A 144,179-nucleotide genomic window follows, 5' to 3' on the forward strand; every position below is an offset into this window, starting at 1 on the left:
AATTCCAGAGAGAAGCAGATAAAACCCAGGAGTCCCCTCCAGACCCCAACAGTCCTTATGAGTCCCACAAGCTTACACCTTGCTCTGTTCCTAATTAATTAATTAATGTTGGTATTTGTTAAGCGCTTACTATGTACAGAGCACTGTTCTAAGTGCTGGGGTAGATACAGGGTAATTAGGTTGTCCCACGTGAGGCTCACAATCTTCACCCCATTTTACAGATGAGGTAACTGAAGCACAGAGTAGTTAAGTGACTTGCCCACAGTCACACAGCAGACAAGTGGCAGAGCGGGGATTAGAACCCATGACCTCTGACTCCCAACCCCATGCTCTTTCCACTGAGCCATGCTGCTTCTTAATGGATAGAGCACAGCCTGGGAGTCAGAGGAGCTAGGTTCTAATCCCATTTCTGCCTCTTGTCTGCTGTGTGACCTTGGGCAAATCACTTACATCTCTGTGCCTCAGTGACCTCATCTGCAAAATGGGAATTAAAACTGTGAGCACCATGCACGGTGCTCGTGCTTAGTTCAGTGCCTGGCCCAGGGTAAGCACTTAACAAATACCATTCTTATTGTTATTATGTGGGACATGGACTGTGTCTAACCTGACTGGGCAGGGTCTCTGTTGCCGAATTGTACATTCCAAGCGCTTAGTACAGTGCTCTGCAAATGGTAAGCGCTCAAAAAATACTATTGAATGAATTAATTAACTTGTTTCCTACCCAGTGCCTAGTACGGTGCCTGCTACATAGTAAGCACTTAACAAAAACCATAAAAAAGAGAGAATTGGGCAAATCAGAATCTTCCATTACTCTTCATGTAAGTACGTTTATGTCTGTCTCTCCCACCAGAGTGTAAAGCTCTTTGTGATTAGAGAATGTGTCACTTTTTGGTCTCGTACTTGCCAAGTAGTTAGTAGAGTGCCTTGCATCCAAGGGGCTACTGAATAAATATTTCTATTAGTTCTCCATACCTTGTTAACATTAATCTTCTTTTTCTTGGGTGTCTACCCTGTTTATGTGAACTCCATTTGGGACTGTATCCACTCTGATTAGCTTCTATCTACCCCAGCATTTAGTACAGTGCCCGGCACATAGTGTTTATCAAACACCATAAAAAACAAAGAAAAAGAAAACCCCTTTGCCACTTTTCCCCTCCACCGGTGGGTTGAAGTGAATTGATTTCAATCACAACGGCAGTGTGGTGTTTATGGATAATTTAATTTTGAGCCAAAAAGCTCCTCATTTGCTAACTTACTCCACGATGGACTCTGCTACTAAAGCTCCAGTTTTCTAATCATGAAACACTCATTCTTTTGATTTAGAAGCATAAGAAAACCCATTGGGTTTTTCTCCACAGGTGAAAATCCAAACCAGTTCTATTATGTCAGTGAATGTTTTAGCTGTTTCAAAGCTTTTGAGAAGGACTTTAAAGATGTTCTACTATTTGAAGTTGAAAAGTATGCTTGTCTGGGTAAATTTTGTCTGTGCTTTGTTCCTTTGTCTAACTAAATCAATAAACTGATGTGTGACCCTGGGATAATGATTGTATTTCCTATCAGTAGGAGCTTCAAAGGGACATGTAAATTGTAGACTACAAAACTGTTCTAAAATATTCACGGGCACATTTTACAACTGGAAACATATACATATTCATTGACAGTTTTTGTTTATCTTCAACTCAGTGAAATTATTTCATCCTGAAATGATCATAGCATTTTAAAAACACAGGTTTTTTTTCAACTAAGATGCCAGTGTTACCGCTCAAGAATTGATAAATTATTTCTCTGTTGTGCTAAGACAACCTTCAGATCTGTTGCCTGATCTTAACCTTGAACATGTGTTAAGATGTTTCACTTGAATGTCATCTTTAATTTTTTTTGAAACTTAACTCGCAATTATCAGCAATTCTTAACTTCTGCAGCTCAATTCCAACGTGGATGTAAATATCCCATAACAATAATATTAATAATGAAAACGGGCAAGATTCTCTGCTCATTTTGGAACTCATCCATTTTGCATCATTTAAACAGCTTTTTAACATGTTTATTTTGTTCAGTGAGTTCAGTCCCAAGACTCTCACAGCAGGAAATTTATCAAATACTTTTTTTTTCCCTAACTGGAAGGCAAAGGAAAAATGTGACTCTTGTAACAAATTGCATAATATGAATGGAAATGACTCATGTGTCTGAAAGGAAGCCAAAGTAGGATGGATGCTTTTTGTTTATTTATTTTTGATAAAGACCCTAAGAATTTTCTGGAATCCCAGGAGACCATGTGATTAACAGCATTTTCACTCAGCAGTTTCTTTTATCTAAGATGTCAGAGCTTTTCAAAATACCGCAGGGTCCTGCTGTTTGCTGGTCCACCTCTCTGGGAATCAGGAGACCTGGGTTCTAGTCCCGCGTCTCTGCCTGGAGTTGGCATTCGAGGGCAAAGACCACACAAGCAGTTGGCAGTGTGCTGCAGTTCTGCCTGCCTGTTCGCTTGCTCTTGGGAATGTAACTTGCAGGGACGAGAGAGTGTGTGTGGTGTAGTGTAAGCCAGTAGCAATCTAATCAATTCCTCTAGGCAGGTTTTCTACCTTGAAGTCTCAAGACCCATCCATCTTCTTGACAGGAGACTCCATCAAATACTCCAGAGTTTTAACTGTCCTATTTGCAGTTGAATAAATTGCAGTTGTCTCTCCCTCTAGACTGTAAGCTCATTGGGGGCAGGAAATAAATTATATAGTTACAATGTTGCATTGTACGCTCCCAAGATCTTAGTACAGTGCTTAGTAAACGTGATGGATTAATTGATTGATTGGCAGCTTAGTGGGAGGGTAAGAGTGTCTTTCCAATTTCTAGAAAAACAAGGTCTTCACACCAAATCAGCCTCTGCTTGTAAGTTTAATTTCAGTTCTTAAGTCTTCATTAGAAATGAAACCAAGAAGTCAGAAAAGCAGAAAGAGCTGAGTTTTGAGGTAAGGGCAATGGATGGCATCAAGCCGAGAAACAAGACCAAATAAATCAAATGGCAGATGAGGCTTGGGAGGGGCATCGTAATGCGGCCTGTAGACCCTTCCTCGGTTTAAAACCTGTGATTCTTAGTTCCAAGTAGTAAGAGCCAACAGGCTAAATTCCTCGATTATTGCAGATGCCAGCCCCACTGCATTCTTAATTAAGAATTTAAGGGAAGTTGTGTAGGGCTAACTCTCACCAGCAGATGTCATCGTTAAAGCTTAAAAACCAAACCAAAAAAATGTGGGGAAAAATTCCAATTCCATTAAGAACCCTTTCGAAGCTGCTGCTATAGGCATGGCCCATTCAGTACACCTGAAGAGAGACAGCGTTCTCTTTCCTCATTCAAAGCTCGCTCCTTTAGTAATTTATCTCAAAATTCACCCCTTAAAAATATCAGGAGTCTTGTTTATTTATTATTGTGATTATTATTATGGTGTTTATTAAGCCCTTACTATTTGCCAAGCACCGTTCTAAGCGCTGGGGTAGATACAAGGGAATCAGGTTGGCCCCTGTGGGGCTCACACAGTCTTAATCCTCATTTGACATATGAGGTATCTGAGGCACAGAGAAGTGGAGTGATTTGCCCAAGGTCACACAGCAGACAGGTGGTGGAGCCAGAATTAGGAGCCACATCCTCTGACTCTCAAGCCCGTGTTCTTTCCACTAAGCCGTGCTGCTTCTCTAATTCTGATTCTGGTTTAGTTTACTGGAGATAGAACACTTTTTAGGCATTCTCATTGCCGCATTATAGAACGCTCCCTACCTTGTACTTGCAGATACTAGAATAAAAAAAATTCATACAGTAATGTTCCTTTTTAATTGCCTTGAACATATCAATTAATCAACTAATGGAATTTATTGAGTACTAACTGCAGAGCTCTGCACTAAGTGCTGGGGAGAGTACTGTTACAGAATTAGTGGACACATACCCTGCCCATACAAGCATACATATGGAAGAGTTTAGAGACCAAAGAGGCGACTGTTTCCCTTGTTCAAATTATTAGGTCAGCAACTAAGAAATTTGATCAAAGTGCTTTTCCTCTCATCCAAATGGCAGCGGACAAGTGGTGGAGTCGGAATTAGAGGCCACGACCTTCTGACACCCAGCCCAGTGTTCTACACCATGTTGCTTCTCTATGAATGGGTAGGATGAGGCATCCGGGGACAACAGGATGAAGCCATTTGAGGATCATTTAAAGTGCACAGTACAGTGTTGTGCATAGAGTATACACTCAATAAATACTATTAATTGACTGATACTTTTCCTCTCATAACTGTTGATGTTTGAGCAATGTTCATCATGAATGACAAGGTCCAAGAAAAGTGTGGGTGCTTTATTTTCATCAGCACCGTGCGGAAGAGATTTTCAGGGAGACCACAGTAGCCATACATATAATTGCAGTGTCGTCAGCATCATCTTCAAAAACTCTACTCATATGCTCCTGGCGGTATCTGACTGAAAGTTGAAAACACGCTTCGATATCTCACTAGTATCAGCGCCATAAACTTTGTATATTAAATGACCAAGCATCATTGGTAAAAAACATGAATTTCTTGTTTCACAATTCATCACAGTTGTATGATAGTTTTATTTGCATATTTATAATTCAAATCCTCATAACCTAAGACTTACAACTCACAGTGATTAGTGGCCCTGGTCTTCTGCTTTGAAATATGAACTATAATCACCATATCCCCATAATCAACTAATCAGCTCCCATCTTACGGTTATACTGTTAAGCGTAACTGAAATTCAAATGAACAATGAACCCAGACACCTGGGATTTGCATAATGTTTTACAATAGAGAAAATTCGGTAGCTTTTAAAGATAGGAGAGTGACATCTATTTTCATATTTAAATAATTATTGCTGAATGCAATTTAAAAATCATATCTCAAGTTTTAAAAATAAACTCTCAGCATTTGGAATAAGTTTGTTCTTATTCATACGAAGATGATAGAGTATAAAATTGCCATAAGGAAAAGTTCAGCTCAGATGGTGGAAGAGAAGGATAAGGAAGTGTACCCTCTGGATTTCATACATGGTCCCGACTGAAAGAGCATCCATATCTATAGACTGTAAACTCCTTGTGGGCAGGGACATGTCTACCAACTTCTCTCTTTGGAGAAGCAGCGAGGCTTAGTGGAAAGAGCCCAGGTTTGAGAGTCAGAGGTCATGGATTCTAATCCCAAATCCGCCACTTGTCAGCTGTATGACTTTGGGCAAGTCATTTCACTTCTCTGTGCCTCAGTTACCTCATCTGTAAAATGGGGACTAAGACTGTGAGCCCCAATGGGACAACCTGATCTTGCATCCCCCCAGTGCTTAGAACAGTGCTTTGCACATAGTAAGTGCTTAACAAATACCATCATTATTATTATTGTATGTATTTTAATAATGTTAATAATGTTGGTATTTGTTAAGCGCTTACTATGTGCCGAGCACTGTTCTAAGCGCTGGGTAGACATAGGGGAAGCAGGTTGTCCCACGTGGGGCTCACAGTCTTAATCCCCATTTTACAGATGAGGGAACTGAGGCACAGAGAAGTTAAGTGACTTGCCCACAGTCACACAGCCGACAAGTGGCAGAGCTGGGATTCGAACTCATGAGTCCTGATTCCAGGGCCCGTGCTCTTTCCACTGAGCCACGCTGCTTCTCTCCCAAGTCTTAATCCCCCTTTTAATAATAATAATAAATAATGGTGGTATTTGTTAAGCACTATGTGCAAAGCACTGTTCTAAGCACTGGGGGGATACAAGATAATCAGGTTGTCCCACGTGGGGCTCACAGTCTCCATCCCATTTTACAGATGAGGTAACTGACACACAGAGAAGTGATTTGCCCAAAGACACACAGCTGGCAAGCGGCAGAGCCGGGGATTAGAACCCATGACCTCTGACTCCCAAGCCCGGGCTCTTTCCACTGAGCCACTTTTATAGATATGGTAACTGGGGCACAGAGAGGTGAAGTGAGTTGCTCAAGGTCACACAGCAGACACGTGGCAGAATCGTAATTAGAATCCAGATCCTTCTGACTCTTAGACCCATGCTCTATCCATTAGGCTACACTGCTTCTCCTCCAAGTGCTTGGAAGGGCGCTCTGCACAGAGTAAGCACTCACTAAATGCCAGTGATTGGCTGATCCACGCAAACCCTACTGCATGCCATGGAAGTGTTGCAGGCCCTGTTGCTCACCCGGAGTCCGAACGTACAAATATTCTAATGTTCTAATATTCGGTTGGATTTAGGGAAGAGAATGGGATCATAAGGAGTTCTTCTGGTTTTCGTTGTAGTAACAGAGCTTCCTAAGTGGGGGTGAGGAGGGATGCCAACTCCTCAACTTCCCTACTGAGGCTCCATCTTCCTGAGAGCTCACCTCCTCCAGGAGGCCTTCCCAGACTGAGCTTCCTCTTTTCTCTCTGCCCCCTCTTCCCTTCCCCTCAGCTAAACCCCCTTTCCCTCTGCTCCTCCCCCTCTCCCTTCCCCTCAATTTGTTTATATTTTTATTACCCTATTTATTTTGTTAATGAGGTGTCCCTCCCCTCGATTCTATTTATCGTGATTAAGCTGTCTTGTTTCTGTCCGTCTGTCTCCCCCGATTAAGACTATAAACCGTCAATGGGCAGGGATGGTCTCTATCTGTTGCCGAACTGTTCATTCCAAGTGCTTAGTCCAGTGATTCTATTTATTTGCTATTGTTTTAATGAGATGTTCATCCCCTTGATCCTATTTATTGCTATTGTTCTTGTCTGTCCGTCTCCCCCGATAAGACTGTAAACCCGTCAAAGGGCAGGGACTGTCTCTATCTGTTACCGATTTGTCCATTCCAAGCGCTTAGTCCAGTGCTCTGCACATAGTAAGCGCTCAATAAATACTATTGAATGAAATGAATACTATTGAATGCTCTGCACATAGTAAGCGCTCAATAAATACTATTGAATGAAATAAATACTATTGAATGCTCTGCACATAGTAAGCGCTCAAATACTATTGAATGAAATAAATATTATTGAATGCTCTGCACATAGTAAGCGCTCAATAAATACTATTGAATGAAATGAATACTATTGAATGCTCTGCACATAGTAAGCGCTCAAATACTATTGAATGAAATAAATACTATTGAATGCTCTGCACATAGTAAGCGCTCAAATACTATTGAATGAAATAAATATTATTGAATGCTCTGCACATAGTAAGCGCTCAATAAATACTATTGAATGAAATAAATACTATAGAATGCTCTGCACATAGTAAGCGCTCAATAAATACTATTGAATGAAATGAATACTATTGAATGCTCTGCACATAGTAAGCGCTCAATAAATACTATTGAGTGCTCGGCACAGAGTAGGCGCTCAATAAATACTATTGAATGAATGAATCTTCCTTTACTTCCCTAGTGACCCAGTAGCCGAAAAGCACGTCGGATCCTGCCGCAAAGACGTCGTAACGACAGGCCCTGAGGGGAAAGGGGCTGCTTTACGTCTTCGGTAACCAACTCGTTCTGTGGGGAAGCGATGAGAAAAAACCGCCCGACTCCCCTTTCTTCCTTTTTTTTTCTTCTGCTTCCGTCCCCTACCTGAAAGGGACAATGAAAGGAGAAGCGGACGGCGACATTTGCCGCCTACCCCCGCCCTCCCGCCCCTCCCCTCGAGGGATTGAGTTCTCGCGCAAGCGCAGTAGCTAGCTCGCCGGGCCGCGCGCGCGCTGCGGTCGAGGGCACGCGCCAGCGGGAGCCAACCCGCGGCCCTCCACCGTCCCGACGTGCACCGCGGCGCCGGCCCGCTCCCGCGGCGGCCATGTTGGGCTAGATTGTTGTTTTCTTCCTGAGGAGGAGGCGGAGGAGAAGGGGCCGCTGTGGACAGCGAAAGGCCCCCGACCTCTCGCCCGGCTCGGGCTGCCAATTTCCCCCTCCCCCCCCGCCCGCCCCCCGTTCTCTCCCGAGGAGGCCCCATCTCCCGCCTGGTGATTGGGAGGGTGGGGGGGTGAGGCCGAGGACCGGGCCCGGGAGGCACCATGGCGGCCGCCCTGGGCGCGGGCGGAGGAGCCGGAGCCGGAGGTAGGCGCGGGCGCACCCAGCGAAATGGCAGCGGCGGCGGCGGCGGCAAGTGGGGAGGGAAGGCAAGGCCGACGCTGGTGAAGGGCGGGCGGATAATCCGGGCCCGGAACCCCGCTGCTCCTCTCCCCCTCCTCCCCTTTTACCTCCTCCTCCCCCCGCCATTGTCACCGAAGAGGAGAATTTCCTCCAGGTGCCGACACCGCCCTCCGCCATCCTCCCTCCCTCTCGGCCACCTGAGGTTTTATAACGATTATAAAACCCTCCCCGACGATTAAAAAAATCCAGACTGTTGGGAGGGAGAGCTGGTCGTCCGCTTCGACGGGGGGGGGGACAAGATTTAACTTGCGGATGTGGGCAGAGTGTCATTCCCGAGGGAAGGGACCGACGGCCCCGCAGGCCTCGAGGGTCATTTTATGGCGGGGAAGGGGCCGACTAGAGCAGCGTGCATTCAGTAGTATTTATTGAGCGCTTCCTATGTGCAGAGCACTGTGCTGAGCGCTTGGAATGGACAGTTTGGCAACAGGGACCATCCCTGCCCAATGACGGGCTCACACTCTAAGCGAAGCAACGTGGCTCAGTGGCAAGAGCCCGGGCTGGGGAGTCAGAGGTCGTGAGTTCGAATCCCCGCTTGGCAGCTGTGTGACTGTGGGCAAGTCGCTTCTCTGTGCCTCAGTTATCTCGTCTGTAAAATGGGGATTACCTGTGAGCCTCCCGTGGGACAACCTGATGACCCCGTATCTTCCCCAGCGCTTAGAACAGTGCTCTGCACGTACTAAGCGCTTAACAAATACCAACAGGCGTGGCTTAGGGGTAAGAGCTCGGGCTTGGGAGTCAGAGGTCATGGGTTCGGATCCCGGCTCGGCCGCTTGGAAGCTGTGTGACTGTGGGCAAGTCACTTAACTTCCCTGGGCCTCAGTTACCTTGTCTGGAAAATGGGGATTAACTCTGAGCCTCACGTGGGACAACCTGATGATCCCGTATCTTCCCCAGCGCTTAGAACAGTGCTCTGCACATACTAAGCGCTTAACAAATACCAACAAGCGTGGTTTAACGGAAAGAGCCCGGGCTTGAGAGTCAGAGGTCGTAGGTTCGGATCCCGTCTCGGCCGCTTGGAAGCTGTGTGACTGTGGGCAAGTCACTTCCCTTCTCTGGGCCTCACTTATCTCGTCTAGAAAATGGGGATTGACTGTGAGCCTCACATGGGACAACCTGATGACCCTGTATCTTCCCCAGCGCTTAGAACAGTGCTCTGCATATAGTAAGCGCTTAACAAATGCCAACATTATTATTATTCTAATCCCCGGCTCTGCCGCTTGTCAGCTGTGACCTTGGGCGAGTCGCTTGACCTCTCTGGCCCTCAGTGGCCTTGTCTGTAAAATGGGGATGAAGATTGTGAGCCCCACGTGGGACAACCTGACGACCTTGTATCTGCCCCAGGGCTTAGTACAGTGCTTGGCACATAGTAAGCACTTAACAAATGCTGTCATTATTATTGTTATGCCATCATTATTATTATTAACCCCCCTCCTCGAACTGCTGCACGATGAAGTGTCGTTTTCATTAAGGGCAGGAAGCCCAGCTCATCTGCGATTTAGTTCGAAATCCATTTTTAAAAACCTGCTCGTTCTCAAGTTGGAAGGTCTGGTCCGAGCAAGTCCCCCGCGAAAGTCAGAAAATCCCAACCAGCCTAAGTGTCCCTTCCTCGTCGGGCCCTTTTTCCTCTGATGGAAATTGATTTTCGTTTATATTTGGAAATTAAAGCCCCTTGAAGAAAATGAGAAAGGGGTGGGTGGAAAGGGAAACAGCCCGGCCTAATAATAATAATAATGTTGGTATTTAAGTGCTTACTATGTGGCAAGCACTGTTCTAAGTGCTGGGGTAGATACAGCGTAATCAGGTTGTCCCACATAATAATGTTGGTATTTGTTAAGCACTTACTATGTGCAGAGCACTGTTCTAAGCGCTGGGGTAGACTCAAGGCGATCAGGTTGTCCCACGTGAGGCTCACAGTCTTGATCTCCATTTTACAGATGAGGTAACTGAGGCACCGAGAAATGAAGTGACTTGCCCACAGTCACACAGCAGGCAAGTGGCAGAGCTGGGATTAGAACCCATGACCTCTGACTCCCAAGCCTGGGCTCTTTCCCCCGAGCTAAGCTGCTTCTCTAGTGGCAAGAGCAGGGGTTTGGGAGGCAGAGGATGTGGGTTCATTCATTGATGTATTGAGTGCTTACTGTGTGCAGAGCACTGTACTAAGTGCTTGGAATGTTCAATTCAGCCACAAATATCGTGACTCCGCCACCTGCCTGCTGTGTGACATTGGGCAAGTCACTCAAATGCTCTGTGCCTCAGTTATCTCTTCTGTACAATGGGGATTAAGACTCTGAGCCGCAGGAGGGACAGGGACTGTGTCCAACCTGATTACTTTTTATCTGTCCCAGTGTGTACAACAGTGCTTGGCACGTAGTAAATGCTCAACAAATACCGTAATTTCTATTTTAGTAGGTATTTTACCCTTTTAGCTTTGAGTAGGTTTGTTGTCTTAGACAGCACACCGGAAGTACTTAAAAAGTGACATTCCCTGCCTATATATTTATTATTGTATTGTATTCAATCTTATTAAGGGCTTACTGTATGCAGAGCACTGTACTAAGCGCTTGGGAAAGTACACAGCAACAATAAGCAATGTAATTTCCCAAAAGCTTAGTACAGTGCTCTGCACACAGTAAACCCTCAGTATTCATGATTGATTGAATGAATGAAGGAATTTGAAGGCAATATCAGTCTTTACACCATTTCTATTGAAGGTTGTTTTAATTACCTCTTCCACAACTTTGTAAAGGAGGTGTTTTTTTTGTAGTTGTGATCTCTTTCAATAACTTCTACACGTCAAGTAGAAGGTGAGGGGAACATTAGAATGTGTCAAAATCTTTCAGGAGGGGTTTGATTTTTTTTTTAAATGGTATTTGTTAGACACTAATGTGCCGGGCACTGTACTAAATGATAAGGGTAGATATGAGGTTGGAAACAATCCATGCTCCACATTGGATTTACAATCTTAATCCTCATTTTACAGGTGAAGTAACTGAGGGACAAAGAAGTTTGACTTGCCCAAGGTCACATAGACAAGTGGCTGAGTTGGGATTAGAACCCCGGTCTTCTGGACTCCCCGACCCTTGCTCTTTCCACTAGGTTATGCTGCTTTCCACTGTGATTGTTGAAAGATATTTTATTAAGTTTTTAGGAAAGATGACTGATAATGAGACTTCCACGAGTTAATACATGCTCCAAAGGTCCTGGAAGAAATTCTTGGCCAACTTCACAAACAAGGTTTATTGCAAAATTGAAAAGTAAACCTAGAAAAGAGAGCACAAATGTCATTAGGCCTTGAGTTTTGTGGTAACATTTTTCTTGTTAAATGTTCCTTTTTGCTGAATGTGTGGTTGTGTGAGGACTTGAGCTGAAAAATATGTACTGAAAAGCTGAACCTGTAATAGCTATATAGAATGTCACACTTGGCCTACACACAGTTCTTCAGTTTTTACAAGGACCCTTTTCCATTTATTGTTTGGAAAGCCTTTGTGTGCTTTGGGTATTCAAATAAGTTTTATTCTGTTACTTATATTTTGCTCTAGCTTTCAGCAGTTGAATATTGAGATTATTTTTGTAGCATTTGGTTTTCTTGTAGGTTGTTGTGGAAATATCAGAGTATAGGAGTTTTTTCCTGCAAATACTGTTCTATCTAAGGAAAAGTCATCTGGGAAAGTCATACTAGTACTAATAATTACTCATTTACAAACTTGGTAGTGAACTTTGTCTTTCATTAAATCCTCTGGGTACTCTTTTGGTCTTTGTAACTTTTTTTGAGTTAAGTTTTTTGGGAGAGAAAGTGCAGGAGGAAACACCGATTCCAAAATGTTGCATTTGTGGCCAACCTCAGAAACATCACCTTTTACTTTTTATGGAAAAATGGTGTGTTTTTTTTTTCTCCAGCTAGCTGTACTGTACACTTTGTATATCTATTGTAATTTATTCTTGGCATTTTCTGTTTATTCATTAGGAACACCTATTTTGGGGCTTCCCCTAAATTCCTAACATTAAATTATAGAGTTAAAAAGACAAATGAAATGCACTTTCATATAACAAGTGTACAGAGAGCCTTTTATTAGCACGATTATGCCATTATTGACCCAGTTTCAGCCTTCTAGTAGCGCTTAGGTTTTTTTTTGTTTTTCAAGGAACAGCAAACTACCCTACATTCTTGAGCTGGCACAAATCATTTTTCTCCTCTGGCAAACTTAAGAAAATGAATGGTCTCTTCTTGGATTTGGAAAAGACCCACAAAACCACTTTTGTAGATATAAATGGAAATCCACTGCTATTTTGGCAAATCAAAATTAAGTATTTTTATATATGGGTAATAATCTTGCTAGGAGCATATTATTCTCAAGTTCAGTTCAATGAAATTTAAAGAATATTGTGCTCAGTGTAAAATTATCCATAGCCCAGAGTAGCTACTTTGGGGCCATGATCCTGTTATTAAAATGCCAAGGTGAATTACCTCAAGTGGAAGTAATTGTTTCACAGAAGTAGGTTTTTTTCTCCTGTAGAAGTTGTGAAAACTTGTTGAAGTGGCATTACAGAGAATTAAATGGGTGGTCTAAACTGTAGCTAGTATGGCTACCTTTTTCAGAAGAAAAGAATAGTATCTAGTAAAGTAATGCCTGGAGAATGATCATACTAATAGCTATTAAATCCCTATAACCTGGGATGAGGCCAAATTGACATGTTAAAATAAAATCTATCTTGCATGTATTGTTAAAAATAGAATCTTATTGCCCTCTAGGTGTCAAATATACTGTCGCTCCTATCATGTCTCCAACTCATTGTGCACGCCCTGCGTTCCTTGGGCACCTTAAAATACTCCCCCTTCATGCCCTATTGTACTTCCTGTAGGAATAGCAAAGGACCCAGGTTCCTGAAGAATTTCACTTCCAGAGTAATATGTTGGAGGGAGGAGCAAGGTTAGCGATAAAGTGATTAGATTTTTTTGGTGCTCAATTGGGCTCGTGGAGGGGGTGGAGAAGCAGTAGCATAGCATTTGACAAAACCTTTAGCCTGGCTAATGTATTTCAAAATTAGATTATAGAATTGTGGGTCACAGGTTATGGTGGATTAATCAGGAAAAGCTTTCTGAATGAAGAGGGTCTTGAGCTCCTGTTTCATGGAAGAAGGTGGGATGAGCTGTACTGGTAGAAAGCTTTAGAGACAAGTTCAGAGACTGCATAAGTTTTATAAGGTGATGGGGAAATCCTAATTACAGGGCTATGAATGAATTTCTAATACGGTTGTTAGGGATATGTTATATAACCTTAGCTCTGAGTTCAGAAGGCTGGCTTTGTGTCTGGGAAGAAAGATCAGGAGGAAGTCAGGATTTCCAGTCGTGAAGGGACAAGGATATCATGAGCCCCAGTAAAGCAGCCTAAGAACTACATGTGGCTCCTGCTGAAATGTGAAAGCAAGGTGAACAGAGAAAACACCTTAAAGGCAGAGTACAGCAAAGCCTGAGACTCAGCAGCAACCCAACTGAAAACTGGGATGCAGCTGCTGAAGATAGACCAGTAGGGCACACTGCAATCAGGAAAGGATTGTTAGACAAGGAGTTAGCGTGGTCTAGTGGAAAGGTCACGGGCCTGGGAGTCAGAGGATCTGGGCTCTTATCCTGCTTCCACCGCCTGTCTGCTGTGTGACCTTGGGCAAGTCACTTCACTTCTGTGCCTCAGTCTCCTCATTTATCCTGCTTATTCCCTCCTACTGTGAGCCCCGGTACTTAATATAGTGCTTGGCACTTAGTGCTTAACCACTACCATAATCAGCAGCACTAGGTCTGCAAACGAGCATAACTCTGCTGTGATGATTTTTTTTTAGGGACTGGGAACAAGGATGGCTGAGTGTTGGAAGGTTTTCTACAGTTGGAAGGGCCTCATCTTCAGTAGTAGATGGAGGGTCGAGGAAAATTTAAATCTGGTGTTTTCGCCTCTGGATTCTCTCTGTCTGGGGAGTGAAACTGGAGATTCTTCAGAGGGAGTGTGCTAGTATTTTCAGAACCATATAACGTTTTCAACTACGCATAACAGTTCACTTAATCGTACCATATTGCATATTTTCAATCTGTGTTTTGGGTAAGAGAAGCAGCGTGGCTCAGTGGAAAGAGCATGGGCTTTGGAGTCAGGGCTCATGAGTTAGAATCCCAGCTCTGCCACTTGTCGGCTTTGTGACTGTGGGCAAGTCACTTAACTTCTCTGTGCCTCAGTTCCCTCATCTGTAAAATGGGGATCAAGACTGTGAGCCCCACGTGGGACAACCTGATTCCCCTATGTCTACCCCAGCGCTTAGAACAGTGCTCGGCACATAGTAAGCGCTTAACAAATACCAACATTATTAAAATGAGATTAGGGGCTCAGAAATTGTTTTTCTGACAAGGCAAGCCTGTTTATGTGTGGCATGATGCATCATTGAAGAAGCTGGGTGCCTTTGTGTGGTGTCAGGTCAGGTGGGTGATACAGAGCAAGTTTTTTGTAAAAGCAAAGTTGTGCAACAATGCAGCCCTCACATGATGTAGAATTGGGTATTCTTAGTTTTATGGTTATCTGCAGAGACTTTTTCTTTCCCACCACATGTCACTCCACCTGTCTTCTCTGTGACCTTGGGGAAGTCACTTCATTTCTCTGTGCCTCCGTTGGGTTACTCAAACATCCATGTAACTGCTGAATGGCAGGACTGCCCCTTTAATCATCATTATTCATTCAGTCATAGTTATTGAGCACTTTCTATGTACAGAATACTGTACTGAGTGCTCAGAAAGTACAGTACAGCAAATAGAGATATTCCCTGCCCACAACATGCTCGTGGTGTAGAGGGGGGAGACAGACGTCAATACAGGTAAACAAACAGTATAAATAAATAGAATTACAGGTATATGCATATATGCATAAGTGCTGTGGGGCTGGGGGCTGGAGAGAGCAAATGGAGTCAGTCAGGGTGACGTGGAAGGCTTAGTCTGGGAGGGCCTCAAGATAATCAAGTTGGGCACAGTCTCTCATTGGACTTACAGTCTAAGTAGAAGGGGGAATAAGAAATGAATTCCCATTTTGCCGGTGAAGAAATGGAGGCATGGATAGTTGTGTCTTGTCCAAGATCATAGAGCAGGTAAAATATAGAGCTGGGATTAGAAACCTCTGACTCCCAGGCTCATGTTCTTTCCACTAGTCCAAACTGCATCTGTGATCAAGTGTCCTGAACAGCCAACTTGGGTAGGTCTTCTTTGAATGTAAGGTTTAGGGTATCTCTCTGTCAAGACATGCCCTTGAGTTGCTTTTCAGCAGTGGTGCTGATGTGCAGTGTGCTATCCACATTATTTTCCCCCATCCCCTTTTAGCCAGTAGTACATATTGTCAAATGGCTGCCAGTCTGATGTGGCGAGTCAGGATGTTCACATGCCCTGCGCTGTGTGCCGGGGAGGGGACAGGAGAAGGGGCAGAGGTTTAGAGTTGACTGCCATGCATCTCCAACACCCCTTCCCCCACCCCGCTCACTGTACGATGTTAGCTTAGGCACTTTGATTTTTATTTTATATTTTCACTACCCTACCTGCCCAGAATATATTATCGATTCTAGTAATTGCAATTTCTAAGTTTTTTTTTTAATGCCCTGTCATCCACCCAACTTCAGACTACATACAATAAATCTTACAGGAAACCGTACTGGGTAATAAAGTTAAAAGTTGTAAAGCATTGTGCTCTGAATTTTTAATTTGTATTGCTGAGATGTTACAGCTACATTTGGCTGTATTTTGCCAGACTTGAGGCAAGGCACTGGAAACATCTAGCTAGGGATTTAAAGGGCTGTCAGGGTGAGATTTAGGAGCTCACATATTGTTTCTTTGAGTATCCCATCCAAGTTTTTTCATTTGCTTAATATGTCTTCGTTCTCTTAAGGCAAAAATCCTTGAAACAGGCCAAACGTGAGTGTCTAGGAAGGCATCTTCCTAGAGAAGCAGCGTGGCTCCGTGGAAAGAGCCTGGGCTTGGGAGTCAGAGGTCATGGGTTCGAATCCCGGCTCTGCCGCTTGTCAGCTGTGTGACTTTGGGCAAGTCACTTCACTTCTCTGGGCCTCAGTTACCTCATCTGTAAAATGGGGATTAAGACTGTGAGCCTCATGTGGGACAACCTGATTACCCTGTATACCCCAGCGGTTAGAACAGTGCTCTGCACATAGTAAGTGCTTAACAAATACCAACATTATCTAAAACATCTTGAAAGTTTTTCTGTGTTCTTTTCTAAGCTATCTTCTTTCAAGGCACAATAACCCCCCAAATTAAGAATACTCATTTAATTTCTGGTGGATTGCAATTCTGCAGTTCTAATTCGGAACCATCTTTCATTTGTTCATCTCTTGTCTACCTGCAGACACAACTTTGGTGATGATCATTAGGATAGTTTTATTATGGATGGGTCTGGAAGCCTATTTATCAAATTCTCTGAAAGGAATGAAATGTGGTTATCTCCTTTTACCCAGGTTCAGTAAGACTGTGCAACCCTTGAATACCAAATGGAAAAAAGAATGCCTTCATGGCATTGTAGAACTGGAAGCCTGATTCATTGACCTTCAGGCATTGTAATTATTCCTGTGCAGAAAATGCATGAACTTGGTTGAATTGCTGTAACAGATGAGTGTCAGTTTGGAATTTTCTTTAAGCCTAGAGTTCATTAGTGTGAAGCAGGTATTTTTGTTCATTTTTAAAGTTTAAAGAAATAAAATTCCAGTATGTGAGCCATTCAGCAGTAACTTAAAATAAAACACACATGAGACAGAGGGGCTAGACAACTGGGATGCAAGACAGAGTTCTGGTTTCTAGATTTATTTTTTCTTAACTTGTTCCATATCTTATATCATTATCTTGCTCTGGATAAGCTGGAGGCCAACATTTTTCAAGGTCTCAGAATTAGTCATAATAACTACCAATCATATCACCATTTCAGAATTTCATAATGGTCAGGGTTAAATCAAGTATGGGCCACTGTGATTCCTGAGCTACAAATTGGAGAAGCCTGACCTAAATTAAGTCCTCTTAGGTTTCCTTTTCATTATCTCATTACATAATACCTATTTTTCTATATGGGTTGTTGTCCGCATAAGTGGATTTAAGTGCAAAAGGACTAAGAATTGAACAGTATTTGAGATTTTGTGATCCAGACCAAGCTCAGGAACATAAGTGAACAGGTAGTGGAATATCAAGGGTGAAGACAGTCAAGGCTACATGGACTGAAACCAAATCAAGACTTCTGCTTACCCATGTTGAGTATATGTGCACCTACAGTTCTAAAATAAGGGGAATACTGAAGAATACTACATTCCTCAACGTATCGAATACGGAGGAAATGTAGGATTCTCAGAGGCCACAATGATTATTTGCAAGAAGGAAGGTGAGAGAGTTGATTGTCGGAAATGTCGGGGGATCTCACTACTCTCCATTATGAGCAAGATTCTAGCCAATGCCCTCCTGGACCGACTAAAGAATATTGCAAAACCTTTTGCTACCAGAAGAGACAGGAGGCTAGGAGGTCAGCAAGGAGGCTGTAGGAATAATCCAGCTGGAATAGGATGAGTGATTGAATTAATGTGGTAGCAGTTTGGATGAAGAGGAAAGGGCAGATTTTAGTGATGTTGTGATGGTGGGACCAATAGAATTTTCTGATGAATATGTGAATTGAATGAGAGAGGATTCGAGGATAACGCCGAGGTTACAGGCTTGTGAGACAGGAAAGATGGTGGTGCTTCTACAGTGACGGGAAAGTCAGGAGGAGGATGGGGTTTGGGTGGGAAGATGAGTTCAGTTTTGGACATGTGAAGCTTGAGGTGATGGGAGGACAGCCATATAGAGATGTCTTAAAGACAAGAGGAAATGTGAGATTGCAGAGAGGGAGAGAGATCAGGGCTGAAGATGTAGATTTGGGTGTCATCCGCATAGAGGTGGTAGTTGAAGCCATGAGAATGAATGAAATCTCCAAAGGGAGTGGGTGTAGATGGAGAATAGAAGGGGACCCAGAATTGAACCTTGAGGGACCCCCATAGTTAGGGAGTGGGAGGTAGAGGAGGAGCTGATGGAGATAGAGAATGAAGGGCCAGAGAGACAAGAGGAGGACAATGTCAGTGAAGCCAGTGGTGGATAATGTTTCCAGGAGAAGGGTATGGGCACAGCGTCGAAGGCAGCAGAGAGGTCGAGGAGGATTAGGATGGAGTAGAGACAGTTGGATTTGGCAAAAAGATCACTGGTGACCTTTGAGAGAACGGTTTCTGTGGAGTGAAGGGGATGGAAGCCAGATTGGAGGGGGTCAAGGAGAGAATTGGAGGAGAGGAATTTGAGGCAGTGGCAGTAGACAACTCGCCCAAGGAGTTTGGAGAGGAATAGTAGGAGGGAAAGGGGTGATAACTGGAGGGAGCTCTGGGGTCAAAGGAGGGATTTTTAGGATAGGGCAGTCATGCACATGTTTGAAAGCAGTGGGGGAAAAAAGCCATTGGAGAGTGCTAGAGAAAGCCCAGGGTTTTGGGTTTGTGGGTTTGTGCAGCTCAAGTGAAGTTTTTGGCCAGGAATATCTGGTTAGGTTCTTCACAAAGAGCAGATTAACCAGGTAATTGCCCTGTCCACCCTTTTACTTAGCTGTGCAGTCAGAGCTAGTGAAATGAGGTTCATTAGGCTTCATGCATTTAATCAGAGCAGTATGGAAGAAAGGAAACACAAGTGCTACGTGTGTATTGTGAATAAGTAGGTCTTGGGTTTTCCTGTCTTTCACTTTGGAATGCTTTGCTGATTATACATTCATTTAAAAATCTTCCTGACAGTAGACCAGACCATTTCTCTGTACAGTGGGAAATCTGTTCCATTAAAGAAGTTTTTCTATATGCCTTTAATTGGACATTAACCAGCCATAAATAAAATTATTTCTTATGCCCAACCCTCCTCCTGGCAGTTTGAGATGCAAATTATTCCAAATGTTAATTAGAGAATCTGCAGAAATAAAAAGTCAGTAATTTCTAAAGGAGTGAGACTTTAAAATTGGAATACTTTGGTTTGACTGTTTTTCCAGGAAAAGAAGTATTCTAATGAAGTGTTTTTTTACAGATGATGACTTTGATCAGTTCGATAAACCTGGTGCAGAACGGTCTTGGAGAAGAAGAACTGGAGATGATGACTGGGATAGGTATGTAAAAATGTTTTATGTTCAAATGCTACATATTTATTTACATTGCTCAGCTGGCATGTTGTATTTTAATTCAGATACAAATGAAGCTGTTGGCCGTTTGCCTGTCAGTTATGTGGTGCTTAGCTGTTAACACAGATTGTTGCTGACAGACTTGATCCATATCCAACATAATAAGGCTTAATTTGTAAAATCTGTAAATTGGGGTTTACTGCTTAAGCTATATTTGGGTTTTGGGTCATTTTTTACTCAATACATTCATCAAAACTGAACTGTTTTCATTTAAAGACACAAACAGGATTACTTAGAAAATTCTAGATTTTATGCATTAAATTTAATCTGTACTGACCTCACAATTTTTGAGTATATTCACATAGAAAGTAATTGTGTTTGAAGCATCATTAATGAATTGAATGATATTTTTAGGAGTTTCTAGCTTTACTTTTCCTTTAATTAGAAGAAACTAGTTGGCCACCCATCTACAAATAGAATTCATTTCAAATATATTTACCCACTCCCATCATTTTCGCCACATACCTCCTTTGTCTGTTCTTTGATGTATCCTTCCCAGTAATTTATCCTCTTATTTATTCTGAAGTTCCTTCTCCCCTTGGCTCAGTCTTTGCCTACGCTTGTCAGTTTTTGTATTGCTTGGTCTCTGGCTCTATAGTTTCTAAACCCTCATCCATGCCCCTTCTGTTACCCTTTGTCTCCAAATGGGTGTGCTTCCCTCCCTCCTCCTCTCTCTCTCTGTCTCTCTCACACACACATACACACACATACCCCGTACATCTCTACATGAACCTTTTTCTACTTTACTATTTGTGCATTTATTTACCCACATCCATTTTTACATTCTGTTTTACCTCCTGCCAATAATTAATTTTGATCTGTCTCCCTCATTAGATTGTAAGCTCTTTGAGGAAAGTAGTATGCCATCTACCTGTCTTGTATTCTACACTCAGTACGTGCTCAATAAATTCCATTCATTGCTTAACTGGATTATATTTTTTAACCAGCAATATATTTCAAATGGCTGATTTATAAAAAGAATACTCATTGTTTGCCAACATTTTTTCTTGTAGTGAACTCGAAGATGACTTGCTTGGAGAGGATTTACTATCTGGCAAAAAGGTAGGCAGTCAACTGACTTTGAAAATATGTTGCTGCACCATATTGAATCTTACTGTAATGTAATAATTCAATATCAGGGCCCACCCTAAAGAAGTGCAGGGCCAAGAACAGCTAGCCTTATCAAGAGACACCCTGCTCCCTTCCAGCAAGCAGGATAGCAGACAAACCCAAACCTCAGCCCAAGGAGGCATGAGAAACTCCTAGAGATTGGTTGGGAGAGGAAGGGGTGAAGTAGGGGGGAGGAAGAAAGGAATGCTTGAATCTGGACTTGTGCTGAGAACTTCCCTCCCATTTCCCACTGTCCTGCATGGTGACAACTCTCTAGAATCCTGTTCAAAGGAAGGTTTGTGGCACACCCCCACCCCCAGCCCTGAGTGCAGAACCAGGTACAATTTGTCCCAATTAGCCCTATTGTAGAGATGGCCCTATTAACAGTAAAAGCAAAAATACCCATTTAGCAGTTTCTCTTGGTAATTTAAAATGCCCTAGTTTGAACAATTTCACAGCTTAAAATAATATTAATGTATCACTCTCTGACTCTTCAACAGTGTAACCCACTGTTTAAAAAAAAAAGTATGCTTAAGTTACCATTTGAGGCCTGAGAAACAGCTGAGGGTTTGTGACTACAAATGAAAGGAAAACAAATAGGGGAATTACTAGAAATATCTTGCTTTGTCCTTGCCATCTTACTCCCTTAGTGAGCACCTGGCTATAGAATTTGGAAAGAAAGTATGTGGGTAGTCATAGTGGCTGAGAGAGAAACCAGAGACAGTTTTGTTGTCCAATTTTTCAGTATTGAAACAGTTTAAGGAAGGAGTAAGCACAGTAAGTAAGTACTTTTCTGTGCATGTGTGAATCTATAAAATAACCTTAACTCAAAAAAAAGATTAGCTTGCAGAATTTTTCATGACATCATATATCAACATGTAATAGCAATTACTTTCCCTTCATTTTTGATATGGAAAAACCTTTACTCCAGAATTAATTTTGGAGACCCTGAAGCCTTGAGGAATGATTCCATTTTCATTTCTTGAAGAAAATAATCCTTTCCACTTGAGATTCTTTTGTTGTTTTTTCATGGCTGGATCCCAGCTGTTTTGCATGCCTTTAACTAGACTCAGCTTTGCCTGCCTTTTTAGGAATTTAAGATCTTGGGGTTTGGGGGAACAAATCAATTGAAGTTTTTTTATTCTGTTATATTGGAGTCACTGCTCTAGAAAATGCCAGTGGAACATCATTTGAGCCACCACAACAACCGAAGTGAAATCTCCCCAAATTATACTACTATAACTGACAGATATTTCACCTGTCTACTTATTTCCTCAACTGATTTATCATTATGTTCTGGGCCAACCACTAATGGGTAGTTTATGTTCTGGAAGGTGATGGTCTTGAACTTGTGAGCTCTGGTAGGTTTAGAAATGATGAACTTGAGGTCTCCCAACCCTATCTTGCTTTTTTCAACTGGGTTGTGTTTGCTGGGACATCCTTCCAGACCAAAAAGCAATATGTGGGTAGAGCTGCAGGGGGCAAAATTGACATTATAGACTTCCACACATCAGTATTTCTCCCTTTTAATTTTCACAAGCGGAATTCTTGTTCAGAGTAGAATGATGGTGGTTCCTTTTCCCTTGCTGCATGTAACAGGGTAGATTGAAGATTTGTGCTCTAAACTGAAGCTGTGGGATTTTCTGGACTAGGACAAGGCGGAACTGAAAAGGGGAGGCCTGCAGTTGCCAATATACTGGGGGCTCTTGGGCCTGTGGTTTGAGCAGCCTAATGGAACAACTGCCTGTATGGTAGTGCCCATTCTGCGTAGTGGGACCCCTCAAAGACCCTAAAAGTTTGGGAAGATTCCCCTCTAGACTATAAATTCATTTTGGGCAGGGACCATGTCTGCCTACTCTGTTGTATTGTACTCTCCCAAGTGCTTATTATGGTGTGCTGCACACAGTAAGTGCTGAAAAATTCCACTGATTTGGTTGATTGATTGGAAGATGCACACAGAGGAATTTGAGCCCAGTCTGACCCAAGCTAGTTTTTTTTGTAAATTGTCCTTGCCCTCCCTAGTTTATGGGTTTAGAATCTGTAGGATTTGAAGGCTGGTTTGAACAGAACTCTAATCTGCAGTAGTGGGGTGAAAAATGGAGCTCAGGCAAGTGGATGTTCCTCTGTACTTGGACTCCCATGTATACACCTTGGTGCCTTGCTCTTGCCTTCCCCGTGTGGAACCCTTAAACTCAGATCTCGTGCCTTTCCCCCTGCATGGAAGTCCTTTACTGTTCACATCCACCAAATTAAGTTCCATCCCACCTCTGAAGCCAAGCCTTCTTAAACCCCATCCTATACGAGGCACTTCATGATTGATCTCCACCTTCCTAGTCATATCTCCTCATCAGTTCCCCTCTAAACTGTAAGCTCCCTGTGGACAGGGAACGTGTCTACCAACCCTGGTGAATCGTACTCTCCCAAGTTCATAGATAGTGTTCCACACATAAGTGCTTCATAAATACCATTGATGATGACAGCAATGAGCCACTTCAGTATTTAAGGGCAAATCTACTTGCTTATTATTTATTCAATTGCTCAGTGTTGGTTTTTTATCATATCTATCCAATCTGATCTCTTATTATATGCGTAGCAATTTGTTCCTCAAGGATGAGGACTTGTACTTTTGTCGTACATTCACAAGTACCTAGTACAATGCTCCATGCAGAGGTGCTCGATAAAAAGCTGCTGCTTCTATTTTGTGAAAAGCGTTTGAAATGGTAAAGGTTAAGAATAATTTTAGCTTTACTGGAAGAGTCTTTTTATGTCCTGAAGAAATACTTAATGGAGTTTTTTATTTCACCTAGAATCAGTCCGATTTGTCAGATGAAGAACTGAATGATGATCTTTTACAAAGTGATAATGAAGATGATCCAAATTTCAGGTATTATTCTTTTTTCCCTGAATCTTTCAGAGTGATTTAAATGGAGGTAACAATTTAAAATGTATACTTTTATTTAAAACTTCAGGTAGTTCAAGAATTTGGTAATGCTTCCTTTTTTATATATAAAAGGAAAATTACCCCAAATTTCCCCTGTAGTCTGTAAACTCCTTATGGGCAGGGACATGTCGTATCCTGTTGAACTGAGTGCTTAGTACAGTGCTCTGCACACAGTAAGTGCTCAATATATGCCATAGATGGATTGGTTAATTACCGATTGTGTTCTGAATATAATTTATATAGGGTACTATGTATAGATGTATTTGAGGTATATGTCTGTCTGTAAACTGTAATCTCATTGTAGGAGGGGAATGTGTTTGTTATATTGTTGTATTCCCCCAAGCACAGTGCCCTGCACAGTGTAAGCACTCAGTAAATATGATTGACTGACATGTGTGTTTGAGTGTGTGTGTAAAAGAGCGCAGACGAAGGAAGCAGATGACCTGGGTTCTGATCCCAGCTCTGCTACTTGTTGTGGTGTGACTTTGGGCAAGTCATTTAACTTCTCTATGCTTCAATTTCCTCATCTGAAAAATAGGTATTAAATCATACTCTGTCCAATCCTATTTACTTGTATCCACCTCAGTGCTAGTAGAGTGCCTGGCACATAGTAAGCGCTTAACAAATACTACAATTATTATTATTATTATTACACTCCTTCTTAGACTGAATCCCACATGAGACAGGGCTTGTGTCCAACCTGATTATCTTGTGTCTACCCAGCACTTTCCTACAGTGCTTGACATATAGCACTTTACAATTATTATTATTAGTAGTAGTAGTATAAAGATTCAAGCACTTACACTTGTGTTTAATTGAAGCTCTTGTTTGTATTGTAATTTTTGGTGCTTTTATAAAACCATTATTTTACTGAAAGTTAATTCTTGTTCATCCATTATTCATAATTGTATATTTTCTAAACAGATACCATATGCATTTTGTATTAGCCACAACATTTTTACAATGTTCGTGATGGTTGGGAATTCTTAAATCTTTAAAAAATCTACACTTAAAATTAATACTTCTTCCCTGAAAGAACTAGCACTGGAAATTTCCCCTTTTTTACATTTGTTGTACTGTCAACTGCTGAGATTTAGTGGATGCCTTCAAGTGTAGAAGTATACAAACCGTAAAATGTAATAAAAATAATTTGAATATATTCTTAAAAATCTTAAAATTTCTGAGTATGCTTTTGATACTGCACTTGGATCTTAATATTTTGTACATTTTAACATAAAATGCTTTGCACATAAGCACTCAGTAAAATACCATTGATTGACTAAGAATGTAATTCCATCAAGAAAGGCATTACAATGTAAATTTGCCCATTCAAATAAAAAAGCAATCAAGAATTAGTCATGATTCACATTATTGTTTCTGCTAATAGAATACCTCTGCTCTTTTCCCCCGATAATAAAACCAGGCATAGTTGTAGTCACTTGTGTATCATTTTTATTCTAAGAATTAAAATGGAGTTAAATCTGCTAATTTCTGGGAAGGACCTAAGCCAGCCAACCTGTTAAGCCATCTGGTTGGTTTGATTCTCTTGGTCAAATAGCCTGCAGCTGGTGATAAACTGTAGGTATATACAGTATATTTTTATGGCGATGAGTCATGTCAAGGTATATTTAAGACCATTAATGCAAGAACGGTGCATTTTGCATTTATCTGTTCGCTGCATCATATTCTCAAAACAAACTTTAAAATTTTGAAACATGCATTGAATTGTTGTCCTTTTGAACTTAGTCTTAACTGTATGTCTATTTTTGGTATGTTTTTCCCTCTGTAGTTCTCAGGGTGTCACAATTAGTCTTAACACAACGTCCGGGATGGTTACATCATTTGAACTCTCAGAGAGCACCAATGATCAGTCTGTGGAACATGAAGCGGAGTATGAGCAAGGGGAGGATGAAATGGTTTATCACAAATCTGATGGATCTGAATTGTACACTCAAGAGTACACAGATGAAGGACAGTATGAAGGCACTGATGCTGAACTGACAGAAGACCAAATAGAATATGTGGAAGACCAGGGGGAAGAAGAAATTTACAATGATGAAGTGCTAGACATTGAAATCAATGAACCTCTAGATGAATTTCCAGTGAGTCTTTTTCTTTTGTGCCTTCAAAGATAACATTGCTTTGCCGTGCATAGGTCTTTAGACTGATTTGAAATCTGTTTACCTCCCTTGGGAGGGAAGGAAATTAGACCTATTATCACTGTCTGCCAGTTTCTTTATCTAGGCTATGACAAAGTTTGTGTTGACAGCTTGTTTGGCGGTAGGTAATGCTCCTTTGTCATGCTGGAAGGCTCTGAGAATCATGACCTTGAGGATTGTATCCTTAAGGAAGAAAACAGCTTTGTGTGGTGGAGATACACTGCCAATTGTTAGAAGTACTTAATGCAAAAGCTTTTATCCGAGCTTTAGACAAGATCTGATAAAGTCCTTCTAAGGTGAAAAGATTATTGACCTGCTAAAGACATCTTTAAGGTGCTAATATTCCACAGTGATTGATGTCCTGCTCGCTCATTCTTTTTGTAACCAAGAACTGTCTAAACCTGAATAAAGAGATTGGAGGTTATTTTAAAAATGTCACATACCGTATTTGTTATCTATAATCAGTGTATGAAAGATTGTGGGCTGATTTTAGTTTCTGGAAAATGAGACATTTTTAGAAAATACATTTTAAGCAGGGCACTTTTTTGTTGTAATGAATTAAGGGCTAAACAGTTCCAGACACAGTCGTGGGGAAGTATCATTTTCTTTTCATGAATCATAGGCCTGGCAGACACTTTAAGTGGTCATTTTGTCCATTCTCCTGCTTTGAGGGAGGATTGTAGCAGTTTAATGATTTTGTGCATTGTGGTTTTGTAAGAGGAGTATGTAGTGTTTTAGAGCAGCGATGTTGTTGTTTTGTCAGGGATCGTATTTGTGTTTTTAGTTCCGTGACAATTAAAAACTCAGTTCTCCAGTGACTAACACTGAGGTAAGGAGAACTCATTATGCATGCCTTAGGCTAGTGTGGTCAGACGAAGGTTCCCTAACTCCCTAATAGTGTCCTGTCCAACCATGTTTAGTGAGAGGCTTGGTTATGGAAGAAGTGAGTGTGTGCCTATCTCAGTTTGTGGAAGGGCAGATACCAGACTTCTGTAGTTATTGTATGTACGAGAAGGCTGATTCTTAAGCTGATCAGTAATATAATTTTATAAATTGGATGCATTGGGTTTGAATTGAGTAAAAAAATCTCAAATACTGAATGGAGGGGGGAAATGCTGCCTGATTTACAGAAGAGTCTGAACTGTGGAATACTTTGAGAAGTGCTGTCGTAAACTAAGGTAAAAATTGTTGCTAATAAATGAAATGAGGTAAGTTGTTAAAAATCACACTTTGAGAGGCCTACATTAATTGTGAGTTATAAGTATTTGCAGAGGAATGAATTACTATATTTCAGACTTTTTCTTCAGAGTCCCAAAGTCCAAGTCTGCATGATCTCAAACTGGATTAATCGGACTCAAATTAATGAGGTTTTACAGTATTGTTGCTCAGGGCACTTGTAAAAATTAGACTCTGATAGAGCTTGATTGATTCGTACTTCTTGAAGTATTATCTCCGCTATATTGAGCAGATTTAAGAGTTTATCTACGGGGTAGTGAGTTTCTATGGCTTCTCTAGAGAGGCAACTAGGGAATCTAGCTATTTTCCTTCTGAGTCATAGCTGAAAATTTCATTTTATGTTGGCCACACTGAACCTTATCTTTAGCTCTGCAACATATTCTATTCATTGATGGTGCTAGTAGTGGCTACAGCTAAGGGTGCTCTTTCTTGGCAGTGAGGAAGAGTTTGATAGGTAGTCTCTTGTGAGACTATCTTGGGCCTTTAAAAAGGTTGCTTGTCATTTTCCATGGGGATTATAGACTTCTGTAGCTGATTTTCCTCCACATATAACCTTCAGGGATGAGTAGAGAAGGCTGCTGGCGACATAGGATAGTATATGCAGACAAATCTCAATTACTCAAGGACTGATTTTCTGCCATGGGCATTGTAGAGGCCAGTTTCTCTCCTGTCCCCTCCTCTCTATCCCTGCCTTTTGGTCATTTTACTGCTCTTTCATTTCCTTCATTAGAGAATAAACACAGGTAGGGTTCTTTTTGCCAATTTAGTAGCAGCTGTAGTAAAAATGTGTTGGGAAAGGAGGTTGAAACTCATGGCTACAATAAAATTTGGGAGTTATCTGTGGATTTCAGATGACAACTCTCCGTACGGAGGATCAGAAGCTGGTCTACTTTCATTTCTCTTTGTGGCTTTTGAGTAGGAGCTTAAAATGCTTTCCTCCAAACTTAGCAAGAGCGTAGGGAACCACGGAAAAAAGAGCTGCTAGTGTAGGAGCCCCAGAAATAGGAGCAGCACACCACTCAGTTTCACTTAATGGTAAAGCAAAAACGATGGACTTTTTCCCACCCAGATTAATACGAAGATTCGTATCTTCACACTACTATTACCCAGTTCCTGGTACTCCATGTTACTTGGTGAGTAGCTCACCAGAGCAGGAACATGAATAAGAGTGGTGGGAAAACACATGAAAAATAGTATGCATGAGAGAAGCTTATTTTCTTTCATGACTATTAGGATGAAGAATGTATACAGTCATATGGTGAACAGCAAGGGATGCAAGAGCAAGCAGACTATGTTGCTGAAGAGGAATTAGAGGAGATTCCTGATTCTCAAGCTGCTCCTGAATCTGATGAGGTATTTGTTTATCTCTTGGAAAGATTGAGGATTCAAAGAGTTGCCTTTGAAATGCCAATTTTAAAAAGTGGTAGGGAGCAATATAGAATCACCATTGAAACTTCTCAGGTGCCCAGCTGTAACAGTAGAGCAGTGTTATACACACACTCACTCTCTCCCCCACCTTTCCCCTTCTGCCAGTTTCAGCTTCTTGAATGCACTTTCTTACCCCCACCATCTATGAGACTCCCCTCCTTCATGGAGAGGTGTAAAAATCAGACATCTTGGTTTTTTGGTTTCTCATGATTGGGACTAGTTTCAACATTCTGTGGGATTATGTGCTAGAAGAATTTGAGAACTGTTCCTTTCTAGTGATGGCAATCAGGGCTTACTTTCAGCACTAACCAAGTGTTTTTATTTGAGATTTGGTATTTCTGCCTGTTCATCTGGTAAACTAAAGGCATTTTAGTAAGGCCTTTAACACATCTGACGTAAAATGTGGTCTAAAAATTGACTAATTTTTTTCCATCTAAAATGGAAATTCAAGTTTCTTTTGGCTTAGTGAACACTGTTTATCCATCAGTTCACTAAATCCCAACCTACAAATTTAATTTCCAAAAAAATTTCAAGGGCTTAGTGGGGTTTTATGCTATTGCCAGAATAGAATTTTGAAGAGGCATTTAAAACTAGGAGGTCCTCAAATACCCTGCACAGTATTTAAAATTTGGACTCTACACCCATACACTCCAAGAATCTGCCTGCTAAACTCTATTATTTTTATTGGAAGTTGGGATATGCCATGTACGTAGCACTCATCCCTCTTCTCCCTTGTCATATGCTTGGCATAGCTTCAGTGATGAGAAACAGCATGATTTAATGGAAAAGACCTAGGGCCTGGAAATCAAACTATCTGCATTCTATTACCAGTTCTAATCCCACCAGCTTGCTGTTTGACCTTGGGAAAGTCATTAAACTTCTCTGTGCCTCAGTTTCCTTGTCTGTGAAATGGGGATTCAATACTGCTTCCCTCCTAGACTGTGAGCCCTGTGTGGGAGAGGGACTGTGTCCAACCTGTTTATCTTGTGTCTGCTCCAGTGCTTACTTGGCACATAGGAAGCGCTTAACAAATACCACAGAGATGATGGTAATGAAGAACCTGGGTTTCATAAGTTGTGTTGACCTCAAATTGGAACTGAGTTGAAGGGGCAAAAGTAATTTTTGGTGTATTTTTCAGTGTCAGTGTGCTTGATCTGTTGTTGATGATCTGTTTTTATCTGTAACAACTAATCTGAAATAACTGGTTTAGTTTTTTAGTGTGATTATCTCTGATAATAGAACCTCTCTGCCCTTTGAAATGCTGTGGATGCAAATGGCATCTCTTATCTTTAACTTCCAATATAAATAATGCAGTTTGGTGAGCAGATTCTTGAGGTGTGTGAATGAATTGTCCAAATTTTAAATATTTGTGTATAGTATTTGAGGACTTCTTAGTTTTAAAATGCCTCATCAAAATTTTATCCTGGAAATAGCTAAATACAACCCCCGAAACGAAGCATTTCAGATTTTTTTGGTGATTAAATTTGTGACTTGGGATTTAGTGAGGAAATGGGTGAATGGTTTTTATTAATCCCAAAGTAACTTGAATCTGCCTCTGTACTAAGTAGGATACCTCCTGATTCAATATTTTAAATAAGACCATTGTTAGTCATATGTGTAATCATAAAACATTAATTAATTTCTGGAATTAAATATTTGAAAAATTAATTACCCTCAGTCATTTTTATTTTACATTATATAGAGAGAATCTTGCACTCTTTTTCCATTCTCCCTTCTCATTAGTGTTACTGAGCATCTAATATGTGCAAGGGAACTGTACCAGACACTTGTGAACATGCTAAAGAAATAAGTCACTGCTCCTGCCCTCAAGAAGTTACTTTGCAATCTAATGGGGGAGATGAGCAGACAGAAGTTGCAAAAAGCAAATAGGAGTAAATGCAAGAGCCTAGGTATAGATGACAACTAAAATAGGCCATACCATATACATGAATGTTAAAGGTGGTTGATGGTATGACATGAAGATGGAGATGGGGATTAGTTGGGTACTGCCTCTTGGAGGAGGTAGACTTGTTAGGCTTTGAAGGTGAAGGGGGATGTGGTTTCATGAACTTGAGTGGGGAAGCAGTTGCACATGGAAAAAAGTATGAGCAATGAGTCACAGTGATTGGCAAAAGTGAGGAGATTAGCTTGAGGGGAGCAAGAATATGAGGTTGGGTGGGTGTAGTTGGAGAAGAGAGCAAATAGATAAGGAGGGGACAGCTGATGGAGAAATGTAAATTCACCTGATGAGCATTTTATGTGGAGGGAAATAAGTAGCCACTGGAGGCTTTTGAGAAGGGTAGTGATGGCTTTTGTATAGATGATGAAGAGAGAGGCTGGAGGATTGAATTTAAAAAGAGAATTTGTGGGGTTGTGGCTTTTTGGGGTTTTTTTGTTGTTTTTTTCCTTTTTTGAGGGGGAGATGGGAGTGGGGATGCATGCCTGTTTCCTTTTTGGAAGGAAGTACAAAATAATTGATTAGTCTTGTTACCAATTCTCCTGGCACAGGGATCCAAAAGGAGGGAGAAGGGGTGTTGGAACATAAGCAACCCAAGACTGTGTTCTTTCCACTCGCTTTCTCTGTGGTGAGTGTTGCCCACAGGAAAGCAACCATTGATGCATTCACATTTATGCTCTTAACAATATCGCTTTTTCTGCCTCTCAGTCCTACCCAATGAAGGACAGAGCATCGCCCCAATTCCTCCCCACCAAACTCTCGAGGTCTCCTCTGTTCTTGGGATCAAGGCTAGTTAACTTCATTAGCTTTGTTGATTAACAGTTTGTGTTTGTAGTCGAGGTCAGTTTGTTACAGTCCTTTCTTCGTTCTGTTACTAGGCATTCCAGTGTGTGCTGGTGGTTGAGGCTGTTGCTGCAGGCCACTTTGTATTGTGTAACACGTTTTATAAATCTCCTGAGGAGAAGCAAGCAGGTGATAATCTTACTTTTCCGTTAGAGAAAACTCAGCATAGGAACTTTCCTTTTTCGAAAAAAGTTTGATGTCTTGCAATGAAAGGGTCTATGCAAATGAATCCCTTAGTTCATTGCTCTGTACATAATAGGTACTCAGTAAATACCACTAGCCGAGAGCTCTACATTTTGGAAAATTAAACAGTTAATTTCATAATGAAGTAGACATTAGTAGCTTTATTTTTAAGCTCACAAAGAGATCCTGAAAATTGTTTTGATCAGTTCAGCCTGGAAAAGTTGGAAAAACCAGAATTATCTTGTGTAGAAAACATTTTTCTTTAGAGACTGAGTACTTCTTTGTTTACTGGTTGGCTTAAGAGTTTATGATGGACAACTGCTTCTGGGGGTCGATGATGGTGGTCCAGCAATACCATTTACCCACCTTAGCACTCTGTAAAGGTCCCCTGGATGGGCAATCAGGATGGCAAACATCGGGGGCTAAAATAACCTCCTGTGCTCTGTGTTGAATTGGATTTGCCGATGTGGGGTTTCTGGGAAGGGCGAGGGAGTAAAACTAGTTGATGTCCCTCTCCATTATTTAGCTTCTTACACTTCTCTATCTGTTTTGTTGTTATTCTTGCCTTGGGTAGAGAAAGGGCCCGAGTTATATTTTTGAAGGGAAAAAAAAAATACCCCCCGCCCCCAACCAACCTTTTTCTCTTGGTTAGGCACATTCACTGACTTGTTGGTAGAAGTCAACATCCTTGGATGTATAAACCAGTATCTATTTCATTAGACTATATTTTCTTAGACTGTTCAGTAGCTGACAGTTTTAATTGTGTTTATCTTAATCCTTGAAAGTAGGCCAACCACTAATAAGGTGTGGGTAAAGTGAAAGATGTGGTGATGGACTCTTGTATTAGTCTGTGAGTCATTTGAAATACCTTTATGATCAATATGTCATTCATAAATTACAGATCGGTAATCATGGACTAATTTAAATTCAGTAATTAGAAATTTCCTAAAAGGTTTCTTTCCCTTGTGTGGATTTCTTTACCAGCTTAGTTATTTGATTTTACAAATTTTGGAGGATTGAAGCATAATTTTTCCCTATTTAAATCAAGCCCTGAAATGAAATGTCAAAATCCACTTCCTTCTCCTCTGCACCCTTGCTTTCTTTCCTCTTCTGAATTTTCTAATTGTTCATGGACAGCTGCTGCTGTCTAGGCTGGAATGCAGCCAAGGCCTGGTTGATGGATATTTAATCTTTAAAGAGTCTTGGCTAGGACCAGATAGAAATATGCAAAATATAGCCAACTCTTTTTAGGTAACAATAATAATAATGATAATGGTGGTATTTTTTAAGTGCTTTTTATGGATCAAGCACAGTACTAAGCGCTGGGGTAGTATTCAGGTCAGATACAGTCCCCGCCCCAACCAGAGTTCACATTTTAATAGCAGGGAGAACAGGTATTGAGTCACCATTTTACAAATGAGAAAACTGGGCCCAAGAGAAGTCAAGTGACTTGCTCAGGATCACCCAGCTCATAAGTGGCAGAGTCAGTACTAGATCCCAAGTCGTCTGACTCACGAACCTGTGCTCTTTCCATGAGGCTACACTACCTCTCTAATTGAGACAGTTCTGTACTGAATCTGCATTCCTCTAAACCAAACTGAAACTCTCTAAAAGTTTGTTCCTTCATGGTCGGGCCAGGCAGCTATCTGTCCAAGGTTGGAGATTTTTTGAAGCTGCCACAAATCCTTGCTACAGCAAGATCCTAGCCCGGAGTTGTCAGCAGAGGCAAGGTTACTTGCCTCGCCCCATGGAATCTCCCCTCAACCTTGACATGTCATCTCATGTAATGCTTCCTCCTCTCCAGCTTGACTCATCACCTCTCTCACTGACTCAAATAGTTACATACCCTGCTGTCTGTTATCGAGTAGACCACAGTTAGTTGGATGACTTCCTGAAAACATACTCGGAAAATGTTTTAATTCTTCAGGGCAAGTTTGGTTCTTTCATTTTCTAGGTATTTGTATTTTTTCCTATACTGTAGAAATCATGTTAGTCTCCCGTGAGCAGTTACAAACCTGTTCAGACCTGAGTTTTGGAATCAAGACTATACAATCTTTCAGCTATAAAGGATTAGTTATATCTTAGAAGGCTTGTGATACTTGTGATACTCATGTTCTTGGTTCAGTTGCTTTCACACTAATCAATTATCCAAGAATAAAATAGAAAAAAATCTAATTATATAGTCTGGACTGTGTTAAAGGGGAAGATCTGGGTTTCATAGTGGACTACAGCAGAATATGAATCTGGTCTTTGCTGATCAAGTCAAATGATACCGAATTTTATGAAGAGAACTGTGAAATCCTGGAAAGTAATTCCACAGTAGTCTATACTTATCAGACTGTATTAGACTCTTTGGGTCCAGTTTTGGTAAACCCATTGTAAGAAGAATGAGAAATTGGAAAGATCCACAGAAGAGTTTAGGGATATCAAAGAGATGAAAAAAATCATTTCTCAGAGGAAAAGTAAAGAAGAATTATAGTTGCTAGACTTGGAGAAGAGAAGTCTAAGAGAGTGAATTTTAATAATATGAGGCACTGTTAAGAGGAAGCTGACCACTTGTTTCCTTTGAAAGGAATGAGTTAAAGGAAATTGTTTTTAAGCAAGATTTAGTTCAAGTAAAAAACTCTTGTCCGGTTGCTTAAGCACTGGAGTAAAATACCCAAGAAGGTTATGAAAATGTAGGTCCTGACTACTTACTAAAGGGAGAAACAATATTCTGAGTTGGATAATTTTTAAAATTAGTCACTGGGAAGAAGGGGGATGACCCCGGTGATCTCTTGCACTTAGACTTCTCCAAATTCTGGGAATACTTAGCCTTCCTAAATCATGAAATAGCAATCCTTAGCATGGTATAGCAGTGAAAATGGCTTTCCCTCGCCAGGTTAAAGGGAGACATAACTTTAAAATATTTTCCTTGTGCACCCATCTTTTCCATTGTTTAGCAAATTCAATTTCAGCCATTTTTGAAATGGTTGCTACCATGTTTATCCAGTCCTTTTTCCTCAGCAGTGTTTTAACCCCAAGTCAATTTCATTCTTATGAGAATTGGACACTTCAATTTTTAGTACATTTTAGTATTTTGAGCATATGGTGTGGCGGTCCTTTCTGCAGTTCCATATCACATGCTTCAGCAAACATTTTGCAAGCAATGTTTCTATAGAATTTTCCTCTATTTCATTCAGACACCTGGCCAGTGTCCTTAATCAGATTGTTAGACCAAGTAATGAATCCTGGCCTTTTTCCAGAGTAAGTAGTGCAGAGTTCTCTAGATTTTTATTGACATTTCAAGAGTGGTGAATAATATATCAAAAGACATGAACTGTTAATTGGGCTGTGTAAGCAGCATTGCTAGGGAATTGTGGCATAGGTTTGATAGTACAGTATGCAAAAATATGGACCTGTTAGGGGGGCCCAAAAGACAAAGAGAGATCTGGGTAATTGTTTTCCAGTTGATGCACTAAGTGCTGTAATAGATAGAAGGTAGGTCAGGCACAATCCCTGTCTCACTCGCATGGGGTTCACAGTCTAATTAAGAGGGAACATAATTTAAACCCCATTTTACAGATGAGGAAGCTGAGGCCCAGAGTGAGAAGTTAAGTGACTTGCCCAAGGTCATATAGCAGGCAACCGGCAGAGCTAGGAATAGAACCCAGGTCCAATGACTTCGAGGCCTCTGTTCTTTCCACTAGGCCACAGTACTTCCCAATAATAATAGTAATAATTATGGTAGTTGTTAAGCACTTACTATGTGCCAGGCACTGTACTAAGCACAGTACTAAGCACTGGGGTGGATATAAGCAAAGAGAGTTGGACACAGTCCCTTTCCCTGGTGGGGCTCAGTCTCAATCCTCATTTTACAGATAAGGTAACTGAGACAAAGAGAAATAAATTGACTGACCCAAGGTCACACAGCAGACATGTGGTGGAGCAGGGATTAAAACTCATGACCTTCTGACTCTCAGGCCTGTATTGTACCCACAACGCTACGCTGCTTCCCCAAAGGGATTTTCAACCCCAATAAGAATTCTGTATAACATTCTTGGAAAGTTTTGAACTCTGGGCAGATTGCAAACAGGCAGGCACACACAGAGACCCTTTAACCTATTAAAAAAAACCCCAAAACATTTTAGGATTCTCTCAACATCTGCTCAAGATGGAATTTTATAACTGCTGAGAATAAAGGACACATCCTAATAACTGAAAACATGACCATTAAAGTAATAGGAAAAAATAGTTATTTTTAACTCTCAGGGGTTCTTTAAATTGTGCAGATCACACAAATCCATTTTCTTTAAATTATATTCTTCCTTTTGCATGCAGGTTCCAGCAACTTTCCAGCTTGGTGAAACACACACTGTTTCCTCTTCAGCCTGCAAGTAGGAAGGGAGTCAAATGTCTGATTACTTAGTCTATGTAAATAATATAAGCAAGGAGATAGGTATCCTAAAACCTAGGTCATAGATCTACCTCACTAGTCTATAAACTCATTGTGGGCAGGGAAGGTGTTTACCAACTCTGTTATAGTGTACCTCTCCCAAGTGCTTTGCACAGTACTCTGCATACCCCAAGTGCTCAAAATGTGAATGATTGATCGTTTAATGTGTTTTTGTTGGCCTGAAATTCACTTTTAAAGTTCCTGATGCTGTTGTCTCAGGACAAACTCAACATTTATAACAGCCAGTGTTAACATAAATCAGGGGTTATATTCCTCAAAATTATGTGAGCCCCCCATGGAAAAGGGACCGTGTCCAACCTGATTATCTTCTTTGTAACTTAGTACTGCAGTGCCTGGGATGTAGTAAGTGTTTAACACGTATTATAATTATTATTAACCTCAAGTTACAGAAAACTCAGGCCATAATTCTCAAATCTTAACCAGCAACACACAGGTGCATGAAACCATTTCTCCTGACACTCCATTAAATGCACCAAATCCAGGCCTGTCCTGGGAAAGGACTGTTCTCTAATTTTTGAATACATAAAGCATATGTTTTAGATTTAGATTGTGAGCCCTTCCCCAGAGATGAGCCCTTCCCCAGAGACAGTGTCTCATTCCCACCTCTCATGTTCTTTCGTAGCACTTAGTTCAGTGTTCTACATGCAGAAAGTGCTTGATATATATTATTACTACTATTACTACTATTAATAGTATAGAAGAACTGGTTCTCTGCAATTTTAAAAATAGTTTGGAATTCAAGCATATTGCTCACTTCACATATTGTGTGTTTGTTCAGTGTGAAATCATTAATGCAAAATAATTTTGGTTTCATTGTATAATTTAACTTTGTTTTAATGTGTACTCTAATACAGACAGCTATTGAAACTTTGGAACTTCAAAAGGAAACAAAGGAGGAATCTGATGAAGAGGAGGAAGATGATGAAGAATCTGGTCGAATACGATTCAAAACTGAACGTAAAGAAGGAACGATCATTAGACTATCAGATGTTACCAGAGAGAGAAGAAACATTCCAGAAACTTTGGGTAACATTCAGAGCCTTTCTTTCCTATATAAAAAGAAATTTGGCATAGGGTTTTGTACACGACTTAAACTTAAAAAAAACAAAACACCTTTAAAACATCACCTCAAACTTATATTGTGGAGAAATAGAAATCTATTTCATTAGTTCTAATTTTGTCAGATATGTGTACTCCATACGATCACTTATCAGATATAGCCATTAAAAATATACTCTAGTGACTTGGGATTTTATCTTTTGGAAAAGACCAAATTAGAAACTTATTTCAACCCTTGTTTTTTGAGTTGTAGGTACAGCAGTGTGATTTAGTTAACTGAGCCACTAGCCTAACAATACATCAGAGTCTCAGACCCTATTCTTAGTATTTGTGCTCCTTCACGAATGGCAAAGCTTGGTCTTGGGTTTCTCCACCTGTAAAAAGGACATAGTGTTTCGGTATTAGATTGAGCTTGGCTGCGGAAGTGTTTGAATTATGGAAATGCTGCTGGCATCAGTCAAGAGGCAAATTTGCCTAGTGGCTAGGGAAACCCCTAAAGTGTCCTAATAGTCATTCTAGTCCATTTTCTCCTTTCCACTTCCAGCTGGTGTAGGTAGGTCTTGCTGTGCATCTGGGATATCCCAGATTGTGGGAATACTGACCTTATGCACCAAATTAGAGCATGCCAGGCTTTCAAGTGCTTTTGACCTGGGGTAGATACAAGTTAATCAGGTTCCACATGGGGCCTACAGTTTGTTAGGAGGGAGAACAGGTAGTGAACCCCCATTTTGCAGGTGAGGGAACTGAGGTGCAAAGTCAAACAGCTGGTACGTGGTGGAGCCAGGATTAGAACCTAGGTTCCCTGACTCCCAGGCTTATGTTCTTTCCAGTAGGCCATTGGGAATGGAAAGCAGAGTCCCTGCCCTCAGAGCTGTACCATCAATAATTGGTACAATGTTTGGAGGGAAGTACTTGGTCACAAATTGTAAAGCCAACTTTTTACAATGTGTTACCAATTGTAAATGGGGAGAGAATGTGCTGCATAGTGGTTAGGGTGGCATTTTTGAAAGTTCCAAAAGTTACTGTGGGGTTTTTGTAAAGAACAGCTGGAGTCAAATATAAAGAATAGTGGTTTGCTCCATGCTCTATATCTCCTGGGCTAGAAGCCCCTTGGGAATGGTCATGAAGCTTGGCTTGGAATTTCCTATAGAGGTACAGTCTGGGCCCCCACAGCCCTAGAGCCACCTTGAGCACTCGGTTGGGGATGCGAGACATGCTTTTTTGGCAGCGTTATCTAAAAAGAGAGATGATAGACCACTGAGTAACCGTCACAACACATCTCCCTCCAGCTCTTTCTTCCCCAAATATTGCTTCAGCATTGCTGAGCAGTCTAGTGACAACTTCTAGATTGTAAGCTCATCTAGTGACAACTTCTAGGTTGTAAGCTCGTCGTGGACAGGGAATATATCTGCCAACTCAGTTATATTGTACTCCCCAAGTGCTTAATACAGTGCCCTGCATGTAGTAAGCACTTAGTACCATTGATGATGATGACCTTCATATAGAACATAGGTCCAAATGCATTATGGAGTTGGCATTTCTAGGAAATCACCAATCTAGAACATTTTTTTAAAGTTGATTTTTAATCCCCTTTCCTTTTACTGCTCTGTATTGACCTCTGTACTCTCTTTAATTCCTTCCAGGAATGTGGAAATTTACAATTTTTTCTTATCCCAATTACCTATATTAAAAAAAATTAAGATTGTAAACTCTTGAAAACCAAAGGTGGCAATAAAGTGTCCTGCATCTCTATGCAGGGAGTTTCCTAATGGCGAGTATTAATTAATTTGCCCCTATTATCATATTCTTTTAAATTTAGTAATTGCATTTATTGATCTCCACTTGGTGCTTGGGAAGTAAAGATTAGCAAAGTGATACTTTCCCTGCCCATGAAGAGCTTACATGCTAATGGGTATGACAAGCATCAAACTATTTACAACTAGAATGGCCAGAGTAAATAAATGAGCAGAAATAAGGGCTAAAGAAGGTGCAGATAAGTTATTTTGGGCAAAATGTAAAAACTTGAAATGTAGGCAGTATATAGAGAACATCATAGAAATAAGGATAAATGTTGAGTGTTGTAAAAGCACAGCAACTCTGAGGTGACTTTACTAAGCTTGAAATAACAGTACTATTTATAAACTTAATCAGATGAAAAAATTTGCTTTGGAGCTTGTTTCTAGTGACAGGTTTCTGTTTTTCAGATATATATGTGTGTGTGTGTATATGCACACACAGTCTGATTATAGTGTGTAAAGCTGTTTACTTTTGGAAATAAGATTAAACTGTGATGTTACAAGAATAACAATATGTCTTCTAAAATGACATGTACTTAAGCTGAGAGTCTCTTTAAGTTAGATACAAATTAAAGTTACCAAATGCTATATAGCTGAGTAATGGTAAGGGTAAATAAATTGGCTGAACTTGGGAGCAGTAGATTCTCTGCCTATTATTAATCATTCATATTTACTGAATGCTTTCTGTAAGTAGAGCATTGTACTAAGCACTTGGGAAAGAACAGTATAACAGAGTTGGCCGACAGTTGCCCTGCCCACAATGAGCTCACAGTCTAAACAGGGGAGACAGACATTAATATGAATAAATTATGGAAGTGTATATATGTGCTGTTGGGCTGAAGGAGGTGTGAATAAAGGGTGCACATTAGGGTGACACAGAAGGGAGTGGTAAAGAGGAAATGAGGGCTTAGGGAAGGCCTCTTGGAGAAGATGTGCCTTCAATAAGGCTTTGAAAGTGGAGAGAGTAATTGTCAGATATGAAGAGGAAGGAAGGGTGTTCCAGGCCAGAGGCAGGACGTGGGTAAGAGGTTGGCAGCAAGATAGACCAGGTACAGCGAGTAGGTTGTCATTAAAGGAATGGTGTGTGCAGAGAGCAGCAAGGTGTGATAGGTGAGAGCTAGGTGAGAGCAAGGTGATTGCGTGCTTTAAAGCCAATGGTAAGGAGTTTCTGTTTGCTGTGGAGGTGGATGGGCAACCACTGGAAGGTAATAAGGAGTGTGGAAACATGGACTGAACATTTTTGTAGGAAAATGACCTGGGCAGCAGAGTGAAGTACGGACTGGAGTGGGTAAAGATAGAAGGCAGGGAGGTTAAGAAGAAGGCTTATACGGTAATTAAGGCGGGATAGGATAAATCCTTGGATTAACACAGTAGCAGTTTGGATGGAGAGGAAAGGGCAGATTTTAGCTATGTTGCGAAGGTTGAACTGACAGGATTTAATGAGAGATTTAATATGTGGGTTGAATGAGAGAGAAGAGTCAAGGCTAGCCCCAATCACATGATGGGGGACCAAATGGGCCAAAGGAGGAGGAAACCTGCGATTAGAGAGCTATAGAAGGAAAGGGACAAAGGAATAAGAAAACCAGGAAGGGAGCTGAGAACAGAGAAAAGGAAAGAGGAGGAGAAGGTCAAAGGAGTAGCTGTTGAAAAGAAAAAGAAGAGCTAGAGAAAGATCAGGAAAGTAAATCCCTAATAGGTGTTTGAGCAAAAATGGTATCAAATTAAACTATGTTCTGTAAGTGCCCTTTTCTAATCCCCTGCCAATTGTACTTAAGTGCTAACAGAAAAAAATATTACCACCATGATATTAATTTTTAGACTTCGTGCTGGAAGTGGGGATTGTGGAACTGTGAATAATTCAGAAAAGCAAAGTATGGAGTTGAATGGTTGTGGGAAATTTACAACCCAAATTCATTCACTTTATTCATTCCCCTCTGAAGAAAGAACCTGGCTTTGTAAAAACTGCATCTTGATCATCATTTTAGTTGTCTCCAAGTATTGTTCTTTGCTTCAGTTATCTTGTAAAATAGCTTCTAGAAAAGGCATTTATGGGTAAAATTTTATTTTGGGATGAAATATGCATATAAAAATGATTTTACATCCATTTGGTACTGGCCTTATAATCACACCAAATTATTGTGTGTGTGTGAATATCATTCTTCTTCTTTGGAGGCTGTGTTTTTTTAAACAGACATTGCTAGGTAAAACTTTTGTTGTGTAGAGCTACATCTCTTTATTTTAAAATCTGGACATAATACAGGAAACACTTAAAGGGAAATTAACATTTCAGTTGAAGTTACAAACGTAATTTCCATCCTGTCACATTTTGGTGACCTTTTGTGACAGATTGTCTCAATTGGAGGAAAGCATTCTTTCTTGCTGATTAAAGATGTCATTTGAAACCATTTTATTACTAGAGATAGTGAAATTAATCTTGACACTTAGAGCCACTAGAAAAATAATTGCTGATTCACTGCAGAAACTGGTTACGTGAACAAATTGTATAGTTAAGATTATTATTAACCAGCACACCTTTTATATATAAATTAAATTTTATTTTGGTGAGAAGGTTTTTTTGGGGGGCAACCATTTCCTGAGAAAATGTGACGTATTTGAGGCTCATAATAAAAATAAAATAGACTTTGGGAAAAAATTGAGAAAAAAGACTACATTCCTTCTCCGTAATGTCTTTCTAGGGTAACTTTGTGGAGTTTAGCTTTACTTCATCGTATATGGTAATACATTTAATTTGTTTAATGTTTTAAATATTACATCAGTAAATAGCTGAATCAGAAAAAAAGACAAAAGTGCACTCCTGAGTTTAAAATATCCCAGAGCTGCCAGCAAGCTCTCCTTGGGACTTGATTTCACCTTGATCTCTGTGTGAACATAGGTGTGAATAGCCTTCCTAATAGATAAGATTTACTGCAAATGTAAGGAATGGAGTAGTTACTGGTGCTGAGGAGTGTTCAACTTTAGATCTGGAATTTGGTTCCAATCTCACTTAAAGTTTGGAATAAATTTGCCCTGTGACACATGAGGATCTTATTCCTAAACATGAACGTAATGTTTTCTGTTGAAATCAGAACAGCATAGGCAGTTTTAAATGGTCTTGATTTTGAATTATTGTTTTGTGCCTAATTGTGGTCATTTTGATAGAAAATGTGAGAGAACCCTACTGGTTCTGACAGTGGACAAAGCAGTAGATGTCCTTTTGATCTCATTTTAAAAGATGCTCAGAGCAGGCATACTGTTTTGTTCTCATGAAGCTTGTTGAGAACTGGACAGCTATCCACCTAGCTCACTGTGGGCAGGAAATGTGTCTGTTTGTTGTTATACTGTACTCTCCCAAGTGCTTAGTACAGTACTTTGCACATAGTAAGCTCTCAATAAATACGACTGAATGAATGAACTGTAGAGTGGACTGCTGCTTGCCCTTCACTTCAGATTCTAGTTATATTTGAAATATAATGTGGCCCTGATATAATGTCTAACTGGTATGGGGGAGTCTTTGGGAATCTGCTCTCTTTTCTAAAACACCTTCCAAACTCTGTTAGTAGGGAATGAGAATTCCCCTTTTCCACTGGGCCTCTTGTTTTATCTCATTTCCACTCAGCTCCAGAAGCTGGAGTCCTGTGCAGAGCTGAACTCTCCTCCACCCTCTTTCATCCCCTTTACCCACTTGCCAGGGCCTGATCCCTGGCAGCTTCAGCCCCATCATGTTGCCAAAAGACTGCAATAAATGGATCCCTGACTTCTGAATGTTTCCAGGAAATGGCCTCACCTCAGCCTTTCTTGAAAATCAAAACAATAAACCAACAGGGGTCTCAGGGACCAGCATTCAACAAGGATATAATAGGCCACATTATAACAGGATTCTACAGTTTACAGATATTTCAAAGTGAGGCAAAGGGCCCACCACTTCTAAATTTGCACCCAGTTTCAGCTTTATAACGTGTTGGTTTCAAGTCTATAATTCCAGCCTCCATTATGGCACCAGCTCTGGGAACACAGGCAGTAGGTTAGAAGGGTCCATGGGAGCCACAGGGAAATGGGAAAGCTATTTAAAATTCTACAATGGGGGGGAAAAAGTTGAGAGGGTGGGTGAGGGGTGGAACAGTAGAGGCTAGAAGGTTGTGAGGGCTACCTGATCACCAGGTGGAATTTCTAGGGGGATTGACATGTCCATTTTACTTTGTTTTATGGCAGTTATTAAGCACTGTGTGCCAAGCACAGCTCACTGGGTTAGATAAAAGATAATCAGTTTGGCCACAGTCCATGTCCCACAATTTTAACCCCCACTTCATAAATGAGGTAACTGAGTCACAGGGAACTTAAGTGACTTGCTCAAGATCATATAGCAGACATGTGGCAACAGCTGGGATTTGAACCCAGGTCCTCTGACTCTCAGGCCCATGATTTTTCCACAAGGACATACTGCTGCTCAATGAAGTAGAAGTCAGCTTCCTTACATGGAACTTCTCTGATTCCCTATAAATGCATTAATGTAGTTCTATTATCTATCTGATACAGGATCATTTTGGTTAAGAATAGGTTAGCTAACCCTAGGTAAGTGAGCAATCTGTCAATTATTTCATTGTTCCTATGAGAAAATTGGTTCTGACTTTCAGAGTTTTGACTTGTATAAAATTTTCAGGAAGCAATTGTCATAAGTCTGAGGACTGCCTGCATTTTAAATTTGGCAGTGGCTATTTTGTATTATGTAAAAAGAAGGAAAAATGTCTCTACTGAAACATGCTTCTACCGCCTCTTCCCCCCTCTCCCCCTCCCCCCCCCAAAAAAAAGGTAATCCAAGGGCCTGGATTATCTGTTTTGCTTGCAATGGTAAGAATTCCGTGATCTGTGTCAATTTGTAATTGTCATGTATGATGTGTTTGTTCCCAATTCCCCACCCTCAGTTTAGTTTAGCTGCCTAACATATATGTGTCTTTTGAAATAGAACTTTCTGCAGAAGCCAAAGCTGCATTACTTGAATTTGAAGAAAGGGAACGGCAACACAAGCAGGGCCGCTATGGCTCAAGAAGAGGTGGAAGAAGAGGAGGATCCGTAATGTGTCGAGGAATGGGAGATCAGAGAAGAGATAACAGTGAACGAGGAAGAATGAAAGACCACAGGCCTGCTTTGCTACCTACACAGCCTCCTGTAGTGGTAATGTTTGGGTTTTTTGAAATATTGATTTTTATGATGTCTTTTACCAAATTAAAATAGTGTGTACTTTATTGAATTGATACATAGTTCCAGTATTAAGTGTTTACTACGTGCTAAATGCTAGGACAGACAAGATAATCAGATCAGACACAATCCCTGTTCCACACACGGGATTCAGTCTAAGGGGCAGGGAGAGTGGGTTTCTTTCTCCACTGTACAGATGAGGAATCTGAGACATAGGGTAAATTACTGATAGGAGATCACACAACAAGTAAATGGAGCCAGGACTAGAACCCAGATCGCCTTACTTCCAGTCCTCTGCTCTCCACTAGTCCATGCTCCTTCTTCAGCTGATTTTTTTTTTTAGCAACAAAAATAAATGTGATTAAGAAAAATGTTGTATACATTGATAAACAGGAATTGAGTGTTTCCTCTTTATGCTTTTGAAATATCATATGACTTGTATTCTAAGGAAAATGTCTCCCTTCCTCTAAATACCCAGAATGGAAGAAAGACCCTTGCAGTTCTTTCACATTTTTAAACTTAAAAGATTGGAGAATTTCTATACTATGAATGTAGATAGGGATTGCTTGGCAGTTGCCGAAGGATAAACTCTACTAGATAGCATCAACTAGACTTCCAGTAATAATAGTCAAGCACATTATGGAAGTGAAGGATTTTCTCCAAATAACATACATTTAAGATAAAATCAAACAGCAGATTCAAAAGTGGTTACTTTTAGCCCAATTTCTTTCCCAGGAAGTTCCATCACATTTTTTAAAAACCTCATCTGATTTTTGCATCTCTTATAGAGATTGTGTAACTTGCTATGTCCATTATGGGATGTTAGCAGTTATTTATTGTAATGGCCATTTGATATACTGTCAGTCAGGTTTTGCCTGTAGTATTATGGCGGGGTGGGGGTGGGGGGTGTGGTGTGTGCGCGTGCACACGTGTGTGTAAATTGAGGTCAGGTGATCTGATTTAGAAGTAGTTGGCTCAGTGGTAAATAGAAGATACTATGAAAATATAACTTGATTGTAGCTACAGGTTGCTAGTAGGTGGCACTAAAAATATTTCCAATCTGAGCCTAAATATTATATAAACAATACAAATTTTCATCATTCAATCTACTGCTAACATATTTTCACATTTGTTCTTGGTCTAATGTACACATTTTTCAGCTAGATCATGCCTGCCACTCCACTTCAATTTTAAATCTTATCCTTTGTCATTTGCAGATTTCCAGGGAATCAAAGCTATTTTAGTTTGTGTTTTTCTTTTTTAGTCTACATTGAAATTTTTATGGATTTTTCCCACCAAGCATGAATTTCAAGGGTAGATCCAGCTGAACAATTATACCTCATGTTTAGGTTGTGCTGTCCCCCCCCCCCCCCACTAAATTCAAGAAAATAGCATAATATAGATGAAGTATTTAAAAATATTTAAGTTTGAAAGCATCACTGGAAAATATATATTTTAGTGTGATGGAAGAGAACAGGAGTATGCAGGGTGATTATGGCATATAGCTGTTATAGTGACAATTATAAATTGTTTTTTCAGGTGAGGGCTTTGCAGTGAAGTATCCCTAAAATCAAAACTAACAAAACCAAGCTTTGGGATTTTCTTCCCATTGCTGATTTAAATTTTAAACAATTTTAACCTTTTCTTGAGTGCTCACTTCTTGCCAGATTTTCTGTATTGACTATATATATATATATGTGTGTGTGTGTATATATATATATCTATTTGTTATATATCTTTTCACTGGGGAAAAGAAGTGATGGGCTCATTATACACACAGCAAATCCAAAACTTTATTTTGGTTGCCAGATTTTTGGAATCTCCCTTTGTGTCTCTGTTTCCCATCCTTCTCTGTACTAGCCCCACAGTCTTCCTGGCTCCCTCCTAGGCTCATAACCCTCTGCATGCCTCTGTGATCCCCTTCTCCTTCCTGGAGTCCTTGATTCTTAATCCAGCCAATTCTCATAGCAGATTTTGGCTAGAATGCTGAGAATGAATTAAATGACCAATAATGCCCATCTCTCTGGATAGAGCATGTTTCAATGATGGGAGAAATGTTTGTGCATGTTGCATGGGTCAGAGAGGGTATAATGTGAATTTTCCGTAATTCACTGTTTTGTCCAGAATCTATCCCCCTTGTAATTAGAGAACTGACTCTATGTCTATTATGTGGTGATAGAGAAATTGTCTTCAACTGTGGAAAATCTGGCTAATGTATTTGAAAATTATATGCCACCAGCTAAGTTTTATTGAATGCCTATTTTGGACAAGGCCCTTTACTAGGGGTTCTTTTTACTTAAACATACCCCATACCGGCTTTTTATTCTCTTTTCACTTTCAAAATGACCCATACTAGTAAAAGGAATTAAGCTGCAAAATGAGGAATGTAAAGGCATTTTCCAAGTGGTAATTTTGCTTCTAAATTTTTTTCAGGGGGGAAAGAAGGGGACTGGTAGGTCGAGGGGGAAAAATCAATATTTTTTCTTTTTTTTTCCTGATATGTTAATTGATATGTTTGGATTGATATTTTTCCAGACTCATTCACCAAGGCTAATTCCTCCACCACAGTCTCAACCCCAGCCTCAGCCTCAACCTCAGCCTCAGCCTCAGCCACAGCAACAACCTCCACCCCCACCTCCACCTCCTCCACCTCCTCCTCCTCAACAGCAGCAGCCTATTAGAAGTCTTTTCCAGCAACAACAGCTGCAGCCTCTGCTCCCCTTGCAGCACCCACACCATCCTTCACCTCCTCAAGCGATGCACATGCCACCCCAAATGGAAACCCCTAGAATAATGATGACGCCTCCCCCCGTGACACCCCAACAACCGAAAAATATTCATATAAATCCACATTTCAAAGGGAATGTAGTCACCCCAGTTCAAGGTAAGTTTTCTGAATATCTCCCGGCTCTGGGGCCATGGTGGTGGTCTAAATTATTGTGCTCCCATTGGAAGTTTCTGTATTTTGTTTTTTCTCCATTTCTTTTGGCCTCAGAGCAGAATTTTATTTCTCGCTTCACACTTCCTCCCAGACTAGATGTACTGTTTTCTTAACTCTTGTTTCTTGGGACCTCTTTGAATGAAGATTAAAAATGACTTCATTTTAAAACCTGTACTTAGTATTCCATTATTCCTTGGGGAGGAGTAATTAATTTGCTTGTTTGTAATCAATTTAGTATTCATTTTGTGAGATAATTGAAAACAATGCTGTCAGCCTCCCGTTTTGGGTATTGATGAACTGGTTTCTCAGGGGCACAGTGTATTGCATTCTGATACCAACTGACCTAGAGTAGACTCCTCCAAAGCCCTGCAGATAGTTTCTCAGGGGCACAGTGTATTGCCTTCTGATACCAACTGACCTAGAGTAGACTCCTCCAAAGCCCTGCAGATAGGACTTCTAAAATGGATTTTTAAAAATGGTATTTGTTAAGCACTCTACTAAGCACTGGGGTATAAGATAATCAGGTTTGGCACAGTCCCTGTCCCACATAGGGATCACAGCCTTTGTCCCCATTTTACAGGTGAGGTAACTGAGGCACAGGGAAGTGAATTGACTTGCCAAGGTCACCCCACAGTCATGTGGCAGAGCTGGGATTAGAGCCCAGGCCTCTGGACTCCCAGGCTGGTGCTTCATTCAACTAGGCCATGCTGCTTCTCAGCACCCAGATGAACAACAAATTCTTCCCTACTTTTCGGAGAGCACTATGCCTCTGTTCCCTAACTTTTGAGAAGTAGGTAGTTTGAATTAGACCACTCAAGAATAGGGTCCCTAAACTGGGATGACCTACAGTCATCTGCAGCTCTACCATCTAATGAGCAGACAGGCTGAAATTAGCCAAATTGGATTGTTGTGTTTGGGAGGTTTGGTTGGGGAAGAGGGCAGAGTGAAAATTTACTTTTACTTCGCTTGCTTTTGGGTCAGTCTTGGTTAGAGCCGTTTAGTGGAAAGAGCACGAGTCTGAGAGAGGACATGAGTTCTAATCCCGGCTCCGCCACTTGTCTCTGTGATCTTGGGCAAGCCACCACACTTCTCTGTTCCTCAATTACCTCATCTGTAAAATGGGGATTAAGACTGTGAGCCCCATGTGGGGCAACTTGATTACCTTGTGCTACTACCCAGTGCTTAGAACAGTGCATGGCACATAGTAAGCACTTAACAAATACCATTATTATTATAATTACTAATGTTAGGAATCCTCAGCTTGTGGGACTTTTGCAGTGTAAATTAGTGGTCATTCAGTATCACACAGATATAAAGTTGTCACACTGCCATTTCAGCAGTGACCTTAATCTCCATATTGCACTCACATTTCTGCCTCACAAACCTCTGGTTCTACTGTTAGTTCTTCAGAAACAAAGCCTGGTCAACCTCAAATGCATGCAGTGGACTATTGATCTTGTAGATGGGAAATATATTCTATTGTGGCCCATGATTCAGTGAGAGAAAGCGTGTTTTACTTGTCATATGGCATGTTTTTCTTTTCAGTTACCTACCCATCAGTAGGTCAGTACATGGGACACAGCACCTAATGGTTTAAAGGATGCGTTTCTGCTGATTAATATAACAGTGCCATGGACCTTGGTCAGTCGTGTTTATTGAGCACTTACTAGGTACAGAGCACTGTACTAAGTGCTTGGGAAAGTACAATGTGACAGAATTGGAGGATACATTCCCTTCCCACATTGAGCTTACAGTCTAGCGGGGGAGATGGACATTAATATAAATAAATTATGGATATGTACATAAATGCTGTGGGATTGACAGAGGGTAAATAAAGGGGGCAGATCAGGGCAGTGTAGAAGGGAGTGGGAGAAGAGGAATTGAGGGCTCATTCAGGGAAGGCCTCTTAAAGGAGAAGCCTTTAAAGGTAAGGAGAGTGTCTGTTGGCTATGAAGAGGGAGGGCGTTCCAGGCCAGAGGCAGGACATGGGTGAGAGGTCAGTGGCAAGACTGAGGTACAGAGAGTAGGTTGGAACCAGAGGAGCCAAGTGTGCATCAACATCGTCATCAGTCCTGCCCATTCCAGAATTGAACTGGAGATTAAAAGCCTGGAAGAGACTAGAACTGTTTACCACAGAGAGCTGCCTTTAAATCTTTGGAAAGATTTTAAAATAAAACCGAACAGTATCTGTTCTACATTCATACGGAATAGATGGTTCTTAGTGAAGAATAGGCTTTAATGTGCTCCTGTTGATTGCCTTTCTAAATGTGGAACTGCAGTAAATCTAATTTGTCGGACTAATTTTATTTATGTCTACATCTGTTAATGTTATAAAGTTCTTTGTAAAATCAACGCAAGTTAGGAACTGTCAGTTGGGAAGACACAAGACACTTGGCTTTACAGAGAAAAAAAATATTCCTGTATCTTGGTACCAGTTCAGTAAAAAAAAAAAAAATAAATCTCTGAGCCTGCTGACGTTTTTTCTAGCCTTAAAATTTTTCCCTACCTTTTCCTATGCTCTGTCATCACACTTTTTTTATTATTAGCCTGACAGTGTTGAGGCTTGAATTATCATCATTTGACTAGTTTGACTAGTTTTGCATTATAGGATATTGCTGCTTCCTGCCATCAGCATTGTGGTCCTGCCTTTTTCTTTTGATTCATTCCCATTCTACCACCCCAGATTAATCCCCAAATATTTGGGGGATACTGTGTGATGGGCAGTGAGCAGCTGTTCTTTCCAGTGACCATGGAACAATGATAGTAATTATGATAGTGCTTACTCTGTGCCAACTGCTGTGCCGAGCATTGGAGTAAATAGAGTACAGTCAGATCGGACACAATCCTCACCAAGAGGAAATATTAATGTTTTTTCTAGGTAAATTCAGGATAGCAAGATCCCTCCTAGGCTTCAGTTGACATGAATGAAGGATTTAGATTAGATGATATGAAAAGCATCTTGTCTGAAAATCCTGAGACCAAAATGCTTTGCCGAGGTTGATTGTAGAGCTGTCTTCTCGGGAGACTTTTCAAGTCAGATTGGCACTCTAGCTGGTCCCTTAAAATTCTGACACACTTTGGTTTTATACGATCGATTTTTATTTCCTTTTTGAAAATTGATTTATTAGGCAGTTCCTTTGGTGCTTTGAAAAAATGAAAAGAAGCCTTGAACCTTCTTGGCAACTTCGAAGGAGAGGCAGAGGGTCAACTAAAATTTTTGTGGGAACCCTTTAGCCAATAAGCAGAGCGCTGTCTCTACTTTTGAAATTCAAAGTCCAAAATAATGCTCTTATAAAAGGAAAAACTTCCTGCCTTCATTTCTTGCCTCTTTGGAAATGGGATCATAAGCGCCAGCTTTGCGTTCTGAGTTTGAAAAGAAAAGAATGCAGAGGTTTTTGGGAGAAGATGGACAGGGAAGGGGCAGGTCTCAAAGAGCCAACAGGCCAGTTAGCCACCATTGTGGGTCTTTCCAATCCAGAAACGCTCAGGTCTTGTCAGAGACCTGGGAACAGTGAAGCTGGAAGTCCAACTCAAAAACCTGTTGGGGCAATCACTTCCTATGTCTACCATGGAGAGGAGAATCTATGGATGTGGAGTAATTAATTTTGTGAACATCAAGCCCTGGAATCTTGGTGTATTGAACAAAAACCACTGAAGCCTGGTTCTAAAATAAAAACAATATAATAGGTTGAATTTTAATAAGTATCCAGAGTGGAGGGACATTTAATACAGAGTAATTCAAAGATTAATGTTTTTCCCTTTGGCATTAGTGTATTTCTTCCCAAAGCGATTTTCTTTTCATTTCCATTGTGATGCCCCAGTCTGTTAGAGACTTGCACTATTTTAAATCTTTTTACAGATCCTGAAAAATTGCTGCTAACCACTTCTGTGACCTTAGACAAGTCACTTAATCTCACTCTGCCTTAGTTTCCTCATCTGTAAACGGGGATGAGGTCATTCCTCTCTCTTCCTCTTAGGTTCTAAGTGTCTTGTGGGACAGGGACTTTGATCTGGTTGTCTTATATTTAGACTAACACATAGCTCACTGCTTAGCACATAGTAAATCTTAATAAAAACTGTAATTATAAAAGAGCATCTACTCTAATTAGTCAACAACAATTCTACTGTAACTTAGAATAATAATCCTTACTTTTCCACCCATCAGACCATTATGGACTTTTTTGGACCTGTTCATATTTTCATCTGTACAGTCACTTCCGGTTACAAACTCAGATCCCAACCACTTACTATGTGGAAGTTTTTACTTGTGTTTGAACCTATCATCCTGGAGCTTCAGTGAATACCCCCTATACCTGATCTGGATGGAATTTTATGAACAATAATTCCATTGTATTCTTATAAAACTAAACCAGTATAGGAAACAGCGTCATTAGGAGACAGTCTTGAAACTTCTAATAGGGAAGCTTAAAAATTAAAATCTTTTGTGTCCCAGTCCACCACTAGCCCAGTAGCTAAACCCAGTCCTATTTTGTGTGTAAGACAAGCCCTTTCAATTTTACTATATATGTATACACAGCTTCAGTTGGACCTTTAAAAGTATTTTTTTTTCCAGTGGAGCTTGAGCCCTTTCCCCGTTATGTCTAAAAGGTTTTCACTTCTGGTGAACTCTCCCCTCTGTCACCCCCCCAAAAAAAGACCTGTTTTGTGTATCCTAAGTGGAGAAAAAAGTATTTTTCTTTCTTGTGGGACATTTATGCTTTATTCTTAGAAAAGGAAATGGGTTAATATGATTTTACATATTTGAACTTGAATCAATTTATTGAATGTTGAAAAGAAAATTATCCTCTTTGATAATGAACAGTAAATATTTTTTTTTAAGTCACTTGGTCCAGGATATTAACATCCATGATTTTGGCTAATTGGTTCTCATTTCAAATAGCTATCATATTTAGATAAAACAAATTCACATTGAAATATCTTTTTTTTGTATTTCTCTTAATTTTTTTAGTGCCCTTGTTACCGGTACCAAACCAGCCAAGACCTGCTGTAGGACCCCAGAGATTCCCAGTGAGTAGCAGCTGTTCCTTCTTCTGTGATATGGATAAGCATACATTTGCAAAGAAATATTAATATAGCAAATAAAAGTGGTTCCAACTAAATATAATTTTAAGGATTAGTAAATATTGACAATAATCTGTGTAGTTGAAAATGTTTGTTAAAAGCTTAAGGTCAATGGATTTTTGAGAGCAGAATTAATTTTGTTTAACTGTAAAATTGTTGAATCAGAATCACCAGTGGGAGGTACAAATCCATTTCATCCTAAAGAATGTAAATTTTCATTTTATTATTGGTTTCCTATAATAAAAATGAAAGGTCCTTACTTTATTAGTGTGTGTATGGCATTCTGGATAAAAGGGGCTTCATGCCTGGAAAAACAAATAGATAACTCTTTGGGAAAGCAGGATATTTCCTTAAAAAGAAAGCCACCAAACTTAGGGACTCACTCTTTTCTTTAAAACCTGCAGTTTCAAAATGTACTTTTTCTGAATTGATTATTGTCCGGTCCTTAGATTCTATGCTTTTCTAGTGCTCTGCATCCAGTAGGCACTCAATAAATCTTATTGATTGATTCTCTAACCTAGGTGGGAAATATTTCCATGAAACAATCTGTCTGACTTTTTGTTGAAGGATAATTTGCTCACAGTTTTAAATTAGACTCGGGAATTGTTCTCTCTCCCGAATGATACTTTGAGCCAACAGAGGAGACTCTGCCATAGATTTTTAACAAAGACTAACAAGTTGGATAGGTTAGTTATTAAAGAGGAAGTGAATTCATACCATCTATAGGGCATTAAAAAGAGGCAGATGAAAGTACAGGTTCAAAACTTTAACACAAAGGATTATCAAGGGTGGCAATTTGATAATTTGAAAAATTATTGGTGGGAAAACTTCAGTGGAAAAAAATCAAGAATGTTCTTGTTTAAAACTTGATTTTTCATGTATCTGCTAATTTTATTTTCCTTGGGTACATTCAATATATTTTATCAGGCCAATTTTAAAGCATTGTGACTTGAGAAAATCTTCTCTGAGAAGCATTCAACAAAATATATGTCTTTAGAAAGTAACTGGTGACCTGGGTCTTTTTTCATATCCGTGGCATGTGAGAAGTAATGGCTTTTGTGAGAAAGATGAGTTTTTTATGTTCTGTGAAAAATTAAAAACTCTTAATGGGCCAGTCATTGCCAACCCTGTTTTCTAGTTTTAGTTGGTTCTCATTACAGTGATGATGACATTTTATAAAGTAAAATTTGAAGTAGAAAATAAACTGCAGAAGAGGGAATGGATGTAAATCAATGCTGTAATTGATATCCTTGTAAAAAATGTGTTTACAACAACTGTAAAATTAGAATAGTCACTTTCAATTTTCCTTTATGGTTTTTCCAATTTTGCTTTCATAATTTTGTCTGATTACTATGGGAGGTGAAAGCTCACAAATGGTTGGCTTTAAAATGAAGCGAATGTAAACTGTTTTGTCACAAGTTCAATTTGTTCTTTGGAGTTACAAGGACTTGAATATGGCAGATATTTCAGTTGCTTTCCATTGTTCTCTGGAAAGTTTCCTCAGAACAAAGTAATGGGTATAATCTTTTACCAGGGATTTTTTTGGTAAATTTGGGAAGCAATATGCTAGGGGATTAATTAAGTATTAAGAAAATGTAGGCCCAAATATGCTGAATTTTTGTAGCACTTTCCCTCTTGTTTTCTCGTGATGTTGAACGTGAAATGCTCTCTATTTTGAGTTGGTCAAGATCACTTTCAGTTTTGAGAGTTTATCCTCCACTCATCTCAGTTGCCTGCCTGCTTCAGAAAAAATATGATGTGAAACTGTTTAATTATATTGAAGATACTGCATTTTTTAACTGTCATTAAAACCGTTTGTAAAGGCAAAATTTTTAATTATGCTTAAAAGTATATCTCTTTGCATTATCATACAGGCTGAATCTTTTTGGATTATAATTATTTTGCATTCCCACCACTAAATTGAATTTGGCTGATATTTTCAGACCAAGTCATAAAAGGTCAAGCTGCAATCAAATCTGAAGTGTAGCTTTTAAAAAAAGTGAATTGAAGAATGAAAGATAAATACATCACTTGGAAATTTGTCAAGAAGCTGAACACAATACATATTAATTATACACTGAGAAACTTGTTCTTAAGATTTCAACACAAGACATCAGACAGCCAACAGAAGTAACTATAAAAATACTATTAGACAAAAAGAAATATTTTAACTTGTAATGTATTGAAGCTAATCAGTATATATATGACTGATTATAGTATATATACTATAAATGCTATATATAGCATATATATTAGTTTATAGTATATATATATAATACAATATAATAATATAACAGAGTTGGCAGACACAGTCCCTGACCACAAGCTTAATGTCTTGTCCACAAATATTTTAGGAACTGAACAAAATAGTATATACCTGTTATGGCATCTGCATTTTTTTTTCTACAGGCTACTCACATTCAGTTTCTTGAACATTAGCTGTGATAGTAATTGTGTATGCAAATGAGAGTTCTTAATGTAGAATTGATAATTCTATAAATTTCAGTTCAACTCTTTGTATAATCACAAAATATACTTTTCATATAATTTTCATTTTAACTTATCATAACTTAAAAATGAGGAAATTGCAAATTTACATCAGTGCTTTGCCTGAAGACTTTTTTAATTGAGACCTATATCAATTTTGAGTAAAAATACCTTTTAGTCTGGATGGAAAAAAGAACATATTAGAATTTGCATATTGAATTCACAACATTTTGACTTGAAAATCAGTGAAAATTTTGACTCAATAATCAATCTCCAAATCCAGTCCAAGTGTCATTGAGGTAGAGTGAAAGTTCCATGTGGGCATGGAACATGCCACTTTGTTATAATGTACTTCCTAAGGATTTTGGTACACTGCACCAGAGAATGCTCAATAAATCAATGAACAGTTCTGCTACATCCTGTTGTTGTTTTGGACTATGGGAGACTGCAATTTTCTTTACTGTTTTGAAAGTGGTGCAACAGCCTTTTAAAGATACATCAGTGAAAAACTTAACTGATCCAAAATGGAGACCATAATATTTTAGCTTTTAAAATTATTTATCCTGGAGAAATGCTTTGAAGATTGGAATTTTCCGTCTTCACTCGGTGTCATTTTGGGACTCAAAGTAGTATTTCCACGACTGGTGTGCTTCGTATTCAGTACTAGAATTTACAGCTGTTCTGAAATTTAAACCAGGCAGACATTAAGAGGGTTAGACATGGAGTTTTATTTTGTCCAATAAAAGTAATAATTGAAAACAACTATAGCTCTCCAACTAATATCTCCTTGATATTATGCTTAGAAAATTAGTGCTGAGTTGAACTCTCTTCCCTTCTACAAACAGTCCATTTTTGATTCAGCCACTATTGAGGCATACATTTTCTGTTGAATATATTGATGTCCCCCAATTATTTTAATGGGGATTGCATTGTAGTGTCCAGCACTTAATAGAGTGCTTTGCGCACAATAAGCACTCAATAAGTTTGGTTGAAATATGATTGGACAATGCCTGGTTGACAAATAGGTAGAAAGCATGCATGCAGTTTTGAGATCTTATGAATCTAGTTGGCTAAATCTAAATTTTTATTTTTTGGTAATTGAAATATTTTTCTTTTAGAAAGAAATTCAATTTTATATTTATTTGCACAAGTAGTTTACCTTTCTACTTAAAAGGTGTGCGAGTTATTTTCTGTATTCAAAATCTACCTTCCTATTTATTTTTATTTATAAATCCGACATTTATCTGTTTGGATTTCCCTAGAAAGTTTCACATATATAAAGCAGACATAGCTTAAAATATAAGTTGAAAGGTCTTTAACATCAACCACTTAAAATGACCAAAAAAAGCCCAAATTCAAATTATTGTTTCTCTTCTTATTTTGCCACCCTCTTATTAATTACTACAAATTATTAATTTGAGATTAAATCCTACATAATTGGTATTTAAAGATCCTTTACTAGCATGGTTTAACATCCATTCATGTGATTATGCCTTGAACCATCATGTAAATCCAAATGTCAGAGAACGGTTTTAAGTTTGCTTGAAATGAATAATGAAAAGTTGACAAGAGACAACTGTATTTTTTAAACTTAAAATTATTCCACCCAGGAATGACATTACTTTTATAGTAGGAAAAGCAAATGAAAATTACCTTCGTTTACTGTGCAGCAAATCACAGGTAGAGTTTGCTGCACTTTGTTTTCATTGTACAGGGTACTTGGTATCAGGTGGTGTTGATTGACATTTCTTGGATAGCGCTTTATACAGCATTTCATGCAAATCATGTTTGAATGAGACTGCTGCATCAAATTACATTTCTTTCAGATTATAGCCCTTGCAGATGTGAAAGGGAAGCTTTATTGCATCTAGCTGAAAGCTTTCACTTCGAACACATACTGTTTTTACAACTTGTCTGTAAAGCCCTATAATTATAGCACTTTAAAGAGTAGAGGAATGATAGGCATTTTCTCTTCTCTGATCTATAAGTAGCAAGCAGATGTAAGTATGAGATCCCTTCAGCTGTCAAATATCGTCAAACTGGCATGGAGTGAATGCAGTTTAAAATGCAGGTGACATAATACCCAACATCCTCCATTTGCTAGTGGGTTTCTGATTAATCATGATTACCATATATTATCATACCATCAAATTTAATCATATCAATGAATTCCCATCTGCAGGAGGAACAGCACTGGCTAAACACTATGGTAACAATCTATTAAATAAAAGAGGAATGGATGATTATAAAATTCACTAACCCTTTAATTTTACCTGATTCCACTAGCACATGCTCAGTGGATGGAAAAAAAAATCAAACCAATAAGAAAAGCCTAAAGGACATGTATCATTTACATGTAAGCTGCTAAATTAGTTGTTTGTAATATATTTGTAAGAGCTACTCAGCTCTGTGGTCCAAAAGAGATATTTAGAATTAGACTGTAATTTTTATATTCAGTTCTTCTAAAAGACCTTCACAGAATGCTTTTAAAAGCACTTACGTGCTGTCGAAAGAGCAAAATAGTAACAATTAATAGATTTGTGCTGCTCTTAAGCATTATGTGATAGGAATCATTCATTTATTCAGGGAATTTGGATCGTAATGGCTATATAGCACGTAACTGTCAATCATTAGAAGCCAAATATTGACAGCAATCAGAACAATCTCACACATTTACAAACAACATTGTCTGACCTAGGAATCCTTTTTTTTTTTTAGCATTGTAATTAATATTAGAAAAGCATAGATAAAACAAAAACAGGCAGCCAGTTAACAGTCGCGTTTCTAGAATCCAGTTAAGCCATAACAGTCTTACGTAAGGTCTACTAAAAGATGCAGTCCCTGTTCTACCATCTAAAGGAGTGGTATTAAACCCCCATTTCACAGATGACGACTTGCGGCACAAAGAAGTTGTGACTTGCTCAGGGTCATATAGGCAAGCGGCAGAGCTGAGATTAGAAATCAGGTCTCCTGACTCTAAGGCCAGTGCTCTTTTCATGGAGTGATCATGGGGACTGAAGCTACTTATGCAAGAAGATAAGTTTTATGAAAGATGCAGGGGAAGGATTATTCATTTTAATATCTGTCTCCCCCTCTAGACTGTAAGATTGTCAAGGGCAGGGAACATGTTTGCTAATTCTGTTGTATTCTCCCAAGCGCTTAGTATAGTGCCCTGCATATAGTTAGTGCTCAATAAATACAGTTGGTTGATTGGTTATAGTTTAGTGAAGGAATAGGAGAGCATTCTATGTACCTTTCTATTATGAACAGGTATGTGGAGCAAGAGGCCTGTTAATCTAAAAAATATGTTAATATTGCCACCTTTTCTGTAAAGGTATACATATGTATTTCAGGTAGGCAGTGATGGGTACAGTCCTACCATCAGCCAAGTTGTCTTCAAGCTGAGGGTCCACTCTATTTGGGATATTCTCTGAAATCATTGACACAGAAGTGGCAGATAGGCCCACAAAAAAACCGGATGTTGCCAGGAAGGTTATCTGAAACAAAACAGTGTAAGTTTTAACACTGCATAGAGTCCTTACAACCTTTAGACTGTAAGGTCCTTGTGGGCTACAAATCTGTTCTATTTGTAACAGGTATATATATTTCAAGGGCTTAGTACAGTGCTCTGTCCCCAGTAAGTGCTCAATAAATATGATTGATAAAACCATAAAGTGCCTATTCCTGGAAAAATGCTTTTTTAAATGATATTTTTTGTATTTGTTTAGCCCTTACCTTGTGCGAGGCACAGTACTAAGCACTGGGGTAGATACAAGCTAATCAGGTGGAGTAGGGGAAGTGACATGGTGTAGTGAATAGAGCATCGGCCAGGGAGTCAGAAAGCCATGAGTTCTAATCCCGGCTCCGCCACTTTCTACTGTGTGGATTTGGGCAAACCACTTCACTTCTCTGTGCCTCAGTTACCTCATCTGTTAAATGGGTATTGAGACTGTGAGCGCTATGTGGGACAGGGACTGTGTCCAACCTAATTTGCTTGTATCCATCCCACCTGTACAGTGCCTGGTGTATAGTAAGTGCTTAATAAATACCCCAATTATTATTTAATTCATCACTTCTTGGATTGGGCATAACAGAAATAGAAAAGGTACAGACAAATTAGGGAAGGGAGTAGTTTCCATATTGGAAAGTGAAACCTGAAGGGCAACAGGAATAATGTTGACAGAGTCACAAAGGGTATACGTGGGGTCCATTCAGAATTATTTTTCATCAGATCTTTTTGTACCACTGCTAGGGAGCCTTTGCATGCTGAAAATGGTAGGCTGAAAATACCCTTTCCATACATCAGGTTGAAAGCATTGAGAATTTACCCCAGGAGGTTTAGATAATAGGACTAAATGAGTTAGTGGGTACATCTCCAAGCATAAAGAGCAATGATACCCAGTTCTTTCTCCAAGCAGCTCTTGGTGATTTCTGGCCCAAATAGACTATTCCTGCCTGGCAAATCTTGATGGTTTTACCAGTTGTAACAGTGCTTGGATTTTGGGGAGCTTCATTTTGTAAATAAATCCAAGGGAGTCATTGTATGCAATACTATTACCAACCCACAAAATTTTCCTTAGTTTTAACTTCAGAGTAAATTTTGCACTGTTGGTGTCTTCTAAGTACAGTACTTCCGTGGCCCACAGGTGAACATATGATGCAATATCTGTCTGATTTGTGACCTGGACTGGTGAGATAATGCCCAAGAACTTTACATTAGGGGTGGAAAGTGGATGAACTTGACTGGAAAATCTTTAGAACATGTCCAAAGGATGTGACTCTTTTGGTGTGATGAGGAAGAAAATGTCTTCCTCCAAAATAAAGGTAGGCAATTTAGAAAGGGATTTTTTTAGAGCATATCTGCTGAAATAAGAGGATTAACATTTTGTGACAGATAGCTCTAGTTTTAATTGGTCATAGGTTACAAGTGGTCATTATTCTTTGCATTCAAACCATTTAATCAGAATTTAACTGAGTCACCCTACTTAACTGTCGGTGTGTTTTTCATATAGCTCTTTGCATTTTAAGTGAGATTAATAAATGAAAACATGTTGTAGAGGCAGGATGTAATTTATTGAAAGATTCATGAAGTTCCAATGACATTGTTAAGGTATTTAATTAGTCTTATGAAAGTACACAGAGTGACCCTTTTAGGGAAACTGATAAGTCATATAATAGCCATTATATCCTCTTTATTCTTTGCTTTATAAGATTAACTTTGTCCTAAGCAATTTATGCAAAGTTTCATCTCTTTTCCTTTACTAACCAAAGTTATCAGCCCTTCATGAATAGATTATTATAGATAGCATCATGTAATTAACAAGAGATGCAGAAAAGTAAAAGTACAATTTGTGTAAGAATTGTATGAGAGAATGTTAATTTCTTAACTAGGAAGGATATTTAAGGGGATAAAAAGGAAAGCAAAATAGTATAATCTTTGAAAGGATTAAAGGAGTCTTATCTTGTGTTCTCCCTTAAGGTGGGATTGCACCAGTATGTGAAAATCATGTTGAATACCTCATATTCTCAAATCGTGGTGAATCTTAGGGGCAATTTTTGGCAAAATGGATTGCCGACATATTTTGGCTTACATATCAATAGTTGAAGTTAGTAAAAGATCAAAATTCAGAACAGTCATTTCTGCTATAGAGTGGTGGCAGTTATGTTCATGAAGAACACCATTACAGACATTTTGGGGTAGGAGCCCCTCATATTACTGTGTATCTCTAAAACCTACCCCCTTGCCAACCATTGTTATTTTTACTGTGTTAAATATGGTGAAGTTGATAAAGTTCAGTAAGGCTGAGACAGAGCTAGGAAAGTATAGTAGTATCATCCCTTGACAGGCCATACATATTTGCCAACCTATTTCTTCTTACACAGAATCTATTTGTGCTAACTTGTGGATTGTTATTCCCAGAACAAGCTTGCGTGGGAAGAATGTCCTACTTAAGTCATGTCCATTTATATATGTCTTTCGTCAGAAGTATGATTCAAACATTGTATAAATCTTATTTTCTAAAGTAAATGATTTAAAAATATTTCTTTAGTAAATTCTCCAGCATCAAAATGTCCTTGGCCCTTATTTTGCAGTTATTGAAAGATTTCCCATTGGCCACATCTTGACTCTTGTAAGTCAGTTTTGATTAAAACAAGAATGGCTCTAAAACTGAAATTGTCTTCTGCCTACTCTTAAGTAGTATGTAGTCTTAAGAAAGCATGTATTCTTTCACAAAACCCACCCATTCTGCTAGTCTTGTATAAAGCACTTCGATTGTTTGGTCACAAGAGATCTTGGGTATGTATGATTATGCAGGATGCATGTTGTAGCTTCTTTAACTCCTTCTATTTGTCAGTTACTCTCAAGTCCCTAGGAACATTTTCTCTCTCAATAGAGATGAAGTAAAATTTTTCTTGAGTCAAGTAGACCAGTTACAATTGTCTTTTCAATGAAAGGTATGATAGTATTTTAATTTCCCTTTGCTAAAATAGTACATCTAGGGAAAAAAATAATCTCTCTTCTACCTCACCACTTTCTAAAAGGTAGATGATGTTAGATCAGTCCATCAGTTGTGTCAGCTAACTTATTTTGGTTGATGTCAATGAAAAATTCACTACCTAGGTTCTGTCACTGCTGGATGCATTGGGAAATAACTTTTAAAAAATGTTCTCAAATCTCAAGATGTTTATAAGCACTCCCTTTCTTTTTTCCCCACCAAACCTGGAATACATTCCTGGAGTATTAAGTGATTTCTTCCTCTAGAACTCTGCTAATTCAATAGTATTTATTGAGCGCTTGCTATGTGCAGAGCACTGTACTAAGTGCTTGGAATGTACAGTTTGGCAACAGAGACAATCCCTGCCCAATGATGGGTTGTAAGCTGAGCTTCACCTGGGAAAACCCATTTCACACATACTGATCTATGTGCTAGTCAGAATTTTTTTCTAATAGAGAAGATTATGGGTTTTTGGGGTTTTTTTTGGCCTGTTGAAATATGGAAACCTTCATGCTGTTACACTATTTATCGACCCTTCATCGCATAAAAGTAGGTCAGTTCTCTTATAGAACTCTCAAGAGTGCCATGAACTCCCAGTTAATTTTCCAGCTTTTAAATACAGAAAAGTAGATCTCCCGATTTCCTTTATCCACTCCTGTGCTTAGTACAGTGCCTGGCACATAGTAAGCACTTAACAAATATTATTATAATTATTATTATTAGAGGGCATTGTCTCAGGTTGTGACTGGATAAGTTTCTGTGTAGTAAGTTAGAGAGTAAACCTCATACCTCCTCACCCAAACAGTTTTCTGTCTCTTTTATCATAAAGGAGTGTTCACTGCAGATTTTCCACACTAGTATTGTTTAAATGATAGAAAGTAACTTTGCCCACATATGTGAAATCAGAAAACCTAGGCAGGTAATACAGATTGTAGCTTCCGGCTTATTTGAGATATCTCCTTTGTCTTCACTGATCTGCCTCCACCTCCCATCCGTACACTTAACTCTGTGGCTAAGATCCTCTGCCAAATCAGGATTCAATACCTGTTCTTCCTGTGTCTCAAGCTGGGAACCCTGAGTGGGATGGGGACTGTCTGGCCTGATTTTCATGTATCTCTCCCATCGCTTACTACAGTGTTTGACAATAATAGGTGCTTAATGGATACCACAATTATTAGTATTATAATCTTTCACCTCCTCCTAAACCTCCAGTGGTTACCCATTCATCTTCGCATCAAATTCCTGACCGTTAACTTTAAGAAAATCCATCAACTCCCTATCCAGTCTCTTCTACTACACCCTGTTCACACTCGCCATTCTTTCCAAGCTTCCCCCCTTCTCACTGTTCCTAGTTCTCGATTCTTCTCCCTGTGACCCTGGCTCATGACTTTCTTCCTGCCTGTAGCTCTCTTTTTCAGATCTGCTAGACTTCAGCTCCCTCTCCTCAAAGCTCCTCCTTTTTAATGATCTTTGTCAAGCGCCTACTATGTACCATACACTCTACTAAATTCTAGGATTGATACAAGGTAATCAGGTAGGATTACCTTGTCCCAGAAGTGACTTGCCCAAGGTCACATAGCACACAAGTGGCAGAGCTGGGATTAGAACCCAGGTCCTCTGCCTCCCAGCCCCGTGTGCTCTTTCCATTAGGTCACACTGATGCTTTCCCCGAGCTTTCGATCGTTGGTATTTACTGAGTGTTTACTCTGTGCAGAACACTGTACTAAATGCGAAATCTTCTCCCCATCTCATCCTCCCAACAGTCCATCTCACTACTTTAGCACTACCTTGGCACTTTTTCACTTTGTACTTCGTTGCACTTGTGCACATACAGCAACTTTACAATTTGAGCATATCTGCTATTTTAAAATTACTTTATGGATGTCTTCCCTAGCTAGATTGTAAGATGACTGTGAACAGGGATCATGTCTTCTATTTGACTCCCAAGCCTCAGTAAATGCTAGCCAAGTCCTAGACCTTGGAATCAAAGGTGAAAGTGCTGTACTGTTTTGGGGAGAGTCTCTGCGCGTCTTACCTCTCAGTTGATCACCTCTCAAATACTTGAAAGCTTGAAGGAAGTGGGAGGAAAATAGCCGCCTTTAAAATAATGTTTTAAAGTTAATGATTTAGTTTTTGATTTAGGAACTTTAGCTACCAGGAAAAGTATTCTGTTCTGAAACATGAAATAGGTAGATAGTGAAATCTTCCAGGTTTAAGGATGCTGATTCCCACCAGTTGAAAATTATTTAAAATTTAAATGAAAGTAACCTGATACTTCTATCAGCAGTTTGACCCTTTTTTCTTCCTCCTTCCACCCTCAGTCTCTGTTTAGTTTTATCAGCATATTAAAATAGTGGTGACTAATGTTGGTAAGGACTTACTAGTCTTGAATTATACTGCCTGCAGTCAAAGTGCAAGAAGTGTGACAGCAAATCAGTAGCATATTTCCAAGTTCTGTTATAATTTTCAATTAATTTACCTGTTTATCTTAAGCAGAGTCTGATGAAAAGCAGCAGTTTGTAGTGAAAACACCTACTTTTACTAAATTGATCGTAATATGCCACAGACACATTCATATGACAAATGCATTGTTGTGATTTTTTTTTAATGCTAAGCAAAATCGTGTGAAATGAATCAGGTTTTCATGTCTGGGTACCGTAGAACCAGAATTTCACATGTTAGCAAGGTGAATTCATCACCATCCATTGAAGCTGTATAAATTGAATATTATGCTGGATAGGTTTGGACGAGGCCTTTAACGTTTCAGATCTCTTCCAACCTTAATGATTGTATGGCTTATTTCATATAAATGGGTATTTGCCCTCGAGCCTAGTTGGAAATCTTGAGAAACTAAACTTGGCTTTCTAAATGGAGCATTAGTGCATTTTTCATTTGATAGAAGTGAAGATTGTTGTACACTGAAACTCTTTTTACAAGTAACAGGTGACTTGAGTTCTGCTGCTGATCATGGAGGGCTTGTACATCCATTTTTATGGTTTTCCTAGTGCATTATTTCTCTTCCATCTTCCTTAGGCTCCCTATCTTTTGCCCACTCTATTGCTTATTAGCAATGAGATTTATCTTTGAGCTTCGATTTTTTTTTCCATGTTCTCCTGTCCAATTTTCTCGAATAATTGAGACAATTGGCTCTATGTGCAAATGTCATTAAGGCCAATAGTGGATTTTCTGACAGCTCATTATTATCCGAAATCTTGGTATAGAGAGTTTGTTGTATTTAATTGCCAAACAGGTTTTTGTTGGATTTTAACAGAATGATAATGGCAAATAAATCCAGGAGTTTATTAAATTTCTTTCGTTCCCATTTTTATCCACTTATATCCCACTGGATAGGTGAAAAGTGAAAAAGAAAATATTTCAGTATAGTTAGTTTTATGTGCTACATGTTATTGAATAATGTTAATCCTCAATTTAAAAAAATGTTTGCTACCAAATTAAAAGTGCAAACTTTAGTATTTCTTTAATAATTTGGATGTTAAGTATTTAAAGTCTTGGACTTAGGGGCATTATCAAAATGGTTCTGTTTTGTTTATTGAAGATTTTGTAATTTTCTGAATGCTACAAATTGATTTTTTTGCATGTTTTGAAGTAAATCTGCTTCATTGCTGTAGCTTAGATTTAGCTAAATAGATGGCAAAGAATAGCTTGGTTTAAGAAGATAAATGTCAAAAACGTTTTCTGAAGTAGACATTCAGGCCTTTGGATTAATGGGAAAGAAGGTCAATAATTGCATGGGTTTCAATAAGCCTGACAAGAAATGCTATTCCTGTGGTGCAACAATGATATTAAAATCTATTGAATTAATTTCCATAAATGGTATTCAGTCTTTTTGACTTTTGTGACAAAATCACCCATTTTGGTTGCCGGCCTGTTGAGATTATGAGAGAGAATTGAAAAATCAACTGACTTTTTAGGGCAAATTTAGTGCGGCCTGTACATAGACATTTCTCAAAGATACATTTAATTGTGCTGAATTCTGGGGCCTCACCACGCCATTCTTCTTGTCCTTCTTCAGGTTCCCCCAGAGTTCCCGCAGCACACACCTGGGCCCGTCCCCTCTACTTTCAGTCAGCCCCCGCGGCTTCCACTCCAGGACCAGTGGAGAGCCCCCCCACCACCACAGGAAAGAGATCCTTTCTTCTTAGGAGGTAACATCGTTGTACTCCGGATGGCGTTTTGCATGAGGAGACAGTAATTTTTGCTTTTGTCACATTTTGTGCGGGTTGTCCTAAGATAATCAGCTGTTCAGTTTTAGGAGCATGCCTATAAACATGTTATTTTCCCTTCTTCAAGTGGATTGTCATCCCTTTTGCCTATTTTAGTTGAATCTAAATGAGTATTATCTCTTGGGTGCCTGATATGGATAATACCTCACTTGAGGGAGGGAGGGTTGAACAGCCAGCCAGCGACACAAGCAGGCGTGCTCTGAAGTATAAAAAGACCAGAAGTCTCAAGTCTTGTCAAACTTTCTTCCCCCAAATCATCAACAGTTTGTATTTGTCATTAGAGTAAATGTAAAATTGTGGGTTGCTGAGTAACAGGAAGATAATGCTGCCTGTAATTCCATTCAGTTTCAGGAGACCCAAGGTTCCCAAGCCATCATTTATTTGAGCAACGCAGTCCCCCACCGCCGCCACCTCCTCCCACGCTTCTTAACAGCAGCCATCCGGTTCCTACCCAGAACCCCTTGCCTTTCCCTCAGCCTGGACCAGCATTTAATCAACAAACACAGCAACCGGTATTTCCCAGAGAAAGGCCAGTAAGACCAAATATCCAGCCTCCAGGTCCTGTGGGGATCCTTCATTTCAACCAACCCGGCACACCAAATACCCGGCCTTTCATTCCTCCTAGACAGCCATTCTTACCGGGCCCAGGACAGCCGTTTCTGCCAACGCATACTCAGCCCAACATGCAGGTAAGATGATGCATCAGTAAGAAGAGTTTGATTGAAGGTTTCTTACATTTGGTTCCATTTTATTAAGCTACCTGGCCAGAATGACGTAGTGAAAATTGGAGGCGAAGCCATCATCGGGTTACATTATCATGGTAGCGAATGCCATCTTTTTCTGGGGTTCACTAATTTAATTAAAGAATGAAAAAGCTCTATCACGGGTTTATTTCAGATAGGATTGGAAAGATTTCTAAGGATTTAGAGCTAATGAGATTAGAATCCCTTTTCTTATGCATTTTATTCATCATCTTGTGGTTTCTTAAATTGATGTAGTCTAGCAGAGATCAGAAGGTTCTGTTTAAAAATATGTTCTTCACAGAGGAGATTTAAGTCTTTGTTTTGCATAGAAAATATAGCTATTATCACTGAAAAATCTTGAGTGCCCTCTGCTGATGGAAATTATTTTTCTGCTTTGTTTAAATGGCAATGTGTATGCTTTGGGTATGTGTGTATGTGTTGTGTTTTTTGATTTTCTTCCATCTTTAAAGTTCACGGTGAGGGTAAGCACAGTTGCAATGTTTGACTCCCCAAGGTGCTCTCGCACTACTTGTCTATTACAGACCCAGAATGCATACATTGCAGATGAATTTGATGCTTCGATAAGAGTTCTGTATTTTCTCGATTTGAAAAATGGAGTTGCATACATTACTACCCAGACTGTAGGGCAGCAGCTATAATCTAAGGACAAGCAGTACCCATCAGGGCTGGGCAGAAAGCTTTTTTGCAAGCAGTGCATACCAGGGGGGTGTCCTGAGGTTTTTGTTCACTTTTTTTTCGGGGGCACCCATTGCAGTAGTCCCCTTTCATTAGAAAAACACATCCCACTTGCCCCTCCCCTCCTGCTGCCACTCCTGATGTGCCTCCTCCCTCTGAGTGCGCTCACCACTTGCCCCTCGCCCCCGCTCTTCTTGGGCTGAGGTAAAGGGGGCAGTTGTGGTCACCGGGGGTCCTGTCGTCGGCACAACTTGAGAACTTTATTCCCCACCTTTATTCATTTTACGGTGAAGCCTAAGTACTCCCTATTCTGTAGTCTGTGCTTCCCAAGCACCTGACAGTACATCGTATCAAGTGGCTGTGCTCAGGAAACAACAACACTAGAACAACCCTGCGTTTGGCCCAGACGGTTCTCAGAAGAGACACAATGACACTCTCTCTACTTCTGTATGTGAACGGCTGTGTCTCTTTCTGATGGAATGTCCAGGGCCCTCTGCACCCTCCATTGCCGCCGCCTCATCAGCCCCAGCCCCAGCCTCAGCCCCAGCATCAGCAGCCGCAACAAGCCCAGCACCAGCCACAACATCACCAGCACCAGCCGCAGCACCCCCATCCGCCGCAGCACCCGCCGCCGCAGCACCCGCCGCCGCAGCACCCGCCGCCGCCGCACCCACCGCCGCCGCACCAGCCGCCGCAGCACCCGCCCCAGCACCAGCCGCCGCAGCACCCCCCGCCCCAGCTTCAGCACCCACATCACCATCACCTTTCCGTCCCACCGCCACCTCTGATGCCTATGGCGCAGCCTCAGTTCAGGCCCCACATACAGACGGCCCAGCCGCAGCAAGCCAGCAATCGAATGCAGTGTCCCCAGCGACAGGGTCCGAGACACGTAAGTGTAATTCGGGGTTTCTGATCGATCCTCTTCAGAGGAGCCATGATTTTACATCTGGCAGGAGGTGTCGAAATGTCTTCCTCCCCGTTTTAATAATATAATAATAATAATGGTATTTGTTAAGCGCTTACATGTGCAAAGCACTGTTCTAAGGCTGGGGGTGGTTACAAGGTGATCAGGTTGTCCCAGTGGGCTCACAGTCTTAGTCCCCGTTTTACCAATGAGGTAACTGAGGCCCAGAGAAGTTAGAGGACTGGCCCAAAGTCACACAGCTGACAAGTGGCGGAGCCGGGCTTAGAACCCATGACCTCTGACTCCGAAGCCCGTGCTCTTTCCACTGAGTCACGCTGCTTCTCTAAGTGTAATAATTTTAAGTATAATACGCATAATGTGTAAAGTATAATGCACAAGTGTACACATCTTAAGTGTAATAGTAATAGTAATGAATAATAATGGTGATATTGGTTACGTGCTTACTATGCGTCAGGCACTGTTCTGAGCGATGGGGTAGGTATGAGCTAATCAGGTTGGACACAGTCCCTGTCCCACATGGGACTCACTGTCTTAATTGCCGTTTTACAGATGAGGGAACTGAGGCCCAGAGAAGTGAAGTGACTGGCCTAAGGTCACATGGCAGGTGACTGGCCCAAGGTCACACGAGAAGCAGCGTGGCTCAGTGGAAAGAGCATGGGCTTTGGAGTCAGAGGTCATGGGTTCGAATTCCGGCTCTGCCACTTGTCAGCTCTATAAGCGTGGGCAAGTCACTTAACTTCTCTGTGCCTCAGTTACCACATCTGTAAAATGGGGATTAAGACTGTGAGCCCCACGTGGGACAACCTGATTCCCCTGTGTCTATCCCAGCGCTTAGAACAGTGCTCTGCACATAGTAAGCACTTAACAAATACCAACATTATTACATTATTATTATTAGGTGGAGGAGCTGGGATTAGAACCAATGACCTTCTGACTCCCAGGACCTTGCTCTATCCACTGGGCCCTGCTGCTTCCCGTGTACTTAAGTATGCTTAACGGATGAGTTGTGCAGAGTCACATTATAGAGTAATTCTATTGGTATTATAACAATTAATTTCATTAGTACAGGTGATTGTATTGAGTTCTTATTGCCCCTTCCCCCACCCCCCACCCCCCTTAGCATGTAACACTGATAAGGCCCTTTGAATGTGGTGCATTTTCATCTCTAGCACTGTGCTCTTTTATATATATATTTGTATTACCCTATTTATTTTGTTAATGAGGTGTCCATCCCCTTGATTCTATTTAGTGTGATTGTTGTCTTGTTTTTGTCCGTCTGTCTCCCCCAATTAGACTGTGAGCCTGTCATTGGGCAGGGATTGTCTCCATCTGTTGCCAAATTGCCCATTCCAAGCTCTTAGTACAGTGCTGTGCACATAATAAGCGCTCAGTAAATACTATTGAATGAATGAATCTCTAGACAACTTTGGAACACCCCATGTCACCGTATAGTGTTGTGCCCCCTGGTGGCCGGAATGAGTTATTGTGCCCAGGAAACATCAGGTTTAATAGCTATTGTAAAGTATAAATATTGTAATTTCTATTTCCTTTCCCAAACTTGTGACATTTTTCTCATCATTCGCCAACGGCGTATTGCTTCTGGTGTTTGTAATACACCCAACTCCCCAGCTTCTGAATGAACCGGCATCACACAAATCTTACATAAAAGGGGGAAGGGTCACAGTTCATGACTCTTCCCAACCTGAAGAGGAGAATTTGTTCAAACATAAAAGAAACTTTTAAAATTCAACCTTTCAGAAAAGGTTATGCTTATGAAAATGATTTGACTCAGTTTTCACGAGATTTCCCCGAGCAATCCTCAGAATAAAAACATGAAATCCAGGAGGTGTGTTTTCCAAGAATGAAATTCCTCTCCAGCAGACCTTCTTACTCTCAAAGAACTCCCAGGCATCCCCTTTCTTCCCCACTCCTGAGAAAATCGACTAATCCACCAAGTGCCCTACTTATGGTAGTCAGTTAAATGTGAATGAAATCAGCATTCTTGATCTCTTGCCCATGATAACTTATTGGCCAGCACGTGTTTATTTATGAAAGTGGCTCTAAGTTTAATGCATTGCTGGAATCCAGTGTGGAAGAGACAGCCAGATAGACGAATGCTGGTCTTCATCAGAGCAAATGTGACCCAGGTTTGAGCCAGAAGTGCATTTACCCAAGTCACTGCCTTCAAGTAGTAACAAAATAATAATAGTAATGATGATGGTAATAACTGTACTGTTTGTTAAGCACTTTCTCTCCACCAGGCACTATAGTAAACAGTGGGATAGATACAATTTAAGCCGATATGACACAGTCCCCGCCCATCTAGGGATTGTAGTCTAAAGGCATCTTAGCCCTGTTTTTACAGAAAAGGGACACCGAGGCACAGAGAAGTTAAGTGATTTGCCCAAGGTCCCCCAGCAGGCAAATGGCCAAGGTGGGAATAGAGCCCAGAACTTCTGACTCCAAGACCGGTGCTCTTTCATTTAGGCCACACTGCTTCTCAGTGATGTACGTATATATGTCTTTTCCACAAATGTCCAGTTATCTTTATGAGAAATATTATCTTCCTTTCCACGGCAGAGTACACCTTCGCAGAATGTTTCCAAGCGGCCGATTCAGCAGATGCAGCCAACCGCTCCAAGGAACAGCAATTTACGTGAATTACCGATAGCGCCAGCACACGTTCTGGAGATGAGTAACAACCGTTGCAATGCTACCCCTGCAGCCCAGGTGAAACCTCTCACCAGCACCCCACCACAACCACCATCACCTTCTACCAGATCTGTTGTTGGGGTCAGGACCCCCCAGGGAAAGACTGAAATGAAAGCCAGACCAGTTCATCCTGTGGCTCATACCAAAGTAGACGCAAAAAATGAACCAGAAGTAAGTGTACTGTGTACTGGATTTGTGGCGTTTGCATCACGATTAGAAACGAGATGCTCAAAGTCCCATCTCTTAAATCCGGAAAACATGGAGTCAATTTTCACTCTTCTAATTCCTACATTGCATTCCAATTTGTCATATAATCTCGCTGCTTGTTGCCATCCCGTCCATTCCAAAGTCCTGGCCTTAGTCCACCTGGAATTTGGCAATTCCCCATGATGTATTTCCTGCATCCTGGACTGCAGCATACCAATCAATCCGCAGTGTCATTTCCAAAGTCCATTACTCCATCGATTTTCACTATGCCACCCCTATTTCTTAAAGGCCCCACTGACTTGCCGTCAGCTGGGGATCATGACCAAGCTCCTCACCTTCTATCTCACAGCCCAGCACTGGGCCCCACAGCCATTACCTTCTTTTTCCTCCTTTTCTGTAGATCCTTTGTTCCCTCTAAATTCGTTCACTGCTCCCTCCAGCCATCATACTCTATTTCAGAAAAGCTTTCAACTTCCCAGTTTGTCAGTCTCCATGCTTTTCACCTTACAGAACATTTTTGATATCCCACTTCATCCATAGAGTCTTTTCTTACTAAATAGAAACGAGGAAGCAGTTTCTGTCCCCATCCACCCTTTGTCTCCCCATGATTCTACATTTTGCTTCAGTAACTCACTATTCCATCTCTACCTCACAAAATATACATTCACATGTTGCATATGTTTGCTGTTTGTACAATTGGCTTACCCAAGTGTTCCAGTGTGTTGGTCCATCACATGTTGTTTTTAGATTGTAACAATCTTGGATTGTAAGCACCCAGAGGACAGGGCTGTTGGTTTAACTTGTTCTGTTTAGGTACTTTTTAGATGATGATGATGGTGATGATGACCTACGACGTCAATCTTTGAGGACAATCAGAAATACATTCTTGTTAAAGTTCTGTCCCTTCCAAACATGAAAACATGGCTTGGTAAAGGAAATCATTTTAGCTGCACTTTTTGTGGGGGATCGGGGAAAAGCATAGGGATTCATTTTTGGCATGTTTATAGCAAAAAAACTTAGTCCATCGGGCTTAGTCTATTGCCTAGTTATCGAAGTTCAAGAGTAGCTCCATCTTAACCTTCGATTTAAAAAATTCACAGTCAATTCTCACTGCAGGAGAAGTAGAGCAGCTTGAGTAGAATAATAATCCTTTTATTAGAAGGCCCATGAAAAATATTTGCTCTCTTGGCAGGCATTTCACTAGTGGAGACCACTTAGTTTCTGGTTTGAAAGATTAAAAATAATATATGGTATAATTGTGCTCATGTGTCCTTTTTTCTGACTATAGTCCTGGAATGACTTCTTGATAGTTCTTGCAGGTCAAGATGACTAAAATTTAAAAAATAAGTACACCTCATTTCCAGAAAATAACTTACAAATGTGTATTTAGTTACATTAGAGGAGCATTAAAAAAAAAGATATACATTGGATGAGGGAAGTGTTGTTTAGCTTCCTCTCTCTTCTAACCTTTTTTGCCAGAAATTATGGCAGAGAGGACTGGCATTTCTTCTACTCAGATGGGTGGGTACTACAAAAGAGGGAAATCATCATTACTGGAAGACTGAACAGAAGTAAGCATTTGGGGGAAATTTAAAGGTAAATTGAAGGAGAGGCCCAGTGAGCCAAAAGTAAAAAACCTTTTAAGCTTGAACAACATTAATAAGTGTGAATTTGAGGTTACAAGAACATTTCCTCATGCCAGAGTTAATTCTTGTATATCAGTGTGCTGCTGCTAGGAGTCCATGAGCTTTTAAAGAAATATTAAATAAAAAAAACGCACCTTAATAGTTCTTTAAATTTCTGCCTTCTAGAGTTTCCTCTGAACCCAGTTTGTGAAATTTTCTGAATCTGTTCCAAAGGTTATGTGACAGACTGTAATAGTTTCAGAAAGACTCAGGGCATTCCTTACATACTATTAATATTCCATCACAGCAATTGGCAACATTTTGATTCCAAAGAGTGCATGAGTTCAAGGTCAGAGAGATTGACTTGTGCTGTTCATTATAACCAATTATTGTGTGACAAATGAGTTTGAGATCAGGCTGAAAATTCTGTAAGAAAAATCAATAGTTCTAATCAGGGCCTTTCAGGTCATTTACCACCCTACCTTTTGTTAGTTTGTCAGAAGAGAGCAAGATAAAAAACCTGTTTGACAGTGGGTTGCCTCAGTATTGTTGCCGTTTCCATTTGAAACATATTTTGATATCTTAAATTAGTAGTTTAATTGGTTTCGGGAATTTCTAAATGAGTGGAAATTTACATGATTTCACTTTTAATATTCTGATAAGATTTTTTTAAATGAGCTTTGGCTCGCCTTCCCCCTCCCCACCCCCCCGCCGCTTCACCAGAAGAAGAGATTTATACTTAAGTTGTAAAGAAGGTCAGAGTGGTTTGTCTCTGGATGAATTTTGAGCTTTGTGGAAAATGTTTGTATAGTAATTCTGGCACATCGTTTGGGTTGACACCCCATTTCTCCCCATGTCTTTCCCCGATTTGGTAAATGATGCATTTTTCCTGTTTAGTTTTCCGATGAAGATGAAGAGACTAGGTTGTATCGTTTAAAGATTGAAGAACAGAAACGCTTACGGGAGGAAATTCTGAAGCAAAAGGAGTTACGACGGCAGCAGCAGGCTGGTGCTCGGAAGAGGGAATTACTTGAAAGACTCGCTCAGCAACAGCAACCTTACACTCCCCAGCCCTCAGTAGAACAAGAAGAGGAACCATCATTGTCCCCAACCAATGGCAACCCATTGCTACCTTATCCCGGGACGCAGGCCAGACCAAATGTGAAAAACAGGCTTCTGGTCAAAAAGCAAGATGCAATCATTACAGAAGTTCAACCCAAAACACCGAATTTCGGGCAAGGCGGGGCAAACTTGCAGTATCCAGGACAGCAGATGAAACCAGTGAAACAGTTGAGGCAGAGTAGAACAGTTCCTCCGGGTCAACCCCAGCCACCCCAGAAAGGGCAGCCAACAAAGCCAGTCGACACGGACGAAGCTCTGCACCTCAGCCAGGCTGCTAGAGTGGCGTCAGTACAAGGCCGACCCCAGGATATGAAGCCTGGCGTGAAAAGGACCGTAATGCAGCGAACGAACACTGGTAGTGGAGATGGGCCACATGTGAGCTCCAAAGTCAGGGTGATTAAGTTGACAGGAGGGGTAAGTTTTCAAGTTTTATGAGTGTGTCTTTTGGTTATTTTTGATGTTTTTCTTCTAGAATTATCCCAAAATACATAGAAACTCTCTATTAAAGAAAAATAAAAAAATTGACTGAAACCTGCCTTGGTCATAGTCCTGTGAATTAGGAGATAGCAGCTCAAATGGGATAACCCCACTCGGTTATGTAGGGTTTTCCCATGTAAGGATTGAAAGTGCTTTCTTAGAGAGTCCCTCATTTTAAATTGCCACTGGGAATCCCAATTTATAATTCAGCTCAAGTGCTTATTAGGGCAAGAGGGCTGGGCGCTTAAAATTATTCAGAGGCCTCTTAGGATAGCAGTCAGGTGCCAGGGGCAGGGTGGAAAAGCCTGAAGTATAGCTTGTCAGTCGGGATGACTGCCGACATCAGGGCCCCGCAGCATCCCGGAGGGAGAACCGGGACTTGTGGTTGGTGATTCCACAGGCGTCGGTTGCCCAAAGTGATCCTCTCAAAAGTTAAGTACACGCTGTACGGGGCCAGGCAAAACCCCTAGTTTTTACCTAGACGTGGCTCTTCTGGATTGCGGCGGGGAGAAGGATGCTGTCTCCCTTCTTCAAAGGGTAGTTCTGTAACCACCTCAACCAGGACCTAAACCATTTCCCATGTTGTGGGATTATTTTAGGCAGCCAGGAGATACAACTGTGACAGTTACCAGGAATCTAGAAATTTAATAGGCACCTCTACCTCTGCTGTTGCGTCATCAGTGATAGTAATAATTGTGTTATTTGTTAAACGTTTGCTCTCTGCCCAACACGGTACTAAGCACTGGGGGTAGATAATCAAGTTATACACAGTCCGTGAACCAAAGGGTACTCTCGGTTCAAGGTGGGAGGGAGAATAGTGAATTTCCATTTTATAGATGAGGAAACTGAGGTACATATAAATTAGGTGGCTTTCCCAAGATCACACAGCAGGCAAGTGGCAGAGGCAAGGTTAGAACCCCAGCCCCTGATTCCCAGGGATGTGGTCAATCTCCTAGGCCACACTGGCTCCTGTAGGTTCTGTTGCTGCCATTTTGAGCCCCTTTGGTGTAAAGCCCAGAGTTGGACACAGAACTTTATTACGCATCTGCCCAGTGACGACCATAAAGGGAGAATTACCTCCTTGTTCTATGTGCGTATTATAATACCGTAGAATATACATCCTAGTGTCATGCCTGGATGTTGATTAAAAGTGTTGCATGACTGGCCCATGTTCAGTTTTCAGTCCACTATGATTTGGAGACTGTTTCCCATCAAACCTGAATCAAGCTCGACCCTCATCCTATAGCTCCTTTCCTCGGAAAAGTGGAGGCGATTGGTTTTCTTCCTTTAGTGCTCTATACTGCACGTGTCCCCTCTATTAAACTTAATTGACTTGTTTTGCATTAAAAAAAATCTGCTCCAATCTCTAGGCAGGCCTCGAGGCCTCCTCAGAATCCAGTACCTGCCAAGAAACTATACTCTGGTGAACCATCACAGTTGTAACTGAGGAGTGTGCTCAGTCTTTTTTTTTTTTTTTTTAATTTGAGGCCAAATTTTTCTTTGAATTCTTACCCCGACACCCACATTGGGAGTGTCTTGCAACTTAATTAGCTTGCATGTGCTCATACTTATATGTCAATTTTGAGTTAAAAAGGAGTTCCTCTTGCCTTTCCCGCTCTTGGTTAGCCAAGTGAAAGAAACTGTTTAATCACTCGGACATCATTGTGCTTCTTTTTCACTCATAATTCTCAGGGAAGTAATTTTTGATCCTTCAGTCTTTGATTGTGTTTTCATCTCAATGGCATTTTGGTAACAGCTGTCAGCCAGAGTTGTTGGGACATCCTGCCGGGGGGGTTGGGGGGAGTCAGCCATTTCTTTGCACAATTCAAGAACCATTTTTATGTTTCTGTGTCTTGATGATCTGAAGTTAGATCATTTTTGTTCTTTAAAGCCGAGCAGTGACTTTTTTTCCAATCGGTTTTAAACCCAAAGTTTGAAGAAAAATGTTTGATTAAATGGGATGTGAAAAGTTATACGAAGGGAAATAGCTGGGGACTCTGAGTGATCGGCAGTGCTGCACCCCCTTAAATTTCAGTCAGATCTTTTTTGTTTCATGCTTCTCCATTATTATGCGTAGAACATTCAGAACTTGCAAATATTCTGGGAAGCTTTTACTTAGCGGGTTGTCACTTGGAAAAAGGATTTATTGAGAATGTTTCTTGGATTGCATTTGGGAGCTCTAGGTTGCTACTGAGATACAGGTTTAGGAGGTGAAACTGTGTGTGTTTTTCTGCAGCAGTGATTCTTCAGTTTTTTGACCCAATAAACCTTGTACCTTGACCCTAGACTCCTCACACTTCAAATCATCCCAACCAGAAAATGTCAGAAATATTTCTTGAGTTCCTACTCTGCAGAAGAACCCTTGTACTATTGAGCATTCAGCCCTCAGGAGATTAGAAATTACAAAGACCACATTTCCTGTCTTTAGATCCCAAAGGCTGGGAGGGAGAAGGTGGAAATAGCCTGGGCTCAGCACAGTGCTTTATTTATTACACTGCTTTGCTACAGGCTTATTAGTTGATGGCTTTCTGCTCAACACTGTGACCAGCTAAGGGCTGTCCGTTCCTCTTCTTCCACTCCCTTCTGCATCACCCTGACTTGCTCCCTTTATTCATCCCCACCCCTCAGCACTTAGATCCATATCCGTAATTTATACTTATGTCTGTCTCCCCCTCTAGATTGTAAGCTCATTGTGGGCAGGAAATGTCTCTAATTATTGTTATATTGTATTTCCCCAAGCACTTAGTACCGTGTTCTGCACACAGGTGCACAGTAAATGAAATTTAATGAATGAATGAAGTTAAAGTTCTGCACCTCTGACCTGAGACCTCTTTGGAAATTTACCACCTTACCTTTCCACCCTACTCCAGATGCTGGATTCCAGTTTTCTACAAGTTGTTTTGGGGCTACATTTTGGTATAGTTCAGTGTTGGGTTATTGACCCTTATAATAAATACAGTACATGAGGGAGCTCATTTCCCAGTGAAAGACTGCTGCCCCATATATTGTCAACTGGAATAGTGGGCCCAGTGCATCTTGCCTATGGATTGGTGGTGTTTCTGGTGATTACGATTTGTCAGTACTTTAGCCTACCTTTTCCATCCTTGGGCAGGTAATCATCTCCCTGGGATTGATGAAAATAGACTAGGTGACCTCTTGAGGGCTTTTCCATCGCTGATTATGTATGTCACTGGCCTTAAGTCTGTCGTTGGAAAGATGGTTGATTCTTTGAGGAGAAAATATTATTTGCCAATTAGTGCAACTTTCTTTAAGAATTTGCAGGGTTTTAAAAATTTACAGTGATGTTTGTCATCTCTAGAAAAAGTCTCTATTGGCCCAGGTCAAGTGATAGCTTTGGGCAGATAGTAAAAATCCTGATTTTATTTATTTTACTACCTACCTTTGAACAGGCTGGCCTAAAAAAAATATGGCTAGAAAATTTATATTTATTTGCAAGGTTGCATTGGCCTCATAAAGACCTCAGCAGTTATCCTACTTCTTTAAGGGCCCCTTTCCTTTCTGTGCCAATGGACTTCACTGTGAATTTGTGGGGAGAGTGCTCTGCAAACAGTATATGCTCGATATACCACTGATTACCCCGGTAACATTTTTAAATACTTAAAAAACCTCACATTTAAGCACTTCCCGGAAAGCATTTTAAAGCCGCCATTCCTTATTCCAGGGTGCCAAAAAGGAAATCCAGTTAAATGGTATTTTTCAGTAAAAGCAGAAAGGGGTTCAACAATGATGTGGACCCCAAAGCCCATCTGTGTGTTGGTTTCGTAAAGGCCCTTGATTATTACCACATTTTCTGTTTGTCCTGGAGCCCTGCCTAGACTCCAATTTATATCCCCATCTCCAGGATGAACCTTAAAAATCAATACAAAATATTTCAGTTGCTGACATAGTAGTCTTTTTAGTATGTGTGAATTTTTGGGCCCCAATGTTTTCTTTAACCCATACTATGTTAAATAGTTTGTGTGTTGAGGAGGAACTGTGTGATCTCGCTCTAGTTTTCCTTTCCATCTGTCCCTTTACTAGTAGTAATGAGATTTCCTGAACACCCATTGTGTGCAATGCACTGTGTTAAGTGCTTGGGAAAGGAGAGCAAAAAGACAAGACACATCCCCTGCCAAAGCTTTAAGGAGAACAAAAATATTCATTTGAAGGGATTCCTTTCTTTTTCTACCCCTATGGAATGGTTTGGTGTCCATCTTCTGTCTAAGTGCTGAAAAATAAAAGCAATCATGGAATTTAACAGTTTAACTCTGATCAAGGAAATTTAATTTTTAATAGTTTGGTGCCAAGCTAAATCAATTTTACTTTGTTCCGCAAGCCATACAGCGAAACAGTGCAGAATGCAGCAGTAGGAGGGCAATCTGTCCCATTTTGATACTCTGTATTTTATTTTTAAAAAGCTGCCAGAACTCTCTGGGAGCCTGGAGTCTTAAGCCATTTATCCAATTCATTTTCAGTTTGTTTCATGAAAGTTTTACAGATTCCTTTCTAGACCGTTTCCCTCTATTTTGAAAGGACTAATCCCTGATTATTTAAAGAGGATGTTTCACACGTTAAATACAAACTCCTTTTATTATTGTGCTGTCAAGGGAATATGCTTTGAAAATAGAGGGGTAAGCAGTGGTTTGGAAAAGCGGAAAGTATCATGAGCACATTTGCCGAAACAGCTATTGGTGCCGTATGCCTCCCTTTAATTAAATTCCATTTCTTGGAGTTTTTAGTATTTGGAAGTTGGTTGGGCTTGAAGAGTTGAAAGAAATTCAGGGTAGAATTTCATATCAGTTTCATATCAGCACATCAGTTCCGATTCTCCTCTCTTGCTAGCCTCGGCTCAGCCTCAAGTCACCAATGAATATTTTTCAGATGAAAAACCAAAATGACCAAGTTGAAGACTTGGGAATCAATCAATCCATGATATTTATTGAGTGCTTACTGTGTTCAGAGTACTGTACTAAGCACTTGGGAGAGTACAGTTCAGCAAAGTTGGTAGACATGTTCTCTGCCCACAATGAGCCCACAAGTCTAGAGGGGGGATAATACTAATAACTTGAATATTTATAGCATGTATTTTGTCCAGTACGCCTCCACATTCATTCTTATTGTCTTCAGCAACTCTGTGAAGAAGAATACCTGTGACAGGTATTAATCCCATTTTTCAAATGTGGAAACAGGCCCAGAGAGGTTAAGTGATTAGTCCAAAGTTCCCAAGGAGGTCAGAGCCAGGACCAGAACCCAGGTCTCTTAACTCCCAAATCTCTGCACTTTCCACTGCCACCCTGCAGTGTAGTCTCTTTCTTCTTAAATGTAAATATTACAGGATTAATATATCTTTATCAGGAAAGTTATTTTAGTGTGAGGAATAATTAGGAGGATTCTAGCATTGTGTGAAGCAGCGTGGCCTAGTGGAAAGAGCACAAGCGTGAGAGTCAGAGGTTCTGGGTTCTACTCCTGGCTCTGCCACTTGCCTGCTGTGTGATCTTGGGCAAGTCACTTAACTTTGCCATAATTCAGTTTCTTCATCTGTGAAGTGGGGATTCGGTACCTGATCTCCCTCCTACTTAGATTGTGAGCCCCATGTGGGTCAGAGACTGTATCCCATCTGATTAACTTGTATGTACATAATATAGGGCTTCAAGAACCTCCAGTGGTTGCCCATCCACTGCTGTGTCAAAAAGAAACTCCTTTCCATTGATCATCTCACTCCCGCCTACCTTACCCCCTTGATTTCCTACTACAACCCAGCCTGCACACCTGGCTCTCTAATGCCAACCTACTTACTGTACCTTGATCTCCTCTATCTCACCAACGACCTCTTGCCCACTTCCTCCATCTGACCAGGAACGCCCTTCCTGTCCGACAGACGATCACCCTCCCCACCTTCAAAGCCTTATTATAAGCATACCTCTTCCAAGAGGCCTTCCCCAACTAAACCCTAATTTCTCCTTCTTCCACTCCCTCTGGGTTACCCTTGTACTAGGATATGCATCCTTTATTCAGCCTTCCCTCAGCCCCACAGCACTTATTACTTCTAATTTATTTATTTATTCATTCAATAGTATTTATTGAGCGCTTACTATGTGCATAGCACTGTACTGAGCGCTTGGAATGTACAAATTGGTAACAGAGACAGTCCCTGCCCTTTGACAGGCTTACAGTCTAACCATTTATATTAATGTGTCTCTCCCCCTCTAGACCATACACTCGTGGGCAGGGAACGTTTCTGTCAACTTTGTTGTATTCTCCCAAACACCTAGTACGGTGCTCTGCACACAGTAAGCACTCAATAAATACAATTAAAGCTTGTACTTTGAGCACCCGTAGCCGTGCTGTCGGTTCAGTGGAAAGTTCTGGAAGTCAGGAGACCCGGATTCCGGTTCTGTTACAAGAAGAGGAAAGAACATCTGCTGTGCCTGTGCCAGCTACGGGGAAGGTTTCCGGGGCTTTCTGCCAAGTGGCTAATCCAGCAGGACTCCAGAAATATTGCCAGCTAATTTGGGTGGGGAAGATGGCGGGTGGCGGCCGTCAAGGCCACCAACCGCCTGCCGGGTTAGAGCCTCACAGCACTGGCATTGTGCTGCAGTCCCTTTGGCCATCAATGGATCAGGCAAGTAAGAAAAGTGGTATTGTGCAAACCACTGTCTGTACAGTCAGTTCTTTCTGCGGGTTTGCAGTCCTAATGACTCAGGACCAAGGCTCACTCATCCTTTGGGGGACTCCACTCTAGCACACGAGTCTCTCTCAGTTATTGCAGTTTGTCAACCTTGTTCAGCTTGTCTCCAACATAACCATATGAATCCCAACAGTTTATCCCATATTAGGATACAATATTCTAACTTCCTTCACTTTCTCTATCATCTTTTTTGTTCTGTTTTTAGAGGGTTTTTTATTGCAGAAAATACCTGGGTTCTTAGCCCACATACCCTCCCCATCTGTCAAGCGGGTAACTTTCCCATTATCCCCAACTTTTAGCACTGTGCTAAGCTCTTGGGACAGTACACCAGGAGCGAGACCCACATCTCCTCCCTTCAAAGGAGCTTAAATTTGAATGAGGGAGACAGACTGACAAATCATCTAGAAATAGTGGAAACAGGAGAAGGGAGCCTCATGAAGGGCAGGAAGAGCGTCCGATCTGATTACATTGTATCTGATTATATCGTATGATATCTAGAGCAGCAACGTGGCCTAGTGGAAAGAGCACAGGCCTGGGAGTCAGAGGACCTGTGTTCTGATTCCGGCTCTGCCACCTGTATGCTGTGTGACCTTGGGCAAGTCACTTAACATCTCTGTGCCTCAGCTACCTCATCTGTAAAGTGGGGGATAAGACTGTGATTCCCCATGTGGGGCAGGGACCGCAGCCAAGCTACTTAGTTTGTATCTACCCCAGTGCTTCGTTTGGTGCCTGGCACACAGTGCTTAACAAATACCATTAAAAAAAAAATCTACCTCAGAGTTTAAGAACAGTGCTTGGCATACGTAAGTGCTTAACAAATACCACAATAATTAGTAGTAGTTGTACAAATATGAGGATGAATTAGCTGAACAAATAATTGGTGTGTGTGAGTTTGTAAATATATATAAAGGCCAAGAGTGGGTATAAAATGCCTTAAGTGCTAGTGTGGCTATAGGGCTGTATGGCTAGAGTGTTGGAAATTAATTGAGGAAGGGCATAGAACTCTACTTCCTGGAGAAAGCCTGAGCTCCTACTGAACAGCAGTTGCCTACCTAGAAAAAAGAGGGTTTGGCTGCAGACTTTTCAGAAAGTCCCAAAATGCCATAGGGTATATTCAGGGGCCTCTGCCCTGCGACACATTGAGCCATGTGAGAGACAGAGGGGCAGCCAGGTGTCAATTGCAGCTTTCTAAATTTTCTATCAGATTTTAAAAAGAGCACTTCAAGCCTTGAGTTGTGTCGTCTGTACCGTACAGCTTTCCTTCTCTTGAAATGCTGCTTTTTAAAAATGCGAGCCCGTGTGGATATGTATCCTACCGATTTAGTTTCCTTTGTTTCCCGTGAGCCTCTTGAGGACCAGGGACCCTAATTATCACCCGGCGTTTAGTACAGTGCTTTGTGCTCAGAAAGAGCTTAATAAATACTATTACTGCTATTATTACTACGACCACCTACTCAGAGAAGGAGTGTTTTAGACCAACAGTGCCATAAACTGTTTTAAGTGCTACAGCTAGGATGTCCATCCTTTCCAGGGGTCTGGATTTTGAATTGGGTGTATAAAGATTCACGGGTAGATTCGGCATTGTCGTACCTAATGGCAAGCCATGCAGTGAGGTCTTCGGGCTGCAAGATCAGTAACGGTGGCAATGACAGTGAAGTATGGCCTTATCGGAAGGAGAATTCATAAGAGGCTGCCCTGGGACACCACACCACCGTCCTTCTGTGTATCCTGACAATGTTATCTGTCCTCTCAGTACGGAGTATCAAATGTCTGTCACGAGGACAGAAATTAATGTCACCTGAAGACATGCAATTAATCTTTTAGAGGTTTTCATAATACCTTTTCAGAAAGAGTTGCCAGTTTGGCGGATTTGGATTTTGGGGTTTAGCAGAAGATAAGGGAAATTAATTTTTCATCAGGGTTAATACGAGCTAGCAGGGCCACAAAAGCTGAGAAAAATGGTCGGGGAATTTGTCAAGTGTTGTCACTCTAGAATAATGCTGCTTAACGTCTGATAGGTGTAATCAAGAGTTGAGATTTCTATAGAGAGGGATTAATCAATTTGCTCACTACTGAATGCAAGTTGGTGATATCGAGCCTTCGTGAGGTTTAAGAAGGAAAATAAGATTTGATCTGTCAAATTGCAAGAAGCTCTGACAGTATCACTAGGCATTTTTATCTGTATATTTGAAGCGTTTGTTATAAATAAATTTGTCCTACTAATGTTGGTGGCAAAAAAACTTCATTTTGTACGATTTGGTCATAATAAATCTGATAAAAAGTACGCTGACTTGGCTTATTTAATTCAGACAGTTCTTATTTAAAAAAAAAACTATTTTTAAAAGTGATTTTAAAGCGCCATCTTTAAGGAAGCGTTCTGTCTGAAAGAATACTCTCAGGATTATCTGGTTCAGCAGAGAAAGACCAGTAGCCTTTCTTGGCAGGAGTCCTCGAGATTTTAACACATCTTTGAAAAAGTAGCTAATGACCTTTAACCTTCCTGAATGGAGCCACTTTCTACCAAATAGTAACAATCATTTTGATTGTGCTCACTCTGGGGGTCATGTGCTGTACTCAGCGCTTGGGAATATGCTGTGATCTTTCACTCCCCAGGAGAACTTTCACAGAAGGGATCTTTGGTATTGCAAAAACGTAAAAAAGAAAAACCGCAATTGCCATCCTGTTCATTTTTTTAAAAATTCAATTTATCGCTGTTTAAGGATAACATTAACCCTTAGCAGGAAATGGACTGGTTAACCTAACTGAAGTCCACTCCAGTCCTGTGGTTGACTATAAACATTGGGGTTTGGTATTTCTTTATTGGGAGGCCTTAATTCCTGCCTGATAAATTGTCATGTTTTACTTCCAACATATTTTTTGAACTTACCCCTCAATTGGAAAACTCCGCTCCCATTCCCAACTAAGTAGACAAAGCCATTTCACTTCAAAATTTTTCAATTGTTTTGTCTGCAGATCAGAAATAAGGCTTCACTATAGACATTCAAATGACGGGTTAAGATTGTACTTCCCTGAAAAGGCCTCACTGTAAGATTATGATGAACAGTAATGAAGAGAAATTTTGATTTTAGTTCTTTTTAAAGACAGCTGAAGATCTTAAGTTATATGTTGTATTGTACTTTTCTGAGTGCTTAGTAAAGTGCTCTGTACACAGTAAGTGCTCAGTAAATATGATTACTTGATTAGAAATGTTTTAGCTGGATCCACTTGAGACAAAATTTCCTTGTAAAACCCAGTGCCATAATATAGGTGGCAGAAGGGAAGGATATAATCCTTATACAACTTCTGTGAAATAAGGCTTGACTCAAAGCATGATACTTCTCCCTCTTCACTCCCTCAATTGTATTATCACCATCATCATAAATAAAAACTTTAGGGCAATGTCCAAGTAGACTGAGACTTGAGGATGTTAGGCTGGAACATTTTAGCCGGTCTTTAGATCCGGGCCAGAGGCACAGATGATGAGCACACACAAAATCATAGAACTTTGGGAACACAAAGAACCCAAAACCATTGCATCCATCGACTTGCTTCCAGCCTGGGAAGCGGCATGGTCTAGTGGATAGAGCCTGGGCCTGGGAGTCAGAAGGGCCTGGGTTCTAATCCCGGCTCCACCACTTGCCTTTTGTGTGACTTTGGGCAAGTCATTTCACTTCTCGGTGCCACAGTGACCTCATCCGTAAAATAGGGATTAAGACTGTGAGCCTCACATGGGGCAACCTGCTTACCCTGTATCTACACCAGTGCTTAGAACAGTGCTTGGCACATAGTAAGCGCTTAACAAATGCCAGCATTATTATTATTATCTACCTCAGGGCTTAGAACAGAACTTGATACGTAGTAAGAGCTTAACAAATACCATCATCATCTTAACATCCTCCCTAATTGGGCATCCGCCTGTTAGTGCATGAACTGAAGTTTATTTTTAAGTCTGCTTGCTGTGTGTTGACTGTATTAACAAATCATACACATGGAAAAAAATCCACTAATACCCAGTACAGTAAGGTCATTCTCCAATATGTAAGAGCTCTTCATTTCTATCCTGCAGAACTAAAGAAATGTGCAGCTAGGAAACACTCAATAGATCTGCCAAAATTTATGGGTCACCATATGCTCAGATACAATTACATTAACTTAATAGCCGTTTACATGCTGTGAGATCTTTTTTTTTTTTGTCCCTAACATTTTTGACAGTGTGACCTAGGAGGAAAGCTTGGGACTGGGAGTCAGGAGATTTGGGTTCTAAACCCAGCTCTGCAACTTACTGTGTGACCTTGAGCAAGTCACATAACAGCTCTGTGCCTCGGTTTCATCGTCTCTAAATTGGGGGATAAGGTAATTATTTTCCTTCCTTAGATTATGAGCACATGAAGGTCAGGAGCCATGTCTGATCTGATTATGTATTATGTATCTACTTCTGGCTCCTAGCATGGTACTTTGGTACTTAGGAAGGACTTCATTCATTCGTTCATTCATTTGATAGTATTTATTGAGCGCTTACTATGTGCACAGCACTGTACTAAGCTCTTGGAATGTACAATTTGGCAACAGGGATAGAGACAATCCCTGCCCAATAATGGGCTTACAGTCTAAATGGGGGAGACAGACAGCAGAGCAAAACAGAACAGAACAAGACAACATCATCAAGATAAACAGAATCATGGAGATATACACCTTATTAACAAAATAAATACGGTAATATATGCAAATATGCACAGTGCTGAGGGGGGGAAGGGAAGGGGAGGAGGAGCAGAGGGAAAGGGGGGCTCAGTCTGGGAAGGCCTTGACTGTAGGCTCCTTGTAGGCAGGGAATATGTCTGCCAACTCTTATATTGTACTCTCCCAAGTGCTTAGTACAGTGCTCTGTGCACAGTAAACAATAAATATGATTTGATTGTATGAGCTACTCTGAAGAGAAATGAATGGTGGACTTTCTTTAAAAGTGTTTTTTTTGTTGGTTTTTTTTGGACCTGACTGTAAATTTTTCACTAAAGACAGACCTATCTCTCTGCCAAGAGAATTGCTGGAGAGCCTTAGGTAACTGTTAGGAACTAGTGTGAAAAGAGAGTCAGACTCTCAAAGAACATCTTTGAGATCTGGGTGGCTTGGAATCTATTGCCTTGGGCTTCTACCCAGTCCATCTAAATAGGAATAGCTGGCCCCCAGTTATTTACAGCATTAGGGTTTGTTAGGCAATTGTTTGGGCTGTAGGCCCGGCAGAACGCTTTTTTGCTGAGCTGTCGAGCTCTACCCAAAAACGTTTTAGGCTTAGTTTGTAATGGGAAAGGTGCCGTGGCACTGGAAAACCATTTTCTTTCTTCCAGCTGGCCAAGTGTCTCCAGCTGTAACCATCTGGAATGGGGAGGAAAGGAGGGGAGTTTGAGGCAGAAGTGGCTATATTTCTGACTGTACCATGTTCTAACTTGCTCCAAGCTCCATCCCCTACCAGATACCATAAACAGTCTCCAGCATGTCACAGCCCCCAGAGCTCTGATTCAGTGGGATCGGGGGCCAACTCCTTATTTCCTGGGCATAGTGAGGTCGGGTGAATCAATCCGGCCCACCCCCAAATGACTGGTCTCCCACCTAAGGTCTATGAGTATTCCTACACTTAGTGGTGAAAATAGCATTGATTTATTCCTCAAAGCTGTGAAACCATTTTAAAACTAAGTGTTTTGGATTCTGGTGGAATTAGGGGGCTCTGGTATTGCATTCTTAAGTGGTATCCATCCCAATCACCCTCATTTCTCCCTTCTCCTCCTCTTTCTTTTTTTTTTTTAAACCTATCCCACCTTGCCTGGAATGTTGAGTTACACGAGCTGTATAGAATTCTGTCCTTCCCGAGACACCGCTGAAGGGTTTTGAAGTCTTGGAGCTGATGGGAATTGGCCTGGGTGTTGTGCATTACCTTGGATCAGAAGCACTTGATACATTTTTATTTTGTTCATGTTGCAAAATTCCACCTTGGCCAAACACGTGAACTCTTTCCGTCTCTTTGGAGTTTGGACAGTCTAATTACCGGAGGCCATCTGCAATTTTCTGACGCTAAGGGGTCAGAGTTTTCCTCCCCAAATTTGGAGATTTGGTTAATGTTGTTGTGGTGACAGGGATCTCTCCATATCCAGTCATGCCCATTTAACTGGACTGGAACCCCTGGATTGTAATGCAGAGGGAGGAGAGGTTGAGGGAAGGAGGAAGGAAGTTCTAAATAAGGAGAATTATATAAGCTATGGGTTAGGAGCAGGGTTTAATTATAAGGTCAGCTGGGAGACTTAGACTGGAGTTTAGTAAGAGAGGGCTGGCTTAAGGAGAGCCTTGAAATCAAGGGTCACAAGTTTTTATTTTGTAGGTGAGGAAAGATGGAAGACTTGGGGGGCTTTTTAAGGAGTGAAGTCATCTGCTCAACGTTTTAGAAAGACAAATGGTGTGGCAGGGTGGGTGATAAAGTGGAGACACACACACCAGCAAGATCCAAAATACCTAATACAGAAATGAAAATAAAATCAAAGAAATTATCATTATGGCATTTAAGCGCTTACCATGTACCAAACACTGTGCTAAGAGCTGAGGTAGATACAAGACAATGCGGTTGGACACAGTCCCGGTCCCATCTGGGGCTCCTGGTGTAAGGGGGAGGGGGAACAAGTATTAAATCCCCATTTTGCAGCTGAGGAAACTGAGGCACAGAGAAGTTAGGCGATTTGCCCATGGTCACATAGAAGAGCCAGAATTAAAACCCAGGTCCTTTGACTCCCATGCCTGGGCTCTTTCTACTAAGCCATGCAGCTTCTCAAGCAATGGTTACAATTTTAACCTTAAAGTTGAGATTTTACTTACTGTCCTGATGAGCTGAGAATTTTCATCTTGTTCGGATTGGTGATCGAATTGGTTTATTTTTAAAAGAACAAAAAACTGTCTCAGCCAAGCTACCAAACAGGTTACCCTCCCTAGTAGATATCTCATGAAGCCGATGTTGGATTGAGTAGGTACTGAACAGCACGATACCTTGTTGATTTCAGCAGGGGGGAGAGAATGTTGGCTTTTTTCACCCAGAGGGCCATCCCCAACGGCTCCCGCCGTCTCCAGAACTGAGGCAGCAGCCTGTGCGGAAGGTCACGCTGACAAAGGGAACGCTTCAGCAGCAGCAGCAGCAGCAATATCAGCAGCAGCAGCAATATCAGCAGCCGCAATATCATCCGCAGCAGCAGCATTTATCGGGGGCAGCCCAGATCCACTCAACTGGCCCTCCAGGAATCAGAAACATCCAGGGAATTCACCCAGCCAAGAAGGTACTTTTTTAGATTCAACAAGACTCAGTCTTTTTCAGAAATGTGAGCAGTGGGTTCTGGGACATTGGAAGTTCTGACCGGTCTTTAAGAAATCCAGGCTTAGGTATGATAGTTAAGAATTAGGGTATTCAGCACTGATAAAATCTATTCACCATAGTACATATGATCGGTTTAATCCCCACACCAAACTGAAAGTAAATCACAACTGAGCTTCTCTTTTCATTTTCCTGTTGGGGCCATGCCACCTGGCCCCTGCCATAAATTCATGAGCCTGTTCTTTTGAACAATAATAATTGTGGTGTCTGCTTACTAGGTGATTTAATGGAGAAGATCTAATACAAAAAGATCAAACTTAGTCCTTGTCCCACAAGGGGTTCACAGTCGAAGGGGAAGGGGGAACAGGTATTTAATCTGTATTTTACAGGTGAGGAAACTGAGGCACAGAGAAGTTACATGCCTTGCCTAGGTTCATACAACAGGCAAGTGGCGGAGCCGGGATTAGAACCCAGGTTTCCCGACTCCCTGCCCAATGCTCTTTCCACTAGGCCACTATGCTTCTCAAGTTTGAAGTTGTATAGTATAGATTTAAATAAAATATTTGAGTTTTAGTTTGCACTAGGAACCAAACTACCCCCAGCCCAATTCAGGGGTTTATTATTATTAATAATAATAATAGTAATAATGGGATTGGTTAAGCACTTACTATGTGCCAAGCACTGCCCTAAACACTAGGGTAGATGCAAGGTAATCTGGTCATCCCACGTGGGACTCACAGTCTTAATCCCCATTTTACACGAAGTAACTGAGGCACAGAGAAGTGAAGTGACTTGCCCAAAGTCACAGCTGACAAGTGGCGGAGCCAGGATTAGAACCCAAGACCTCTGACTCCCAAGTCTGTGCTCTTTCTACTAAGCCACGTTTGGTCGTTGAATCCTCTTGCCCTTAGACTCCTGAGAGAATTAAGTATAGTAGGTTGACTCCGGCTGCAAGGTCTCAGGATGGAAGAACAGTGGATTTAAAGTCCCCTGAACTTGTCTTTAAGGCCACACTCACATCTGCCGGTTTTCACTTGATGTAATTTTTGGGTTCTGCTTAAATAGGTTCTGTAAAAAGCACTGTCCTATCATTTGGCTGCAGGGGATAGACACGTTAAAAGGGGTTACGGAGTTGTTTCAGTCAGTCAGTTGTATTTATTGAGTGCTCACTGGGTGCAGAGCACTGTACTAAGTGCTTGGGAGAGGACAATATGACAGACACCTTCCCCGCCCACAACAAGCTTACAGTCTAGACGGGGAGACAGACATTAATATCAATAAATAAATAAATACGTGACCGATATGTATAGAAGAGCTGCGGGGATAGTTTTTGCAGTGGTTTTGGACCACTTGCCTAACCCCGCCTTTTTATGTTAGGAAGCGCTACAAGGCTCCCTTCACCTCTACTGTAACATCTGAATTAGGCTATTGTCTTAACCGGGAGCCACTTTATTTTTGAACACCTGGTCATAGTCCCAGGGAATGAATGTGTTCTCCTGGGTTTCCTAGAAGGAAAGGAGAAAAACAGAGCCGGCCATCCTTCTTTTGAAGATCTTAGTCTCCCCCTGCTTTTTAAAAGGGGGCAGCCAAAGAGATTGAGATGCTAGACAATGGTCCAGACAAGACTCTGGTTTGGTGTCCCTTTCGAGGCTCCCGTGAGCCGCAGGAAGGCTTCAGCCCTAGGCAAGCATGTCCTGATTCTCTTGGGGTCCCCGGAGTTATCAGATGCGGGGTGCAGTGCGTTAAGCCATTGAAACTCATTCCACCAGTCTGCTCACTCCTTGTGGGAAACTGGCAGCCAGCCCCTAGCAAGTAGCGCTTGTACCCGATGAACCACCCTGAATTTCAATCGAGCCAAAGAGAATGGCTCACTTGTATACCCGAGTACTTTGGAGATAACAAAAGCTCAAACTTAGTAAATCAAAACCCTGTACTTTTGTTGTTGGCAGGTCATTATGCACGGGAGAGGCAGAGGAGTAGCAGGCCAGATGGGCCGGGGACGCTTGATGCCAAATAAACAGAATCTGCGCGTGGTGGAGTGCAAACCTCAGCCCTGTATTGTGTCAGTTGAAGGGCTTTCTTCATCAACTACTGATGTCCAACTGAAAAACCTGCTGATGTCAGTAGGACCCATTCAGGTAGGTCACCCCGGGTGTATAATTTCTATGCCAAGAGCCTTTCATCCTCAAAGCGAAATTAATTCTGTGATATGAAATGCAGGGATCTTTAGGGTTTGGGGCCCTTGGTTTAAATTAATATATTTGAAAGGAAAAAACATCCGACTTGTGTGTCACCGGATGAATGCTAGTTGGAACATTTGCCCTGGAGACCGAGTGATCTGGGGAATCTTCCGATGTGCTAGAATGTGACCGTATCATTCATAAGCAGTAAAGGAAAGTGCACCAACTAAATGGCTTTAAAAAAAAAAAAATTAAGCTTTCCAGTTGGATAAAGGGGCACACGGATTATTTTTCTTTTTAGAGAATCCACTTGGAATGATTTATGTAAATTTAACATGTTATTTTGTACCCAAGGTTGCCCAATTTGAAAGCATACTATGGCGTGTCCTTGGCCTCTTCTCTCAGCCTATGCCCAGAATCAGAATCCTGCACAAGGGCTTGGAAGCATTTTGAAATGCCCTAGAGGGTGATGTATCTTAGCAAATAACTATAGCCTCATGTCTCGTGTTGTAGAAAGCAGCAGCCATTTGTGTGTGGATTTTACAACACTTTCTAATTAGGAGGGATACAAATGATTTTTACATTTTTATGGATTCTTTTTTACAATTGCCACTGTAGCACAGACAATTACTAAAGGTGAGTATGGAGCGAAGCTTCTTGTAAAATTCATGTAATACAATGCTGGGAATACAAACCGGCATTTTAAATACCATGTTCTGAGATACGTTCTACCATTCAGACAGTTTTACAGTGGATTAAAATTTGGATAGAAATTGGCAGTCACCATGCTATGAATAAAATGTCTTCAATCTTCCATTCACTGGGGAGGGATGGCAAGTCGGGATCTCGTATTATGAGCAACGCTTTGGTTAACTGTAGAACGCTGGAATCAACTGCTCATCATAGTCTTTTCTATTAAGTGATGATGGGATAGATTTGCATTATCTTGCCAAGACAGAAATCAGCTCATAGACTTACTGCCCAGATGATTAGAATTTAGGGTGGCCAGTCATCTGGTTGATTATCAGTTTGGTTTTCAGCCGGTCTGTCTCATGCCCCTGGTTCCTCTCCCCGAGCCCCCCAGTCCCCTTATGCCCAGTATTTTGATTTTTAAGCACTTGGCTGCCATTGCTGCCACTGCTGAGTTCCACAAGACCCTGGAAGGGGCCCAGAAAGGCCCTGGAGTAATTAGGGGGGGATCGGGGTCCCCACCAGAGAAACATTCTAGGTTCGGACGGGCTCCTGCAAAATGGGACATGGGACATCATTACACTAACCTGTGTGCCAGGTGTGACCAGTGAATTCTGTGTATTAGTTATGGTATTTATTAAGCACTTACCAGCTGCCAAGTGCTGGGGTGAGTGGACACAAACTTAACAGATCAGAAGACCGAATTCATGTCCCACAAGGGGCTTGAAATCCAGGTAGGATAGACAGATAAAGAGAGGTAAAAATGAATTGCAACCCCCCCCCCCAACCCCGGGGGGGAATAGAATCAACAAACCAAGACAACAATGTCAAGGCTATTGAAAAAAAAAATAGATTTTGGAGGTGGGAATCTGACTTCCCACTGCTCCAGATAAGCAATCCTTAGTTACAAGCCATTGAAAACCTCCACAGGTTCTAAAGTTCCCTCCTTCTAGACTGTAAGCTCCTTGTGGGCAGGGAACTTGTCTATCAACTCTGCTTGTATTGTACTCTCTCAAGTGCTTAGTACAGTGCTTCGCACACAGTGAGTGCTCAATAAATGCGATTGATTGGTGAATTAAAGCTTGTAATGGTTATCTCCCTTAAGTGATGTCCTGCAGGTATAGACAGGGTAGGCAGACCCCACAACGGAGAAGGGGATACTCAGTCCCTGCCCACCCCTTTCTGTGCTTCTTATTTGCCAGGGCTGGACTGTCAGTGACCATCTTTCTAGTAGTATAAAATTAGTACTTCCCATTTAACCCATCCAAGAATCTCAAATCCTTTAGGTGAACAACATTTTTACAGTGAAGTTACCTTAGTTCCAGAGGAGTTAAGTAGAGCCAGGTCTAGAAAGTCCAGAGTTTGGAGTTGTAACTATGTAACAATATTCCATCCGGAGTGGGTCCATTATTTTAGAGCAAAGCTGGAACTTGGACCAAGATCATATTTTTCTAGTGTTTTTAAAATAGACTGTGTAGGTTCTCCAATTTTGGGGAAAAGGGCTGAGCTCCATTTCCATGTGGCTTTGAACTGCTAATTGCTCTCAGTGGGTTCAGTGCTTGTCCATCCCATAAGTTGTGTCATTGACAATTAGTGCTATTCAGACTTGGTTAGCCCAGCATTGAAATTTCCTATGTGAAGGGCAGAAGTGAATTGAGTAGCATCTGGGGCCCTCTCCTACGAGCATGTTTTGGAGGTCAGTCCTGGAAGCTTAGCAGATTGAAAACAGTTCAGTTGTGGAACTGGAGAGTTCAGTCTGCAGGAAGGGAACAGACATCATTTTTACCATTTTTCAGGACAAAACTTGACCTTAATCCAAATATACAAACAAACCCTTCCAGCCAACCTGGCTCCAGAGGCCATACTTCCACCAAGCTTTCACTCCCTGATTTTGTTCCCCCTCTCCCAAGCCCTTCAGATTCTCAGGCTGAAAAGAAATTGAAACCTCTCCTTTACAGTTCCATTCATTAAACAACAGAAGGAAAAGTTGTAGGGGTGTGGAGAATGTCTAGTTAAAAAAAAAAAGCTCTAGTTTGAAAAATATCTATTCCTTCTCCCCAGCCTTGGTCCAGGCCCACTGAAAAATGACGAATCTCGCTCTCTCTGCTGCATCTCTTCCCCCCCCCCCCCCCAACCTCCCCCTCAGGGTACAGAGTAGGTGCTCTCATTCTTTGTCAGGCCCAGACTTAGGGGACTTTAAAAGTAGGAATTTTTTTAGATATGAATTTACCTAATTTAAGTAGCTTGCCCAAACTTTTAGAAACATCTATTCGATCAACAGTGGCCAAATTACGATGAGGCACATATAACCCCATCGGTCATCCCACCGTGGTTTGGAATGGGGTCACCGGGGGTTTCTTGGGTGGCTCTCCCAGGTGTCGCTCAGATCTGGCCTGTATATCCAGCGGTGACAGTTTTACTTATGCAGATAGAGTGGCTCAGAAGAGGACTGCTAGAGGTAGTCTGTACCCAATCAAGTCCTGCTGACCCCTGGGTTTGTTTCTGAGAGTGTGGTTTGTGCAGGACAGACACAGTAGGGGCAAAGTACCAGTGTGGCTCTATCGCCCATCAACACCATGTCCTTTTTTCCTCGCCCTCTCCCCTCACCCTGAACTGGCTTACCTGACTTGCAAAAAATGGCCAGTCTGATCCTAGAATTGGGGGCTGACTCCATCATCTCCATTCTAAATAGTGAACTCTTCAGCTCCGTGGGGTTTTGAAATGATTTTTTTTTTTAATGGCATCTGCTCATTGTGGGCAGGGAACGTTTCTGCCAACTCCGTTGCATCGTACTTTCCCAAGCGCTTAGTGCACTGCACTGCACACAGTAAGTGCTCAATAAATATCACTGATGGATCTGTTAAGCACTCACGTGCCAGGCCTTGTACTAAGCGCTGGGGAAGATTCGGGATGATCAGGTTGGACACAGTTCACGTCCCACATGAGGCTTACAGTCTTAATCACCATTTTACAGATGAGAAAACCGAGGCACAGAGAAGTTGTGACTTGCCCAAGGTCACGCAGCAGACAAGTGGCAGAGCTGGGGTGAGAATCCTGGGTCCTGTGACTACCAGGCCTGTGTTTTTTTCCACTAGGCCACACTGCTTCTCTGGGGCCTAGTGATCTAGAACTGTATTTTGAATATTCTAGAGAAAGTACCAGCTTTTCAGTAAACAACTGCTAGGCTTTTGTAGCTAGAGAAAGCAAAAAGGCATCCATTATAGTAACAGCTCGGTTCTCCTTTTGCTTCTTTTGGCTTTTAGCACTATCTAGTGTTCAGTTAGATTAATGGCAAGTTCATGCACACTTTGAGACGTAGAACACTGACCCTCTTTATGAGAGAGTTTGTAAATTGAAAACCTTAACAGATGAGATGCCAGTCTACCTTAGTCGTTTTTTACCCAGGTTTTACTCGTGTGATGTAAAATCAAAAAGAAAATGTTGGCATTTGTTAAGCGCTTACTATATGCAGAGCACTGTTCTAAACGCTGGCGTAGATACAGGGTAATCAGGTTGTCCCCCATGAGGCTCACAGTCTTCATCCCCATTTTCCAGATGAGGTAATTGAGGTACAGAGAGGTTAAGTGACTTGCCCATAGTCACACAGCTGACGAGTGGCAGAGCCGGGATTTGAACCCATAACCTCTGACTCCCAAGCCCGTGTTCTTTCCACTGAGCCACGCTGCTTCTCTGTAAGCACTCTGTAACCTAGTGAGAACTCTTCTTACTAGGAGCAGGAAATGAAAGTGAAAAGAGACAACTATTATGGCTGTCACATTAAACAAACCATTCTGGAAGCAAGCAGAGAACTCAGTCATATTTGTTGAGTGTTTCCTGTGTGCAGAGCACTGTACCTAACATTGGTAGACATGTTCTCTGCCCAAATGGAAGGAGCGTGGCCTAGTGGATAAGCACAGGTCTGGGAGCCGGAGGACCTGGCTTCTAATTCCGGCTCGGCCACTTACCTGCTGTGTGACCCGGGGCGAGTCACTTAAGTTCTCTTTGCCTCAGTAGCCTCATCTGAAAAATGGGGATTCAAGACCTGTTCTCCTTCCGATTTAGATTGTGAGCCCCATGTGGAACAGGTTCTTTGTCTGCCCTAATTGTCTTGTATCTACCCCAGCGTTTAGAACAGTGCTTGAAACATAGTAAGTGCGTAACAAGTACCATTAAAAAAAATTAGAAAAGATAGGGAGCTTACAGTCTAGATGAGGAGTTTACAGTCTAGGGGAGAAGCTTATCCTCAAATACTATTTTTCCAGGTTCATCTATGTCCCTTTATGCCTTAACAATGTGATTTTCCAAACAGGTTTCAGGATGTACATTTATTCCATGCCTTCCCATTTTTGGTATAAGCTATCTTCGAAGTACAATTTAGCACCTGCAATCTCTCCCTGAGCTTCCAAAAAGCTCAGCCCTCTGCCAGCCTCTCCTCCTCCTGGATCTTTTTGCCAGAAATGCCTCTTCCGGTGTCAAAAGTACATTACTCCAAACTCCTATTTTGCCCTTCCCTGTGTTTCCCTTTAAGGATGGGCTTAATGTACCTGCCCCCTGTCCAGAGTAGCACTTAGTGCTAACTTCTGTCCTCTCCCCTTATATCTCCTCTTCTCTTTTCAGAAAAATAATGTTACTCTGAAATTCTGACAGCTGAAAATCCCTTCCAGCAATGACCACATCTCAGGAATTTTGGATCTTTGAACTTGTGCTCTTTGTGTTTGACTGTAACTTCATATCTACATAAATAGCTTTGCAGATCAAGACAAGCTCAAGCCCCTTACTGGTTTTACTAGCCGATCACTTCAGCTCTACTTGGACGGGAGAGCCAAAGATATAATCAACAGCATTGGGTTACAGATAGGCAGGATCCAACATATGCAGAGCTAGCCTCCAGTGGATTCTTTCAACTTTCCACTCTGTCATAGTCAATCAGTGACTTAAGTGCTCAGAGCACTGTACTAATGCCTGAGAGAGTACAATACAAGTAGAAGGCATGGTCCTGGCCTTCACGGGCTTTACAGTGACACGCTAACTCTCCCTCCTTCAGATTAGAATTGGCCTGGGCCCCAGAGACCAGCGCTTCATTGGTAAAAGTCATCTTCCCCCACCTCCACCCCTTACCCCCTTTATATGATATTTATTGCCTGGTCCCCAGAGACCAGCTCCACATTGGTAAAAGTCCCTTTTACAGGGTGGGGATGGGGGGATGTGGGGGTGGGGGGTAATTATATATGGTATTGGTTAAGTGTTTATTATATGCCAGGCACTGTACTAAGCTCTGGGGTAGCTACAAACTAATCAGGTTGGTCATAGTCCATGCCTCACATGGAGCTCGCAGTCTTAATCTCCATTTTACAGGTGAGGTAACTGAGGCACAGAGAAGTTAAGTGACTTACCCACAGTCACACAGCAGACAAGTGGCAGATTCAGGATTAGAACCCAGGTCCTTCTAACTCTCAGGCCCGTGCTCTATCCACTGGGCCACGCTACTTCTCAAGGCTCAGGGTTTCTCCCTTGTCTTGAGAGTCCCAGCGAACCAGAAGCCCAGTGTTAATGAGGCTGAAATCCGGACCCAGGAATGTCTTAAATCGGTACTCATTTGCAAAATCAAATGCTTGAAAACTTTATTTTTTTAATGCCATGTTACAGTGTCGATTGCTAAGGTACAACTTCTAAGGTTTTTATTAGAAAAGTGGCGAGACGGGGCGCTTTCTCAAACTTGATTTAGGCCAAAAAACAGATAAGTCAAAGATCAGGTAAAACTAATTGATGTGGTATGAAATTCTTTAAAATTATTTGGAGAAAATTGGGCTCATGGAATAAATTACTCTCCACTTACGCAGCTCTTTTATGAGGATGATTAATATTGCAAGAGTTGATGTAGGGTCTAATAATGATGAACTCTGCTGTTTAAATTATTATGCAAAGATAGTTTGCTGGAGGGAAATGGAAAGTTTAACTTTAAATTCCAAGTAGAGTAACTGTGCAATTAATCAATTTTGTGTGTATTTTCCTAGCACCTGTATTTGGAATCCAACAGGCAGGACCTAGGAAAGTAAGTTTTTAGGTTATTTTACTGCCGTAATAAGACAAGACAGCCAAATCTTGGTTTTCTGTGGCAATAGGGGTCAGGCAGAGCAAGGATAATTGAAATCTGAGTCATAGAGCATTCCAATTGGTCCCATTGCTCTTGAAACTAATTGATTTTACATGAAGTTCTTCAGAATTTATTTGGAGAAAAAAAGTGTCTGCCCAGGAATCCAAAAGTGAATATCGGCCAATACTGGAAACTTCCCTCCCCACCCCCCTCACTCCCCAACCCAGCGTCTCTCCACATGGCTGCCAAATCAAACTGATGGGTTTGAGTTTCGACTCCTTTCTTTTCCTCTGCTCTTTTGGGCAGGTAGGTTACTGAGCAGTTACCATGCCAAAAGGCAGGTGAAATACCTGCATGGGGTCTGAATAATCCACGAAATAGGTGCTTAATCCCTGAATAATCCAAGTTATCGTTCAGAATGTAGAGCCAAGTTCTACAGTGACCTACAGTTCAAAATGGAATCTCTAAAGTGTGTGAATCTAAATGCCCAAAATAGGTTCTTGTGTAAAAAGCTTTTTGGCACCTAATTAAACCAAATTTTTTAAACATAATGTTGTTAAATTCCGGCCTCATTTTGTCTTTCTAGGCAAGTACCATTATAGGCAAATCCAGAACAAATTGGTTCTGAATTTGAAAGGATAATTTAACTGTCCCGTAATTGGTGCAAATGTAAATTATTTGAAGATGCCTTTTGAAGTCGGATCTAAACTCAAATCAAATAAAAAATTGAGGGCAGCTTTTTCCTCCCTTGTAATCTGGCTTGCAAATAGCCTGAAATTAGTCTGAGTCTCTTCCGTTGCAATTCTTACCAGAAGACACAAGTGGCTGCTTACTGGATCAGCTAGCAATTTATGCTCCATAGGTTAAACTTACCAGCCAAGACACTTTCAACTATCGGTATTTGAGTGACTGTACAATGTGGGCATTTCCACTCATTTGTATTATAAATAGAAATGCAGGGAAGAAATTTTCTCCCCTTTTTGCTTGGCTAAATCATGCCTTTTTGACAGGTGAACTTAAATAGAAATTAAATTTAATGGAAAACATTTTCTGTAACATCTGACACTATGTAAAATGGTTATTGATACTTGGTTGTTACACTTGTAATAAAATGCCATCACCTTCAAATCGCTAAAATGTATAAAATAATTGTGTCTTCATTTCCAGTTGCTAAAATGCAGAGGTCATAGGTGGTAACAGTAATATTTTTTAAGCACCCACTGTGTGTGAAGCACTGTACTAAGTGCCGGGTGAGAATTAGACATGGTCCCCAGCCCTCAAGGGGCTCAAAGTCTAAGTAGGTCAAAGGTCAGTTTAGCTTGATATCAAGATGGCCTTGCTTGATTTTTGTCCTGGCAGTTGTTTAAAAGATATGAAACCCAAGTGCCAAGTGTGACATTGAGTGGTTATTGTCACGGAAGTCCTAACAACTCCTAAAATAAATTGATTCTAAATATCTTAAGGGTATTAGTTCAAATAATAGTATCTGTCAGATTATTTGGTGGCTAAATCTAGCTTCTTCTTTCTTTTAATTGATCGGAACAGGAGGCTGGAGCCTAACACAAGGGGAGACTCTCCTGCAGTAGTTGGGACAAAGAAACCTAACGTGGTTGTGAGGATCAGTTATTAGCTAAAGAGCTGAAGATGGCTCAGGAAGGGGAGAGCAGCCAGAGGCAGAGGACAGGAATGGATGCAACTGACTGAATATTTGTTCCTTTTTCATATTTTCTCTCTAGTTTTGATTGTACACCTCCCACCCCTCCCCCCAACTTTTAAATTAAAAAGATGATTAATTTATTTCATCTCAGAGCTGAACCAATGTATCACTCATGTATTGTTCCTGCTGGAAAAAAAAAGGTCAAAAATTTTTATTTGTACAACTTTTATTTCTTGAAGACCTTTGTGAACCATAATTTGCTTTCATTGTAGTGATTATCTTCACTCCCTTTGGGACTTATTTATTTGTGACCAAAATTAAGCGGAAACGAACTAAATGTGGCTTTTCGTTTCACAAAAACAAATACATTTGGTATTTGGAATCCTACTTTAAATATTTTGCTTAAAAATTCATGTTCTTCCTCATCAATGATGTAAAAATTTGGAATACCTAACGTTAATTAGCATTTTTTTCATGGTGTTATTAAAAATGAAAAGTCTATCAAAATATGAGCTGTTATGTTATGTTCTTGAGGTAAATGCCATTATCTATTTCAGGATAAGAAAACAAACAATTTAGCTGGTATCATAAAGAATCTCCATTTCACCCAATTAGCTGCTCCAGTGTTTACACTGTCAATAATGTTTTATAAGCATCAGACAAACTATTTGGTCTTTGGTGTTCTTGAGAAGGTACAAAAAGTTCCAAAAAGTATTATGGTCTGGTACGTTAAAAACTTGAAGGTACAAGTGACCGCTGTCTGTTCTTTGTCTTAACTGATTGGAACAACAAAAATTATTCAAAGTGGGTGAACCCGATTTAACAGACTTGGGAATGGTATAGCTCGATTCATAATTTTTTGAGATGCTCCTTTTGCTTTTAAAGACATTAAAATCTACTTTTGTGAGCCTTTTCATAGATCAAGCAATCATATTTATCGAGTGCTTAGTATATGCAGGGCGGTGAACTAAGCATTTGGGAGAGTACAACACAACAATATAACAGACACATTCCCTGCTCACATTGAGGTTAGAGTCCAGGGGGGAGACAGATATTAATGTGAATTGATAAATTATGGATATGTATATACATGTTTTGGGGCTGAGTAGGGGTGACTGAAAAAAGGGAGCAAGTGAGGGTGATGCAGAAAGGAGTGGGAAAAGAGGAAATGAGGACAGTCAGGGAAGGTCTCTTGGAGGAGATGTGCCTTCAATAAGGCTTTGAAGGTGGGGGAGAGTAATAGTTGGTGAAAAGGGAGGGCATTCCAGGCCAGAGGCAGGATGTGGGTGAGAGGGCAGCAGTGAGATAAATGAGATCGAGATACAGTGAATACATTGGCATTAAGAGGAGCAAACTGTGCGGGTGGGAGAGTAGTGAGGTGAGGTAGGAGGGGACAAGGGGATTGAGTGCTTCAAAGCTGATGGTAAGGGGTTTCTGTATGATCCTGAGGTGGATGGGCAACGACTGGGGGTTCTTGAAGAGGGGGGAAACGTGGACTGAACGTTTTTATAGCAAAATGATCAGGGCAGAGAGTGAAGTATGCACTGGAGCAGGGAGAGAAAGGAGGCAGGGAGGTTAGCAAGGAGGCCGATTAAGTAATCAAGGCGGGACAGGACCAGTGTTTGGATTAACACGGTTGCAGTTTGGAAGGAGAGGATAGGGTGGATTTTAGCGATGTTGTGAAGGTTGAACCGACAGGATTTAGTGATAGGATGAATATGTGGGTTGGATGAGAGGAGTCAAGGATAACGTGGGGTTATGAATTTGTGAGACAGGAAGGATGGTGGTGCTGTCTACAGTGATGGGAAGGTCACAGGGCGGATGGGGTATGGGTGGGAAGATAAGAGGTTCTGTTTTGGACATTTTAAATTTGAGGTGACGGCAGAACATCCGAGTTAAAGGTGTCTCGAAGGCAGGAGGAAATGTAAGACTGCAGCGAGGGAAAGAGATCAGGGCTGGAGATGGAGATTTGAGTATCATCCACATAGAAGGGGTGGTTGAAGCCATGGGAGCGAATGAGTTCTCCAAGGAAGTGGGTGTAGCTGGAGAATAGAAGGGGACCCAGAACTGAAACCTGAGGGACACCCACAGTTAGGGGGTGGGAGGCAGAGAAGGAGCCCGCAAAGGAGTCTGAGAATGAGCGGCCCGATAGGAGGAGAACCAGGAGAACCAGGAGAGGACTGTCAGTGAAACCGAGGTTGGATAATGTTGCCAAGAGAAGGGGGTGGTTCACAATGTCAGAGGCAGCTGAGACGTCGAGGAGGATTAGGATGAAATAGAGGGCATTGGATTTGTCAAGGAAGAGATCACTTGTGACCTTTTGAGAGGGTGGTTTCTGTGGAATGAAGGGGAGGGATGGAAGCCAGATTGGAGGGGGTCAAGGAGAGAATTGGAGGAGAGGAACTTGAGAGAACTTGATCAAGGAGTTTGGAGAGGAATGGCAGAAGGGAGATGGGGAGACAGCTGGAGGGAGCCAGAGGGTCAAGGGAGGGCTTTTTTAGGATAGGAGAGACATGAGCATGTTTGAAAGCAGTGGGGAAGAAGTCATTGGAGAGCCTATTAATTAATTAATTAATTCATTCATTCAATAGTATTGAGCGCTTACTATGTGCAGAGCACTGTACTAAGTGCTTGGAATGTACAAGTCGGCAACAGACAGAGACAGTCCCTGCCGTTTGATGGGCTTATAGTCTAATCAGGGGAGACAGGCAGACAAGAACAATGGCAATAAATAGAGTCAAGGGGAAGAACATCTCATAAAAACAATGGCAACTAAATAGAATCAGGGTGATGTACATCTCATTAAACAAAATAAACAAAATAAATAAGGTGATAAAGACATATACAGTTGAGTGGAAGAGTACAGTGCTGAGGGGGTGGGATGGGAGAGGGGGAGGAGGAAAGGGAAAGGGGGGAGAAGAGGGCTTAGCTATGGAGAGGTGAAGGGGGGGTAGAGGGAGCAGAGAGAAAAAGGGGGGGAGCTCAGTCTGGGAAGGCCTCTTGGAGGAGGTGAGTTTTAAGTAGGGATTTGAAGAGGGGAAGAGAATTAGATTGAGGTGAGGAGGGAGGGCATTCCAGGACCGCGGGAGGACGTGGCCCGGGGGTCGACGGCAGGACAGGCGAGACCGAGGGACGGTGAGGAGGTGGGCGGCACAGGAGCGCAGCATGTGGGATGGGCGGTAGAAAGAGAGAAGGGAGGAGAGGTAGGAAGGGGCAAGGTGATGGAGAGCCTTGAAGCCTAGAGTGAGGAGTTTTTGTTTGGAGGAGAGGTTGATAGGCAACCACTGGAGGTGTTTAAGAAGGGGAGTGACATGCCCAGATCGTTTCTGCTGGAAGATGAGCCTACAGTTGAAGGTGATGGTCAGGGAGGGACGAAAGGAGGGGGCAAGGGTTTTGATGAGGTGTGCGGAGGGATGGGGTCGGATGTGCAGGTGGAAGGGGTGGATTTTGAGAGAAGGCAGGAGATCTCCACTAGAAGTACTTCTGGGAAGGATGGGAGATTTGAAGAAGGGGCAGGAGGAGGGAGGGATTGCTAGAATATAGAAGATGCCAAAGGCTATGGTAAATTATTAATCGTTTGAATTTTCTATAGAAATGTCTATCTGATTGTAGATTGAGACTAAAAACTGCATCTTTTCTCATACAGGTTATGGACAATTGTAAGTTACTATAGCCCACTACTGTAATGAGAAGCAGCGTGGCTAAGTGGAAAGAGTCCGGGCTTGGGAATCAGAGGGCATAGGTTTGAATCCCAGCTCTGCCACTTGTCAGCTGTGTGACTGTGGGCAAGTCACTTAACTTCTTAGTGCCTAAATTACCTCATCTGTAAAATGGGGATTAACTGTGAGCCTCACGTGGGACAACCTGATTACCCTGTATCTACCCCAGCGCTTTGAAAAGTGCTCTGCACATAGTAAGTGCTTAAAAAATACCAACATTATTATTATTAATAATTTTTTAAAAACTTGAAACTTTCCAAATCTAGTGGGGTGAAGTGATGGGAAGAAACATTAAGTCACTGGGATGCATTGACATTACTACAACTGAGAGCATTAGTAAATGGATTGATGGATTGCCCTTCAGCAACCCATTTTTTTCTTTTTTTTGGGAAAGACTGAAAAAAAAATTTAGCCTGTAAAACACTGCTGCCCTCATTAAAGCTTTGAGTAGAGAGACTTGAAGCAAAGTGTGTGTCACTCTAAAATCCCTTCTTGTCCTCTTTCCTTTGGGCCCCTCCATTTTAACGGCAACAGGGCAGGTTTATTTTTGCCCTCCAATTTCTGCCATATGTGTCAGAAACCTCACTGGTGGGGCTGACAAGAATAAGAGCTCAATGGCCACAGCCCTGCTAACCCCTGTGACACGAGGAGTTCAGATGCTGGGTTGTCAGCAGGGGAGAGGTTGATAATTTCCAGGGCCAACTCTAGTTTGGAAGCATCACCTTTCTTTGGATTTTTTTTTTTAATGGTATTTAAGTGCTTACTATGTGCCAGGCACTATGCTAAGCCCTGGGGAAGGTACAAGACAATCAAGATGGGCACAGTTCATGTCTCACATGGAGCTCACAGTCTTAATCCCCATTTTACAGATGAGGTAACTGAGGCTCAAAGAAGTTAAGCGACTTGTGCAAGATCACGTAGCAGACAAGTGACGGAGTCGGGAGCCCTGGTTCTTCTGACTCCCAGGTCCGTGCTTTATCCATTAAGCCATGCTGTTTTCTGCTACCGTGGAGACCCCACTGCTGTCCAGATTTGTTGCATTATGTCCTATGGCACATGCCCTGCTCAGGTGGAAGGGCATAGCCGTGGGCCCAGAACCCTGAAATAGGAGCCCTGGAAACTGGGTGGGGTGAGAGTGGTGTGTCTGCCCAGACTCCACAGCCAGGGAAGAGGGGCAGCCCTCCTAGGGCAGCCAAAAGCAGCAGCTTCATCCCTGATATGCCCTCTGCTCTTCCCACCCCCAGCACACAAGGAACAGCCCTGCTCGGGGCTAATTTCAGTCTCAGCCAGCCGTGGCCATTTGCTGGAGAAAAGCATGAATTTTCAAAATTTAAAAAAGCTCCTAACTCTCCCATTATAATATTTTAGTGGATGGCAAGAAAACTCAATTTGCCACACTGAAGTTTTTAGAATTATTCATAGGAAAAATTTTTCCCCAAAACACATCAGGGCTTTAATTTCTTATGGGACTTAGACTTCAGTCTCCGATCCGAGTTTTCAGTACTAATATAATTCAGGGTAGCAAAGAGTGATGCAATTCTAGAATGATTGCCAAAGTAGGATTCCCTTTAGCTTGCAATTTGCTGTTTCCAGTTATGCAATTAGAAGAATATATTTAAAATCAAAGTCAGTTTAAGAAGTATATCATTTTTTATAAATCTTTATCCCTCTATATATAGGTCTACACACACACACACACACACACACACAGCGCATAAATCTTGATTAAAGGATAGTGTAGTTATAACTCAAATTTCTACACAACTACATTATGCAAAAAATCATTTTATAGCTTAAAACTGAATTATTCCTAAGGTTGAAAAAGGTGACAGAGAACTCTGAACTGTACAGTCTCACCCTTTTATGTATTGGAGGTCAAGGAGAGGGATCTTTAGGGTCAGGTTTACTTTTGGGCCCCTTGTCATTCACAAGCCTGCTAAAACCCAAAGAAATCACCCATAAGGAACTTAAGTTTAGTCAAAACCAATTCCAGAGAAAGGGAGAAAACAGAGAGAGAAGTAGCAAGTGAAGATGTAGAACCACGATGGTGAGTTGAGAGTGTGCTAAGAGAAATGGGGAGAAATAAAGGGCAGAGGAATGTTACGGGATTAGTGACTCAAGCACCCTCCTAACCTCAAAGGGGTTCTTTTCTTGCCTGAGTTGCCTAAATTGTGTTGTTAAAAATAAACTGTGTGGTCATCTCAGTTAGCTTTTAAAAGACAATCTCTGAAGGCTTTGTTTCATGGTCTCGATGAAGTGGAGGAAAGTAAAAGTCAGTCCATCGGTCAGTGGTATTTACCGAATATCTGCGTACTGTCTTCTGAACGCTGCACTGAGGGCCGAGGAAAGTCTACTAAGTGAAGGCCAGGCAGAGGCACTGGCTTCACTTCGCAATATTCTGGCAGAGGGTGAGGTGTTCGAAAGAGTCGCCTCATTCCTCTGTGCTTCTTCAAAAATACTTTTATGTTACTTTTCACAGTCTCTGTTTAGCTTTGACTTCAGTTTGCCTTTTCTTTCCCCAGTTGAGCATTTCTTATGTTCTTCTATAGGAGGAATCCACATAATGCTGCAGCCCTTGCCTTTGCAGCATTTGCCTTCTAGGCCGATGAAGAAACAGCATAACTGAAGTTGGTGTTCTCTTCTGACCCTGGGAAATGTCTCCGTCCAGGAGCCACAGGGGCGGAGGGGGAGACCCTGTGATGCCCTACCAGAAGCAGAGAGAGGAAAAAAAAGTACAAGAAGTAAAGACTGATGGGAAGCACAGAATTATGAGCAGGGGGGAAATATAAAAGTGGAAAAGGCAGAAGGGACCTTGCCCAGTAGCTGAGGTTGCTGGATATAACCTTTCCCTTATTCTCTATTCTCTGGAAATAGACGCTGAGCCCCGTCCTCTAGTGCCCTCCTCTGGCTGCGAGGGAGAACAACAGGCTGAGAAAGAAAGCCTCGAGAATTCATTCATTCAATAGTATTTAATGAGTGCTCACTATGTGCACAGCACTGTACTACGCGCTTGGAATGTACAATTCGGCAACAGATAGAGACAATCCCTGCCCATTGACGGGCTCGCAGCCTAATCGGGGGAGACGGACAGAAACAAGACAATCACGATAAATAGAATAAAAAATAATAATGTTGGTATTTGTTAAGCACTTACTATGTGCAGAGCACTGTTTTAAGCGCTTGGGGTAGACACAGGGGAATCAGGCTGTTCTACGTGGGGCTCACAGTCTTAATCCCCATTTTACAGATGAGGTAACTGAGGCACAGAGAAGTTAAATGACTTGCCCACAGTCACACAGCTGACAAGTGGCAGAGCTGGGATCCGAACTCATGACCTCTGACTCCAAAGCCCGTGCTCTTTCCACTGAGCCACAAGGGGATGGACACCTCTAACACAATAAATAGGGTAATAAAAATATAGACAAATGAGCAGAGTGCTGAGGGGAAGGGAAGGGAGGGGGGAAGAGCAGAGGGAAATGGGGGAAAGGAGGCTTAGCTGAGGGGAGGTGACGGGCGGGGCAGAGAGGGAGCAGAGGGAAAAGGGGAAGCTCAGTCTGGGAAGGCCTCTTGGAGGAGGTGAGCTCTCAGTAGGGCTTTGAAGAGGGGAAGAGAGTTCGTTTGGTGGAGGTGAGGAGGGAGGGCATTCCAAGGTAGTGGAAGGACATGGGCCAGAGGTGGCTGGGAGGCAAGGAAGAGAGACAGGGAGGAAACTGGATATTTGATAGACACCTTGAAAGAGGAGGGCCCTCCTCCAGAGCACAGTTGGGTACTGCGCATCAAAATGCGTTCATCTCCGTAGAGAGGGCACATTGCCGAATGAAAGGAAGAGCTTTCCATGTCCTTCCCACAATTTAATGACAAATTGGGTAAGTAGGCTCAAAGCTTGAGGCTCCTGTCATTGCCTGGCCCTCTTCTCGCCAAACCTCCATCCCCAGGAGTGAGACTGAGACTCGACCGTGTCCCACGGAATCCTCGATAAAACAAAAACCACCACCTCCTTGGTTCATTCAGTTGCAGAGCACTGTTCTAAGCACTTGGGAAAATACAGTACAACGATAGACACTATCCCAGGTCACCATAAGCTTACAGTCTAGAGGGACTCCTTGCCCATTGCAGTTGTCATATTTTTGCCGCTCTACAATGAAAAAGTAGAAATCATCTGACGATCTTTAGAGTGATGACCAATTTGCCAGTCTTATCACAGCTGTTAAATTTAGCCCCCTTGAATCTTTTTATTTCTATATAATGACTTTGTTAGAGAAGCAGCAAAAGTCAATTTTATACATGGTCAGCTTTTTTGGAAGTGTTTGAGTATTTTTACAGCTCCTCTGGTCATGGTTACCGATAGGATTTTTTATGGTTATTAAAGTCCGAAGGGCACAGCTTTTTTACGGCAAAACTTCCTTCCGATATTTTCCAAGGGGCCAAACTTTTTTTTCTTCAATTATGTCTGCTTTGTGGGCCATTGGTCCTGGATTTTAAGAATAAATGCCACATTGATAATCAGGAGTTTATTGGAATAAAGTTGGCTACTGAGTTAATTTTTTTCATTAGTCGTTTTTTTTTTCCAGTACAAGTTAAACTGAGAAATTTTATTTCCTGTCCTTTAAAATAAAATGTTTGTGTTGTGGGGAAGATGAAAAATTGCCATCCTCAGTGGACTCTGGACTTAGTACTTGGGAAGCCCCTTCAGGCGGCCTGGTTTCCACACTCACAGGGATCACCCCTCAGCCATCACGACCCCAGAAAGCTGCCTTTGTTCAAGGGTTATCGGGGATGTTGATTAGGCAGGACCAGCCATGTTTCCATGTCTCAGCATCCTTGCTAGTTGTCCTTCGTGCCCCCCAAATAGTTTAGAATCCTGCTTGCTCGGAGGATCAGGGCCCCCCAAGGTACAGAGCCTGAGGCTACCAGGAGGCGGTGGAAGATGACGTGTCAGTCAGGGATGTGGCTGGGGCAATTTAGTGATTGGACTTCAGTTCTTTAAACCCCTGACCTGCACCAGTGCAGACCCAGAACATCCTCTAGAGACTCTTCTGTCACCCAGGATGCCCAAACCTAACTCTTCAATTAGGTGGACAGTCAGAATATCCCAGTTTCCATGGTAATAATAATGGTACTTATTAAGCAGTATGTGCCAAGCATTGTACTAAGAACTGGGATAGATACAAGAAAATAATCCCTGTCCCACATGGGACTCAGAGTCCAAGAAGGAGGGAGTAAAATTTTACATGTGAAGAAACCCAAAGGTAGTGAGGTTGTGACTTGCCAAGGTGAGTGGCCTTCATGATGATGATGATGGCATTTGTTAAGCGCTTACTATGTGCAATGCACTGTTCTAAGCGCTGGGGAGGATACAAGGTGATCAGGTTATCCCAAGTGGGGCTCACAGTCAATACCCATTTTACAGATGAGGTAACTGAGGCACAGAGAAGTGAAGTGCCTTGCCCAGAATCACACAGCTGACAAGCGACCAAGCTAGGATTTGAACCCATGACCTCCGCCTCCCTAGCCCGTGCTCTTTCCACTGAGTCACACTGCTTCACGAGATGTCCGATTAGACTGTAAGCCCGTCAAACGGCAGGGACTGTATCTGTTGCCGACTTGTTCATCCCAAGCGCTTAGTACAGTGCTCTGCACATAGTAAGCGCTCAATAAATACTATTGAATGAATGTCCTTAACTAGGGAGAATGTTATAACCCAACTCCTCTTCTGGGACTTAATTGAAACATCAAGTTCCTTCCCCTTCCCTATAGTGCCTGTCTGCCCCAGAAGTAATACTGCGGAGCTCTGCTGTGCCAGGGAAGCTTCCACCCTAGAGAGCCCCCTCCTGCACCCAATGACTCCCACCACCTCCTGCTTCTGGTGGCCAAACCCAGAAGAGAAGTCCCAAAGTCAGTCAAGCAGCATTTAATGTCCTCTGTGCAGAGCACTATCCTGGGTCTCGCCCTCAAGAAGCCTAAAATGGGGACTTAAAATATTTTTAGTTGTAAGTTGAAGGATGGCCCAAAGATCCTGGCTGACTCTCACCCCCGAGGGCTCACTACAGTTGCCCCACATACTCTCCCTTCTTTAGAAGCTCTGACCAGAAATTCCTGTGCAGAAATGGTTGGCATTAGGATTAATAGGCTTTTTTAGAATTCCAGTCGTACATCAGCCTTGACACTAGAGAAGCAGTGTATCTTAATGGAAAGAGCACAGGTTTGGAAGTCAGGGGACGAGGGTTCTAATCCCGGTTCCGCCACTTGTCTGCTGTGTGATCTTGGGCAAGCCACTTACCTCATCTGTAAAATGGGGATTAAGTCTGTGAGCCCCATGTGGGAAAACCTGATTACCTTGTATCTACCCCAGCACTTAGAACAGTACTTGGCACATAGTAAGTGCTTAACAAATACCATTATTATTATTATAATAAAATTCCACATGAGAAGGGTCCTGAGAGATGGAGGTAACAGAGAAAACAGTCTCACCTTATGTATTCCCTGAAATGCCAACTATTTTGTTTCCAATAAGAAACACATTTCAGAGGACAGGAAGGACAGAGTGGTGGCCAACTCCTCATCTCATCAGGAAGATCTGAAAGTGGATTTTGTTACAGGGTCCTTTCTCCAAGAAACACCTTGGGTGTTACCATCAGGGGATCCAGGGGTGTTCCCAATATTCCAAGTATGGAATGGGATTTGTCTCCAGGAGCAGCTCACTCTTCTCCTTGCCTGGCAGGTTTGGATGCAGGAACAGGATAGTCTGTTGATGCCAGAACAACTTTTTTATGATCGTATAAATTTTGATTTAGGAAATTGTGTCCTTTGCTAAACTGCCCTAGGGCACAAGGACAAAGACAGAGAATAGTGATCTGTGAAGCATCCATCTGCGAGAGTAACGATCTGATGGAGCCTCCCACAAAGAATGATGGATGAACCTCAGGGTCGAGAGCCTATATGAAAGACATGATATGGCCCCGGTGGCTTGCTCAGCACCAGTCGCCCTCTTGTCCGTGCCAGACTTGTGCTCACGGTGGCCCTGAGCGGGATGAGCAAGTAGCATGTGGGCAGAGGTGCAGTCCATTGCAAAGTGCATGTGAAGATTTTTTTCAATCGTATTTATTGAGCACTGTGTGCAGAGCACTGTACTAAGCACTACGGAGAGTATAATTACAGTATAAAAGAGTTGGTAGACACATTCCCTGACCACAGGGAACTTACACTCTAGAGCAGGTCCCATTGACAGCCTAAGCGACCAGCAGCAAAGTACCGATGATGTGCTGAAGTCCGGCAGGTGGTATCCTTGGTAGCTGCTGCTGTCTTATTGCCCGTATTGACAGCTAGTTTTCAGTATCCTTTTGGGCCTCTCTCCACCTTGCAAAACATCCTAGGTCATTATTCGCTCGGAATCCTTCACCACTGTTTGCATAAACCCGCTCGACCAAGTCATTCCCATACTGGCAGAGCTGAGACTAGTCAATCAATAAATCATACTTATTGAGCACTTACTATGTGCAGAGTCCTGTACTAAGTACTTGGGAGAGTAGTCCCAAGTCTCCTGATTCCCAGAGACAGGTTCTTTCCAGTGGGTCCTCAGCAGGGTTGAGAATGATAGTATGATAGACAATTTCAAAATAAATGGCATCTTTAAAGCTGCTCTCTGAGAGACGTCCATTTAGGATTAAGTTAGATGAGATTTGATTCATTAAATAGAACTCATCCTCAGTAGAGAGCAGAGGGGTTTTTATTTTATGTAATGAGCTTTCGGGGGTAGGAAGTCAGTAGAAAAGTGATAGGGTGACACAAGACTCCTTATTTTATAAAGAACTGGACAACTATTTTAGAGGACAGTAAATGCTGTTTTCTCCCAGTGTCCTTCATGCCATACAAATCAGGGGTTGAGCAGGTGAGTGGCATGTTTTTCTGCTTTAATGCATCATCACCCAGGTCATGACTGCAAGTGCCAGGCATATTTTGGGGAAAGAATTTTAGGACATAAATCAGCATGGAGCAAGTCAACTGTAAGCCAAGGTTGTCACTAACTGAGATTGCCCCTGGGCTGACAAGATTAATGACCCAGGAGCCACTGGCCCCGGGCGTATGGGCCAAATTAACACATCGTTTTGGGGCTTTCCTGTCTCCACCCTGGCTTTCCTAACCTGCTGCCATTCTGGGTGGCCTCAAGATGGGTTCCACAGCCCAAGCAGACTGCCAGGATCCCAGCAATTCCAGGCAGCAGCCATCAGTCAGCTGGTCAAGGCTAGAATTGGATCTTCTTGAGAGAGCCCCTCCCTGCAGTTTTCAGTCTAATGCTTCCTGGGCCTGGCCTATGAACAAGGCAGAATGATGTAGGAACACATCCCTGAATCATTGGCTAGCTAACAGGTGGATTTTGTCAGGATTATTAAACATGAACATTCTATAAATTTTGGAAAGTCAGTCTCCCCATGAGAACATATGCAAGGCTATCACTAGGTCAGAACAATCTTTCAGTCAGCTTGGTGTTCTCCCACAGGGGTCTTGTGACCTATGGTGATTAGTGATGGAGCATCTAATTCCCCTTTTACCTCTCAATCAATCTATTGATCAATGATATTTATTGAGTGCTTACTATGTGCATAGCACTTTACTAAGTGCTTGGAAGAATACAACATAGTTGGCAAACATGTACCCTGCCCACAAAAATGAACTTTCCCTTTATTATTTATTGACAATCCACTGGATTCAGCACGCAGTGCTATGACTTCAGAAGTGCAAAACAGTGAAGCCGTAAATTCCCCGCCCACAAGGAGCTTACACTTTAATGCAGGGGGAGGAACATAAAGCTACTGTCATCCTGTTATGGACCCCTGGCTCAAACTCTTGAACCTGCTGCTCTTGTCAGCCAGAATGCTGCAAGTCATTGAGTTCCATGTTTACCCCTTGCAGTGCGAAGCCTCCCTGTTTGTTAGTCTTTAAAAATCCCCTTGCAGTTCATCGGTCACTCTCTGTCTCTTGACCCCGGAGCTTCAACTCATCCTAATTCTAATCCTGTAGTCCACTTCACTTCTGTAGTCCTGCAACCACATTCTCCTCTCCTGGAGGGCTGGTCGACCTTCCCATTCTCCCCAACCAGCAGCTGGACCCCCCCCAGTCCAGCTAGTTTTTCTGGGACAAACCCATCCTGCCCTCAATCCCCCCCGCCCCCCAGTCTGAGCCTTGGGTAGATGGTCCCCGCTAAAGGAGGTGAGGCCCCTCTATATGGCCACTGACTGACCCACAGCTCCATGGACTCCCTGGAGATCAGATGCAGCAGCAGATAAGTGCAGGCTAACCGCAGGGTTTTGCTTTGGACTCAGCTGAAAAATAAATCATAAGGAAATGGGGGTCCCTCCGCCCCCTTCCAGCTTGCTGTAGCACCCAGGCAATGAACCCAACCAAACCAGAAAACATAGGGCTCCGTGTCAGCTGACTCCAGCCCTACCCCTGGCTGAAGGAACCTGCGGATGTGCCGGTTGGATCAGACCCATGCGGTGGTCTCCCAGCCTCTGGCAGCATGTACTCTTTCAGTCCTAGAAATGGGGTTTTTGGGAATGGGCAGAAGGGTGGGGGAAAGAGGGAGGATGCCCTCTTCCCCTTGGCACTGCTGCAGGGTATGCAGGGAGGATCCCAGTGAGGAGAGGAAATGCCGTCATTACTGAGTCCCCTGCCTGGGTTAGGAGCCTGACTCTTGCCCATTCATTCAGTCATATTTATTGAGGACTTACTTTGTGCAGAGCTTGGGAGAGGACAATAGGACAAAAAACAGACACGTTCCCTGCTCACGGTGAGCTTAGCTTCAGTGGCTGTGCTCGTCACATTGCATCAGGGTGCTGATGGGTTGGGGAAACCTTCTTTCTCGCTCCAACTTCTGCTTCTCACCTCAAGCCTTATCTACCTATCTGTCTGGTGCCCCAAAATGCCAAGAGCCTGCCCCCCTCACAAGATTTGTTGCTGAATTGTACTTCCCAATGGCTTAGTACAGTGCGCTGCACACAGTAAATGCTCAATAAATACGACTGAATGAAGGAAATGAATTAATTCCACGCTGTCCGTTAGACTGTAAACTTCTCAAGGGTAGGGATCATGGCTACAAACTCTCTTGTCCCCGACCAAGTGCAAGGAATAATGTTCTACACACTATAGGCACCCAATAAATACGAAACCCAATAAGTACGACTGATGGACTGAAGCCCAACTTACCCTCCCTATTGGGATACAGAATGAAAAAAAACTAAGTCAGTGGTATATATTGAGTGCTTACCATATACAGAACACTGTGCTTAAATCCCCTGAGGACTGCTGAGAAGGCACAGGTGGGCCTGGTTCTGGCCACGTGAACTGGCATAGCCTTCTATACCTTCACCCACATTGTGTTACCTCTTGTTTTTCCATCAGATCTTTTCTCTTTGGAAGTCTTGGATTAGTTGTTCTGCAATTTAAAAAAAAATCCCCCTCCCCCCAAAAGCATTTCCTATTGAACTGCTAAGAAGAAATTCAACACCTACTTGCCGTAATGTGCTGCCCTAAGACCTTAGGGAAGTTACAACAGAAGCACAAGACAGGGAGCTTGCAATTCAAGGAGAAGTATACAAACCTAATGTTGCCAGTGCAACTAAATCGGTCAATCAGTGGTATTATTTGAGTGCTTTCTGTGTGCTCTGCACTGTACTAAGCACTAGGGAGAATACAGTGCAATTGAGTTGGTAGACACAATCCCTGCCCGCAAGGAGCTTACAGTTTCGTTACAGTCTAAAACTACTTATAGTCTAAATGCTTGAAAGTATTATTAAAAATATTTTTTCTAAATCTTTCAGGGTTAATTGAAGATTGTTTAAAATGTATACTTTAATTAAAACTTAAGGTAGTTGAAGAATTCGGTAATTTTCCTTTTTTGTGTGTAAAAGGAAAAATTACCCCCCAAATCCCCTCTAATAATAATAATAATAATGACGGCATCTGTTAAGCGCTTACTTTGTGCCAAGCATTGTTCAAAGCGCTGGGGTAGATACAAGGTAATCAGGTTGTCCCCGGTGGGGCTCACAGGCTTCATCTGCATTTTACAGATGAGGTAACGTAGGCACAGAGAAGTTACGTGACTTGCCCAAAGTCACACAACTGACAAATGGCAGAGGCGCGATTAGAACCCACGGCCTCTAGTCTGTAAACTCCTTGCGGACAGGGATTGTGTCCACCCACTCAATTATATTGTGCTCTCCCAATCACTCTTTACAATGTTCTGCTCATTAAGTGCTCAATAAATACCACTGATTTATATTTCCATCCACTGTTGCAATGGACAATAGCTGTTGAAATACAAGTCTTCTGAAAACAGTTTCTTTGTACGAAAACAAACACCCACACAAAGTTAAAACGCTCCAGTGCAAATGATTTTAAAAGATGTAGGCACTTAATGGGTCTGGACTCCATGCCCTCAGGTAGCAGAGTGGCATGAAAAACCTGCCCAATGTTTTTGATCTCATAGGAAGTTTTTCTTCTGGCAGGAATTAGCCGTTGACAGAATGAAGTCGATTGTTACTGAGCGTTCACCAACTGGGGTGTCTCAGGGTGAGAACCCGGCTACTCACTAACAAGACTGTAAATTTCAAGAAAGATTTTAGAGGCAGACTGGGCTTGTTATCTAGGTGATGACTGAATTAGGATCTTAACTTTTTTTTCCTCCTGGCAAGGAGATTTCAGTTCTAATATAGGTTGATGCATTGGGTACTGGAAGTCAAAAATATATTTTAGCAGCTTCATGAAGCCTCAGATTGTATATTAATCACGACTGTGCTTTTTAAATCATACCGTTGATTCCCACCTTGAGTCAAATATTCAGGGTTATTCAATTATCTACTTGCAGTGGATTTTGCTGTAGGCAGAGTGGCCTAAGGGATAGCGATTTAGGATATCCTCGTTTTAGTCCTCTGATTAGATTGTAAGCCCGTCAAAGCGCAGGGACTGTCTCTATCTGTTACCGATTTGTATATTCCAAGCGCTTAGTACAGTGCTCTGCACATAGTAAGCGCTCAATAAATACTATTGAGGCTCATCTTCCTGCAGAAACGATCTGGGCATGTCACTCCCCTTCTTAAAAACCTCCAGGGGTTGCCTATCGACCTCCGCTCAAAACAAAAACTCCTCACTCTAGGCTTCGAGGCTCTCCGTCACCTTGCCCCTTCCTACCTCTCCTCCCTTCTCTCTTTCTACCGCCCACCCCGCACGCTCCGCTCCTCTGCCGCCCACCTCCTCGCCGTCCCTCGGTCTCACCTATCCCGCCGTCGACCCCCGGGCCACGTCCTCCTGCGGTCCTGGAATGCCCTCCCTCCTCACCTCAGACAATCTAATTCTCTTCCCCTCTTCAAATCCTGACTTAAAACTCACCTCCGCCAAGAGGCCTTCCCAGACTGAGCTCCCCCCTTTTTCCCTCTGCTCCCTCTATCCCCCTTCACCTCTCTGCAGCTAAACCCTCTTCTCCCCCCTTCCCTCTCCTCCCCCTCCCCCTCTCCCATCCCACCCCCTCAGCACTGTACTCTTCCGCTTGACTGTATATATCTTTATCACCCTATTTATTTTGTTTATTTTGTTTAATGAGATGTACATCACCCTGATTCTATTTAGTTGCCATTGTTTTTATGAGATGTTCTTCCCCTTGACTCTATTTATTGCCATTGTTCTTGTCTGCCTGTCTCCTCCGATTAGACTGTAAGCCCATCAAACGGCAGGGACTGTCTCTATCTGTTGCCGACTTGTTCATTCCAAGTGCTTAGTACAGTGCTCTGCACATAGTAAGCACTCAATAAATACTATTGAATGAATAAATGAATGAATGAATGCCACAAGCCTGCTGGATAACATTGGGCAGGTCACATAACGTTCTGTGCCTCAGTTTCCTCATTTGTAAAATGGAGATAAGATACTTGCTTCTCCCCATGAGTCCAATGTAGGACAGGGATATGTTTTATCTGATCGGCTAGTATCTGCATCATCTTCAGAAACAAAGGACAGCTGCAACTGAGAAGCAGTATGGCGTAATGGGTAGAGCACAGCCCTGGGAGTCAGAAGGTCTTGAGTTCTAATGCTGGCTCTCCCACTTGTGTGACCTTAGACAAGTCAGTTCACTGCTCTGTGCCTCAGTCACCTCATCTGTAAAATGGGGATTGAGACTATGACCCCACGTGTGACAGGGACTTTGTCCAACCCAATTTACTTGTATCTACCCCAGCACTTAGTAGAGTGCCTGGCACATAGTAAGTGCTCAACAATACCACAATTAATTAATTATCTCTCTCTTGCTGTGTATATACACATATGTATACATTCTACATTTCTCTCTAGATATAGTTCTTTATATCTCTGTATTCTCTCTATGAATATTGCTTTACATAAATCTCTCCATCTCTCAGTAGAGAAATAGAGAGAATCTTGTGTTTACCCTCAGGCTTAGTACACTGCTTTTGTATATAGGAAATGCTTAATAAACACTATAATAAATCTTTTTCTTTTTGTAAAAAAGAAATTCCAATCCTTTGTTGTATCTACAGTCACTGAAAACTGCAGAAAACAAACATTTAGGTCACTGGTGTTTAGAAGCAGCGTGGCTCAGTGGAAAGAGCCCGGGCTTGGGAGTCAGAGTTCATGGGTTCGAATCCCGGCTCTGCCACTTGGCAGCTGTGTGACTGTGGGCGAGTCACTTAACTTCTCTGTGCCTCAGTTCCCTCATCTGTAAAATGGGGATTAACTGTGAGCCTCACATGGGACAACCTGATAACCCTGTATCTACCCCAACGCTTAGAACAGTGCTCTGCACATAGTAAGCGCTTAATAAATACCATCATTAACAAAGGAGAACAGATTTAGATTTTCTAAGATTTGCTAATTCCTTGAGTAGAACAACGCTCAGAAACGGACTGAGGAAGACCGGTCTTTTTCAGGAACAGTCTATTGGGTGGAAAACAGAATGGTTGGTTTGGATCCCTTGCTGTTCCCATAGGCCAGCAGGAAGATGGCAGAGGGATGCACAGTCTCTTGACCCATCTTTTGTGGGTTGTTTGGCATGTGGGGAAGTCAGAACTTCAAGCATCTGCAGGCTATGTTACTGAAATGTGTGCCTTTCTCTTCTTAGAGTTTACAGATGATTCCCCAGCAACGGAAAGCCATAGCGAAGTTTAAGGAGCCAGAACACGCATTAGCATTTCAACAGAAATTCCACAGGTAAATGCATACTGTTTCATTCTTGGGCAGACTCTTAGCCGGTCAAGACATAGAGGAGGGCATCTGTGAATTAGCACAAACCAAAGCTCCATCTTTTTTTTTTTCCTGCTTCAATCACTGAACCTCTTCTTTACCTTTTTACAGGCACATGATAGATTTGTCCCACATAAATGTGGCCCTGATTGTTGAATGATTTCTCCTGAGTGAAACTGGTTCTTACACTAGTAGAAGCTACTGTGGAATTTCTCCAGGAAGCAGATTTAGAAGCTGGATCATCAGGATCTTAGATCTTTTCAGCCTTACAATTCTTGTTTAACTGTTGTCTGGAACTACAGAACACAAAACAGAATTGACTCAAGAGAAGCTGAACTGAAGGATCCAGAGAACTGGAGCTTGGGTGTTAGAGTCTCCCTGCTATTGTAACCATGATGAACTACAGTTTTTTGTGTTTTTTTTAAGTGCTTACCAATGCATGTAGACGTTGTTCTTCAAGATATGACTGTGTGATCACAGTAACTTAGATTGAGGAAAGAACACTCATGTCATAAATTATAAAGATTTTCCATAGAAAAGAATATTTGATAATGGTTGCTCTTATCTTCAGTACAGGCTAGAAAATCCCTTTCTCCACCAACCTCATGTAGATTTGAAGGCTTTAGCAGTGCATTCCAAACAGGGGCAGCTGAATTCATTGACAATTGCATATCCTGGGTGTGCCCACGGGATAATATCGCGTTCCTATAAATATTCGCAAGCCCAGTCTCTGCATTTTCTCTGTCCCTGCCAAACTCCCCACCCTTCTTCCAAACTCGCAAGCCCACTTTGCCAACCTTTCCATCCTCCCAACTCCCAACCATAGAATTCCCTTTGTCCCCTTTCCTGATCAAAACAAACAAAACAAAAAACAACTCTAGGCTTAACTGCTTTTCTCCCCGGCTAGAAAAGAAATATCATTATCTTCACCATCAAGTAGCCCCAAGGGAGGGTTACTAGTAGCGATGTAGGAAGGGTGCAGGAAGAATTTGAAGAGCTTTCTGAGATCCGATGGGTTTTTTTCGGAGATACAGCGTGGAAGTGGTATATTTGCACCGCTTCCCCTGTGTCTTGTGCCATTGCTGTGGGGTACGGCTTCTAAAATTCTTGATTCGATTGTTGATTTTTTTTAATTTCAGGCATATTGTGCAGGGGGGCTGTAGAGTCATGCAGACAGTTCAAAGCTAAGAAATTTGAATTTGTGGCTTGTCCATATATACGGAAAAGGGATTATGAGTGATGGCTTACCTGGAGGTGGAACTGATAGCTGCCGCCATTATGTGGAAATATTGAGGCTGCTCTTAGCAAGTTGGCCGCCATGCTTCCTTTAGGTGAAATCTCTCCCTTTTCCATGGGCTCTAAAATTATTCTGGACAATCCTTGCAAAGTGCCTTAATTTATGTCTGCACGTACGTTTTGTCAACATTTTCATTGATTTGGGTAAATTTCAATTTGGAGACCGTACTCTTCGGGGAAATACTTTAGGGCACACCTGGACTTCTGAGTCACCTTTTACACGTAGCTGTTTTGTAAAGTTGATAGGCGTATAAGTCCTTAAGTAAGAGGATTCAAAATGGTCTTGTAGGGCAGATGCATGGGGGGGGGGGGGGCAGGGAACAGCATGAGTTCAAGGAACTGCGCATTCGAATCAGATTCCTTGCTCGCCTTCTGTTGTCTTAGAGGACCAAGTCAACCTGGGCTTTAGCAACTGTTTCTTCCAACCATAATTCTAGCTGCCTCTCTGACTGAGCCATCAATACACAGCCCTCGATACGGGGATGGTGTCATTTATTGTAAGCGTGATAGTGGACAATGAAACTCATTTCATTGTTGCGCTTCGAAAAGGAATATTTGCCTCAGCAAGCTGGAAGGAAACCCATGTCGGAGGAGATGAGTAGGAATACTTCCCTGCCGTGAGCTGGGTGTCTAGGGCATGCACGGTCTCTGTGGGTCACCAGGTTTCCGCCAGTGGAAACTGCCTTCCTTGGAATTGAGGATTCACCGTAATTGGCCGCTTCTCCCAGCCCATGATCGCACTGGGAAACTGAGGTTGTCAGGAGCAGACAAGCAGTAGCTAGGAGGAACTGACGCCATTTAGGAGCCGAGTTTGGCAGTGGCCACACTCATAGCCAATCGCTCTGATGGCAGTTGAGTTTGTTGTTGGAATCTGAGCTTCGGTGGACAACATCCACTCAGTTTGGCCATTTAAAATGAACGATTTTAAAGATTCCACCCTCTTTTCCAACACTGGCAGTTTTTTGGTTTTGAGAACAAACCAAAAATCTGAACTGTGAGTCCCAAAAGTAGTAAGTAGACTCGTGAGGATGTTTATGCATACTTCTCTGGGAGCACCACTGAACTAAAACCGAATACTGTTTGTGCACGTGGAGGGCAGAGGCAGATTTTTATATCGAGTTTCAGGTCTGCGTATCACCTGATCTGGGTATTTGGTGTGGGTGCTGTGTGGGTATGTATGTGCATGAGTTTTACACACGTGCATAAACGACCAGTCCCTTAAGCATGATGATAGTACGGCGGTCGATACAGAAAACATATTAGAATAATGAAATAAAAGTTAGACCTCTTTAATGTGATCTACCCCAAGCAAATTGGGGATGTTAGCAGAAACCAATCGGAGGGATAGCCTCAACATTTATAGTTCTGTGGGGTACCTCCCACAATAGAGGAGGAAGGAGAATTAGACAGTCATGTTATTTCGACTCTTACAGCATTTCTAGCAGATAAGTCTTAATCTTAAGCTAAACCCTCTTTGGAAGATCTGTTGCAACCATTATCTTTGTTCTTTCTTTATCATGCATTTAAATGAGAAGCAGAATGCAAAAATTGCATTTGATGTACTATGTAAATATGGACCTTTTAAGATTAAAAAAGATTTCTCCAAGTGCTTACAATTCAGCCACACCGTAGCTATTTGTTAATTTTTTGTGTTGTCTTATCAAACTCCAGTGGATACCGTTCCATAAATGTTGATGTGTTTTTGTGTATCTCTTCAATTTTTATAAAGATGGGAGTAAGTCAATACATTTCTCCTGATCTGTGTATTATTCGTCCACTAATTCCAGAAGCTGAAAAGTAGTGAATGGTGAATCTGATAGGGATATATAGTAGGGGATTATGTGGAGGTGAATTATTTTACTCTTTTTTCATTTTGAGTTATCTCGTTTTGATTTTGTGTTGTCTCTAAGTTCACTTAGCTATTCTCTCTCAACTCATCCTTACAGGCTGTTGATCTGGGCACGTGTGTGAATTTCTTAGGCTGACTTCATTTGAAAAGATGATTTTCTTTTTATCATTTTTTTTGAGACATTTTTGTCCAGAGCACAAACGGACTTTGTAACCTAGGATGGAGGTTAGTCATAGTGATTTGCTCCCAGGGCCGGGAGGGGAAGCTGCCTTTGCCTTGATTTTATTTTTAAGTCCTTCCTAGCCAGGCTCATATAGGTTGGTGGCCAAAAATCACTTTCCCTTGGTTCTGCCCAGTTGGGACATATCTCCTACCCAGCCACCCTCTCCCGCCTCCACAACCAAAATGGTAAACTCATGGGGGCTTTTTTCTCAAGCAGTCAGTTTGGTAATGAAAACAGATTTTTAGTAGCTGGGTAATAGTTGTATGTAGTACGTCGGGGGCAAAGTAGATTGACAGAACTGCTAAACCCTCATTTTAGGCATTTTCAGCAGGCAGTCATCAATCAATGAATTGTAATTAGTGAGCGCTTACACTGTGCAGAGCACTGTACTAAGCGGAAGAGTAGAATAGAGTTAGTAGACAGGATCCCTGCCCTTCACACACCTTTTACAGTTGCGGCTGTAGAGAACAGAAGTGGAAGCACACAAACAGATTGAGAAACTGTCTGAGGACTGGTAAGATGGGTCTCTCACGAGTTCTTAGAAATACGGCATTGGAAACTAAGGAACAAGTCTGAAGTACAATAGTGCTCCAGGGCCCCAGTTTAGATGATTCTGTAAACTCCTTTTTAATTCAGTCGTTGCCCACGGTCTCCGAATGTGGTTAGGAATGCGGTTAATGCGAATTCGCGAAGTGAGGATTTCCCCACCGTGTTCTCAGTAGCGTTCTCTCTCAAAGGTGTATTGGAGAAGCTAGCTTTCTTTCCACTTCAGATTTTAAAATCGGAAGGGTGCTCCTCACCAGTTGGGTCCCACTTTGCAGAGACGGTGCAGTCAATGGAATGGACGATCTATTTTTGAATGTTATTCCTTCTAGGAAAAAGTAGGATTGCACTTTACGGTGTAGGATGGATTTAATCAGTGAAGCTGTTTGGTGGATGAAGTTCAGCCAGACTTTTTAGCTCCCCTGGATCATGTGCTCAATTATTTAGGAGGAATTAAGTTTCAAATAGCCGTGGATTCCGACTTCTGTCTCAGGGCTAAGAGTGTTCTTACACGCCAGTGGTTTCTGAGGTCGCCTTCTCTGCAGTCTTGTGTACATTTTCTCTCCCTTTTTCCTGCTAGGATTCAGTTCCAGATTCATATACTTTTAGGCAAGGAGTATAGCTTCGGGTCATCCGAATTTGAGCCTTTTGGAGGAGCCAGAAAACTCGATGATGTGTTTGGCAATTTTTGCCAAATTCCAGCAGCCAGTTTAGAAGGAAACTAATCCCTTGGGGAAACCGCTTTGAAGAGGCACAAATAGAATTTATGGGAGGAATCAACTCAGGGTCATTGAAGGTGTTTACCACGTGTTTCAATGTGACCTTTTGACTGGTTCTCTTGACTTTGAATGAAATGTTGTTTTAAACATTCTTAAAGATCAATTCTCCAAAGATATTTTACCTTAATTTATTATTAAATCCTAAGGATTTTCTGTAAGGTATTTTGCAACCTGATTAATTTTTATCCTGAAAATGCCTAATTTAGGGGCTACATAAGCCCAAGGTCTTATGTCAAAAAACACTGATTCATATTGGATCCGCATGTATACCATCTTCTGGTAAAATACGGTTGGGAAGGATCATTCTTTGTAACACTGACTATTGCAGAGAATGTTTGAAAGTTTTCACTTTCCATTTCTATGCGTATTTTTGGTGGAAGTATTTTATACCGTAAAAAGACTTGATTGAAGTGGGTGAAAGGGGAGCCTGGGATCTGCCTTTCACTGCTAACAAAATGGGAGAGGGCTCTTTGACTTCATCTTTTCTAATTTTAACAGGTTGAGCCTATGGGTGGGGCCTTAGAGTGCTTCAGGCCACTGGAGTCCAAGACACTTAATAAAAATTCGTCTTGCAGATTTATTTGTTTACTATGGTATCTAAGACCTATTGATGGTCTTTTAATGTGATTTGCTGAACTACTGGTCATTGTAGGAAGTCGTCATGGAACTTGGTATTGCTTCCCTTTAACGTATCTAAAGATTTGTTTCAAGTTTTGCACTCTGTAGAAATCTATGCTGGTGTATAATTTAGCTGTTATATTTACTGGCAAGAAAATCATCACTCAATCTGTATAATGCAACTTCTACTTTTTACAGGAGGGGAAACTCTCAACACTTTTCCCCCTGAGGACTTTTAGACTAATGCCTCTATTCCATTTGCAGGTTCAACTGAGAATAATTTTCCCATTTACTCACAGGTGCCCTGTGGACGGTTTTGCCCGGTCTTTCCTTTTCAGATCTGTCTCTGAAAGCTTCCGCACTAAAATGAGGCAGTAGCTTCAGCGACTTAACCCACGGCACCTTTCCCTCAGCTTCATTTCATTCTCTAGCATTCCTCTCCCTTCCCTTTGTGTAGAAATTAATCTGCTAAAATGCTGCTAAACCCAATCAATCAACCAATCAGTGGTATTTACTGAGTGCTTACCCTGTGCAGAGCACTGTACTAAGCGCTTGGGAGGGTACAATACAACAGAATTAGTGGACCGTTCCCTGCCAATAACGAGTTTACAGGCTAGTGGACAGTCTAGAACCCACACCTGTGCTGAAACCTCAGTCTCCCTCTGGTTTTCCCAACTGTACGTACGTTCACTGCTTTCCTTCTCTCAACACCCCTGTTCCCCCTTCTCTCCGCTGTGGAGTTGAGAGGAGAATGAACGCTTGCTCATGCTCACCACAAACCATCCCACCTATTCCATCTCGTTTCCATTCAAGTCTACTCATTCCAAAAATGAACTGCACTCAACCTTTCCAAATGGTATTTATATTAAATGACCGAACCTAAACACGATTTCTGTTTCCACAGGTTTTCCACTCTAGTGGATAATCTACGTCAAGAGATCTGGTGAAATAACATTTTATTCGTGTTATTTTTCAGAGCTTTTAATTTTTTATAGCTGTGGGAGCCAGGCCCCTAACAGAGAGTCCAGATCCAGGCCAGCTGCGGTGCACTTAATATCCAGTTTTCTCTGTTTTAATTCCTTCTGCCTTTTCAGGAGCTCTGTGTTTGTTGAATTCAGTGATAGTAATAGCGCATTGTTCTTACCTCTTCAAATAGCAAGCACTCCTGGATAGCGTCCTATTACTATTACTGAATGTGATCCTTCCTAACCTATAAGCTCTATGCACTGTACATATTCGGGTCTATTGGAACACTAGTTGAAAGGTCCCACTCCGATTTGGAACATGAAGCTAATGTTCCTTAGGAACTCATTCAGAATATAAAAATCCAGAGACGTCTGTTATCACGATACTGACTTTCCAGTAGGTTCATCTGCACCATTTTCTACAAAACAAGTTACCTGACTAATTTAATTTCTCACATGAGGATAACTATATTACCGTATTAGACCAAGTTCTTCATCTCTGCATTAGCAATTGTGCAATCTTTATTACAAACACATGTAATTTAATCGTATTTAACCGTATGTAATGATTAAAACGCTGGAATACTTGAAAATGTAAAATTGTTTAAAAATGTGATTCCAATATGGAAAGTGTCTTTGTAGTGAAGTGTTTTGTAATTTATGAGCATGCTAATAAATTCTGATTTCATGTTTAAAACCATAGACTGTGTTCTGTATCATTCTGCTGCAAGGGCAAAGAGTGGCAGGGTAATGGACAGGAATCTCAATCCAATTATTTCTAGTGTAAGTGACGATGAAGAACTAAATCACTGGAGCCTTAATGTTCACTCACTGATTCAGACTCTGTTCTCAGGTACATATAAGCAGTTCTTGATTGGGCATGAGTAAAGCATGGCGTAGTGGAAAGAACATGGGCTTGGGAGTCAGAGATCTTCAGTTCTAATCCCGGCTCTGCCACTTATAAGCTGTGTGACTTTGGGCAAGTCACTTAACTTCTCTGTGCCACAGTTACCTCATCTGTAAAATGCGGATTAAGAGTGTGAGCCCCCTGTGGATAACCTGATTGCTTTGTATCTACCACAGAGCTTAGAACAGTGCTTGGCACATAGTAAACACTTAAATAACCATCAGTATTATTATTAAAGCAAAATTGGACTCAGAATTCCCCTCTTGAAATTCCACTCAATACATAGCCATTCCTGGGTCCAACCAGCCCAGTCATCCCACCAAACCACTATTCTGTCTGTCTGTGTCATTGAGATCGTTGGCAGGATCGTGGAGTCGATATCCAAACCCACATGCTATTCATAGAAAAGATTCTGTAGCCCTTTTCACTATACACGAAAAGTGGTGAGGTGGCATTTGGGAAGGAATGATCTGGGGAGAAGTATAATTAATCCTGAATGAAGTGGAATTTCAGAGTTTTGAAGTTGGGGAGAAATACATTCTGGCAATTTGAAGGGGAAGCAAGTTCCAGGCAGGAGGAAGGGCAAGGGGTTAAAGGCAAGAGAGATTCACAGTGAACACATGAGCTTTGGAGGAATGACGAGTGCAGGCTGGGTCATAGTGGGAAAGGAGAGCTGATGAATGTGAGAGAAAGAGAGAAAACTGACGCAGTGATCAAGAGCAAGGGTCAAGAGTGGCTCCTGTCTGCTATGTGTCGATGGCCAGTGGCGACCAAGGTAAGTTTCCCTTCTAGACCAGCCTCAGCTATTTCCCCATGAAAAAATTAAATACACACAGTGCCCAGTTCTACAATGGGGCAGGGCACAGATGGCCTTTACTGACCTCCGGGAATTTGAAAGGGAAAAGACATAAGGGGTCTCCTGTCCAGTCACTGAGTACAGTGTTATAGAGTTGCCTCTGACCTGCTTGCCCCTTTCCCATCTCCCCTACTTCAGTCAATCACACTCCTTCTCTCCTCCATTACTGCTCCACTCCCAGCAGTCTCTAAGAAGCAGACCGTCTGTGAGAAGCAGCATAGCTTAGTGGAAAGAGCACAGGCTTGGGAGTCAGAGGTTGTGGGTTCTAATTCCGATTCTGCCACTTATCAGCTGCGTGACTTTGAGCCAGTCAGTTAACTTCTCTGTGCCTCAGTTCCCTCATCTGTAAAATGGGGATTAAGACTGAGCCCCATGTGGGGCAACCTGATTACCTTATATCTACCTCAGTGCTTAAAACAGTGCATGGCACATAGTAAGTGCTTAAATACCATTATTGTTATTATTCATAAACATAGTTCTCTCTTCCCCAGATTCAAACCACACCTTAATAAAGCCTACCACCAGATCAGTCATTCCACAGATGGCTCTGGAAAATGCAAGCAGTTAATCTATTTGTGCTTCTCGGTGCTATTTTCACATTACTACTCTGCTCTTGAGTGTCTAATCTTGTAGACCTTACAGTTGTACTTGGAATTGAGATCATCACTCTCTCCACCTTCAAAACCTTATTTAAATCACATCTCCAAGAAGGCTTCCCCAACTAAGCCCTCATTCTCCCTACGTCCTCTCCCTTCTGCATCAGTCTTGCACTTGGGATTTGTACCCTTTATTCACCCCACCCTCAGCCCCACAGCATTTATGTACACAGCCATAATTTATTATAGTAAGTCTCCCCTTCTAGACTATAAGCTCCTTGTGGTCAAGGAACATGTCTATCGACGCTGTTACATTGTATTCTCCCAAGTGCTTAGTACAGTGCTATGCACACAGTAAGCACTCAGTAAATACAATTTGATGGATTGATTTTTCTAAGGATGCGGTCTAGCAAATGGCACAATTTTAGAAACTCACCAAGATGACTCTGTTTCCAGGAGGGGAACTCTGGCCTCCTGAGAAGGCTACGGATTTGAATCCAGAGCCTGCATCCTGCCTCCACCTCAGCTTCTGGTGGCTGGCACAATGCCCTCTAGAACTGCTTTCTTTTCAACCCAATCAATCAGTGGTATTTATTGAGCACTTACTGTGTGCACAGCACTGTACTAAGTGCTTGGGAGAGTACCATAGAATTGATAGACACATTTCCTGCCCACAAGAAGCTTACAATCTAGAGGAAATGGAGAATATCAGTTTCTCGTAATGAGAAGTAACCAGTGACTTAAGTTAGGCTCTCCTTGGAGGGAGTCACTGTGAAAAATAGGGAATTGGCATTCTTACCTTCAATCTGAAAGGGAAAAATTTCTGGCTTCTGGGTTTCCCTCTCAAGCTGGATGGTGGGAGGCCTTCCCTCCCAAATCCCCCTTAGTGACATTATTAGTAGTAGTAGGAGTGATAATAGTATTTATAAAGCTCTTGCTGTGTGCACAGCACTGTGCTGAGCACTAGGAGAGAATAAACAGGTGGGAATTAGACATGGTCCCTCTCCCTTGGCTGCTCCTTCTCCTCTAAGGGAATTTCCTTTGCTGGATGGCGTTCTCAGTGGAACTGATTCATGAATCCCAGTTCTCTCTGAGGCGGAACCAGCAAATAGCAAATGAATTGAGATTAGCCCCTTGAGTAGGTTTCGAGGACCCAAAAGGGTGCTAAGCTATGTACAATTTACAGTGGTCTACTGGAAAGAGCATGGGGTTTGGGAATCAGGAGACTCAGAGTCTACTGCCAGCTCTGACAATGGCCTGCTGTGTGATTTGGGGAAATCATTTGACCTCTCTGGGCCCCCGATTCCTCATCTGTAAATTGGGGAAAAAAAGGTGCTAAGCTCAGCAAAACTTAGAATGGCCTAGTGGGAAAAGCATGGCTTTTAGGAATCAGGAGACTCAAGTTCTAGTCCCATCTCTGACACTGGCCTGCTGTGTGATCTTGGGAAATCACTTAGCCTCTCTGGGTCCCAGGTTCCTCATCTGTAAAACTGGAAGATCTCCAGATCCCTTGGACTATTAGCCCTGTGTGAGATAGGGACTGGGTCTCATCATTTGGCAAAGAGTAAATGCTTAATGAACAAGAGAATTATCAATGCAATTGAAGGAACTAGACAATGCCTCCCCTGAGAGTTTACAAGATCACTCCGAGGGTACCACGTGCAGGTCTGACTGTGCCAACGGGACAGTTGGAAAACGGTGAAATGTGAGAACAGGAGGTCAGCTCTTCTCTGAGCATCCCCACCAGGATGGCCCAGTGGACTGACCGCCACCAAGAAAGCAAATCATTTCCCCTTGGGTGGGCCAGCACCAATCCTGTTCCTCCAGGGGCAGGGGGAAGTAGGAAACCGAACACTGGGCTCTGGGGAAAGTGGATCCCCAGATGGTTCTCATCTCCTGGGGCCCACAAAAACACATCTATCAAACGTTGAAAAATTAAGATCCAATTGAACCTGTCATAGGCTCTGGCCCTTGCTTCATGGTCTTTAATCAGTGGTATCCAGACTAAGGACCCACTTCACCTTCCCATAGCGAGGACGTAATCATCCTCAATCAATTAGGCCCTCAATCACTGCACTCCAAGCAGCTGGTGGTAGATCGCTCTTGTCCTCGTTCAAAGATGTGCGTCCCCTTTCTCCTGTATTTCTGCCTGTTCTCATACATTTTTATGATTCTTAGAATTTATGAGGGGGAGGGAAAGCCGGGAGCGGGCAGAGGAGAATTGAAAAGGCTAAAAGGCTATCAGTGTTGTAAATGAGGATAATGGCTACATACCACCAGCTGTTTACGGTGCAGTGATTGAGTCTAATTGACGAGAAGTAATTGCCTCCACTCGACAAGGTGAAGTAGGCCCTCACCCAGTGAATACGGCTGATGAAGGGGCCCTATGGGAAAGGCCTAGATGTCTCAGGCGAGATCAATCTGATGAATGTTTCCAGGCCAGTTGGAGGGGCAGGGTCGGATTCAAATGAGTTGATCCTGTGGCTGATCTTGGACATCTGGGTTTGCTTTGGGACCATTCCTGACCGGAGAGAAGATCTCCCTCTGGCACTGGGTTCGCTCCAACCTGGGCTAGATTTGGGAGGAATTTGGGGGAACTGGATTATAGCAGCTCCACAGTGCTTTCCTCTTGGTCCTCGTTGTTCTCAGGACCCTGAGTTTGCACAGTGATACTGAGTCCTTCCCCTTTGCCTTAGCCACCTTAAGTCCTGGGAGACACCTACACCTCAGTAAAACCACTCTCCCATCTCTCCAGCCAAGGTTTGGGGTCAATCTCCAGGCAAGAAGTGTGAAAGCCCTATGAACTATACCCCAAACTCAGCCGGGCTCTTTTGTTCCTTAAGGTTTCTTCCCTCTCTCAAGAAAGGAGACTTTCCCTTGGCTCATCCCCCTTCTTCCCCTCTTTAAACTCAGCTCCCCTCAGGAGGGTCCACTTCCTCCAGGAGGCTTTTCCTGATTAATTTTTCTTCTCCCCAAATCATTTCCTCCTAAATATCACCTCACCACTTATGCCCTCATATGCTCCCGTAGCACATATGTACATATCGACTTCCATACACTACTACCGAAGCACTCATTTATTCATCTATCCATTTTTCTAGTCTCTTCCTCCTATCAGTAAAAATCACTTTAGGTCTACCTGCCCTTTTGCATCGTAAACTCCTTGAGGGCAGGGAATCACAACTCCTAGGTACTGTATTCACCCAATCGTATTTATTGAGTGCTTACTGTGTGCAGAGCGCCGTACTGAGCACCTGGGAGAGTACAACACAACAATGAACAGACACGTTCCCTGTTCACAACAAGTTTACAGTCCCCCAAGCACTTCGTCCGGTGCCCTGCTTTTAGTAGTTATTCAACAAATTCTCAGCAAATACTACCGATTGAGGATCCCGTGGGTCAGTTATCATATCCATTGAGAAGTTACTGTTTGCAGAGCACTCTACTAAGCACTTGGGAGAGTATAATATCACAATATAACAGATACATTCCCTGCCCACAGTGAACTTACAGTCTAGAGGGAACCTGTTGTGCATTTCAAGGAGCAAGAGTCTCAGGGCCAATGGCTCTGCCATGGAAGCAGATGCCGGACAAAGCCCAGCCGGATGAATCCAACGACCCCGACTGCCCCTGTCCTGCGGCAGACTGTGAGCATGGCTACAGCAGCACCACGGCCAGCGAAGTCCACCCCTCTGCAACCTGCAAAGGCGGAAACCTCGCTCTCGCTGCCGGCCAGTTTAGCATCCCTGAGCAGCTTAGCAAAGTCTTACCCAGCCCTCCTGCCCTGGAATTCAGAAAAATAGGGGATTCTACCACCCACTCAGGGTGCTGTCCTGGGTCACTTTGCCAGCCGAGTCACCAGAGAACTCCTGCCCTTCAGGTAGCCAGTGGGCAACAGAGTTTAGCTCCCATACCCAGAAACGGGAGGTAAGGTCACTTCTCCCCTCACCACCGACTGATTTCTGTGGCCCTGAGTGGTTGAAAAATCTCACGCAGACTCGTCTCAGAAACGAGTATTTTCTCTGGCAACAAGGCTCGTTGTTATTTTCTAACTCCGAGGTGGCCATTGACTTTCAGGCCCTCCATCATCTCTCCCCCTCATACTTATCAGCTCTCCCTTCCTCCTGCACCCCAACTCATCTGCTTCATTCTTTCCAAGCTCACCTTCTCCATTTCATTTTTGACTTCCCCACCTCTGACCCGTTGCTCACATCCTTCTTCCTACCTGGAATTCCCTCACCCTTCAAATCCGTCAGGTCTTTCCCCCAAGCCTTTCATAAAATGATAGCGCCTTGTGACTAATGTTCCTTCTCGTGAAATTAAATCCTCCCAAATACTACCTCGGCACTTAAGCCCCCAAAGCTACCCATAACACTTACATGCATACCGATTTACACACTCTATTATTTAAGCAGTTACCTACCCACCTTTCCATTCTCTCTTACCTCCTATCAGTACTTTGTTCTGCATCTTGAAGGTAGGGCTCATGTGCCTCATCTCTCCTGTACTCTCCCTGGTGCTTAATACTATGTGAGGCACACAGTAAGTGCTCAATAGATACTTCTGATTAATTGTCTGGCACAGAGAAGTTCCAGGACTGGACTGGGGTCTTCCCAGAAGCCCACCGCAAAGCAGAGAACAAAAAGGATTCTCCCCTCAGAGAGACCAGGCTGAGCACCCTCTCTCTTCCCTTCCCCATCCCTCTGCCCAACCCCAACTAGTCCCACTGATGTTCCTGGGCCATACAACTGCAGAGACATTCACACTATTTAAAATGCCAGGATCGAGGGCGATTAGACATTAGACTGGTAGCTTGCTGGATGCTGTAATGGCTTCTCAGGGCAGAGAGCTTGCACGTCTGGAGTCTGGGGACAAACACCCTCTGCTTTCCTGAGCCCCCAAGCCTTCCATAAAATGATCAGGCAGGGCTGGGTCCAATATCAGTACATTAGGGTGTAAGCTGCTTGAGGGCAGGGAATGTGTCATTCCCAAGCACTGTCTTCTTCTTTATGCACTGGCTGCCCATTCACAGTCCAGCTTGTTCTGCTGCCTTCGGCCAAGGCTGCTAAGTCTGAGGGCTCAGTGTCAACCCTCCAATCTGCTTTGCAGCACGGGAGCCTCCCCCTTGCCAGACTGGGAAGGGAAGCAGAGGCCAGGGCAGGGCCTCCACCTCAAGGTCAATGAGAAGTATGTATGTGCATCAATGTGTGTGCTTGTGTGTATGAGAGACAGAGAGAGAGAGACAGAGATAGAGAGTATGGGCTGCTGCCACTGCTATGAAATGTCTGGCATATGTCTGGACATAGGCTCATCGGGAAATGCTGCAAGACATATATCCTGCTTCCAAGCATTCTACATTTCTGACGGTTGATCGTAATAACTTTAAAACCCTCCTACCTCCCCCATCCCACACTTTTACACACCTCTGCCTTCTGGGCTCCTCTGAGATTTCAAGTAAAACTCCGTGTGGCTTGTGGCCCCTTGGAAACAGGAGTACAGTTTATAAATCTGAGGGTCAGCTAGGGACAGGGCAAGGCAGGACAGCATCCTCACTCATTTCTCCCAGCAGGATGACAAGAGGTTCTGTTTGAGGCAAGTGTACGTGGGCGTTCATCTTGCTTCACAGCATGCTGGTTGGTTCAATATTCATTCAATCATACTTGTTGAGTGCTACTGTGTGCAGAGCACTGTACTAAGCGCCTATCTACATCTGAGTTTTATTCTCTCTCTCTGGTTCTAATAATAATAATTGCTATTATGGTATTTATTAAGTGCTTACTGTGTGGCAAGCACTGTTCTAAGCACTGGGGTTGATTAGAAACAAATTATTCAAGGTGAATGCAGTCCCTGTCCCACAAGGGGCTCATAGTCTAAGTAGGATGGAGAACAAGTATTTAATCCCCACTTTAAAGATGAAGTAAAGGAAGCATAGAGGAGTGAAGTGTTTGGCCCAAGCTCATACAGCAAGCAAATGACAGAGTCAGGATTAGAACTCAGGTCCTCTGACTCCTAAACCTGTGCTCTTTCCACAATGCCATGCTGCTTCTCTGGTGCTTGCTTGGTCTCTGTGAGCCCTGTAGGGCTGTGCCTGATCTGTTATCTTGAATCCATTCCAGTGGTTAGCACAGCACTTGACTCATAGTAGGTGCTTAATGAATACCATAACTATAATTTTAATGATTAAGATGGCTGCCACAGCTGTCCTTTCTGGAAGTCCTCTCTACCGCCTTCTCAGGGAAAAACTACCACCTCTAGGGTGATTAATGTCCCTTGTGGTCTCCCTTTCCTAGCTCAGTTGAGCACCCATTGTGTATAGAGAACTGTACTGAGTTCCTATGGCATCCAGAGAACTGTTATGAGCACCCACTATGTGCAGGGAACTACTGAGTGTCCAACCAATCAATGTATTTATTGAGCACTTACTGGGAGAGTACAATATAACAGAGTTGGTAAGCACGTTCCCTGCCCACATTGAGCTTACGGTCTTCAGGGGGAGACAGACATTACTATAAATGAAGTATGGATATAATAAATTAAGGATACTGCCTGCAGAGCACTATACTGAGCACCCATTGTATGGAGAGAAGTGTACTGAGTACTCACTGAGTACAGAGTACCGTACTGAGCAACCAACATGGTGATTGATGACAATGAAGGGAACTTTCTCGAAAATAAGCCACAGTCCCTCTTTACAACCTAAAAGAGGGATGAATTGATTCATTCAATCGTATTTATTGAGTGCTTATTGCGTGCATAGCACTGTATTAAGCCCTTGAGAAGTACAATTCAGCAACAAATAGAGACAATCCCCACCCACAACGGGCTCATGGTCTAGAAGCAGCAATTCACAGGAGGACTGGAACATGCTAAAGCAGAAATACACAATTTTGGGGATAAACAAGAGCTTATTTCAGCCAAAGTAGCAGAAACTGAGCAGTGGGCCCCATCGATTTTGGGGTCAATCGAACTGAACCAGACAATGAAATCAAAGCTGAAGATGTGATCCAGCTCCAGGGTGGTCACTGTCATCAGACGTATGTCTCAGTGGCCAGTGGAGGAGAGTTGGGGAAAATTTTTGCTGGGGCTGAAAACATTTTGTGGATTGATTTTCTTTAATGACTGAATTTTTCCTAACATTGTAATGGTTCATATATAGAACATTAAGAAACAGTATTATCCATTCAATTTCATTAATTTGCTCTTCTCCCTCACAAGTGAAGCACTGCTGACACCCTTCTTCCTTCCTCCAGAACCTCCATTTTGTCGGTTTCCCTGTGTGGTGTCTAGAGATGGACACCAAGCTAGGCCACAGTTTGAGATTGTAGTTTAATCTTGCATTCTGAGGCTACGTTCAGCCACTACAATTCCACTCCCATATTTAGTATTTGCACATATAATGTCAGCAGTTATCCTTGACTAAATGAGAGCCTCTAGCCCATTATTCTCCTAAAAGGCTCTGAGATATCAAATGACTAGAATTCAGAAGGCCTTGTGGATGGTTTCGTTGTGCTTGAGGGTTAAACAAATTCTGAATTACTGGACCACTGACAATTTAAGAATGCTTTGCAGAGTCCTTAAATACAGGGTTGTTGCAGTGTAAAAATGAGAGAATCTGCTTTCAACAAACCTACTTTAGCAATCTATTTGTGCCTTTTCCAGAAATAGGATGTGTTCTCTCCAGATTTAGTATTTCCTCAGTAGTATGTTCCTTCCACTTTCAAAGCACGAATGAGCTTTATTTGGAAAACACCATGTAAAACTTTGCCATTTACAAGAACACTCTGGAGGGCAATGCTTATCCCTTCAATTAATTTTCTGCGTTTTGTGGTTATAACATTTATCTACTCGACCCTCAATAATAAACCAAAAGGGTAAGGGGACTGTGATTACATTAACAGCATATGCAGTGACCTAGTAAAGACCCCCCAAAGTTACATAGCAGACAAATGGCTGAGGCAGGATTAGAACCCAGGTCCCCTGACTCTCAGGCCCGTGCTCTTTACACTAGGCCACACTGCTTCTGAAGATGATGATGAATGCACCTATTAAGGGCCTCCTATATGCCAAGCATTGTGCTAAGAGCTGGAGTTGATAATAGGTCCTTGGGTTGCACATAGACTCTTACCCATATGGTGTTCAAAGTTTAAGAGGGAGACAGAACAGGTTTTTTATCCCCATTGTACAGATGAGGAAACCAAGGCAGACCATCACCCTCCCCATCTTCAAAGCTCTACTGAAATCATATCTCTTCAAATAAATCTTCCCCAACGTATCTCCCCACCCTGGTCTCCCTTTCTTTTCCATCATCCATCACTAACCTCGCATCTCAATAAATCGACGAATGGTACTTATTGAGCACTTACGGTTTGCAGAGCATTGTAGTATGGACTTGGGAGAGTACAATATAACAGAGTTGGTAGACGGGATCTCTGTCCTCAAGCAGTTTACAATCTAGTGAAGGAGCTTCCTCCCACTCAATTCTTCTTCCCTTCTGTGCCTGTGTTCTTCAACTCCCTTTCCCAAAGCACTTGAATGATTTCATCTCCACCCCCACAGCACTTCTGTAGATATCTTTATACTCTATTCCTTCCCCCACGTGTAATTTATTTTAATGTCTAATCACCCCCACTCGATCGTAAACTCCTGGGGGGCAAGAATCATATCTACCAGCTATATCGTACTCTTTCAAATGCCTTGTGTGCACAGAGAGTTCAGTAAATGCCACTGATTGATTGATTGAGGCCCAGAGAAGTAACTTGTCCAAGATCACTCAGCAGACAAGTGAATGAGCCGGGATTAGAACCTACGAACTTCCTGATTATCTTGTATCTACCCCCAGGAGTTATTATAATGGCTGGCACATAATAAGTGCTTAATAGTGAAGCATCGTGGCTCGGTGGAAAGAGCCCGGGCTTGGGAGTCGGAAGTCATGGGTTCTAATCCTGGCTCCGCCGTTTGTCAGCTGTGTGACTTTGGGCAAGTCACTTCGCTTCTCTGGGCCTCAGTTACCTCATCTGTAAAATGGGGATGAAGACTCTGAGCCCCACGTGGGATAACCTGATCACCTTGTATCCTCCCCAGCGCTGAGAACAGTGCTTGGCACACAGTAAGCACTTAACAAATGCCATCCTTAGAAAAGCAGCGTTATTAAATACCATTAAGAAATGGTATTTCTTAAATACCATTATTATTATTATTAAATACCATTAAGAAAACCATCCAGACCTTCTGGAAAATCCGGCGGAAATCTGAGCGCCAAGGCCCCGCACTGACCTGCTTTCCATACGGCTTTCCAGCAGATGGCGCTCCAAAACCGAGCATTGGCTAGGCCGGGCCGGCGAGCCCAGCCCAATGACCTGACCGGAAATGGCGACTCCCTCAGGACTGTCCGCTTCGCCCAGGGAGGCCAACTTCTCGTCAGGCCGGCGGGGACAAACCCCTCCAGGGCCTCCTCGCCCTGGCCCCCTCCCCGTCGCCACGGCCACGGTGAGGGCTGAACAAGTAAGGCGAAGTCGTTGGGCCCCGGGTCTCAAAGCCGAACGGGAGCAGTGACCTGAAGCTGCGCCTGGGCCTTCGACCCTCCTGTCTCTCTGACAGGACGTGGAGCCGAGGGGCGCCATCTTACCCTTCTTCCCCATTTCCAAGGCGACGAAGCGACAAGGGTTCGGGGAGGGGCTGGATGCGGCCCGGCACACGAGGACAAGGCTCGTGGACTCGACTTTTCCTAACCCCCATCTAGCAGAAAGGCTACAAAATGGCGGAGGGTGGGGAGAAGGTCCCTCCCGCCTCCGGATTCTAAGCTCCCCGATGGCGGGCATTACGTCGACGTCGGTGGTATGTCAGCAGTGCGACTGTGGGCAGGTCACTTCATTCCTCTGGGCCTCAGTTCCCTCATCTGTCAAATGGGGATGAAGACTGAGCCTCACGTGGGACAACCTGATCCCCCGTATCTACCCGAGCGCTTAGAACAGTGCTCTGCACGTAGTAAGCGCTTGACAAATACCAACATTCTATTTATTGCTATTGTTCTTGTCTGTCCGTCTGCCCCGATTAGCCTTTAAGCCCGTCAGAGGGCAGGGACTGTCTCTATCTGTTACCGATTTGTCCATTCCAAGCACCTAGTCCAGTGCTCTGCACATAGTAAGCGCTCAATAAATACTATTGAATGAATAGTAATAATGTTGGCATTTGTTAAGCGCTTACTATGTGCAGAGCACTGTTCTAAGCGCTGGGGTAGATACAGGGTCATCAGGTTGACCCACTGGAGGCTCACAGTTAATCCCCATTTTACAGATGAGGTAACTAAGGCACAGAAAAGGGAAGTGACTCACCCACAGTCACACAGCTGACAAGTGGCGGAGCCGGGATTCAAACCCATGACCTCTGACTCCCAAGCCCGGGATCTTTCCACTGAGCCACGCTGTATTTATTGAGCATCCACCATGTGTGGAGCACTGTAATCGCACTAATGGTAGAGTTTGTTAAGCGCCTACTATGTGCAAAGTGCTGTTTGGGATACAAGGTGATCAGGTCATCCCACATGGGGCTCATGGTCTTCATCCCCATTTTCCAGATAGGGGTCACCGAGGCCCAGAGAAGTGAAGTGACTTGCTCAAACTCACCCAGCTGACAAGCGGCGGAGCCGGGATTAGAACCCACGACCCCTGATTCCCAAGGCCGGGCTCTTTCCACTGAGCTACGTTGCTTCACCTAAGCAGTTGGGAGAGAATGGCCTAATACAAGGGTTTCTTTGGATTTGGGCTTTTTTTAATGGTATTTTAGTGGTTTCTATTGAACTCCTGTATGCAGAGCACTGTACTAAGTGCTTGGGAGAGTATAATAATAATATTAATGATGGTATTTGTTAAGCGCTTACTATGTGCCAAGCACTGTTCTAAGAGAGTTAGTAGCTGTACTCTCCCAGGAGATTTGTTCAGTGCTTACCACTCAGTAGATGCTTAATAGCATTGATATGGTATATGTAAAATACATATTACCTCCAGTGTCCTTAAAACGTGTAAGTGACATTATGGTCTTTCTTTTACCTGCGTAGGGAAGCCAATCATTCATTCAGTCGTATTTTTTGAGCACTTACTGTGTGCAGAGCACTGTACTAAGCGATATCCTCATATCTCAGACATAAATGGCCTACGATACAGTTCCCTTTTCCAAGAAAGGCCGAGAATAGGACTGTGTTTACCAGTCTGAAATGTCTACTCCACTGTTGGCCTCGCCTTCCCTCCATCTCCTTCTTCATTGTACTCAGAATCTCCCAAGCCAGTCAGGCCTGATACATGATCATGGATGCGGCAGAGAGTTATATATAGCTGCACTCTCTAATAAAGACCTTAAAAAAAATGGAAATCACATCATATACCTGAAGAAATATAGTCTCAGTTTGTGTGCTTTGGTCTGCCGGTCATATCTAAGTTCTACCTGTGGCTAAAGAATATATTTTTCCATCTGAAAAGTATAATGCAGCTGCTACTAACTAGTCAAAAATGGAGATAGAAAAGACCCTCTGACTTCTTTGACTTTTTGGTGGTATGGATGAAAGATGTCTTTTTTTCAGTTTTTTGAAGCTTTTCTGAGACTTGTACTTTAGAATCCAGTGATCAGATCAATCAGGAGGGTGGTCAGTTATCCAGTTTTCTACTGGGCACTTCATTTTTCAGAAGCTTTGTCCTCGGTTGGGTACAACTATGGCACTGGGCATCTATATGTCCCATGTTTTTATTTCGGGCATCTATCTTCTTACTGCTGAGTTCCACGGCTCAGAAGCACAGGGGGAGGGAGGGGTGGCAGGTGATCCCAAGTGACCTGATCCTCATCTTTATAGGTTCTTCAGACTTCTGCAAAGAACTGTTTCCCATGTGTCCTTATCTTACCCTTAGATTACATAAATTACATTACCAGGTCAGCAAAGTCAGGGGAAGCTTCAGTATTCAGCACCTTTCTCCCAGTCCTCCCTTGTCCCAGTGGCTTGTTCCCTTCCCAGATCCCTGTAGATGTGGGTGTCACTTCCTAGCCAGGAGACTCAGAGGCAGGATCTGAGGCAGAGGTTGGCTGGGCTCTGAAAATAAAAATCCCAGACAGACAGGCATCTGTACTGTATCTGTACTACTCAACGGGCAGACCAACTGAACATCGGACAAATGGTGACCTTACGTTGGTGTCTAAGGAACTGACCCTGCCTCAGGGAGGGGCCTATTTAGAATCCAGGCATCCTGCCCCTAAACAAGACAAAGTAAACCCTCTCTACCCTGTTAAATACTGGTACCTTAGCAGGTTTCTCAAAATACTGGATATTTTTAAACTCACTTTCCCTGACCTAAAAAGACTCTTTTTTTTTTTTTTCCTACTGAGCACTTGAGTCTTTAAGGACGTACACCAGAAAGCCTGCCTATAAATAGAGACTGTTCTTCAGGGAGGGAAGTAGGCTGATGCGTGAGCTCTTCCAGCCAACAAGTCCTTAGGGCTGCACTTGCTGGAGAGCGGAGATGTCTAGGGCATGTCTGCGAGATGACTGACAGTGTCTCTTGGAGCAGAGGTGGGAATTTCTGTCTCAGCTCCTTTTCACCAGGAGGCAGTAGCCTCTGTGGAAAGAGGACAGGAAGCCAAAATGCCTACATGCTATTCTCTGGTCTGCTGTGTAGCCTGGGATTGGTTACTTAACCTCTCTGGTCTTCAGGCTTCCCTTAGTAGATATAAAGCTTGCCTTTTGAATGCTTATCAATTAATCAATCAGTGGTATTTTCTGAGCATTTTTACTGCACTCGAGGAATACAATAAGGCAAAATAGAAATTAAACCTCAAATGTCCCAAGGACTTTGAAAGTAGTGATTCTTGTTATATGGTGTTTTTTTGTTGGGTATTCATCTTTCCTCATGTTCTAAAAGCCCTCCGCTTTTTAGATTGAGGGCCAGGGAACAAGTCTTAAATAATCCTTGATGTATTCTTTTCCAGTGTTTAGTACAGTGTTTTGCACACAGAGGAAGGCCGGGGGTCAACCAAAATAGATGCTAAGCACTTGGGGGAGTATAACAGTACTAATAATCAGTCAATCAAATGTATTTATTGAAAACTTATGGTGTGCAGAGCTCTGTGCTAAGCACTGGCACGGTCCCTTCCCTCAAAGCGTTTGGAAAAGCTCATAAATTTGGGGTTTTCAGTCTTGCCATTGGCAGTGCCATCTTTGAACCAAAGGACAACTCTACTACTAGTCAGTTAGCTATGGTTTGTGTTACCATAGGTCAGTAGGGTTTGGAGGATAGAAACAGAGTTTCTCATGTCTATCAATTCTATCGTACTGTCCTCTCCCAAGCACGTAGTACAGTAATCTGCATTTAGCAGTCGCTCAATAAATTCTATTGATTGATTCTGTTCATATGAAATCCTAGTAGGACCAAGGAGAGCATAGTGTGGGCACCTGTCAAATTGACGCCACATATGCTGAGTGAATCACTGAGTGAATTGACACTTGTGTTCTTTCATGAAGAACTGTGGAGTTGGTCTGGGCAGGAGGAGGAGACGATACTGGCTTTGGCAGCGGGGATTGAAGCTAAACCCATTTTACAGAATTTTCTCTGAGAAATAATTTCTGAAAATGAAGGCATACGTCCTCTACCCCCTCAACACTTCCATATATCAATCAAATGTATATATTGAGCACTTACTTTGTGCAGAGCAGTGTACAAAGCACTTGGGAGACTATAACAGAGTTGGTAGCCATGTTCCTTGTACATATCCTTGTATTCTGTGACTTCCCCTTACCTGGAATTTATTTTAATGTCTGACTCCCCAGCTAGATCCCTTGAGGGGCAGGGATCGTATCTACCAAATCTATTGTATCGTGCTCTCCCAAGTGCTTAGAATGGTGCTCTGCACACAGTAAAGTGCTTATAAACTTCAATTGATTGATGGATAAAGGTATGTGCAAGGCTGAGGAAGATAGAAAGCCTTCTCTCCCATCTCTGTCCTTCCCCTTGCCTCCCCCCCCGCCTCTCACCCATTGGCCTCTCCTCCTTTGAGGTGCACCTAGGAGGAAGAAGAAAAATGCTGCGACCTAATGGAATACTAGATAGACTCATATGTCAATTGCATAACCGTGCGAGAAGTGTCATTTATCTGAGAGAGAGGTCAGAAAGCGGCCCAAGTGTTGAAAGGAAGGGGTGGAAGACACACAGCGTGTCCATGTGAGAACATATCTAGAGCCGCTTCAGTTTACGTATGTCAGATTTTATGCCTGGGGTCATGTCACTCAGTGGTTCTCTTCCAAAAATGCTCCCTTCTTCATTTCCAGTTCCCCCAAATGCAAGCAATCTTTGAAGATTAATGATGAGTGGGGTTTCGGGTTCAGGATTCAGTGATCCTCTTTGGTCCAATTATCTCATAACTATCATCCTGCCCGGTGCAGTTGGTTTAGTTTAAAACAGTGGAGCTGCAATTTTAAAAGCCACCGCACAGTGTGCAGGTGCAAGAGAATGTGGATTTTTGATTGAGTGGATGCATCTGGGTGCATGAGTGTGTGAATGCATGAGTGTGTGTATCTGTGTGCTTGAGTGCATGTGCATTTCTCCATGAATGGCTGTGTAGATATGTTATATCGGTTTGTGAAGATAACTCATCACCCAAATGCTTTAATATGATGTGGTGGCATTGATAAAATGATATGTATACATATATGAAAATATTATATAATAGCTATCCTTATTTGAAGATGTCACTCACAGGGAAATTCACCTATGAGTGTTTGTATGTGCCGAAAAGGCCAGTGTGGGACCCACAATTCCGAACAATTATTTTCACTGCTATTATTATTTTTAATGTCATTTGTTAAGGGCTTACTATATACCAGGCCCTGTCCTAAGCACTGGTGTAGATACAAGATAATCAGGTTGGACACAGTCCATCCCACATGGGGCTCAAAATATTAATCCCCATGAGGAAACTGAGGCATAGAGAAGTTAAGTGACTTGCCCAAAGTCACACAGCAGACAAGTGCCAGGGCCAGGATTAGAACCCAAGTCTCCTGATTCCCAGACCCATGCTCTTTCTGCTAGGCCACTCTGCTTCTCCAAAGATGTACACAAAAACATTGTCCCTTGTTGTGTTATGACTATTTGCAGTGGCTAGCACTATTTTTTTCCTTTGCCTCCTTGCCTCTTGTTGTCTTCCTTCTAAAATTGGGAGCTCAGGATGGGTAAGGGGCTCTGTCCAATCTGATTAGTGTAATCTCAATCCCAGCGCTTGACACGGTGTTCTCCACATAATAAGTGCTTAATAGATACCATCATTATTTCCTATAATAATAAGCACAGATACCATCATTATTATTAATAGGAAATAATGACGGTCTCACGAAGCTCGAGGTTTCCTGCCAACCCTTGTTTAGTCGCCAACCGACCTAAATCCGAGGGGATGCAGAACTGCCCTTTTCAACAGCAGACCCCGGTCTGTGCTCGTGGGGATGGGGGTCCTGACCATCCCCAGCCTGATTCGAGGCTGGGCTGCATGGCGAGAGGGGCTTGCATTCCATTTAGGGACCGGGAAGCCCCAATTTCCCAAGAACTCTGGTGTCCAGTCACTCTAAACGTGGAGGCATGAGAGTGAGACTCATTCACATGAAAACTCTTGGACTGGACTGCTGCAAAGGAAAAGGACCATGGGAGACTAAGAGAGTGGGGTTTGACCACCTTGTTTAGGTGATCTTCCTTAGTTTCCAAAGAGTTGTTCAGCCAGGGTGTGTTACGATGATGGCTAGTTGTGGGCAGAGATCGGCTCTGTCAACTCTCTTATATCGTACTCTCCCAAGTGCTTAGTACAGTGCTCTGAATACAGTAAGCGCTCGATAAATACAATTGATCGATGGAGTTTCCCTTCGGGAATGATCGATGAGCCTCAGCCGTGAGATTTCAGGTCCCAGAAGTTGCGCAGAGGAATTGATTTTGGTGCGAATGGATTGGCACAATGCCACTCGCACCCTTTCCTCCCTGCCAGTGGTTTCCCGCTGGGGCACTGAGTGCAGTAAGGTAGCAGTTGGGCAGGTGTGCAGGGCATTGCAAAGTGCTTGTACAACCTTTGCCCACATAATCCAACTACAGTCAGGATCAGGATTGGGACTAGAATTCGGGTTTCCTGAATCCCCAAGCAGGGAACAAAAGAACCCAATGTAGCAGAGCGGTGAAGTCCTGCAAGTAGCTGAATATCCTGTCCTCTGGATCCACAGGAGGAAAACAAGCAGATGGGAATCTGTGGTGCCAACCAAAGTTCAGGTTTGGACTAGCTGGGGTAGCAGAATCCCAAAGTGAGGATAGAAAGGGATGCTTAGGGGGTCTTCTTATAATAATGATGATGGTTTAAGCCCAATACTGTATTAAACACCAGAGTAGATAAACAGGACTGACAGACCCACAAGCGTTCATGATGTAAGAGGGAGGGAGAACAGGTATTTTTTTCCCCATATGACCATTATCATTTCCCCTATTAGCCTTCCCTTCTGCATCTCCTATACACTTGGATCTGCACCCTTTTAAATTTTCACCCCACCGCCAGCCCCACGGGGTGTATGTACATTGCCTCTTTCTGTACTTCATTTTAATGTCTGTCTTCCCCTCTGGACTGTAAGCATCTTGTGGGCACAAAATGTGTACACCAACTCGACTGTATCTAGTCCCCTGAGCACTTAGTACAGTGCTCTGCATGCAGTAAATGCTCAATAAATACTTTTGATGGATGAGGAAAATGAGACATAGAGACACACGACAGGCAAATTGTGAAACCTGAATTAGAACTCAGCCCTTCCGACTCCCAGACCCATGCTCTTTCCATAAGGGAAAACACTGCCTCCAGCCTTCTTCCCCCAGCACTTCCATCCTCCTTTACTATATTAGGGAGCATCTTAATCCATTCTTGAAAGATCCTTGGGGGAATGAGCTTTCTCATCTGTAATATCTACTGGCTCCTCCTGAGGAAAGGCTCAAGGTATAATTCATTGGTCCACTATCGGCTTTGTTACCTCAGCCTCAGGTTCTCCAGTTTGGTCCAGGGTGAGGTGGGTATGGGGGAGACTGGGGAGGCCCCCTGGACCTGTACTAGAATCTCAAGGTCTCATCCAAGCCCTTGTGTAAGCATAAAGAGATCTTGCAGTGACTCTCCCAACTCCTCAGGTTTCCAGCCTGGCATCTCCCCACTTGACAGTGACACCTGTTTCTTATAGTTCAGATCACTGTGATGTGAACCAAATGATTTGTTTGAAGCGAACTCCTGACTTGGAATGGACTTTAAGGATGATGATTTTTATTATTAATTGGTGATTTTTATTAATAGTAACAAAAATACGGATTATTCCTTTAGTAGAATTAAGCATTTGTGTGAAGTTTTTCCTTTTTTCCACATTGTTTTCAACCATCATTCTCAGTCCTATATATATATATACACATCTAGAGCTATGTATATTACATAAATGGATATAGATCTACATAGATATAGATCCATACCCAAATATGGGTAAATCCAGATACCCAAATCCAGATGTCTTTATCTCCTCCTAGGGGGTAATTTTCACCCATTCTCTATAGTAAACTTTAATTCTGCTTTCCTTTTGTTCCATTTCAAACACACAAGACTTCAGCTTGGAGAAGGGGTTAAGTATGAATGGAATCGTCAGTTCCTCTCTTTTCACAATTCTACTTTTAAACTAAGCTTACAGCTGATTAACACCTGAATTTGGCTGGTTAAGTAAACCACCGGGCAAAAATGGCTACTGAGAAATTTGTCGCAGACTTAATAACCTCTATGGATCCCCTATAGCTCGCAGTAATGAGTGAAATTAAATGTTCATTTGTATTTCCTTTGAATTCTAATTGAAAAGTATGTCATGCTGGAATTGCAAACCAATTATCCCCAGCCCACTTTGCTCCAAGAATCCCTCTCCCTTTTAGTTCAACCCTAAATGTTTGGGAACGTTATACATAGTCATGAGGACCTAGGTGAATCTAGCAGAAAATCCAGCTTGTGGAGCCCATTTGGAGTTAAGATTCCTACATCCCTTTAATGTTCAGTAGGTGGGGCTTAAATCTTTCGTACTGCATGATGAAAATCAACAGGAGAGCTTGACTTCCTCTTCCTAAGCAGAGAAGGATCTGAATAGGGCATTCCCGGATCAGTAGCCGATTCCTTTCCCATCCCTGGGAAAAGCTTGGGACAAACTAGCCTCCCTGGCACAGCTGCCCAGCATTTCACTCTTTTGTGTTTTCTGTGTGTGTGTGTGTGTGTGTGTGTGTTATACAGTCTCACCAGAGATCAAATGGAGCAGGGGGGAAATATCCCCGGTCCCAAAACCACATTTCACGGCTCACCTCGCATTCCTTCCATGTTTGCCGTGAGTCATCCCGGCCCTTCCGCCTCAAGTGACAATCCCCTCAGCTGGATGCTAGCCATCCACTGAGACCATTCAGAGGTGGTAATCGCTCTCTGATTCTCCTTACCCTGCCCTCACCCGCCTTTAATCAGAACCTTGTAGAAGGACACAATGAATAGCTGACAGTATGGAACGGGAATGCTGTCACATAATAGACATTTCAGAAAGTCTCTGTAATTTCTTTAATTGGTCAAACAACAGAGCACAAGGATAATAGCTTCAAGTACATTCTCATACATTATTTCAACAGGAATAGATATGTATTTCGTCATGAGCTGGTCTGCAGCAACCACTATGCGTACATTTTACACAAACTATTGCCAGTAGTCAAGCCCTGAAAATGAGACCCCTGGGCCGCACCTACAGTTTTGCAATCCAGTGAGAGGAGGCCTGAAGCTCCTGCCTATCTCAGAGCCGTGAGCTTCCTCGAACAAAGAGCTAGCTCCAAGTACTCACGAAGAAGGGCGATTCTTAGTATAAAGCTGTGAAGGCATTGTTCAAGGATGGAGTTGAAAAGGGACAGGATGGAGTGGAACAAGCAATGGAAACACAACACCAGATGGCGTAGCTGAAAGGACTGGTCATCCCCCAAGCAGCAGATGCTCCCCGGCCCGGGCTTCTGAGTTTAGGGCTGTTAGAGATATTCCAGCTGCTCCCCAAGTTGACTGGCGGAGGAACAGCTTCCTGGGAGCCAACACTATTTTAGCAAGGCGAAAAGCACTGAGGACCCACTACCACCGCTCGTGTTGGTGTCCCTTTCCCTGAAGAAACCCTCAATCTACCGGGGCTCGACGCTGGCACTCGACTGGGTTTGGCCAGGGAGAGAAAGGGGCCTCTGAGGAGAAGAGACAGAGAGGCAGGAGAGCGAACCTTGTCAGTATGGAGAGATCTCCCCCCCGCCCAGAAAATGCCTGTTTTTCCTACGGTCCAAGCTGACCCCGCTCTGGCACTTTGTGCAAGTGCGAGAGCCCTCTGGACCCCTTCCTAGCACG

The 144,179-nt window shown here is 42.2% G+C and overlaps 2 protein-coding genes across 4 annotated transcripts in view; one reads left to right on the forward strand and one right to left on the reverse strand.

Moving 5' to 3' along the window:
* The first annotated feature begins 7,974 nt into the window (after positions 1-7,974).
* RBM33 (RNA binding motif protein 33) lies at positions 7,975-119,176 on the forward strand. Of its 3 annotated transcripts, none has more exons than XM_029077753.2 (19): positions 7,975-8,065; positions 19,248-19,326; positions 20,412-20,460; positions 23,316-23,392; positions 25,239-25,551; positions 28,078-28,197; positions 36,566-36,737; positions 43,527-43,735; positions 46,295-46,643; positions 51,670-51,728; positions 64,800-64,932; positions 65,356-65,699; positions 66,937-67,338; positions 69,955-70,257; positions 72,816-73,454; positions 87,243-87,512; positions 89,497-89,685; positions 116,013-116,101; positions 116,246-119,176. In XM_029077753.2, exons 1-19 carry the CDS (start codon positions 8,023-8,025, stop codon positions 116,292-116,294), a joined length of 3,888 nt encoding a protein of 1,295 aa, XP_028933586.1. In that variant the 5' UTR covers positions 7,975-8,022; the 3' UTR covers positions 116,295-119,176. The 3 variants fall into 3 exon arrangements, with proteins under 3 accessions (XP_028933586.1, XP_028933587.1, XP_028933588.1); XM_029077754.2 differs by having other exon boundaries at positions 87,246-87,512; XM_029077755.2 differs by lacking the exon at positions 28,078-28,197 and having other exon boundaries at positions 87,246-87,512.
* A 24,179-nt stretch (positions 119,177-143,355) lies between these two features.
* Positions 143,356-144,179, reverse strand: part of SHH (sonic hedgehog signaling molecule) — a 14,074-nt gene continuing 13,250 nt past the window's right edge. The window contains exon 3 of the mRNA XM_029077267.2: positions 143,356-144,179. This exon is cut by the window's right edge and continues 3,548 nt beyond it. The gene's annotated coding sequence lies outside the window, so the exon portion shown is untranslated.

This window comes from Ornithorhynchus anatinus, chromosome 13 (genome assembly GCF_004115215.2).
Source record: "Ornithorhynchus anatinus isolate Pmale09 chromosome 13, mOrnAna1.pri.v4, whole genome shotgun sequence".
NCBI classification, from domain to species: Eukaryota; Metazoa; Chordata; class Mammalia; order Monotremata; family Ornithorhynchidae; genus Ornithorhynchus; species Ornithorhynchus anatinus.

What these genes read in the sequence shown, in the direction of transcription:
- RBM33 (XM_029077753.2), top strand. Translation starts at nt 8,023, where the DNA reads ATGGCGGCCGCCCTGGGCGCGGGCGGAGGAGCCGGAGCCGGAG. An exon ending in GGAGATGATGACTGGGATAG is followed by an intron (nt 19,327 to 20,411) that starts GTATGTAAAAAT and finishes TTTTTCTTGTAG; the next exon opens with TGAACTCGAAGATGACTTGC. An exon ending in CTGCTCCTGAATCTGATGAG is followed by an intron (nt 28,198 to 36,565) that starts GTATTTGTTTAT and finishes ACTCTAATACAG; the next exon opens with ACAGCTATTGAAACTTTGGA.